Below are 144,179 nucleotides of genomic sequence, written 5' to 3' on the forward strand. Positions count from 1 at the left end.
CAGATGAAAGCCCTTGGACTCCTGTGGACTAAAGTACATGACCTAGAAGTCATGTCTTTGTTGGTCAGACCACAGAATTGGAGATCATCAGGCCCTCCTAATTTACTAACATATACTAAATGTGACCCTGTTCTCAAAGTTCTGATCTTAACATCTACATAACCTTAACCTCTACCTAAATAGGCAGAAAGAGTCAAAAAAGGGGTTATGTTCCATTAAGAACTGAAGATATATCGGTGATATATTGTGAGTAGATATGATGATGCTTGATTAGGGAAGCTGTTGTGTTTAGGTTAGATTCTTAAAGTGAGAGGGAGGGGTGTGTGTGCTGCAGGCAAGAAGCGGGCTTGTGGTACCTCATGAAGGGAATAACTCAAACACTCTACTGCTAGGGCAAAGGTCTCTATCCTGAAGAGCTCCTAGAAGGATCAGGAAGACATATGAGAGAGAAATCTTAATGTTGTAAGTCTCAACTTTTATTTCAACTTCAGAATTGACTAAGTGGCTCATCTGTGTTGAGGATGAACTGAAATGAATTGCCAGGGAATGAATGTTGTTTGTAGATTTAATTGCTGCTGTAATGTGCTGCTGCTTGCCATGAACTTTAATTGTGGAGCCTGTGGCTTTGAACTTGAGTTCAAGTGAGGTGAAGGTTGCCGGTAACTTTGTGCTTATTCTGAAGGAGCCAATTACTTGGAGGGGAGAAGGGCATATAGTCTGCTACAAAGGGCAAAGTCTTTCTCTCCACTGAAAGGTTCATCTTGGGTCCTGTCCGCTATGAGAACTATCAATCACTATTTCAAAGAGCCCAGCAATGAAAGAAGGGTAGGTGACCTGTGCGCCAAGAAAAGGGTTACGTAAGTTTCATCTTAGCAGGGTGATGCTGAACATGCATTCTAAATTTCTGCCTAAGGTTGTGTCAGATTTCCACAATAATTAGTCAATCATCTTTCCCGAGGCCATGTACTAACAGAGGTGAGCAACCTCTGCATAACCTTAGTGGGCAGGAGAGCTGCTGCTTTCTGCATGGAGTTCGACAAAAGATCCTTGGAAGATCCACTTGGCATTTTCCTTCTTTTTGCCCCAACAAGCCTAGGGTTAATGTTTCTAAGAGAACTTTGTCTGCTAGGATAGCAGAGTGCATATCCTTCATCGTATGCCCAGGTAGGATTGGCCTTAGTAGGATATGTCTTGGGTGATGGTGTCTAATGATCTGAAGTCGGCGAAACAATGCGACAAGGCGATAGCTAAAGCCAGAAGAATGCTGGGCTGCATAGAGAGAGGAATATCGAGTAAGAAAAGGGAAGTGATTATTCCCTTGTACAGGTCCTTGGTGAGGCCTCACCTGGAGTACTGTGTTCAGTTCTGGAGACCGTACCTTCAAAAAGACAAAGACAAGATGGAGGCGGTACAGAGAAGGGCGACCAGGAAGGTGGAGGATCTTCATCAGATGACGTACGAGGAGAGATTGAAGAATCTAAATATGTACACCCTGGAGGAAAGGAGGAGCAGAGGTGATATGATACAGACTTTCAGATACTTGAAAGGTGTTAATGATCAAAAGACAACGACAAACCTTTTCCTAAGGAAAAAAATCAGCAGAACCAGGGGTCACGATTTGAAGCTCCAGGGAGGAAGATTCAGAACCAATGTCAGGAAGTATTTCTTCACGGAGAGGGTGGTGGATGCCTGGAATGCCCTTCCGGAGGATGTGGTGAAGACCAGAACTGTGAAGGACTTCAAAGGGGCGTGGGATAAACACTGTGGATCCATAAAGTCAAGAGGCTGCCAATGAAGAGTGGGTGACTCGCTAGAATGATGGCTACTGCCTGGAGTCAATACCCTTATTAAATAAACATACACAGGCTTGACTCCAACATCGCTCTAAGCTTCAACAGCAAGAGGAAATGTGGAAAAAAGGATTCACACTCACAAAGAGGGGAGTAGCTGGCTTGTTACGGCGGTTACTACCCCAAATCAAATAAGCCTGATACTTCACTTTCAATGCATATACAGCATGGCTCTCTGCTTCAACGGCATGGGAGAAGAAAAGAGGGTTCGCACTCACAAAGCGGGGAGTAGCTGGCTTGTTACGGCGGTTACTACCCCAAACCAAATGGGCCTGATACTTCACTTTCGATGCACATCCAGCATGGCTCTCTGCTTCAACGGCATGGGAGAAGACTTATACGTCACGCATATCCAGCATAGCTCCCTGCTTCAACGGCAGGGGAGAAGAAAAACAACCAATAAGGGCTAATAACATAGTCTGGGTAAAACAAATAAGCATGGGTGCAGCTTGCTTATTGCGGCGGCTACTACCCCAAACTAATCAAGCTAGATATTTCACTTGGATGCAGCTCCATCTCTGCTCTCTACATTAAAGGTGGGGATGGAAGGGAAATAGAACCAAGAGCTAAGAGAAACAGATAAGTATGAGAGAAAATATGTGTGAAGCTTGCTGGGCAGACTAGATGGGCCATTTGGTCTTCTTCTGCCGTCATTTCTATGTTTCTATGTCAAGGCTCAGACAAGCCGATGGAATACCAACACACTGAAAATGTGCATCCAAATTGGACGCACTTTTTTTTTTTTTAATGTGTGCACAATCACCTCCCCTGGGCGCTCGATGCAATAGGCAAACGAGTCGCTGCACTAAAAAGGACGTGGTAGGGATAAATTGCACGGCCCTAGCGTGTCCATGACATCGGGCACGCATCCATTTTCCTAACCTAACTGTCGAGACATTTTTTTTTACATTACTCCTTTTTTCACCACAATATTAAGTCAGAGGAATTATAGAAAAGCAGTATTTTTTGCTTTTCTGTAAACTTTTGGGGCTTTGCAAGGCTTAATTTTTGAGGGTAAAAATGTGCATGTCGGGCACACATTTATCTTTTACATAAGGGGGTAATAGCTAATAGCCTCATCAATATGCCTCTGTATCGCTCCACGATGAGACTGCACCTTGAATACTGTGTACAATTCTGGTTGCATCTCAAAAAAGATATAGTTGCGATGGATAAGGTACAGAGAAGGGCAACCAAAATGATAAAGGGGATGGAACAGCTTCCCTATGAGGAAAGGCTGAAGAGGTTAGGGCTGTTCAGCTTGGAGAAGAAACGGCTGAGGGGGGGATATGATAGAGGTCTTTAAGATCATGAGAGGTCTTGAACGAATAGATGTGACTCGGTTATTTACACTTTCGAATAATAGAAGGACTAGGGGGCACTCCATGAAGTTAGCAAGTAGCTCGTGTAAAACACATCAAAGAAAATTCTTTCTCACTCACTGCATAGTTAAGCTCTGGAATTCATTGCCAGAGGATGTGGTTACAGCAGTTAGTGTAACTGGGTTTAAAACAGGTTTGGATAAGTTCCTAGAGGTTAAATCCATAAACTGCTATTATGGAAATTAATAAGCAATAGTAGCTTGTGATCTGTTTGTGTTCTTGCCAGGTAGTGTGACTTGGACTGGCCACTGTTGGAAACAGGATGCTGGGCTTGATGGACCCTTGGTCTGACCCAGTATGGCATGTTCTTATTTACATGTGCTGAACGCTATTCACTACACGCTGGTTTGGACACACTAATCCTCTTATTGCATAAGGAGTTATGGATGCGCGTCCAACCGCGGGTTAAGCAGTACGCTAGCCTGAGCACTCGGTATTGCTTGGGCCTGATACTGTCAAAGCTATGGCTGTGCTGGTGGCCCATCTGAGGTCGATTTAAACTGAAAAGATTTGCAGAACGGCAACGTGCACTGCAGTTCCCAAATTTTCATCATTGCTGTTGTTTGGATGGAGGCTCGGACGGTCTATTTCTTCAGGATTTCTTTGAGAGCTAGAGCCTACTTCCAGCCTCCCTAGGTCCATTTTTATTGCTTTTATTGTTTTGGGTTGTCTTCCTGTTTTAAAAAATAAATAAATAAAAAGAAGAAAAAAGGGAGTTTAAACCCACTAAAAGCAGTTCCAGCCTGTTGAGTGGGTTGTTTTTTTCCCATTTTTTGTTGAAGATAATCCTTAGTGGGGGAATTCCATGTGTGTGACTTGGTGAATTACTGATCTTTAGGAAAAAAAAACCAGACCTTTATCTGTACCAGGTTTTCTCTGAGGACATCAGTTCATTAGTTACACGTGCGCTCCTTCCAGAGCTGAGCTCATTAGCTTAATTATAGTACTGAGGCCTGCTGCTTGGCTGTGGGAATGCTTGGGGTGAGGGGGTCTGCACATCTTCACCAGAAAGCTCTGGAAAAGTGCTCTGTGCTCAGGTCACCATCACCCCTCTGTGTGACAGGTGAACTGTATCCCGGAGATCACCCATTACTAATGAATGACTCCCTCGCTTCCCAGGGTGCTGTGCATGCTGCCTTGGCTGATCAGAGAGAGAAAGGCTTGGCCTGAAATTCAAACCCAGGTCCTTCTGCATGTTCCACCGAGCCAGCCCGAAAACTGAATTTGCTTTTACTTGTTAAAAAAAGAAATTATCTATCTATATATATATATATATATATATATATATATATATATCTCTATCTATCTATCTAGCAGCTGCCATTTTCAATGCAAAGCTTGGCAGCGATGGTGCATCAGTTTGTCCCTCTTCGCTTTGCCCAAGTTTCCAGATCTTGACCTCAGGCTGCCCTCTGCTTCCTTCTTGGCTCTCTAGCTTTTAAATATTAGACAAGGAACTGGACCCTAAATGAGACAAACAGCTCCCTCTGTAACAGTACCCAGCCTGCTCTGTACAGTCAAGTCATGGCCCAGCCCTTCTGGAATGAGATTCATCACCTGATGCCAGAACATGCTGTAAATGAATTATTATGCTCGGGGCAAAGTCAGTGTAGCATCACTGCACACACACACAAACGTGTGTGTGTGGGTAGCAGGGGGGCAGCCTTGTCTTGATATAAAAAGAAGCAAAGCCTCGATGAAATTTCTCTGGGCACGCTCCAAGATGTGAAAGACAAAAAATAAGCTACTTCTGTTTTCCCTTTTACAGGTTGGAACGAAGATAGAAAATAATAGCTTAAAAGCAGCAACATCCTCTGCTCACAATAGAATGAGCCATAGGGGATGGCTATGTTGGGACCTCTTACACGGACCACCCCTGTTATATCTGATCAGCCAAGAAAATGGCTAGTGTCTCTTTTCTTCTCTGCTAATTGGCAACATATCCTGGACACCAGGTCAGGTCCTGAGGGGAGAGGGGTGCAGGACAAGGGGCAGATGCATCAGAGGGAGGTCCTCTCATTAAGACGGTATATGTGAGTGGAGGCCAGCAGCACAGCAAGAGCTGCTGCTCATGGTGGACTGCTACACGCACTCCCCATGCACCCCACACCACTCTCTTTCCTTATGCAAAGTCGCAGTTACAGGGCAAGGGGTGGTCACACCACCCATCACACCCTAAGGCCATTGTTAGAAAACAGGATGCTGGGCTTGATGGACCCTTGGTCTGACCCAGTATGGCATGTTCTTATGTTCAATTAAGATTTTTCTTTACACTCTGAGATAGAAGAAGGGTAAAAGGGGTAGTTCCCTGACTGAAGAGCTGCTGGATTCCACTTGTTCTCCTTGGGGGGAGGGAACTGGCCACCATCAGCTACTCACCCCTGGTGGTGAAAAGCAGAGAGAGAAGGGTCCCCGACCCCCTGCTCATTCCACCCCACACCAGTAGGGTTAGCCCCACCAGGCTCACAACCTCCAGGGAGGGATACTAAACACCTTATCTTCCTTCTCTCTCTCTCTTTTCCCCCCCCAGACTGCAGGGATTGCACCTCTGCCATCTGCTGGAGACAGAGAAATACCGAGTGACTGTAGGTGGCACTCTGGGTTATATGCCAGTGAACCTCTGTCTCCATCTGCTGGAGTCTGGACTGATCCGGGTATGAACAGGAACATTGCATGTTCTCTTCCTACAGCTGCTTCCAATCCCATAAAGTAGAAGAAAGAAAAATTTTAAATGAAGCCAGTTCCCGGGTTTAAGCCACTTTTTTTTTTTTTTCCACCTAGAAATTAAAGTGTCAAGCAAACCTATTCTGGGCCAGCCCAGTCCCAGCAATGTTGCCATGAAAGAAAGCTGCCTTTCTGGTTCCTGCTCCTGTGGGCTAGCAAGAGGTAGGGAGAGTGTGGCAATAATGTTTGCATTTCCTGTAAGGGAAGGGGTACTAGGCTGTTGCACAATAGAAACATCCACCGGTTGAAGCAAGATCCCCAGCAATTGCCTTTTATTTCAGACATTTGCATTTTGGCTCATGAGCACCTGTAACCCTTACACAAGATGGCTTGCAGACTGCACACTCTGATACTACAGAGACTGTATGTTCCTTCGGAAACCAAAACCAAATTCACTCTTCGTTGCAAGTGGGCGGTTCTCCCAGGAGAGCCGCCTCCTACTTTGACAATGGTTCTTAGATTGTTGTGAACCCAGTTGGGTCTGGTGGTAGCACATTAACCCCACATACCGTAGAGGTTAATCGGTCTCTGCCAACACATCAAAAAGGGACTATCCTATCCTCACTTTACAGCTCAGATCCTACCCTTGAATCTTAGCCATAATCTGAAGCCAAACCGGGAGGTAACCCTACAGAACAGGGTTCAGAGCACATTGTTTGGCGTATCTGTACACTACTGCTTGCTGTTATGGTACTTCTTTTAGACTCACAGAAAGACAGAGATGGAAGAGATCTCTAGTAGTCAACAAATACAACTTCCATTGTCTTTAAACCATCGTTGATCCATGTTTAATATCTTCCTCAAGCAATGGAGATTCCACCATCACCCCCCTCAGTTAGTTGTTCTAATGGCTGATTTATCTAACAAACATTGAAACACCAGATGTCAAGCAGAACCATCCATTTTTGTACATATATATATATATTTTTATTATTTAAAAAAATATGGCATAACAAGAATAGCAACCATTGATCTACTTGTTTTGAAAAAAACATTTTCACAATAAAATAGCACAAGAAAAAAATATTATTCCCTACATATTTTTACCCACAAAGAAATGTGCCAACTAACCATTTTTGCTCTGGTTCTAGCAATTAAATCTCTCTTATTTTTCAGACATTGCATGGAGAGACGGGGCAAGCATCGAATGGTTGGGTGAATGGCAGTGTATGCATTGATTGGCTGGGTGAGTACCATGTGGGAAGGGCTGGAGTTTTCTTTTTTGGGAGGGGCAGAAGTGGGAGGTGCCGTTTTTCTTGGAGCAAAATTTAGTCAATGACAGAAGGTAATTTGTAAAATGCAGGAAGCGATATTACAATGGCACATGTTAAAAAAATAAAAATTAAAAAAAAAAAGTAGACAAGTGCTCAAGGCTGATGCAGTGGGCACTCAAGTGGCATTGACCTATGTCCCAATAAAGGTGGCACCCATCAGACTGGATTTCCATATATGTTTTGAAACTGCAGACAAGCCCACCCATGGGTCTCGGATGACCTGTTCGATGACCAATAACACCTTTAAAATACTGCGTAGAGGACTTATAAATGTTTTGAGATAGGTCTTTTGTCTTCCTGACAGTCATTACATTATGGTGAAACCTGTGCGACCCCGCTCTTGTTCTCAACGTGGCATACAATGTTGATTTTGTGACCTCATTAATGAGAAATCTGGCATTATTGCATTCCAAGAAAAAGGCATGCTTCTGCCACCCTTACGATCTGCTAGAGAACTTAACCTTTGTGCATTATCAACCTTCTTTCATGCATACATTATCAAATATGGCAAAAAATAAATAAATAGATAAACCCAGCCTTTCAATTCCTTGGACATGGGGCTTTGGATTTTCACAGGAAGAGAACAGAAAACTGATAACACAGGATTCCTCGATACAATCCCATAAGATTGCAAGTCTGCCCCTTGATTAGCGATATATATAGTCAGATTCAATTCGGATGATAATGTTATAGCAGAAGAACATGGAACGCTATTATCAATCTTCCCTTCGGAAAAGCTCAGAAACACTGCAATGCACTTCACTATATTCCATAGCATCAACATGAACAGGGTCAGTTAAGAAAACAACTCTCTCATACAGTAGTATAGTACAGTCCCTTCCTTTGTTTGTTTTTGAAGTTGTTGCTGCTTGTCACTTTGAAACGGCACCTCCTCCTAACCTAAAAAGTGACACATTTTATTCTTGTGCGTACGGTCAAAGGTGATGGCTAAGTGAGCCAAGCAGATCTTGATGTGCACAGCAACCTTGTCTAAGTGTGTTTCTAGTGGTCGGGCAGGTTTTGTTTAACCCTTCTGGCCCCTCACTCCCACCCCGATCAAGACAGGGCTGACTGGGTCCTGGTTTTGTCCTAGTACACACATGGACTTGGAGTTCCACTTTTTCTAAGATGCAGCCTTGCCATTCCTTGCATACAGTAAGAAACTCGGGACTAGATCAACCTGACCTGAAAAAAAACTATGGCACAGATGGTGGCTCTAAAACAAAATCTCTCTTTATGTTTTTGGCATCAATTGTAAAAGGATGTTGTGCCCTACTTTTTTTTTTTTTTTTAGGGATATTAGAATCAGGGAAGATTGTAAAACTCCCTGAAAATTAACAATTGGAACTGCTATACTGCTGTACCAGCCAAGGTTTTTTAGCTGTTGCTATATAGTTAGTCTATTAGAGTAGAAATGTAATTGCACAGTATTTCCTTGTTTAAGCAAAAGACTCTTCTACAAATCCAATCTTTTTCTGTTTCTACAGAGCTAGAGATGTTTCTATCACGGAGGAGAATTTTAATATCTTCCTTCATCAAGTCCTACAGATCCCAGAATGCATCTGGGCAAACTGGACAGGATCATCTTGGCCTGCTCTTTGTGACCTGGTGCTGGCTTGTAAACCAGCCTAGGAAACCTGACCCAGCAATTCCTAAGTTTCCTAACTCTATAAATATCATGGCTTGATTTGGGGAGAGGAGCAGGGAGTCCTGACCCCTCTCTCTCCGCCCTGCCTCGAGAGAAGCTCACTGAAATATTCAGTCCCCTATGCACCCTACACATTCTTGGCTTGTCACCCTGCGGCTGCCCACTTTGTAGGGGATGGGAGTGATGACAAATGGAAGTGGTTTAGCAGATCTCCCTAACCATGCACTGAAAGGAGAGGTCATCATGATGGCTCCAGCCAAGGAGAGAAATCCACTATTCTCACCAAACTGGCTCTCAGAAAAAGTGAATTCTCTTTCAAGACATACCCAGTTTTGATAGCATTACTTTGCAAGTACGAAAATAAAATAAAAAAACAAACAAAACTCAACATTTTAGCAAAATTGTTGATGTACCCAAAAGCCTACAGTATCAAAGCCAGAGACTAATGGTTACAATATGTTTCTGTGGCTGGAGCTGCCCTTAAACTGTGATCAGAACCTTTTGAGGATTTCTGCTTTCAGCAGCTTCTAGGTTTTCTTATGTAAGCCACGTCTTGCATGCCCTTAGCCCAAGCGGCATCTCTGCACATATACAACTTAAGCTACTTTAAAACAAAAAGTTATAGAAGTATTGATGGGTGGACGATGGGATGGAATTTTGTGTCTCCTCTGCTGAACAGAATAATAAAAACTGGCTCTTAAAGACCTGATGGGGTGGTTCTACATGTACATGAAATGCCACCTAGTATTTCCTTGACCATCTTCCAAACACCATCAGTCTGTATAACAAGCTGTTATAGTTTAGGTCTTTGGAGCAGTCCCACTCATGCCTTTTTCAACTACCTGAAGAGGTCCAATACCTTTGGCCAAACCCTGGTAGTAACACTCCTGGTCTCCAAATCCAGGCCCTGTATTGCTGACATAACCTTGCCAAAGTCTGACAGTCCCCCAAAGCATGGAGGAGCCTTAGCAAATTAGGCACTTGTCTCTTTAAGACAGAGATACAGTGCTTTTAGAATCTAAAGTCTGATCCACTTTTGACTGAGATTGGGAGGTACCAAATTGCCCTCTGCAGTTTTGCTCAGCACACAATCTCCTGCTGAATCTCCTGCAGGGCTGTGAACTGCTTCCGGACCACTTTTAGATCACTTTCTCGATTGTCCATGTTCTCCAGTTGCCGGCATGGGCAGTGCATGGTGTAGGACGCCATGAGGACCAGTTCTCCATCATCCTCTGATGTGCCCAGCTCATGCTCTGACTGGCTGAGGTCTGGTTCCTTGAGGGGCTCTGGAATTTCAGGGCAGGAGGAGAGCCAAGGATGCTTGAGACACTGTTCGGCTTTTGCCCTTTTCCTGGAGAAAGGAAGAAGAATTTTAGTGACACGCAAGTAAAATGTCCTGTAACTGCTCAGGTTATAGTAACATAGAAATGACAGCAGATAAAGACCAAATGGTCTATCCAGTCTGCCCAGCAAGTGGCTTTTGGTAGTAACTGCTGCTCATAAGAACATGCCATACTGGGTCAGACCAAGGGTTCATCAAGCCCAGCATCCTGTTTCCAACAGTGGCCAATCCAGGCCATAAGAACCTGGCAAGTTCCCAAAAACTAAGTCTATTCCAGGTTACTGATGCTAGTATTAGCAGTGGCTATTTTCTAAGTCAACCTAATTAATAGCAGGTAATGGACTTCTCCTCCAAGAACTTATCCAATCCTTTTTTTAAACCCAGCTACATTAACTGCATTAACCACATCCTCTGGCAACAAATTCCAGAGTTTAATTGTGCGTTGAGTGAAAGAACGTTCTCCAATTAGTTTTAAATATGCCACATGCTAACTTCATGGAGTGCCCCCTAGTCCTTCTATTATCCGAAAGAGTAAATAACAGATTCACATTTACCTGTTCTAGTCCGCTCATGATTTTAAAGACCTCTATCATATCCCCCCTCACCGTCTCTTCTCCAAGCTGAACAGCCCTAATCTCTTTAGTCTTTCCTCATAGGGGAGCTGTTCCATTCCCTTTATCATTTTGGTCGCCCTTCTCTGTACCTTCTCCATCACAACCATATCTTTTTTGAGATGTGGTGACCAGAATTGTACACAGTATTCAAGGTGTGGTCTCACCATGGAACAATACAGGTTACCCCATGAGTTCTATTAAGATTAGTAGCTGCCATTCTGTACAGGTTACTCCCATGCAGAAATGTTACACCTAAATTTAGCAGAGGTTACCACTTTTCTTCATTAGTAACATCAAGCCTTTAGGAATCCGCAACGTTTATCCCAGGTCAACTTTGACTTGCAGAACTGGAATGCCTCCATATGTACATTGTCATCAACCCAACTTGTTCCCATTGAGAATTTGGTACAGTCCAATTATAGACTTCCAATAGTATACAGAACAGACTTTATATATTACTCCACATATTCAGTAGGTTGTTTAGTGGACAAGTTATCCAGCTAAGATTAACTTGTCCCATATATTCACCAGGATAAACATCCGGCTAAATATACTTGCTTAAAGTTATACACTTTTTATTTAAAAAATGCAAGGGTAGATATTCAAAAGCCATTTAGACGGATAACTGAAAAGTTATCCGTCTAAATGGCTTAGCTGTGATATTGGGTGATTTCTCTGGCTAAGTTCTAGCCGGCTGACTCTGCTTATGCTGCTCATGTGGCCGTATAACTTTAGACTTAACTGGATATATTAAAAAATATATATACATATAGCTCGTTGTCAGGTTCCCTGGAAAAAAAAAAAAAATCGAGGCCTGTCCTCTGCCTCCGTCCCACCCCAGGTGCAAAGGCCCTACAGGGCTGAACTAGCCACCACTCCCCACAAAATGGCCCATTTAATGTAAAAAAAATAAATAAATTGATGCCAGGAGTCCCCCTCCCCACCTGACTTCCCCTTATCCCTCAAATTTAAATTTCGCGGCCTCCAGATTCCCCGCCCCATACCTTTATTTCAAGTTGCTTTCCAGGATTGCAGTAGCCTCCTACCGTGATCTGGGACCAGCGCTTCTGGTGACAGTCCTGCCATTGGAGGTACAGGACGGGGGGGGAGATCTGGAGGCCGGTGGGGGAGAGGGACTCCTGGCTTTTTTTTTTAAACATTAAATGGGTCGTTTAGAGGAGGTGGTGGCTAGTTCAGTCCTGTAGGGCCTTTGCAACTGGGGTGGGAGGGAGGCAGGGAACTTTTTGGAAATATCCGGTTAAGTCTAAAGTTATACGGTTAACCAAAGCTGAATAACTTTATACATCACCGGCGATATTCAAAAGAATATCCGGTTATATTGAAAGTTATCGGTCTGTGGTTAGTCGGATAACTTTAAGCAAGTATATTTAGCCGGATGTTTATCCCGGTGATAGCAGGGCCAGTGCAAGAGTTATTTGGTGCTCTGGGCGAACCTTTGGTCATTCACCTCCCTCCATCAGCTCCAGCACAGTGTTTCCTCCGACCAGTGGAAGTGGTTACAGCACTGCACCCCCCTCCCCCTTTCGAGTTATTGGCTCTGGCGGAATCTTTCCAGGCCTCTTGCCTGCTGGAAAATGTTGGCCATTCTAGGCGATTGTCTACTTTGCCCAACGGAAGCACCGACCCCGAGTATTCGATCTGTTTCATCACTACTGCCTCCTTCCCGGACCCTGCGGCAATACTACCTTGGATTCTTGATGAGCAGAGCCTTGATGAAGTCAATAGCCAAGTCTGTAATGCCCTCAAACACATCTTGGGAATACTGAATGTTCATCTGTGAAATATTCAGGAAGGTTTCCTGCTTGTTGTCTCCAAGAAAGGGGGATTCGCCTGTCAGCATGACGTAGGTCAAGACCCCGATGCTCCTGAAGGGAGCAGAAAGAGAAATGAGAACACTGATTCTGTGGTGTTAAGAAATCAGCACAACAAAAATTCACTGTGGCGATTATTAACAACTCTACACTCAGCAGTTGGAAAATTGCAGTTTTTTTTAAAGTTATTACTGAGTACCTAGGGGCTGCCCAGTAACAGCTTACTGCAGCTGATTGACCCACTGTGATTGTAGCCACCTTCAGCCTTGCAGAAGACACACACACTATTCAGTGGATTTTGTAAGGCTGAAGCATTTTGACTCAATCACAGCTGCAGGCAGATCCACCATGAATCATGTTATCCTGACATATCAGAACAGGAGAAGCAGGGACATACTTTTATGATTGAAATACTAAGTTAACAGCTGAAAAGCAGAGAGTAGATGAATTTTTTTTTTCAATCTTATCAATTGCAAATGAGAGCGTAGGGGGTTAGAGGTGGAACCCAGCCTCAACTGCGGCAGATTTCTGAACCAGACTGTTGGGACATCAGCTGGGTCATGGCTTTCCTTTTTTGGTCACAATTATGAAGGAATCCAATTGTTATCCTATGTTCCCCTTGGGCTTTCCTCACTGCATGCTCTGATCGCTGGCAGCCCTGGTTCATATTTTTTTTTTTTCTGCTAACAATGGAATGTTAAGAATTCCAGGATGGTTTGTCCATGGGATAAAAACATGCCAATGTTCCTCTGTGATTCTACATCAAACGATTATAGCATGCAAGGCAGGAAAGTTTGGGGAAAAATAGTAAAAGCCTTTTTTTTTTTTGCGCCTGACAATTTCCTTCTGCCCCTTTGAGCTGGACGTTTAATCGGAACCAGAGCTGGAATCCGGTGCCAGACTGGCTAAGTGTGCCTCTAGGACAGGGGAGTGGAGTTTGAGATTCGTGACTGTCAAACGTGCGTACAGTTCAAATTCTGGCTCCGTACCCTTGGGAAAGTGCAAATGCCTGGCGACACGTGGAACCCTCTGCACTTGTCCCATTGCTTTCCTGAATGCAGGATACGGTTTTTGCTGCATTCACCTCCATTGGAAACCTATACAATGCATCTGCCACTATATCTGTAACCTTATAGGCAATGCTACTGTATAAAATTTATCGCAATTAGCTGATCGGTAAGCTACAAATAATGACTTACCACATATCTGTCGCTGTACTGATCGGTTCGTAGTTCAGTATTTCAGGAGCTGAGAGAGAGGAAAGTTTATGATAATTAAATCAAGTGAAGTTTTGCAAGTGGAAGGTTAAGTACAAAATAAAGGTACCGGATCCCACTGAATCACTCCAGTTCTTGGTTTTAGGGTACAATGGAAGGGTAAGGAAAAGAGGTGAGGACAGCAGGGGCAGGGGATGGTAAAATGCAGGGATATTTCTGGGGGCAGAGCTATTGACCAACTCCAGTCCATGAGCGACATGCTCTGAGTTTAGAGATTTATACAGCTGATGGATTACAGGTGCTTAGAGAAGGAAGCAGAACGCAAATCCGGTACTGGTTAAGCTGGCAGCGTGGTGGGAACTGAGGAATCCCTCACTTGTTCTGCTGGAATGGGGACCATCACTTAGGGCTACCACCTGGTTCCATTTATTTGCCCCGAGCAGATTCATCCAGTCTTGATTTTGCTCCACTGTATGCAGGGAGAGGCAATCCTGTTTGCTTTAGGGAGTTCAGTTATGTTATGGGGCAAGACCAGGACTGGATCAGCCCAGGTTGGTGGGGAGGGGGGAGGAATAGAGCCAGTTGGTTACATGTCCACCACTGACCATCACATGTCTGTCTGCGAGTCAGAGCTCCTCTCTCCTCTATGTCCCACTTCTTATACCAACTCCTTCTGTGAAATAAATAAATGTGCCTCATGTTGGCTGGTGCTAATCCAATCATACATCATGATAATCCACTAAGACAGAAAGTAGTTTTTATAGCTTTTAATGGGGTCTTTCTGACACGGAAAGGGATCCCAAGGGAAAAAGGCTCAACTGCTTATGTACAGCATCTCACTCTTAGGCTGGTCGAATGAACGCTATCACACCCTAAGAAGAATCAAGTGCCTGCCTTCCTGCGTGGCTGAGACGGCTATCCCGCCAATATCCTGCACTACTGCAGAGGAGCAGGCCGAGCAGAACCGCAAAGCAAGCGAAGCTCTCACTCACCCACATACTCGGGGGTGCCCAGTATTTCTCTGACCTCCTTCACAGCGTCCATGCGCCTGGACAGGCCAAAGTCCACAATCCGGATGTCCCCCAGGGGATTGCTGTTGGTCAAGAGGATGTTCTGAGGCTGAAAGACAAAAAAGCGTAGATCCCGGGAAATGAGCATTTTGTCCAGGTTTCAGAAAACTAACATTATTGTACAGTTCTAGCAACTGAAAGGGGAAAAGCCTGCGCCCGTGATGGCTTCTAGAGAACAGAAATATTTTTAAGCACAAAAAAAGGAACAGCTACTCACAATCTATGAAAAGGCTCATGGATGGTGACCCAGGCTTGGTCAGTCAGAGCAGGAAATCAATTCAATCACAATTTAAATAATTTTTAATGATCTTATTTCCCCCTTGCATGGGCTTCTAGTGCAGCTATGAAAAAGCTAGGGACAGATGTATCAAGCACAGTCTCTATAAACACTAAATGTGAATATATTTAATGTAAGCAAAATATGCAAATTAACCTAAATTATGCAAATTCTCTCATGTATATTTCTTATGGATAGCTTAAAAAGCAGATGGGGAGAGGAAAGTTGGGTTCTTAAGGATTGCATTTGGGAACCATCTGGCCCAGAAGAAGCCTTTTAAAAGAAGGGGCAGGGAGAGGGAGAGATTTCAAGTTACAATTATAGAGCTGGTAACTCTAGTCATCTCGAGTTCCTCTCAGATGGAAACAACCTATCGTTTCTGCATGTGCCACAGTAGAGAAGGAGCAGGCCATGGAAAAGAAGAAATGCGGAATACATTGTTGAGGTGCTGAATTGGCACCCGTACCTTTAGGTCTAGGTGGACGACATTGTTCCTATGTAAGTAAGCAACCCCACTCAGGATTTGCTTGATCAGTCGAACAACATCCTTCTCGGTGAAAGCTTCACTGTGGTCGGCCAAACACTGGTTGAAGATTTCGCCTCCTGCAGCGCTGTGAGGGGAAAAAAACAAACACAAAACAGGAATCAGGTTACCATAAGCAGACAAGTAAAATTTTTTTTTTTTTTTTTTTTTTTTAAATTGTGGCCTACAAGTTCTCTCTGGTTTCTTTGGGCTTGCAGCTGACTCAGAACCAGCCTCCACTGTGATCTGGGGTCATGAGCCTTCATTTGGAGCTACGTGGCTATTTATTGCCCTATTCATTACCCTTTCCCACCTTCTTTTTTTTTTTTTTTTTATTTAAAGTTTTTAAGCAGCTCAACATGTTATACATTAAACCATTCCAACCAATAGCGTGACTGATTATACATGTGGAATAACAGCAAACAGCAAAGTATGAACATGATAAATATCCATGCACCCACATAACATAAATGTGGCTAACTCATAGTGTAGTCTCTTAATAGTTATTTAAACTATATGACTCCCTATCCCCCTCCCATCTCAGATTCCCCCCCCCCCCCCATAGGACAGTGAAGCTACTCTCGGTTTTAGATACATGGTTGGGGCAAACAGAGGACTAGTCTCTGCTCCCTTCATTTACATACACTGGTACCCTGTAGCCATGTGGTTGGCTAGTCTCTGCTCCCTTCATTTACATACACTGGTAACCTGTAGCCATGGGCGGTCACACGGGGCCATGTGGTTGGCTAGTCTCTGCTCCCTTCATTTTGCCCTTAAACACAGAATAGCGGTTTCTTGGAAGGCTTTGATCTTCTCTGTCAGACCCCTTGAGGAGGTGGGGAATGGGAAGAAGGATTTATTTGTGAGCTCTGAAACCTCATTACTAACGCTATGAATTGGGACTTGCAGAGGAGCAGAGCGTGGCTGGTGTGATAAAACCCCTGGCTAATTCTGATCCCGGGTGAAAAGAAAGCCATACCCCAGAGATGTGCTGTGTTTTCTAATGAATGCCAAAAATGCAACAAAATGAAGCCATTTTCGTTTTGTTCTGAAAATGTTCAGGGTTTTTTTTTTTTGTGTGTTCATGGAATTATTAAAAAATGGTCAGCCCTGGCCGGGTCTAGCCTACGTCGCAGGCAGCTTTCTCCCCCTGTTGAAAAAGGTGCCAGGGCTGAGACACTTTCCCCTTACCAGATCCTGGTGGCAAAAGGGAAGGAGTAATGCTCAGTTACTTCCACCCAGATCCCAAGAGTTTAAAAATGGCACCGTCTGCCACCAGTGTGGCTGGCGCTATTGTGATGTAAGTGAGAGCTTCCTGGCCCCGACATTTAAAACAGGGGAGGGACTCAAGCCTGGCCTTGGAGCAGTTTTTTTGGCCCAGGAAAGCCCAACCAGGGCTGCCGGAGGCCCCCTTTTTTGGGGGGGGGGGGTTTCCTTGTTTAAGGTTTTCTCAGGTTTTGCAAACAAAGTAAAAAACACTAACAAACTAAATGAAAATGAGGAAAGCAAAGGACTCCAAAATGAAAAAAAAAAACAAAAAAAAACTTTGCATCTGCACATCCCTCTGTCCTAGAATATTTCAGAAAATCCCACTCAAAGCTGCAGTGCACACCCGGTATCTGTTAGAGAGTTTACTATTGCAAATCCTTCTGCAATCATCTTTAAGGCATTCTCTTGCAGTTGTCTCGTGCCAGCGCAAAGACTGGAAATGCTAATCCCCTTTTACGATGCAAAGAATTCGACTTCTAACAACCAGAGGCAGGAAACAAAAGGTTCCCCACTGGGAACAGAAAGTCACATCTCTCGTTTTCTTCTAGATCCCAAAGCTTTGGCAACCAAAGTATCAGTGGGGACTCCATTGACTGCATTCACCAGTGTTTGTAACCTTTCTGGACACCACCGAACCAAGACTGCCAGCGTTTCAGGTGCCACCTTCCCTCTGTGCCCCATCTCCCACAGCAACTCCAGGGATTTCAGTGGACCCGGACTCACAGGGTCTCACTAAGTGGGGACTGGCATTGTAAACAAAATACTTCGATTTTTTTTTTTTTTTTCAAAGCTTGATCTTGTGTGGACTCCCCTGAAAGAAGCAGAGTTACCTTGGTCCTAGGGAAAGTTGAAGAAAAACACCAGCTCAGAACTTGATGCTACTTTCCCTAAAATAAGGTGCCACTTTTCCCCCAATTTAGTAAAAGCAGAGTTTAAAAAATAAAATAAGGGCATTTTTGGTTACTACCGTAGGTAAATAGAATTACAGGGCAAATAGGAGAAGAAAGCCTAATATTTTATCATCATCAGTCCTGCCAAAAAGATTTTGATTAATCTGGAAGCATTTACTTTTTATCTGATTTGGGTTTATAAACCTTAAAAGCATCTGACATTGTTCAGAAGGGTTACACAGTTACCTTCTCTTTGCCCAAGCCAATATTACTAAATATTTTGGCTGGACTGTGATATTTTTCCCTGCTGATATTTATTTATTTTAAAGAGAAATGTGGTGTTTTGCTCTCTCTCTTGACAAGGTTGCTGGATATAACCTGTAGCTCCAGCAACTGCCTTGTTTGTACAAAGCCGGGAACGGTATAAAACACCTTGGCCTCAAAACAGATCCTTTGTTGCCGTTTTCACGGCTTCACCGTGGAAGACCTAAATATTTAGGAGGAGGAGCATAGAATAGGATGGAATGTTCCGCTGGATTCCAAGCACTTTGATTGGCTGGAAGAGTGCCCACTCATTCCCCCTAGGAATGTTGAAGGGTTCTGCTCGGGTCTGCATGGCGCCAGAGGAGAAGTTAACTTCAGACTGAGTCTCTCATCAGCTTCTAGTGTAATAAACCTTTTCCTAGTATATTAATTGTTAAGAGAGTTCCTACTGCAGCCAGAGAAAGCTCTCTGGGATGTGGCCCCTCTGTGCCAGCTAAGCTTGCCACCTTACCCCAAGGTCAACCAGACAGACAGATCCAGTCCTGGGTTTGCTCCGTTGCATGTGTGATTTTGTAGTGCTGCCTTTTCTTAGGAAGAATAAGTGGGAAGATCCGAACTACAAGTCTGTGCATGGAATGGGGCAAAACGAGAAGAGAAACCTCCAAAGACCCTTCCTCCCCACCCATCACAAACAATACGACTGACACAGTGTTATGTTTGGGCAGCACCGCACCCTATAGTGGACCCTGTGGGAAAATATTGGGAGTTTATTATGCTTCTCTGTGTAAATATACAGAAGCAAGAAATTATTGAGTGGCCCCAGGACTATGCAATTAAGTCTCAAGAGCCTTAGCACTGAACTCTTCCCCCCTCCCCTCTCCAAACCAAATCTAAAATATGTAGGGTCTCAGCCAGAACCCTCACTCCTTCCCCTCCACTACCGAGCCTGGGGAAGGAATCGGAGGAACTCCCCCAGCCCCAAAATGGGGGAAGCTCTCCTTTAATGCCTCCACCAGTGGGACAAGAAGGCCAAGGGCTGCAGGAATTGAACTTCAAAACGGAACAAAGCAAACAGTGAAAGACAGTTTTTAACTGGAAAATCTGTAATGCCATTTGAGAAAATAATAACAAACCTTGTGCCTTTCTCCTCACTGTTTCTGCACAGCAAGTTCAACAAACAGAAACTTGGGCAGGCGCAGGCAATAACTGAGCCAGAGAGGACGGCCTTTTCACCTGGCGTGGCATGGGAGTGGGGGGGGGGGGGGGGGGGGGGAAGATTGCCAGATCGACTTAAAATGGGAAGAAACATCTTTAGCAGAAAAGTCAGCGGTCGGAACATGATTTAAAAATCAGAGACCCAGAGAAGAGCAGGTCACCAGAACCTCGAGGACACTCAGGAGAAACAAGTCTCATTTTTACATACATAACATAGCAAACTAGTCGACTGTGGTAGAGAAGGACAAATTGGCCCATCCACTCCACCAAAGTCGTCCTCTTAACTGACTCTCTGCCACTTTGGGTAGATGGGCACATCAATTGCCAAACACCCGTTCCTCCCCCCAGCACAACCTTGTTCCAACCACTGCCAAGCCATCCCTGGTCGTCTTCCTTTTTGGTTCTTACAAATCCCAGACTTAATCCAGCAGCCAGGCATCCACTCACATCTCACTTCCCCCTCATTTATTTACTGATGCAGGTTAGACATTTTTAAAATAAAAATGTTTCCGACATCCAAGGCGGGGAACAATATTTCAAACATAAATAAAAGTAAACAAGAACAAAAAAAATTAAACAGATATATACAGTAAAACAATCATAACCATACCTAAACGGAAAGATGTCTTCTCTGAAGGATGTTTGGCCATAATGTTCTCAGGAAGCTGATGGAAAAGCCTGTTGGAATAAGATCCTTTTTGAAGCTCTGTGTATCAGTGAAGAGCCAAATTGGGTCTGGAAGATCATTCCAGTGGAAGGGGGGCCTGCAATTAAGAAGGCTCTTTCACGTGTCTCCAGCAGCCCAGTGAGACAAGGAGTCAGTACTTCCAGGAGCCCACGTTGTGCAGGCCTCAATGTGCGTGTTGGTTTATAGACCCTCAATAGAGAACTAGGCCATGGAGAGGTAGCCTCGCTCTGCAGTTTGTGTATTAACATAATGACCTTGTATTTTAATTTTCCATTGCACTACCAACCAGTGCAACGAATAAAGTACCTGCGAATGGATTTGCTGGTCAGGATCCAAGCTACTGAATTTTGTACTACTATCTGTGAAGCACGTAGAGTGCTTTCAGGAAGACCAAGAAAAACGGAGTTACAGTAGTCCATGGGAGTAAGAATTAGGGCCTGAAGTACAGTGCAGAAATCATGAAAACTGAGATAAGGTTTTAGGCACCTTCAGATAAGCAACTTGAAAAAGACTCTTAACCAGAGAGCTAATATGTGTGGTCACATAGAAAGGTTAGAATCAAGTAAAAAGGCTGAGGTTATGGTCTGGGACATTGGCTTGATGGTACGGCCTTCAACGATAAATAAAAATGGCACATCAGAAAGTCGGACTTTGCTAAGCGGCATTACTTCAATTTCTTCTACACTGAGTGTTAACTTGTTTGCAAATCTTGTTTGACGTATGTGAGACGCGTGATTATGAAGTTAAATATAGACGACTAGGATGATTTCACAGGCATTAAACACTGCATATCATTTGTATATATTCTGTAGGATAAACCAAGAGTACCAAGTAGTCTACAAATATTAAATAGGGTGGCCGAAAGAGCTGAACCCTGAGGAACTTATTTAGAAAATTTGTTAAATCGCAATCCAGGTTTTAAGGTAAAATCTTTCAAAGCGATATATACATTATCAATGAAAAACTTAAAATCAGGGGCCTTTTTAAAATCAGAAACATTAAAGTGTTGGCAGCTGTTGTGCTTCAGCACCACCAAGGCTAGCCTGACTTCTAGAGCTGGCAACCTCAGAAAAAAGCCTTTCTAAGCTCAGATTCCATATCCTGTAGGTAGTATAGTGACTCACTTCCAAAGGAGAATTCAATGCAGGCCCAGTGTCACCGGGCATGCACACCGTGCATTTGCATGGGGTGGCACACCTGGGAGGGTGGCGGCAGCAGGAGAGGCCACGGGGGGGGGGGGGGGGGGGGGGGGGGGTCCAGTGGAGCTCAGCTTGCCGGGGCCAAAAATGAAGACAGACCACGGCAGTTTCTGCTTTTAGCTGTGTGCATGCGCACAGCTTTCCGGCGCCCACTTCCCCACTTTGCAGAAAGGCCAGTGGTGGGGCCAAAGAAAGAGTAGCCCGCAGGGCCACTGTAATGCTCATCCCACCACAGCCCGAAGTGAAGAAGACCGAGGGGAGACACGGTGGAGCCCATCCCACTGTGGCCTGGAAAAAGGAAGCCACATGTGTGAGAACCTGTGTGCGTGTCTGTGTGTCAGAGCTTGTGTTCATGTGTATTGGTCTTTGTCTGTGAGAGCTTTGTGTGCGGCGGAGCCAGGCCCGGTGCAACCGGCTGTGCACACCGTGCATTTGCACAGGATGGCATACCTGGGGGGGGGGGGGGGCAGCGGCAGCAGGAGAGAGGCTGCGGGGGCGCCAGCAGAGCTCAACTCACTGGCGGCAGCAAGAGAGGTTGTGGGGCCACTGGCGGAGCTCAACCTGCCGGTGGCCAAACATGAAGGCAGGCCATGGCAGTTTCCACTTTTAGCTGTGCACAGCTTTCCGGCTCCTGCCCGCCCCTCCCCCCCTTCGCTTAAAAGCCGGCAGCGGGGCTAAAGAAAGAGTAGCCCGCGGGGCCATGGTGGAGCTCATCCCACCACGGTCAGAAGTGAAGAGGACGGAGAGAGCTGTGGTGGAGCCCATACCACCGTGGCTTGGAGAAAGGCAGTCACGCATGTGTGTGTTAGAGCTTGAGTTCATGGGTCTGTGTCTATGTGAGACTGTGTGTGTATGTGTGTTTGTGTCTATGTGAGAGCTTGAGTGTATATGTATGTATCGTGTGTGTGGGAGCCTGTGTGCAAGTGGGTGCCTGTCAGAGCATATGTATCACCTATAGGTTCTCACAGGCATAAGAACATAAGAGGGAAAGAGAGCAAATGTGTGAGAGAGCATAGGCATATATATAAGAGATGGAGTGTGTGAGAGAGTGAATGAGTGTGTATGTAAAGATAAAGATAAAGTTTGTCTGGCCCTACCTCCCCAATCCACGACAATCTCAAGGTGACTGGAAATCTAAAGATCCCAGGTATGGAGAGCATGAGATTGTTAAATACTTATTCATTTTAATTGTTGGGTGTAATTTGATGTTTCTGCTGTTTTGAGATTTTTTTGGGGGGGAAACAAAATATATTTGAATTATTGTATTTTTTTTTTATTCATCAGATGTTTTGAAATATTTCATTGATGTTTGGGAAATGTTGGATACTCATTCATTAACTGGTTTGAAATATTTATTCTTTTTATGACTGATTTTACTATTATGATTGATGTTTTATATTTCTTGATTTTATTATTTAATGTTTTATGAAGAATGGTACTGTTTGTTTTTACATTGTTGCTCTACTTCTAGAGGCGGGCTTGTTGTGGGTTCCAGTTTAGTTGTTCTTTGCACATTTCTATTTATACTTTCTGATCTCTTTATTCTGCATTTGGTCAGGGTCTGTACGTGTTCTCCATGTGTGACTGAGGTGAGGTATTCTGCTACGATATAATGTTTCTGTAATGATCTATAGCAGTCTGATTTGTTCTGTTTTCCTAATAGGAAGTATAATGGTGTTCTAGGGCCTGATGTAATATGTGCAGTGTTACCTTTTCATAGATAAGGTTGTTACTGTTTGAGTGCTGGCAGTTAGGGTTGTTTTAGTATGGGAGGTTACCATTACTATATTGTAATGGTAATTCTGTTTATTCATGGCTTTCTGAGGGCCAAGCCCACACCCAACATACATAAACAATGTCATTCCAAAGGAGTTCCAAGTGTCTTTTTTTCAGGATTTTCTGGTTGGCACCACAGCAATACATGTAAATATAACATGCATGTTGTGATACTTTGCCTCAGAAGAATGTTCTTTTTTTCATGTAAAATCTGTTATAAATGCATAATTGAATTGTTTGTATGTGTAAGGGTTTGCTTAGAGTACCTAATACCCTTCCCTTGACCATGGGTTCCGTTTGGGGGGAGGGGGGGGGGGGGAGTGTCAGTTTTTAAAAATATAGATTGCTGGAGGGAGCTGGGCACGGGACAAAGACTGAATGATGCGGCTGCCCTGTGTGAACAGTAATTGTTCGCACAGGGCAGCTAAAAAGCTAGCACCAACCCTGATTAAATGTCATTAGTCAAATGGCTGAGACAGCCCAGTGCCTGACTCAGAGGTGAAAGGCTGCAAAAGGAGTTTTATGATTTAAAATGAGCACTGGTGCCAGGTATTCAAGAAAAGCTTTACTGGCTCACAGCCAAAGAATGTGCAAAGGACTTCCCTGCTCAATATAAAAGGGTCTGTGTTCTCTTAATAGCAACATGGCAGAAAGAACAGCTGGCCCATCCACTATGTCCAGTTATTCCTGTCCACACTGTAAAGATACAACCCAGCTGCCAGCCCCAGAGCACAAAAACCTGTAGGATCTCTTTGCTTGTACAGGACAATTATTGTCATTTGTAGTCCACAGAGGATTCCCAGTTAGTTCATACTCCCTCTCCATCCCCTCTCTTCCCATGTCTATCCACAAAGTTTCATAATAATCTAAAATAGTTACCAATATGTGCGTGGCTGTTGCCCAAACATCTGGTTTCCTAGGTCCCTTGTTTAGCCTGCCAGATAGATCAAGCTATCAGGTCAATCCAGTAACGAGCGGTAGGAAGAGCTGCATTAGTGCGTATTCAACCACCACAGACTTGTGAGCGACAAGGCCTGGAGGTTGGGATGCAGCAGCCTGCCCTGATCTTGCATGATGAGATCTGGGGAAGTCCCCAGACTGATCGGTTTTCAGATGGACAACTCCTACAGGAGTGGAAACCAGACCTGTCTTGGCCAATGAGGGGCTATGAGGATCATAGTCCCTTTGTCCTCACAAAGCTTCAAGCAAGAGAATCTTTGTTACTAAAGGAATCGGATGATACACATACAGAAGACCCTTGCCCCAATGACAGACAAGGGCATCCGAGGCTGGTTTGCCATCTGTCTTGGACAGGGAGCAGAACCAAGGTACCTTCCTGTTGCAGGGGGACACAAACAGATCTATGACTGGGCTCCCCCCCAGAGGCAGAATATTCAATTTTCTACCCCCTAGTCCAGGGACCACGCGTGAGCTCTGAAGGCTTGACTCAGCCTGTCTGATGTTCTCAGACTCAGCCAGGTACATGGCTCTGAGCACCATCCGTGGGACAGGATCCATGACCAGATCTGGACCACTTCCTGACACAGGAGGCATGAACCCATGACATGAGGCAGGGGCTGTGCAGAATTATGAAGGGGCACTTTTTGCCACTTCAAAATTCTGCCGCCTGAAACAGCCGCCTCGTTATAGAACTGCCCCTGCTCACTCCCCCTAATGGTCAGCGCCATAGGCCCAGGCCTAGTGGTTCCTCCAGCCCTGTTGACTCCTCCTCAAATTTCAATGCCAAAACTGATTGGGAGTTAAAATTAGTGGCCAGATCTTCTTCAGACCCATGAGGGGGATCGAAAACTGGCACGAGGACTGGTGGAGACAATCATGGACCTCCAGCACCAATTGAGAATGGCTCTCCTTGCCGTAGGGTTGCTTTAGGGGCATCAAGGCAAAAGCCAGTACATCCTTGCATCCAGCATCAAGTATCGATGGGGACCGGTGTCAGTGCTTCTTAGGCTTCTCTTGAAGCTCGGCCCGGTCTTTCCCTGGTGCCGAGGTTGAAAACAACAAACTCTGTATCCTTGGCCCAGAGGAGATAGACAAAGTTCGGTCTCCAGCACCCGTATCCACCAGTGGCATCGATGGAACCGATGGTCCTGCCAATGTTGATGGCATGGTGTCCATCGGTAAGGCTCCAAAGTCCTTTGATGCCAGTGTCTTGGACATCCTCAACCCAAAGACCTGATCCATCTTTTCATGTCAAAGCAGACATCCCTTTGGGGTCATTTGGGCGCAAAGGTGGCAACCCTGGATGTCATGCAATGTCGCCAGGCAGAGGATGCACACCTCATAAGGATCAGTGAAAGACATTGTCCTTGGGCACTAGGAGCATTGGCGAAAACCAGATGTGGCCATGAAGGGATGAAACAAAAAGGCCACAAAGTTGAAAGCGATGGCAGCGGCCTCCAAGGCACCGCCACCATGGGAGGAATAGACCATGAAAGGAAACTTTACTCGAAACGTCGAAAACCCTGACTAGGACACTATGGGAAGGCACCAAGAGAAACCAGACGACGGATTGAAGAAAAAAAACCCCACGAAAAACACAGAGAGCAAAAACATTTTCCACAAGGCTAATCAGAACGCGAGGCTTACAGCTTCGCGGAAAAGAAGAGACTGAAGAGGGACCTCACGTGGACGCGAGGTATAGGGCGTGCTGGGCATGCTCAGTGTACCTAGTCAAAGTTCTAGAATCTTTGACATAAGTTTTCCACATCGGAGCTCCATCTGATGATGTCACCCACGTGTGAGAACTAACATCCTGCTGTCCTTGGAGAAATAATACTGCAGCATCTCTGTTCCTTCTACTGTTATAGAATATGACCAGCAGGTAAGAAACCATTAGGATCCATCCAGGTTGCTCAGTGCCACACAGCCCAGTGTTATCTCTGGCTTTACCCTCTCTTCTTCTGCTCTCTGCTCTGCGCTTCTGCCTGGCTTTTTGAATTCTGTTACCGATTGTGTCTCCACCACCCTTTTATTAAAGGAATAAGATGTAAACTCTCTATGCTCTAGCTTTAAAGCTTCGCTATACTGATAAAGATTGCTTTATACAAGAGATTCTTGGGAGAGAGAACATATAGGACCTGATTCACCCAAGGTCTTTTCCCACAAAGAATGAGAGAAAAAGCCTTAGCAGAATCAGACCCACAAGGATATGATTTTTCAGCCGTGTCGGCCCCATCACGTTCCCACCCTCCATTACTGCACAACAGCAATGGAGTATGATGCTCAGGCTGTTTGTCCTGCTCCCAGCATCAGGCAAGGACCAGATCCTTGCCTGTTGATGCTAGAAACAGAGAGAACCCATCTCCAGAGATCCATTTTTCCCAGATAGTAACAGAGGATCAAAAGAAGAGACTCTACCCAGGTGAGAGTGGCTAGTCCTAGAGCAGGGGCACATACGACAGGTAGACATCTCTTTTCACAAAGTGACTGATGCTAATACAGGAGTTTCTGTGAAGAATGGACTGCCTTCTTGTGAAAGGGTCAGCGTACTCTCTGCAATCCATAATATCTCCATGACTACCTTCTCTAACTGCTGTGTTACAGGGGTTCCTCCTCCAGTCCCCAGCAGGTTAATGGTTGATGAAAGGGGCATGATTTGCACCATTTACTCTGCTCTCTAGACCAGACTGCTGGACTGCTTTAACCTGCAATATTGCACAGTCTCTCTATTTATTATTTATTTAGGATTTTTTATATACCGGCATTAGTGTGCAAACATCATACCGGTTTACATTACAACTGAAAGATTGAAAATACAATGAACAGGGGAGAGGGAGGGGAGAATAAATAATTAAGGAGATACAGAAGTACAGAAAGTGCAAATAAACCAGTAGCAGTAGACGTTAAACAATAAAGCTATATGCAACAGTGAACTTATATACAAGGGCATAATAAAGAAATTGAATAAAGGGGGTCTTCTGAAGATAACAGGGTGGTTTTTAATCTTAATGAGGAAGGCTTTATTTAGTGAGATGCAGGGAAAGTGTGATGGCATAAAAGCTGGGGTGACAAGTGGCTCCATGTCAAAAGGAACAGGCCAGTCCAGTTCTGCTTTACCCCACTGCATACAAGGATTTTCAGAAAAGCAGATCTACCAGAGCTGGTTTTAGGAAAAGGTTGGCTTTTTTGTTTTCAGGGGGGGGGGGGGGAGGGGCCCCTATCTGGTGCCCCAGCATTACAAGGCACCTTGGGGAAGCTGAGTAATGTCACGGAGGCAGCTCTGCAGCTGGGTCCAATCCTTAGCCACCCTGGAGCCCAGGATAGAAACTAACATTGACCCTGAGCACTACCAGTCCATGTGTGCAGTAAGGCAAAACCCGGAACAGGATTAGCCCGTTAATCATGACATGGAGCCAGATGGCAACACCAAAGGTCAACTTGTCACTGCACAGAATTCACAAGGCTGCAGTGCGCTATGCAGCCTGCACCAGGCCATGGTGGACTCGGGGGAGGAAGGCCAGGGTTTAATAAAAGCAGGCAAGAGTGCAAGTGTCAATACAGTGTTTGCCATAAATAATCTAACCATCTTTAATGGTAAAAAAAAAAATAACCCACCAAAGCATCCAGTAAGAAGGTACGAGTACAGGACTGGAACAGCTTTTACATACATTTGTGACCTCTTTAATTCTAGTAGTACAAGATATTTTGATTGGAGGAAACTCAGAAGTTCTATTGCTTGAGGTATTACAAAAAATTATCTATTAACGCATTTCTACCATGTGATCACACTGGTGGGCGTTTGTGTAATGTGGCGAGCTGAAGATCCTAAGGGTATGGGTCAATTTGATTGGTGGCTTGGGAGGATATAAATTCTGGGCTCCTTTGGCGAGAAAGTTTCCCTTTCTGAGATGCAGTGGGGGAAAGAGGGGGTCTTGGAGTAGCTAACCTGTGGGATGGTGGGGTCTGGGGACCCCCCTTCAGTAGGGAGTGGGCCTTGTAGGGGCTTTTCCCCTCAAGGGAAGAGACATGAAGCTGTGAAGAACTGTCCAAGTGCTAAGGAGTGGAAAGTTGGTGATATCCCCAAGGAAGTGGCTGGGAAGAGGAGAGTCTTCATAAAGAGAGCACCTGAAGTAGTAGGTGGAAGGGAACCCCCAGAGAGAGAGCTGGAGTGTGGAAAATCCTGCACATTGCTGAAGGATGGAGAGGCCCAGGATGAAGGAAGAAAGGACCACGAGGTCACAAGGTTGTGAGTAGCCCTTGTGGGGGTCGACTGCGAGTGACTAGATGGATATCAGCTCCATGTTCCAAAAGCAGAGAGTGGAGAAAGCGGAATGAAGATCTAATTTCTGTTCAAGTGGGGGCTGGGAGTAAGGTACTTTAACCCTTTGGGGTACCAGATAATTTTATTGTAGTGTATGTTTCTCAGACTAATTTGGTGAATGATTTTTATCCCCCCCTAAATATATTTGTTCCTAGTTGTTGGCTTGATATTTCCAAATAATAACAGTTGAGCGTTTCATGGTACCTTGGAGTAGTATGACTGATGAAACTTTGATTATGGCCAACACTATTCGAGTTAGAGGGACAGGGTTCATGGAGGGGAAGATAGCAGATGCCCTCCCTGACCACCAGAATAAAGGTATTCTGTGACACTGCTTCCAACAAGATCCACGTCACCATCTGCATGACACTCATTTTTGAACCCTCAAAATAAATTAGAGAGCCTGACCCTCAGCCTGTGGGGACAGATACTATCATTTTAGGTGCTCAGTGATGAGGTTATACATAGGAGACGACAGCAGAAAAAAAAAAAAGACCAATTGGCCCATTCAGTTTGTCTACTTTTAGAATGAGCCTGCACAAAACTATTCTAGCTCCACGTATAATGGAAAAATGCACTCTCGGAGGCTCTTGCAGAACCTACGTGAGGAACCAGCTTACTCCACAGTACAGTGGCAGTAACCCAAGGATTCGCAAGTAGTGCCCATCTCTCGCGTGCTCCACAGTTTCTGCTAGTCAGGTGGCTGCCTTTTCTGAAAAATAAAATTATATATTTTAACACATTTGGGGCTTCACGGTCCGATAAGGGTTTGTTTTTAATTTAGTACGTAGCCGCTGTGTAATAGTACAGCCCTTTATACACCTATGCCAGAGCCCTAGTGGTTCTGCTGAGGGTTGGGCTGGGGAGTGAGGAAGATGACCTGGAAGTAAGAAGTGGTAGGTACAGCTCATACTGGATGCCGAGTTCAGCTCCCTGGCTTGGCTGTCAGCCTCTGCCCAGAGGCAGAGGGAATCCCCCTGGGATAACTGCTCTTCTCTGGATGCCAATGATGGAGCAACTTTCAGGATTAGGAGGAGTACAGTGGGTGTTGGTAAAGATCGGCAATAGAACGGAGTGACGAAGTCCCCGGGAGGGAAAACAATGGATTGGTTACAGGGATGAGGGTGCAGGCTTCATTCAACTGCAGAGAGCTTCCAGCAGGGGTGTCTTATTATTTTTAAAAAAGATTTGGAGAGCAAGGCTTTGATGAAGATCTGCCCTGGGTCCCGCTCCTAAAGCGTTTCATATGATCTGAACAGCTTCACTCTCAGCTGTCCTGTCCGTCAGTCTATTCAGCGGCCTCCTGCGATACCAAATAGAGGAAAAGAAGCTGTCCCCACAAACAGATCTTAACAGGCAGGTAAACGTAATGTGCTCCCTGGTCCCAGTCTCAGTTTTCATCTTTCAGTTGTAGAACAGGAAGCAGCAGCATCCGTGCCCCACATTGGATTCTGTTTAGGGATGTGCACTGTCTCCCGAGAGCACAAAAGCCAGGAACTTCTGTTCCCGTAAAGTACAATAAATAAATCAGTCTTTTCAAGAACCCTTGCTAACCATACAGTGGGCTTTCGCATGAAGAGGAGAGCAAGCTATCACCGTGCTTGTAGCTCTGAACGCATCTGACCTATTTCACGTGGGCTGATGTTCACCACTTAAAGCAGGGGTGGTCTCCGGTCCTCAAGAGCCACAAACGGGCCTGGTTTTCAGGATATCCTCAATGACTATGCATGAGATATTTCCAAAGAAGGGAGGCAGTGCATGCAAGTCTATCTCATGCATAATCATTGTGGATATCCTGAAAATCAGGCCTGTTTATGGCACTCCAGAGCCAGAGTTGGCCACCCCTACCTTAAAACTATGGATGCAGAAAAGTTGCTTCTTTTGTACCTATTTTTTTTTATCCCCTGGATCACCAATAGGGGCCACCAGAGAGTCAGCTGAAGGTCAAAGGAAATGGCCTTTCGTGCTCCTTTCCTATCCCAACCTACTGAGCACATCTATTCTGAAAAAGCAAGGATTTTGTAGAGAGGATGAACGTTGATTTAAGAAACATATTCCTCTACTTTTCACTTGTGATTGTCGGCTAACTGCAGAATACTTTTAAAGAGAAAAATGTGGCCAGCTTATCAGAATGAGGAAAGTTATCAGATTTAGGGTCTAATACTGTGACTGAATTAAAAAATGCCTGGGACAGAAATAGAAGGCAATGACACCAAGAGGATTAAGAGACTGGGTAAAAAAAAACCAAGCAAACAAAAAAATCCTACATGAGTGGTGACCGAAGTCTGGATGATTTGCTCTTCAACTCAGAATGGTAGAAGACCCAAGAAGGGAAGATGACAAAATTGATTTGGATAAGGAAGGATCTGCTGCAGGCAATCAAACATTTAGTCACAGACTCTGTGTAAACGGAAAAAGTGGATGGCCCTGTTGGTTATCATCTTGCATTACTGTCATGCAGAGGCAGGATTTTATTCATTGTGAAAAAGAGATTCTGCGACAAGGCAAAGACAGGCAGCGCAGACATGAAATCTACTGGACCCCATCCCAGCTGCACTTCTATTCTTCCCAGCAGTGCCTTTTCATTTTCTGAATCCTGAAATAAAATTACTACACATGTAGTCCACAAACTACTTTCAGGCCAATACACTAAAGTGCGCTCGGCCCAGCGCACTGTTTAACACACGGTTGGACACACGTGTACTACTCCTTATTCTGTAAATGTTGCATGTTGATGAGGCTATTAGTTATGCACCTGGAATACTGGGAAAAAAAAAAAAGTGCAGACAAGCAAGGGCAGGCGTTAATTTCTGAGCAGCCTGAAAAAGTGTACAGAAAAGCAGAAAATACTGCTTTTCTGTGCGCCCTCTGACTTAATATCCTAGCAATATTAAGTCGGAAGAACAAAAAATGTTAAATAAATATAATAAAAAAAAAAAAAAAAAAGAAGATGTGCCAGCCAGTCAGGTTAGGGAAACAGATGCTCAAATTTTACCGGCATCTGTCTTCCTAACCTGTGGCTGTCAGCGGGTTCAGAAAACATCACTGGCAAAACTGAGCATCGGTTTCCTGAACCCGCTGACAGCCACCTCTCCTGGGCAGAGGAGGCGCTAGGGGTGCATAATCGCCCCTAGTGCCTCCTTTTAGCGCGACCCCTCCTTTAAATACAGGATCGCATGCCCAGGAGAGGTGGCTGGGCGCGTGTTGGGAGAGCAGGCGCTCAACACAGTGCGCCCATTCTCTCGCGCCTCTTATTGTATCTGCCTGATTTAATTTTCTCTTTTATCTTCTCTCCTTAAATTCCAACCATTCTATGATTAAGAGTTAAAAACTGAGCATGTGTCTGTGAGGTTTCCATTGCCCATAAATATCCCTTTGCTACTCTAGCTCTACCGCAACCCAGAGGGGACAGAGGCTGTAGCTTCTCCTCTCCATGCCAAGTGATTCATGTCAGGAAGCCATGGCTTTTTTTTTTGCCTTCCTGGCCCTGGCATCAGTCAGCTGTTGAGTGTAGCTCAGTGCAGGCCATTGTGAGCTTTTAGGTTAACCTGGGTCTGCCAACTTCTGTGCCAGTGCATTCCAGAGCTCTCCGCTTAAAGCAGCATCGCCAACCAGAGAGCTGCTCGTGCAGAAGTTTTAAAAGCGCTCTCCCATGGGGGGAAAAACCCCCCCCAGGACGGATCAACCTGTCCAATGACCCGAAGCCAGCAGGTAACCCGAGATAAGCTGATAGAGGACCATGCTGCAAGCGGGGGTGGTGAGAAGGATAGTCAAAGTCCTTATAGTGGCTTGTCCAGGGCAGTCATGTGAACAGTGCCTAAGTGCCCCACCCATGGCACATGTGCTCGGCAACAGCTGTGCCCACATCCACATGTGGGGGGAGAGCGAAACTGAACAATTCTTGTCTGGTGCTTTTTTCTGGAACGCCAAGGCCTTGCCACAAAACCCCACTGCCCGCGGCTGCCCAGAAACTAATCTGAGCTCTGCCTTGTAATCATGGTTTGTAAACCTAGAAGAACCAGATGAAAGGAACGGTCATAAAAAGCGCAAAATAGCCTAAAAGCCAGGTCGTTTGCACAGTGTGGAAACCGTGCTGGCAACAGACATGCTAAATTACTGCAACTTAAGGAAGGGAAACGGATTCTGAAAGGAAAAACTTGTGCAACACCCTCTATACCCTTTGGGATTCAAATTTAAGGAATGGGAGAAAGTCAACAGGGTATTTCTGGTACAAGGTTTTGTATGTAACATTTTTGCAGTATGAATTTTGGCCTCCTGGAAGTTGCAGGCAATTAAATCTTGGGTAAAAGAAACACTATTTAAAAATGTGCAAGAAATACAATTGCAGGGACTTTTTGCACAAGCTCTAAATCTAGCTCATGTCCTGGCCAAGCAGGTAAGCTGGTGCACATCTCAGAAAAAGAAAAGGAAAATAAAAAAAGTATCCAGTTCTTAGATTGGTTTGACCAACAGAAAAAAAAAAAAAAAAAAAAAAGTTACTAGGTTTTTTTTTTTTGTTTTTTTTTTTAATACATCCTGTTAAATTTTCAACCGTGGAATAAAACATGCATTCTGTAACAGTAACTTGAATACGTTTACAAGTTAAATATCACTCACATACAGGTTCTATTGAACTTTGAGGGGTTTGTTCAGCAACCAAACCTTGTGTCTGTTCAGGGGCACTTCCCACGTCAAACTCACATACAGTCCCCTCTTCCTGTTGTAACTGCAGGTGCAAGGACACTGTTGCCGCATTTGGCACCGACTGTGGTCTGACTCGATACTCTTGAGAAGTCCTTGAGAAACCAATAGGGATGAAGCATGGTCCACTAGTTAAGTATTGATCTGAGCCTCATCCTGGGCCCCCCCAAGGTCAAAGCACCTCTGCTACATACTCTGTACGTGGGCAAGGCATTGTAGCTCCCTGCACCTTTGTTCTAAATCAGCTCTCTGCCACCCACTGTCTGCATTAATCTGGTCAACTCAAAGTCTCTCTCTCTCTGTGTCTGTTAACCCAGTTACTCCCACCACCACCACCACCATTTCTTCTCCCCCTTTCCTGGGTACTAGAAATGCTGCTCTGAAGACACTCCACATACTTGATGTTAAGAGGATGTTGGGGGGAGGGGATGCCAATGAGGGGTAACCAAAGCAGTTATATTTTCTAAAAGTTAAATGTTTACCATAAGTAACCAGCTGGCTCCATTTTAGCAAGGAAAGGCTGAGGCAGTCCTGGGTGAGACATCAGAGGAGCTGCCAGGCTGTCTAATCTAAGGGGACCGTAGCCTATCCATGGCTAGGTTTCTCTTTGTGCTATAGTAAATCTTTATGAATGCCCACAGTAATCTTTAAACAGAAGGATCCTGCCAACAGCAGATCTGATGTCAAGTCTGCATCCACCAGACACTTGCTTGGCTTAGGTTTATTGTGCGTGCTAGGCAGTTTCCTCTGGCGACACCAAAAAAGATTGAGTGCATGTAAAATAGAAACCATAGCTTCTAGTATGGGCGAAACTGCTACAAATTAAGTTCCACAATTTAAAAAAAAAAAAAAAGCTTTTAAGTATTTAGGACATGCTTTACTTTTGATGCTAGGAGTCTCTCTCTTCTATCTCCTAATTAGTGTTTTGTTATAATTTTGCAACCAGATTCCTCTAGCTTTCCAGTATGCCATGCATGACCCCATGGATGCTGCGCTGGTGCCAGGTCACCATCATGTTCTTCCATAACTCGAAAAGCCCAGCAAAAAGGCTCCCTGTTTTCCAGCCTGGTTCCTCGAATGTTGAATGGTACTTCAGGATCAGGATGTCAGCAATGGGACTGGCCAGCACATTGCGTTGGGAGCACCTAGCCTAGCGGCTGCGGGCGCAGCCATTGCTATTCTGCCAAGCTCTATGGTTGCCTGCAGGAGTCAAACTTGGTCAAAAGCCATGGCTCCAAGGGAAGAAAGCAGGCTTATCCTTTGGCCACCTTGAGCCCAGCCCCTGCCCCTTTATCATTTAAGTTGCCTTTGTATCAGGTTCCTCCCACCCTACGAGGGATACATTCTGCTGGCAGACTGCACTGTGTGTATGATCTCCTGTGCCAACTTAAGGACAGGATGAAACATGTTGGTGGTTAGTAGAGCCAACTGAGAATACACACGGCTTTCGGGAACATCCATCTCCAGAGCCATCAAGGCTCTGTTTGGAAGTGGACTACCAGCAGCGACAGAATGGAGCCACAGAGTCTGGTAATGGCGGCTCTGGACCCCGTCCAGTGCTTGCTGTAGGACCTTGACCTTGCCCAGCTGTAGAGCAGGGGTCTTGGCTGCGCGGATGCTGTAAAATCCAGGACTACACTTCAACAAACAGTATCAGCACGAGGGGGGGGGAGACGGGAGACACTGTATCCAGAGCTAAAAAAATGACAGGTGCCACAATTTGGTAGTAAAAGTGATCACTGACAGGAATAGCAAACTCCTGTAAAAAACCACAGTTTAGCAACTCTTAACATGAATTAAAATTACTTTTGAATTCCTCCCTGGTGTGCTGGTAGTTTTAATGGTTATCTGAATGGTTGCTGAACTGTGCGAATGGCCTCCTCCGGGGCTCTTGGACACAGCCGGTGCCAGAGATCACTGCTGAATTCAGCAGGTACAGCCAAAGCATAAACCCATGCGCAGGTCAATCTTGGTTATAGGGGAAAAAGAACTCAAATTAAAAAAAGGTACATCTTTCAGAGGCACAGACAAGACTTCAAACCAGGAGTCCATTTGACTGTTTAACTCTGGTGCGGACTTTCCTAAATATTTCTGCCGGTCAGAGCAGAGGTTCCCCCCAATGTGGTTCTTCCGTGGAAAAGCATGGTATGGAGCTGCTTTCCAGCAGGAGAGTGGTGGGCAGAAAAAGCAATAGACAGGATTCAAGAAGGCCTGGGAAAAGGAGAGAGGGATGGAGAAGTGAGGGTAAAAGCTAGAGATCACGTTGAGTCTGGGTGAATCCCATAGTGAATGGGGCTGGCAGTCTAAGTGTGAGCGGTGACATAAGATGGGGTCCTGCTGGTCTCTCCAATCATTAAACAAGGCCTACAGAACCACACAGCGATTCAAGCCAAGAGCATTTCCGCTAGCTCACCACCAACACGAACTCCAGACCCATCCGAGGCCCAAGGTAAGCAAACCCAAGACATTTTCACTCCAAGGCCTTGGAAAATGTTGCCAGTTTTCTTCAGTAAGAGAGAGACGCGCCTGGCTTTCTAAATGTCTTATTTTTGAAAAGGGCTACAGAAAAATCTATATAATAAGAGCTTCCTATTTTTATTTCCGTGTGTTCTCTTTAATGCAGGAAGGACACGCTACTACAGAATAAGAAAAGTTTTCACATTTTCAGAGGAGCAAGTCACCATAATTATAGCATGAGGATTCTTTGCGAGCTGCGATACCTTTTATTAGCTCAATGCAAGAAATATCCACAGAGACGCGCATCATTGTATCGGCCAGGGAGTGTTGAGAAATTCTCACCTCTGAACCCACTCCACTCCAAGCTCTTACTTTAATCCTAAGCACTACCTCGACATGAAACTTCTTTTTTTTCCCAATGCCACAAACTTGACTTAAGGCAACAAAGTCAAGCCTATTTGCTCTGGGGTGAGAATTTTGGCAAGGCCCTGACAAGGTGGTTTAGATACCTCAGAGGAAAAAATTAATCAAAAGTAGAAAACCAAAAACCATATTGTGTTTCTAAATGAACCTGGAAAAGTAAAACACCATTTACGTGTTATTTTTTTAATCTGTTTTGTAAGTTACCTGTGGTTTGGCTATCTCCCTCTCCCTTGGAGGGCAGCCATTGTTTCAAGACTGTTGTATATGACATCACAAAATGTGTTCCCGGTTTTGATTGGTTCTTAAATTGGAAAGGGAATGCAGCATGATGTCACTGTGCTGCCTGAACCAATCAATCGGTCAGCAAATGTGAGTGACATGAAACAAGATGTTGGCCTACACAGCCACTCCTAAGGGATGTGGGAAGATTGCTTGGAAAAGATTTCAGTCATCTCTACCATTGTAGGCGGTGGGGGGGGGGGGGGGGGGGACGACACGACGACACACGATTAGGTCAGGGAAAACCACTGCATCGTAACGTTTTATTTAGCAACACTTCCATCTACCAATAGAGAACATGTCCCTCTCATCCAGTCCTATCGGCTGGAAACATCAGGCCTTGAGCTGAGAGGGGGCGGGAGGAGGAAGGTTTTCCTTTGAACAGAAAGAAAAGAAAAATTGTTCCCCTTGTTAAGAGTGAGGCCGGATCCTCTGCTCCAATGGTAATTATTAAGTTGGCTCAGGTCCACCAATGGCTTTTAAACCCCAGAAGGGCCGCACTGAAGAGCCTGTGTTTGTGCAGAGCTGGGGAGATGGCCAGAAGAACCAGCAAAGTCTACAGTATATCTTGCCAAGTCTCCTCCCTACCCCTCTACTGAAAAGACCTTCAAAATAATCTTAGCTGCTAACAAGAGGAGCGACCTTCTGGCCTAAAAGGACAATCAGAGACCAATAACACATTGCAAGTTTATTACATGTTTGTAGGCTGAGACAGAACTGCTGCAAGGGGTGGGCAAGAAGGGTGACCACCTCAGGCACAGAGTCCCGCTCAGTCTGAGAGCCCAAAAAGTATGGAAGCAGCTCCAAAAGCAACCCTTGCCTGGAGCATGACCGTGCCTAGTGACTCAGCGCACAATCAATCTTTGGAAACTGTTCCCAGAGAATGCAGTCAAGACGACCAGCATGGTGGTGGTTTAAAAGAGGCTTGGAAAAGTCTAACACACATCATTAACCAGGTGGTCTAAAGAAAGCTATTGATCTACTTTATGGGATCTGCTGGACTTACCACCAGAGACAGGTTGCTGGGCTCAGTGGACCTTGGTCTGACCCAGCATGGCATTTCTTATATGACAGTCCTGGGTTGATGTCTCATTTTGGATCAAGATAAGAAATGAGACAATGATGGGAAATGTATATGAGCTATTGAGATCTCCAGTTTGACTCCACAGGCCCCCCAGAGGTGCCTTCAGCACAACCTTTACTACTAATGGGTGATCATTCCCAGCTCATCTTTTGACATCTGTTTTAATGATGGGTAGAGTACGTGTAAAATACACCTGTGACCCCCTTTAAGGGTTCTCCATATGCAGCTCTACTATAAACTGGGAATTTTCCAGCAATAGGAGGTCAAAGAGGTAAGAGTTAAAATGGGGAAGAACCCATTTGTCACTCCCCAAGTGGGGGTGGGACAAATCCATGGGCAGAAAATTGCTTTCCATGAGATACAGAGAAAAAAGTCTGAGGGGTTTTTGCAGAGCTCTGAAGGAACTTGGTTGAGTGAGTGAGGAATTGTGCTGGGGAGTCAGGAGGGGGCCTGAGGTTCCAGTGCTCTTCTACAAGTTCCAAGAGCTATCGCAGGAATTTCAAAACTATCAGAAAATCAGTCAGAGGATCTTTCCTGGGTCAGCCAGCCAATCTGCGAGTAATTTCAAGAAGAAGGATTCTACATTCATCTGCTTTGAATCAAAGCAGCGGACTATCTGGAAGGGGGGGGGGGGAAGTGGAGAGGACTTAAATTGAATGAGAACTTTTCCATGCTCAAGTATTTTGGAAAGAGTTGGGAGAACTGAGATAATGCTGGCTTTTCCCATTGTTGGACTGAATTTTGCAACTTCTTTTGTATTTGCTGAAACTTTGCCTCTTTTTTTTTTTCCAGTAAAGTTTCTTTGTTGGGAACCTGCATTTTGAAATGGACTGGGTTATTTTTCTGTTCTTGGCAAACTGTGAAAATCTCCAAGTGGCCTTGCAGGGAGTATTCCTGTCCCCAGCCCACAGAACATGAGCCTCCCTCACTGTGTGTGAGGTGGCCCCCCCCCCCCCTCCTCGCAGCAGGGTGGGGGCGTTTGCACATCATTCGAGGTCCTCTAATGTTTCAGCAGTTTTTACATCTTCTGAGAAACCATTTATTGTGCCAAAAACATTTTTAAAAAGCCATCAGTACAGGTCTGCAAACCCTCAGACTGCAAGCTCTCTCAATTCCATGCATCAAACTGCCTCCTTGAACAACTGAAAAAAGTTCAGGCAGGTGATCTAGACAAAAAAAAAAGTCATTTACTCTTCCTGTTTCCATAGCATCAGAATGTCTTGGGCACATCCCTACACATGCTAAGAGGGCCACCAACAGTAGTGCAAGCCCAGGCATCTCCACTTTTGTGAGGTAGCTCTTCAGCAGTGGTCTCGTAGTCTGGTCTCAGGTTTGATACAGTACCAAGACCCCCAGGAGTGATGCTAGCTCTCATTACAGGCTCCAGAGAAGAGAGTTTTCTTGAAGTCGGCACTTCAGTGGCAACAGGTAGTTGGTGTCTGCTGCCATCCCAAGGTCATTAACACTACTCGAAAGCTGATTAAAGAAGCAGGGGTCACCGGTAGTGCTTATGGTTAATTATTTACTGCTAGACTACAGTGCCCTATTCTTCTTTCCTTACCCTCTCTTCAGGCTCCCAACCCTGTGTCTTAACCCTTGATGGGAGGGTGGGCAAACAGGGCTGGCAGCCAGCTGGCAAGCGAACACAACACTCTGAGTCACAGCCGCTGTTAAATTTTAATCACTGCAGCTGCTTTAATTCCCTGGATGAAGAGGGCTCGTTTAAAGCAAATATAATTTATGCACCCCATGTGAACATTAACCTGGAATGGGCAGCACCTTTTCTCAGTCAAACACTGCACTGTTTAGCCTGACTCCATTAACATGCCAGGGCAGAACCAGATGGTAAAGAACAACAAGCAGCTTGTTACTGTCAGCATGTAAGGACAATGAAAACCAGGATATTAAAAAGCTAATGCTTGACCTCCAAGGCCGGTCCAGCCAGTAATCACCAGAGTGCGGGAAATCAGTGATGAGTGCAGATCCAGACTCTGCTACCTCAGTACTACAGAGCCCGTCAGGGCCAGGAGCTCAGCCCAGTTCCATGAGGGAAGGAGGGTGAGATGCAGTGCATACAGTGAAGCTGCTGGCTAGCAGGCAAGGAGCAGTGCTGGAAAAAGCTATACAGAACGCTTTGGTTAGGGCCAGTTGTCACAGCAAAACCTCCACTGGTGGGGGCAGGGGAACAGATAAGAATGTTAAAGATTTTGGCAGTACGAAGCACTAAAATTTAGAAGCACCCATTGTTTTTCCACTCAAACATACAATAAATTACATATTTTTTAATGCATAGACAGTGGCTAGAGAAAATCTACACCCCTTAGATGTATCCACATATCCACCCCACTGAAATACAATTTTCTAAAGAATTCAGGAATATAAGTAGAAATCAAAACATAAAATAGCTTGACTGAATAAGTATCTACCCCCTTTTACTTATGTAGCAATCCTAACTACTTACGTCTGGTACAACCAGTCACCTTCAAACAAACAAACACACACCAAGTGAATTGACCTCATCTGTGTTAAATTGTATCGATCCACAAGATGACAGGATAAATTCTGAAGTTCCTCTCTGCTGGGTAATGCATTTCAAAGTAAAGAGCTGTCAAAAGAACTCGGGATAGGTATGAAAGAACTGCAAAGTCATTGAATATCCCTTGGAGCATGGTCAAGATGGTTATTAACTGGAAGGTATGTGGTGCTACCATGCCTAGATCAGGCCATCCCTCCAAACTGGATGAACAAGCAAGGAGGAGACTGATCAGGGAGGCAACTTTGAAAGAGCAACAGGCTTCCATGGTCAAGACTGATCAAAAGTATGCATGCATCAATATCTCAAGCACTCCCAAAATCTGGTTTGTATGGTAGGGTGGCAAAAGGAAGCCATTGCATAGTCACTGTCAAACCTGTTTGAAGCATGCAAAGGAAGACAAAGGGGATACTCAAGCCATGGGATGAAACTAAACTAAAATAGAACTTTTTGGCCTCAGTGCAGAGTGTCATATGTTGGGTTGGGTTTTCACCACTCACCCAGAGAGCCCCATCCCTACTATGAAGCATGGTGGTGGCAGCATCTCGTTATAGGGATATTTCTCATCAGCAGGAACTGGAGCATGTCAGGATAGATGGGACAATGAATGGAGAAAGTACATTAGAGCCCTTGTGTAAAACATGCTGCCCTCTGCAAGAAAGATGAAACTGGGACAAAGTTCACCTTTCAGCCTGACAAAGACCAGGAGAACTCAGCCAAAGCTAAACCAGAATGGCTAAGGATCAGAGATGTAAATATCCTGAAGTGGCCCAGTCAGAGCCTCAACCTCAATCCAATCGAAAATCTATGGCATGAAGATTGTTGTTCATCAGCGCTCCCCAAGGAACTTGACAGAGTTTCAGCAGTTTTGTAAAGGAGATTTACCCAAGGGAAGTCTTGCCTAACAAATCTGCTTCATTTTTTTGAAGGGGTTAATAAATAGTGGATAAAGGTGAACTGGTAGATGCAATTAATAGCCTCATGAGAGGCGTCTAAGAAAACTAAAAAGTCATGGGATAGGAGGCGATGTCCTTTCGTGGATTACAAACTGGTAAAAAGACAGGAAACAGAGAGTAGGATTAAATGGTCAATTTTCTCAGTGGAAAAAGGTAAACAGTGGAGTGACTCAGGGATCTGTACTTGGGCCGGTGATTTTCATTATATATATAAATGATCTGGAAAGGAATACGATGAGTGAGGTTATCAAATTTGCGGATGATACAAAATTATTCAGAGTAGTTAAATCACAAGCGGATTGTGATACATTACAGGAGGACCTTGCAAGACTGGGCATCTAAATGGCAGATGAAATTTAATGTGGACAAGTGCAAGGTGTTGCATATAGGGAAAAATAACCCTTGCTGTAGTTACACGATGTTAGGTTCCATATTAGGAGCTACCATCCAGGAAAGAGATCTAGGCATCATAGTGGATAATACTTTAAAATCGTTGGCTCAGTGTGCTGCAGCAGTCAAAAAAGCAAATAGAATGTTAGGAATTATTAGGAAGGGAATGGTTAATAAACTGTATAATGTCATAATGCCTCTATATCGCTCCATGGTGAGACCGCACCTGGAATACTGTGTACAATTCTGGTCGCCGCATCTCAAAAAAGATATAGTTGCGATGGAGAAGGTACAGAGAAAGGCGACCAAAATGATAAAGGGGATGGAACAGCTCCCCTTTGAGGAAAGGCTGAAGAGGTTAGGGCTGTTCAGCTTGGAGAAGAGACGGCTGAGGGGGGATATGATAGAGGTCCTTAAGATCATGAGAGGCATTGAACGAGCAGATGTGAATCGGTTATTTACATTTTCGAATAATAGAAGGACTAGGGGGCATTCCATGAAGTTAGCAAGTAGCACATTTAAGACTAAACCGGAGAAAGTTCTTTTTTACTCAATGCACAATTAAACTCTGGAATTTGTTGCCAGAGGATGTGGTTAGTGCAGTTAGTGTAGCTGGGTTTAAAAAAAGGATTGGATAAGTTCTTGAAGGAGAAGTCCATTAACGGCTATTAATCAATTTTACTTAGGGAATAGCCACTGCTATTAACTGCATCAGTAGCATGGGATCTGCTTAGTGTTTGGGTAATTGCCAGGTTCTTGTGGCCTGGTTCGGCCTCTGTTGGAAACAGGATGCTGGGTTTGATGGACCCTTGGTCTGACCCAGTATGGCATTTTCTTATGTTCTTATGAGAATGCTCATCTAGATTTCTCAGTATTGGACCAAAGGTGACAGACTTAGCCCAAAAGGTGTTTCTCCCAAGTATCCAAGTATTGACTGGAGTTCAGCTTGGGGGGGGGGGGGGGGGGTTTGATACATATATACTTGTCCCCCATTTTTGGCCCTGAAAGTTGTGAAGTCCAAGGTGTTAAGTGGAAAAAAAAATCCTCATTTAAATGCATACAAACCTAGATGCACTGACACAACCAAACTTTCTGTGACCACAGCATGCAGTGATTTATCCGTGCCATCTCCTGACTTGTCTAGGCAAAAACATGGCAAGCACAGGACTTATTTAGCACCACAGGTGGTGCAGGAGGCTGCTGGAGTCACCTCATGGAGATGGACTCCATCCACCACAACCCTATGCCACCTTCAGTATGACCTCTGGCAGCACTATTTTTGAAATTTTCTGTCCAGTTTCCTCTCCGTGCTGAACTCATGGTGCACCAGAATCTCATGAAACACAAAGACTGGCACAGTGGGGGGGGGACGACGCTGGTCTGTTTTCAGCTTTTTAACACCTGTAACGGGGGTTCTGCTGGTGCACCTCACACAGGGCACCCTCTGCCAATCCTGACTGTGTCTCTTTTTTGTGTTTCAGAAATCCCAGGGCCAGTTATGTTTCGTATACAGCTGCATCTCTCCACAAACCAGTCTAATGTATTTCAGAGGTAGGATCAGGCACATGCCCCATGCAAAGACATTGTGCCCTTTTATCCCTCTTGACATCACACACACATGCCAGGGTATGAACTGCTGAGCATTTCAAATCTAGCTAAAAGCATTTTACAAGGCCTTGGCCAATCACTTGCATTCTCTCTTGCACACACACACACACACACACACACACACACACGCGAGTGCCAGGAGATGGTTCAGTTTTGGGGAAGGTTGCATTCTGTATTTTCAGCACTCACGGCCTGTAATTATCTCCCCTCAGCTGTACTTACCGGTAAGACTTTAATGTTACTGTGTGTCGGCGTGCATCAGTGGGACACAGTGCACCTGGCATTACACGCAGATCCCCGCAGGGACTGTGCTGCAGACAAATAGTATTTAAAAAGTGGAAGGAACATGGTACGGAGGTCAAACAGCTCCAGCAGTGAAAAATGATAAAGCCAACTGACCTGCAGCATCTGTATAGGGATGGATCAGAAGCTGTGGGCAGCTAGCCATTGGTAGCCGACGAGAAAACAAACTGGAAGCTTGCAAAAGGACGCGGCCTTAAGGTGTAGGGTATCTTAATATTCGATCCTCCCTCCATCACTCATCGTGTGCTTTGTGAACCCAAAAGGAATTTGAAAAAAAAGCCAGTACGCTTGGTGAACCGAAAACCTTGCTGGATTACGGCACAGAACAGGTACATCTTGAGATATTTAAAGGAGGGAGTTCTGTGCCACTTTCACCCCCTGTGTTACAATAGCCTGAACCAGGGGCAATCCAGTGGCGGTGTCTTACTAAAAAGTTGTTTTTCTTTAATGATAAAACACACACATTGTTTTGCTTGCAATGGCATTTTCCAGTGCATGCAATTATTTTACTTTCCGGGATTTTTTTTTTAGTTTTTACTCACGGTGTTACTGTTTCTTGTCTTTTTTGTGCAATATGAAAATATTCTGGTTTGATCCGCCTGCCTTGCATGCTCTTGGATTTCCATATAAGGTTCTGAATGAAGACAACAGCAAGAGATCTTTGGAAGGGGGTGGGTGATGAAGGGGTTTCTGTAGAAGCTGACGTGGTGCAGTTTAGGTGCCGTGTGGCTCAGACCTTGGGGGCAGGATGTGGCTACCTGCTCTGCTGACTGATGGGATGGGAGGAAGAGCTGAAGATACCTCAGACTTCGGTTCTCATAAACCAGGCTTTGCTTTCAGCACCATGCACACTTCCTGCTTCCTAGAAGCTAATTTTTTTTTCAGAATTTCCACTGACAAATTTAATGTATTCATGCAATCAAACGCGTTCATCCTGGAAGCCTAAAAAAATGTAACATGTGACCGAGAGAACCATTTTAACCTCCACCTCCCTTATACATTTTCTTAAAGTCGAGAAAATTACTTAATTCAAATATTCTACTGGCATGTCATTTGATTGCACTGAACACTTCAATCCATAGCTTGCCTTGGCAAAATCTTCAAAGATTTGCTCCTTTTTTTATTTATTAGACTGGATCCTGTTTAATGGGACTTCAGACTTATTCCCCCAAAGTTGTTTTGTGACTGAGCAAGTCACTTAACCTCCCTATCCTCAAACTTACCTTTGCAAGCTCTTCACAGAAAGCACATCAGATTAGCCTTGTATACACTCCTAGTGCTCCACCAATAATAATTATTATATTACTGTTGTTACAAAGGATATGTATTGCCGATTCTGGGAATATTTGTGTGCTGCTGCCTCCAGAATAGGACACCCCTACAACAGTATTAAGAGGTCTAGGCTAGTTACTGTCCTCAAAACTTTGGGTTCATTATATTTTTTCCCCTCAGGTTAACTTATGTATTGCCCTAGTAACATGGAAGGACATGAGGCCTTATAAATTAATCCATGAACTACACCATTCCCACTCTATGGGGTGGCCTGAGCCGACCACTTTACTCCCCTGAACCTCAGTTAGAATGAGGTTCAGTATGGCTCTTTCTTCTCATCCCCTTTGAAAGCTATCTTAGGAAATATTAGCCTCTCATGCAAAGAGAAGACTCCCGCAGAACAAAAATACCAGACTCACTGGCGAGGCAGTGCATGGAAACCAGAGCCAGTACTGCTCACACCGTTCTTCTCCTTTCATGCTGTGAAGGTTTACCTAAGGAGGTGATGGGCTCACCACCATCGGATAAACCTGCATCTGAGATAGTTTCAGTGCAAGTGTCTTCCTGCTTCCAGGCAGGATCCGACTCAATGAACTGCTGGGGTCTCTTCTAGTTTTAGCTTTCTATGATTCTCTCCCATGGATAAATGGTTCAATTCAGTTACCAGTCCCTTTAAATTATTCACCATTCATGAGCACTAAACACCCAAGAAAAAGATTAAAACAAAAAAAACAAACACGTTCTTTAGGCCAGAAAATGAGAAACAAACACTTACTATTCCAGCACCAGGATCAGCTCGCTATGGGTCTCGTACACCTCGCGCAGGTCCACGACGTGAGGACTGAACTTGGCCATCTCCAGGATGGCAATCTCGTTGATGATGTCCATACGGCAGTCTTCGCCCTTCCTCCTCTTCCGCAAGAACTTGGCGGCGTACTCTTTCCCCGTGGACTTATCCACGCATTTTTTCACCACCGCAAACTTTCCCCTGGGGGAGGGAAGAAGACAAAACACACAGAAGGTCAAATTCACTGCTGCCGAGTCATGCCAGTTGTTGCGAACCATGTCGTCATGTGTTTGAATAGGTAATAAAACACTTTCCGCCTATAGAAGACAGAAATCAGGCCGACTAGCACAAGTTGCCAGCTTCATTCACAGAGCTATGCATGGGATTCTGCATTGGTTTTATCTGATCCATTCTTCCCTTGTATTACAGAGAGAGAAGCAATCCCTTTATCACAGTGTCTACTGATACGTGAGGTACGAATGCTCAAGGCGTCATCTGAAGGGGCCAGAAATGCTTTGGACTCCAAGGCACCTCAAATGGGGGATCAAGTCCTCTCCTCCTTAAGAGCTTTCAGATACTGGCAAGGAAGCCGATTCCAGAGCCATCCTGGGTGCAGTCTGTTTATTATTTGCATCTTCAATATTGTAAGAGTGACCATCAGAAATGACTAGCAAAACATCTGGAGGGCAATCTCCCCACCCCAACCACAAATTCTGAATTTGTTATCTAGCAGTTTGGTATCCCCCTTTTTTTGTTTCATCTAAAAAATTTTGTTTAAAGAATCCAACTGTTTAGTCCTACTCTGTTTCCTGGGAAGGATCTCCCCATTGCAATCTGCCGGATAGGCAGATACTTCCAACTGACCCATATTGGGCACTGTAGGAGACAGGATACTGGGCTCAATGGGCTCTTGGTCTGACCCAACATGGCACTTCTTATGTTGAAAGGATGCCCAGGAGTGCCAGCTTTACTATGATCAGTTAAGATGCATTTTATTATGTCCTGTACATACATTACACAACTTAGGAGTACAAAGTGGGCCGAGGTGCATTTGTAGGAAAGCTGCTCCCAATAGCTACAGCAATACATTATGGCTGGGGGGAGGGGGCCAGAAAGAAACTGTGCTCTGTACTTATTGTAAATCTTCAACCAGTTAAAAAAATATATATAATAATAATAATAATAATAATAATAAAAAAACACAACTAAATTTCTGCTAACAACAATTCCAGCAAATGAAAGTCCCACAGACCAGCTGACGAGATCTCTGCTTGCATCCCACCCTTTGGTAAGGCAGATGTACACTGAGCTGCAGTCTTGAGCTTAATAAAAAAGGTCTGTTTGTAACCTATTTTTATGCTGCTTGGATGTTTCCTGCCTCAGCGCCACGGTTAGCAGGGGAGGAAACGGGCACTGCGCATGGCTGCCCAGCCACAGGTCTCTCACTGCCAGGCTCTGCAGAGGCAGCACATTGGAAACCCACCTTCCAAGTAACAAAATCATTTAGAGAAATTGAGTCTAAAAAGGACTCTAAATTATTTTTGGAAGAGATGGCTGTGGTGGAACCCCAGCAGAAAGAAGAAGTGGCCCGAGGTGACAATGTTGGGCCTACATGCAGTCCAGTCCAGCCTTCTCTCTCCACACATGCATATGAAGCCAGTATCAAACCAGTGTGGATTGCATGAAAAGCCGGTGGAAGACAGCCTGCTTTTGAGTTATAAGCAGGTTTTCCCAACCAGGTTCAGACATCTGGGTGGAGAAAGTTAAGGCGTGGACTCCTGCAGAGAATCACACACTGGGGCCGATGCACTATCATGCACACAAACAACATGTATCCAGCCTGGCGCACGCATGCCCTCTCGGGTGCTCGATCTAATATTCTAATGAGCTGGCGAGCTAAAAGGGACATGTAATGGATCATTTGTGCGGCCCTAGCATGTCCATGCCATCGAGTGCCCAGGAGGAGTGGCTGCGCGCAGCTAAGGAAAAAAACGATTGCTCAATCTTCCAAGCGTCTGTTTCCCTAACCCATGTACAGCCATGGGTTAGGAAAATGGATGCTCGTAAATTGAACTTCCCTTCCTTGACCGCTGTCAATATTTTTGTTTTTTGTTGCCACTTTCTGTAATTCCTCCTGCTTAATATCACAATAATATTAAGTAGGAGGAACCACAAAAAACCTTTTGCTCTTCTGAGCCATGGCCTGGGATGCCTCAAAACCTAACACCAACTCTGGACTGGCGTTAATTTTTCAGTGTTAAAATGTGCACATCAGGCGCACTGTTCTTTTTTTTTAGATTAGAGGTACTAGCTAATAGCCTCAACATGCATTTGAATATGGTGAGCGCTACTAGTTTCGTGGGGGGGTTGTACGCACGTTTTGGACATGCTATCCCCTTATACCATAAGGGGTTGTGGACGCACGTCCAACCACGGGTTAAACAGTGCGCTCAGCTGAGCGCATGCTATTGCATTGGCCCCATTCTGTGTGAGACAAGTGCCTCTCCTGTTCTCAGACTACCAGCGAGCATGGTATCAATTGCTGGGTGTACAGTTTGTTGCAACATTTCCGTGATGCACCAATCAGCATAGTCTGGTATGCACTGGAGTTGTTTTACAGAGGCTAAATTTCAACCATGCGCACGAGTCAGCAAGACACGTGCAGACGGGAGCGGGAGAAAGTTATGCTTGAGCCACACAGTTCATAAAATAGTGCACGTCTCCGTCCCAAAAGTCCATGCCTGTGTATCCGTGCACTCCGTCTACTTTCTATGCCTGTTTTAGAAAAGGACACGCCCAGGTTGACACCGACAATTGTAACGTGCACTTCATGACTGCAGGGTAAGTGCATAGGCAGATATTTTATAAAGCATTTCCATACGTGTACTCCACGTATGGAAATATATACCTGGGCGTGCATTGTAACTACCAGTTTGCCAACATTCTCCACCAGTTCACCCTGATCCCCCCCCTCCCCCCCACCATCTGCAGATAAAACAAGTGAAATTTCGTTTTGGCAAGTGTAAAAGCGTTCAGACAAATTCAATAATAGACGCGCTTACAGTGCTTACTAAATATTAACTTGCATGCAAATTTAAGAGCCCCACCCCAGAACACCCCTAAGCCACTCCCCTTTTTCTTCTTGTTGACATTTATGCGGGACACTCATAGCCCGTGCTTGCTTCAGGCTTTTACAAAATACTACTTTGCACATGGTACATGCTGCTTGCACGCATAACTTCCAAATTTCACACACAAACCTTTCAAACAATCCCCCCCCCCCCTAAAATTCTTAAGTGGTCAGTTTCCAAAGCTGTCTGGGGGTGGGGGAAGAAAATAATTCCCAGGTTGCCAGAACATCGGCAGCGTCATACATGCGAGCAGCCTGACCCGAGAGTTCTGGATTATAACAAGACGGCACATTTGATGCCATCCTTTGCATCAATGGACTCAGCCAGCAGACGACGTGACGGGGGGTCAATGGGGTGCGTTACATGAATGGTGTGGAATGAACTTCCAGCTGGTACCTACGCAGCCTGCACGCCCTACATCCGTATCTTTAGTTTCATCCACAGATCATTGTCCAAGGCAGGAGCCCTTAGTTCCAAAACAAACCTTCCATCTACGCCTTCCTGTGAGTAACGTTATAGCCACCACCAACCGTCTTGGCCTTGGGCCAGTCATTTTGCCATCCCAGGCCCTCTGTGTATCTGGCTGCACCTGGGAAGCAGTAAAAAGGCCCTCTTCCAATAATGCTGTCCCATGCTTACTTGCAGAGCGAGATGCAAGGTGCATATATCTGATGTACACTGCTCCTAGGGCAAGGTGGGTTTGGTGAATGCTGCTAGGCACGTGCCAATTAAGCCCTTATCCCCCCCTGGGATTTGTAACGTAACCTGTTAGCTGACCCATGGATTGTTCCCAGGGTAGCCTCTTATCTTTCTCCTGCAGCATCTCCCAGCCAGGATATTCCCTTCACTTGATAGCAAGGGCCAGCCCCTCCATGTGTACACTCCGTTAATACTAGATAGATTAGAAACACAGCTCTCAATTGTGAGTGCCCTGTAGGTTTGCCTAGTGCCAGCATTTTCTTTAAACAGGGCTGGATTAAAACATGCTGAGGCAATACATTATGTCAAGGTTAAGAGGCCAATTGCATTGGAAAAAAAAAAACCAAACCATAGTAAAATGTAAAAAAAAAACAACAAAAAACCAAACAACAGCTTTAAATTTTATAATTATTTTTTGTATTTTCAGGCTCCTCAGACTGAGGCCCTAAGCTGCAGCTTGTGTCTAAATCTGGCACAGTCTTTAAAATGTAAATAACGAAAGAAAAACAAAACGAGGGGAGCCAGGGATGCTCAATTCGGCTCCTTGAGATGGGTTACATTTCTATATTTTGGGATACTCTGGACACTGACCCTGACTGAGAAAGCCCTGATATGGGGAAGTGCACTGAATCGTGGTGAGAAGAATTCGATACTTGCCATTCAAGAGTCAGAACAAGGAGTCGCAGCCTCGGAGTGGTCAGTCTTTCCTGCCCTTACAGGTTTCATCCTCGTTGAGTGCCAACTCCAGTACGAAGGCTGCCATCCCTGCATTTGAGCTCCTAAAGATTCCACCTGCTGTTTGATGTACTAACTACGTGATCACGCCTAACTCCAGGGATGGTGGAAGACACAAAGCAGAGGGGAGGACAAATCCTACAGAAACCCAACTGAGCAGAAGGATTCGGAGCCTCTCTGTGGATCACTGGTTTCATCCAGATTGCATCACCATAGGGCAGAGATACCCAAATTTGGATTTCAAGAACTCTCAATGGATCTAGTTTTAGGGTAATCAAAACACAAACATGGGTCTGCTCCTTGGACCAAGGGTATGCAAATGTGTTCCTCTGTAGAGATCCCAAAATCTAGACCTCTGTGGAGCTTCATGAAGGATTGGGAAACCCCTGAACAAAAGGTATGATGGTGACACCATGGCTCGTGAAGTGCTCCGAGATCCACTCCCAGGAAAGCTTCTACAGAAAACCAGCTAGCCCCACCCACAGAGTAATTTTAAGAGCATCCACATAAGCATGGAGTCGGCAGGTGCTTCTTGCCTGCGGACTTTGCACTGACCTTTGCTGAAAAGTACCTCAGGGACAAAAAGGGTCCGAACACATCTGTATCTGCTATTTTGCACAGGTATTTTTCACAGCGAGAACTACATGCATACTTTTGGAAACTCGGAAGTATGTTTATTTATTTATTTAAGGATTTATATACCGGAGGTTCCTGTATAATATACATATCACCCCGGTTTACAATGAACAGTAACTATCGCTTCAAGTTAGCGGTTTACAATGAACATGGTTAATCCAAATAACAGGAAAATATATATAATAATGTTAACAATTAAGAAGTAATAATAAATAGATAAAATAACAATAAATAAATAAATAACAGTAAAATAAAATAACTAACAGTATGTGCATAGCCCCGCCTCCCCCTACTATGGGTGAAAGTACGCGCACAGGGGCCCTGTGCACACACTCTTACCCGCAAATAAGGGTCAATTTCCAAAAGTTATGTATGTAAATGTAACACACACATCAGCAGTGTGTTTAACGCAGGTAAAACCTATTGATAACACTGGTCTACGTTTGAAAAAAAGTTTTCTGCTGACCTAATTATTTTTGCCGATTCTGAATATGAAGTCAAAAAATATGCAATACGTCAAATTTTTTCACAAATGAGAAATGTTTGATTAAAGATTATAAAGTCGAATATCAAGGGTAATAAGTTCTGAAGAAGCGATAGCACATAATATATTTGTTTCATGCAAAAAACAAGTCTATCGTCTAACCAAGATAGCAATAGTTGTGTAAATTTTAATTGTTAGGGAGAAATTCTCTTTTTGGATGCTCTGGAATAGTTATGATCAGGGTTGTCACGCTATAAACACCAGCAGTAGTCTGCCATCATGTTTGTGTTCCATCTGCCTTGATATCTATGTTCCATGTTCTTGATGGAAGCGTTCTCCTTGTTCTTCACTCATAGCTCCAAGATTTGAGGGGAAGTAGTTCAGGTGGCTATCAAGGAAATGCAATTTGACAATTTGACTTTTTCTCCAACCTTTAATCCACTGTCTCAGGTTTTCAACACATGTCCTGCACACTTTATGTGGTGCCCAAGGTTTGTCCTGGTCACCCAGTTTAACCGTGAAATATGCATGATAAGCTTTTCGTACAAAGTCAGATATATTTGTCCTTTGTTTGGTGTTGTAAAACCACCACAAATGTAACAGAATATATCAGGATCATTCCGGCACCGTCCACGCACTATTCAAGTGTTGGATGACATTCAACAAAAAAAAGATTTAACAGAGTTAAATTTGCTGTAACTTCTAAGCCTCTTGAATGACTGAATGCTGTCGTCTGCTGCTTATATAGCCATAAAATGCCTACGTCAACAGGTTTAAACTGTTTAATAAGCAGTCTTCCTATTGGTTATACTGACTGCATAATTCAGCATCTCTTTCTGCGCATTAATTATCTTTTTGCGTATTCAGCATATCTAAATAGTAATGTTACGTTATTGTTATTTTATTTATTTATTTAAGGTTTTTATATACCGGCAATCATGAAAACATATCTTGCTGGTTTACATAGAACAGGAGTGCAGAAGAAATACATCAAACTAGAACTGTGGTGACCGAAGGTGCAGTTACATTTAACAAGGGTAGCATAACTTGGAGAAAGGAGGAAGAGAGAGGAAAGAATAGAAATGGTTAAACAATATACACGTTAAATACTATATACAAAAGGCATGGTTAAGGGCTGAATATTTTGAGGAGTCATTAGAATGTGTCTATATTATATATATATTATATTATATTAGAATATATATTAGAATTGTTATATGAGTAGACAGCGTTTTGCGGAAAAACTGGACGCGACTGGAGGAAACGGATGTGATTTTTGGATTCAGCACATTAAATTACATAAAGATCACATGTTATCTTGTAGTAGGCAAAATTGATGTAGACCAGTGTCTACATCACTGGTACAGCTTTTAAAAATCATCCTCCCTGTGCTTAGAAACTGATTAGCCCATGGTTACCTAGAGGATTGGAAGGGATCTCAAGATGTCATCCTGTCCATCAGAAAGATTTCCTGTACCTAAACCACCCCAGAGGATGGTCTTCAGTGCCTCCAGCGATGGGGAGCCCCCCCACCTGCCTATGACAAATGTTCCTTCTCTTATCCTGCAGAAGGTGGCAGCGGGTTTGTCTGAGAACGTCCAGTGCCTGCTTTGGCTCTTCTCTGTTTAGCAGAAAGCATAGGAGGATAACTCATGGAAAATTAAAAAAAAAAAAAAAAAAAAAAAAAGACAAAAGCCTTTCTAAAATTGCTTCAGATTTGAAACCACATTTAACCAAGAACAGGTGGGTTGCCAGAGAGACAGAGCTACTGAAAACGTAAATAGTCAAGTCGCAGGAGGAAATAGAAGCTAAACAGAAGGAAATCACTATCTGAGGCCAAGACTTAATGCGCTATAAACAAGTCCCTTTTCATCCTGTACAGGGCAGGCAAGCAAACGCCCAGAAATCCCAGGCTTCTGACTCGCTCCGCTGTTGCATCACCACAGTCAGTTTGGATATCAGGAAGGAATGCCTCTCACTTAACCTAGGGCAGGCTCTGTCATCTCTGCTATTTTCTAAAATCAATCACCTGGTCTCTCTGCCCTGCCGAAAAGCTTATCATGCATATTTCAGGGTTAAACTGGGTGACCAGGACAAACCTTGGACACCACATAAAGTGTGCAGGACATGTGTTGAAAACCTGAGACAGTGGACTAAAGGTCAGAGAAACATACAAACTGTTAATGTGACTCCAACATTGCTCTATGCTTCAACGGCAAGAGGAAATGTGGAAAAAAGGATTTGCATTCACAGAAAAGCGGGGAGTGCTTGCTTGTTATGGCAGTTACTACCCCAAACCAAATAAGCCTGCAGCGGCGGATTCCCAATGAAGACTGGCCCGGGGATTCGCCGCCCAGGCCAGCCCAGGAGATACCACGTGGTCTGCCACGCTCAGCAGACCACATGACTAGCGCGACCGGCCCACCGGGGGATGCTCGATCCCCCAATAGGCCAATCCGCCCCTGTAAGCCTGATACTTCACTTTCAATGCATATCCAGCGTAACTCTCTGCTTCAACAGCAGGGGGTAATGAAGAAAAGATGGTTTATATTCAAACAACAACAACAACCACAAGGACTGAATTGCATAGGCTGGGTAAACAAATAAGTGTGGGAGTAGCTTGCTTGTTACGGCAGTTACTACCCCAAACCAAATAAGCCTGATACTTCACTTAGATGCAGTTCCAACACTGCTCTCTACATTACTGGCGGGGGTGGAAGGGAAATAGAACCAAAAGGTTACTAAGGGCCAAGAGTAACAGATAAGTATGGGGAGAAAAAAAAAAAAGTGTGAAAGCTTGCTGGGCAGACTGGATGGGCCGTTTGGTCTTCTTCTGCTGTCATTTCTATGTTGTTCTACCATAGTCTTGGACGTGGGAGCTTGGGTCCTGTGCAGCCAACCTCAGCTTCACACCCAGTAACGGGATGCACAGATCGAAACGCCACCGGGTCCGGACCTTCTTCTGACCACCACCCAGTGATCTGGGGGAAGGGGAGAGGGATAAGGGAAGGCCCAAAACATTCCCCACTATGTATGCAGCTCAGAAAAAAAAACAATTCCTCCCCAACTCCCAGATATTTCTATCAGTTATGCTGGATGACCTGTTGTGCTTCTTCTAGATTACTGCAAAGCTTATACAACCTGCTGACAAGCCAGAGTAATCGTGTCCGCTGATCTCTGTAGAAAGCAACCAGAGGGTGCAAGGGATTTAGCTAGACTTTAATGAACCAGTTTGCACTGGCTTATGGTCCCCGAATTCATAGGGCCACCCTGCGCAGCTCTGCCACTGCAGAAGACATGACCCAGGGGATGATTTGGTAGGGAGTGGATGAACCTATGATACGGGCAGAAGAGGATTTGGTTACCCACCAATGCGGTGCCTTTGCCACAAGGCTGACTGCGCCCATCCCCGGCAGACCGCCAAGATTTCCAAAGCACCTACAAGACCTTGGCTCCAGTGGTGATCCTCAAAAACACAGTGAATGGGGGGGGGGGGGGGGGCCAGGGGCTACACCTGCGCTTACAGGTCCCACCTTCTGCATGGTAGCCCAGAGGGGGCAGGGCCTGTGAGTGCCGTCTTCAGCCACACACTTACTGTGCTTTGAGGGTCTCTGCTAGAGCCGAGGGGAGGAGGTGGTGGGTGGGCAACGATGGTGGTCGTGCTGTATTCCAAGGTCCGGGTCAGGATTGCAGGGCAGAAAAGGGTGGGAAATTAGCCGCCACCCCCCAAATTTCACTGCTTTACAGAGAGACCTAATAGGCCTGTGCCTAAATCCGGACTTGGATAGGGGGGTAGGTGAAGCAGATTGCTAACGGTTATATTGCTGGTTTGGAGATTCTGCAAGCAGCATCAGATTAAGACATGCTGAGGCCCTCAACTCTGTCAAGTTTAAAAGACCCCATTGCATTACCAAAATGTAGTCCTTTTTTTTGGTAAATTTAGAAACCTCAAACTATGGTTTAGGTAGCCTGTGCCTAAAATCAGACACTACCTGCAACCTACCAGCCTCCCTTAACTTAAATTAAAAAAAAAAAAAAAAAAGCCAGATTGGTTGGCACCGTTCTCTGCCTCTTACCTGCCCTAAGCAGGTTTCGGTTAGTGCCACCTCCGCTGTTGGGGCTGTCAGGGCCTCCATCCCCCTTCTCAGCATCTTAAGGCGTACTCACATTTTCTCTGCGCCTCCCTCGCGGAGGAGTCACAGAGAGACCCCTTCATCCTTGAGCTTTCTTTTCTATGGAAGGTGCTACTTTTTGGTGCTCTTTACAAAGCCTGCTAGAGATTTGAACATTTCCATCAGTGGCAGTGCATGGGTCAAGCAGCGGGTGGGCCAACAACTACTATGGTCATTGCCTTTTCTCTTTCCCCAGCACCACCATCCTTCTCTATTACCATCGGCTTCTTCGGTCTCTTCATGTATTTCTGGTGGTGCGATTGCACCGTCTTAGCTTTACGTGAGCTGCCCCTGGACTTGGGTGAGGGGGGGGGGGGGTATGCAGTTCTGTCTTAAAAATGCCTGTTTTATAGTGGTGTTGACTTCCCTTCAGCTTTAATGCTGCTCACCCCCTGCCAAGCTTCATCCTGCCACTGGAGCAAGTCTGAACAGATACTGGGGTAGTTCTCTTTCCCATCCTCCCCCTAAGCCCAGCACCATGTGACTCCCAGTGTGCGTCACAGCTAGCCCTCCCCCCACAGGTCAGGGCATGAGAGCCCTGGGTTGCCTCCCTTACTGGTTAACAGTCCTGGACTCCCTCCTGGAGCAGTGGGTGGGGGGGTGTAGAGATCAAAGCAGGACATTAAAACTAGTCGAGAAAGGTCTTTAATGATCCTGATCCTCTCACTAAATGTTTAACTAATTCAGTGATACATGAGTGAGAAAGACAAACTTGGGTCAAGAAACAAAAAAGGGTTGGTCCTGCAGTGAATGTAGGTCTATTAAAAAGTTTCCATATCGCTTATGTATTTAGATCTTCAGCGCTGATTAGAAAGACCTTTTTGTTTTGTTTTCTAAGGGCATTTCAGCATGAAACGCCCCTTTGGATTGTGTAGTTGGAGTGCAAGTGAGGGCATGCAACATGTGAAATGCAGAGCAAGCCAGACCCCTGGCAACAGCTAGGAATGCTGACATGAGAAACCGTTCCTGGACATCCCACGGGTCGCAGACAAGGAGGATACATCCCATAGCAGGCTGCCGTGAGAGATCAGAACCGATTTCAATACTTTGCTTCTTACATCTAAATATTGACTTTACAGGGTACTACTTGCATTTAATTTCTGTTGAAAATGTTTTCATAAAATCCTTTAACAATGAGAGTAGTACAAAAACTATGGGGCATGTTGCCCCTTAGGGGTGGAAAAAAAATGACTGAAATGCAAGTGCAGGTCAGCAATGGATGAAAAGCCAGGAAGAGCAATGCTCTCTTCCTACCTTCTGTTTAGAGAGGAGAGGAGGCCTGGGGTTCAGAGAGGAGAAAGAGGAGCAAAGGTCAGGGTGGAAAGTAGAGGTGAGGTGGGGCAAAAATAACCTTGCCCACCTGGCCACAGGAAACCAGGTCACGTTTATACCACATGAAGGTGTGGTTTTTTTGTTTCCTTTGGAAAAACAACTGAGTTAAGTGCCTAAGCACTAAGCAGAGTTGGATGATTAAATAGGGCTGTTCAGAGTTTGGTCATGCAGCCAGTCAAACTTGACTAATTTTCAGTAGATTCGATATTTAGATTGCCTGTAACTTGCTACCAGTTAAATTAGATGTCTAACTTATTGTCATTGAGGAAATAGAGATCATCAAGCTTTAATAAATATAGGCATCCAAGTGACATTCAGATAGACATGTTAGAAGTCTAATACAATTTTAGATGCCCAAAATCCCACGTGAATATTAAAACCATTGACATCAAATATTTACCCCAATGTTTTCACCCGGTATGGAAAAGCAGTAGGGCTGGCATGAGAAATCATTTCAGTACTGGTTTTCAAAGTCCCTTCCCAAAGTCATGTTCACTTTGTAGGTCTAATTTTCTTTGGGCAACACTGCCTTGGAAACAGGTTGTCCAAGGAAGCTTAGGGTCGAAAAAGGGCAGAGACGCAGTTCAGTGCAATATGCAACAAGCCAAGGTCCAAGAGCATAAGGGGTTAAGATTGAAGGGAAAGGTGGTTTTATCATCAGACATCCAAAGTTTGATATATTCATACCTAGCATCCCTGTTTGTAGTGACAATGTGACAACACTAATCAAGGCAATAATTTCTAGACAAAAATTTGGGATCCTGCTATGCATTAACAAAGCCCGATTGGTGCAAAGTTCACTAACTGGTAATCACAGTCAAAACCAATTTTCAGTGACAACAATTTGCAAACTCTGCCTTGTGTTTTTCTTTTCTGGATCTTCAAGTGTTTCCCCAAGCTGGGTATCTGGCTTGTGATTTAAGTATTACATCTTTGGGCAAGGTGCCACCCATGCTTACCAGTCCACCTCTGGCATAATATTACAAAGCCCAGATTCCAGACACAGCGATTAAGGAATACGCAAGTACAGATGCTGGACCACAAGCACATTTTCTGAAAAACACACACAGACCCCCATACCAGCATGGTCCTGAGCTAATTACAGAGCTCACTTCCAGCTTATCGCTGCTGGTTCCCATCTGTTTGCTTGCTTTTTTTTTAAATTTATATTCCATATCCATCCACGGTGCAAGGTGGATGTACAAAATAGAATTCCAAATCAACGGGCAGTTTCATCCACCATGAAACACACAGGCTTCCCCCTCACTCTCTCTTCCCTGATAAATGTGACGCTGGAGAAGTAAGCCCAAGCATCAGAGGGTAATGTTACCAAGTGACCATGTACGCACTGGTGCATTTTGTTTTGGCTCTTGTAACAATGGCATTATAATGTGTCATGCTATAAGAGATACATCACTTACAAATGTAATGTAACTTTCACACCCCTTACCCTCCTCCTCCCTGTCCACAGTGGGACATATTCAAGGAGATCTCTCTGTACCTACCACACCTGAATGTAATCCGCTTTGAAGTGCCGAAAGGTGGAATATAAATTAAATAATAGAAATGATCCCAGAAGATACATAGGCTGGGACGCCTAGTGAAATGTCATGCAATATTCTGTACATGTCCATATTTATTCAGTAAAGAAAGCATACGAGCTAGACTAGCAACATCGCCAACTAATAATTCCAAACCGCCTGTGCACTTCTACTTTCCATTAAAAACATTTATATGAATAAGTTGTGTATAATTTTTTATAATTGCCTAATTTAGAACATATCTAAACACACACACATTTCCATCACGGTTAAAACTTGAAAGTACCTCAAAAGAAGTCCGTCCTCTCTGATTGACGCCTTACATCATCTACAGTTATTGTTTAATTTGTTGACATCCCACATAACTGCTCAGTAACAAAATGAAGTATCAATGAAGAATCCCTTCACAATGAGATCCATTTTTATTTTGTAAACAAGAACCAAGGATGGAGTGAGGCGCCAGTTGGAGGGGATTGACTTTTGGGGGTACTTCTCTTAGGGCAGAGTTTCAACTTTGGAGCTTTGATGAAATGTGTGTGCTTTGTTAGCTGTTTTGGTTATGTTTAGTCATGTTTTAAATTAGGTAATTATATGAATGCACTTTGTTTAATATAAAGCATTTTCCGGAATGTATGGATTCTGGGCTATAAGGCATGACCCAATTTTATTGACGTTTGAAACAAAACATAAAGGCATTTTGGATCACCTTTCCTGAGGTATGGCAGCACGTCATACCTCAGGAAAGGTATCATGTGGCGTTCCAGACCATGATGAGCACTTCTGGAAAAAGGACAAGTCCTGCCCACGATGTTAAATATATGGGAGGGAAGAGGAGGAGAGATCGCAACCCACAGCGCCAAAGAGAAAAGCAAACGCTACTTTAACATCCTAATGGCAAAGACCCAAAGGTCTTCCATGATGGCCCAAGTACAAAAGCGGTGCCACACGCCCAGCCAAAAATGAGTCTGAAAGCTTGCATATGGCTCTTCTTCAAATCAGGCAGTTAGCTGCTGGACTTGAGGTAGGGTTACCAGCAGCCTATCCTACTCCTCCAACCAACAACGAGAGAGATTACCAGAAGTCTACTCTGCCCTTAAGAAATGGCTCAACCACAAAGAGGTTAAGGGCAGCATGCCTGGTACATTGGAGCCTCTGCTCAGAGACTCCCAAGCCCATAGGAGTGGATGAATCTAACAATCCAAACCCACATTTTTCTTAGGCACAGTAAGATGGGATGGCTCCTGTCTGCTAGGATCAGATAGGAAGGGCCCTGTTGGCTGCTGCTGTGTTCTCCGCACAGCAAGGGAACTTTGTTTTTTTGAAGGAGTGACTGGAGCAAATGGTGTGCATGCTGCACAGACTGAAGCCGGATGCCACAGGGAGCCCACACACAGGCTTCTGAAGAGTGCTTGGTTTTTACTAAGTGACATTTATCACCAGGAGGCCACTAAGTGCCTGCAGCTTCCCTTCCCTGCCCCCGCCCCCCATCAGATTCCTTGCTAGTGCTACCATCCTTATAGGAGGCAAGGAACAACTAACCTAGCAGCAGGGCATGTGGCCTTACCCAGATTCCTTTTCACCCTATCTGCACCCTACATTTGTCTTGGATTCAGGAAACTTTACTGGCTTGACAATTTGGACATGTGTGGCCAAAAGTAATCCACAGCCCCAAATCCCACCATTGGGATGAGGGCAATAAAATGCACAGTTCCCTCAGCCGGCCACCTCCCCTCCACCTACCGCATCCTGAATGAGCCAGCAGATCACTGCCTGGGCAAGGTGCCCGGGACGCTACACTACAACAGTGGCAGAGGTATTTGGGGAGAGGCAGGGGGAGCAGGGCAAGTGACAAGCAGGAAACTGCTGTCTCCTCTCAGGCTTTTATTTCTCACATCAGAAAACCACTTAGACAAGACAAATGAGCACGACAATGGGCCCCAGCTGGTTCCTGCTGGTGGTGTGGGGAGGACAGGACCACACTGCGCTCATTCATCCTGCACTCCCTTCCCCCCACCCTTTCATCTCTTCTACAAAACCAAACCTCATCCTCTCTTATGATCTTTTCTAAGCAACCAGGAAGCGCGACAAGTGTTAGCAGATGATTCCAGGTCATAGGGAATGGAAAGAACCAGGCCTGGTTTGTGACCTGCTGCATTCTGGGATTTGTAGTTCAAAATGTCCTTAAGGATTGTATATTACTTAAGGAAAAAAAGGAAAGGGGGCAGGATTGCAGGATCCACCCAATGACCAGAGATCTGGGTTCAATTTAATAAGTAAATTCTTAGTGTCAGAAAAGCATATTCCAAACCTGGGGCTGGCCCATCTTGAGGACTGGAAACATGAGGACAGTGTTGGCCTTCCTTGATTTTTTTTTTCTTTTTCACCAGGCAGTTTCCTCCTGTTCCTTTGTACTTTCAGCTCATTCAGAACCAGGACTGGGATCCGGTGCCCCGAGCCTTCATTTGAAGCTACCTGGAGATTTTTCCCCCTAATTTATATTTAGTCTGGTCCTGGGCTGGGAGGGGGGGGGGGGGGGCATGCACCTGAGCTCCTTCCGGAACTTGCAGATTGGGCCCTGAATCCGGCTACTAAGTGTCACCCTTAAGCAAGGGCCTGAATCTACCCTCGCCCCCACGAGCTGCTGCAGCTCCAGCGGATCAAGGGAGCAAAAAAGACTCAACGCGGGAACTGAACCAGGGACCATATGGCGCTCTGCACAGCATCTACCAAGCGAGCCGAAGGGCCAGATCTGCCTTCCTTGACTTTAGCTTTCCTTGTACAGCATCCTGGGATTCCATCGCCAACACGTCCACCCCCACCACTGGCATTTTAAGGTTAGGGTGGTGCCACGTCTTCCTGCAGTTACTGCCCTGGATTTCTATGCCACTGCCTCCTATTTTTATATGATGAGTGCAGCAGAGAGCCACAAAGAAGGACTAGGGGGCATTCCATGAAGTTAGCAAGTAGCACATTTAAGACTAATCGGAGAAAATTCTTTTTTACTCAATGCACAATAAAGCTCTGGAATTTGTTTGGTTTGGCCTCTGTTGGAAACAGGATGCTGGGCTTGATGGACCCTTGGTCTGACCCAGCATGGCAATTTATGTACTTAAGAATCTGTGGATCAGTATCACTGTGGATAAAGTGTTCTCCATTTGGGAAAAACCTTCAAAAGTATCTTTTTTTTTTTTTTTTTTTAAATGAGAGAGAGTTTTATTCTTCCCAGCTAGGTGCGAATAGTTTTGTGTCCCCATATTGAACAGACTTCTCATTCTCAGCCCAAAGGCCAAGAGATAGTCCTTACCTCATGGCTGAAAGGATCTCAGAAGTGCTGGAGCTCTGCAATCGGCTGTCAAGAAGAGGCACATCCAGCCCAGAAATAGATTGCCCACCTCTTAAACAGGCCGATGCAATACCGTGCATTGGCTGCAGCGCACGTGGGTTGAGCCGATTGGATGCGCGTCCGTAACCCCCCCCGAGGCAAAAACGCATAGGTAATGCATGTGGATGAGGCTATTATCTATCCCCCCCCCAAATGCAAAACAAAACGTGCACCCTATGCGCACCTTTTCACTCGCCAAAATTAACGCCTGCTCCGGAGCAGGCGTTAATTTTGGAGGAGCCCAAAAAGTGTACAGAAAAGCAGAAAATACTGCTCTTCCGTACTTCTTTCCGACTTAATGTCATGGCAATATTAAGTCTGAGGAATTAAAAAAAAAATTAGAGTGGCCTGGAAATAAATAAATAAAAAGCGTGCCAGCAGTCAGGTTAGGAAAAGGGACGCTCAATTAGCGAGCATCCAGTTTCCTAACCCGCTGACAGCCACCTCTCTCCCAGCACCCGCTGCCGAGGCGGCTCTAGGAGCGTGCAGTTTCCCCTGGCATCTCCTTTTTACCGCGGCAGTCCATTTGCATTGGGCACACCCTGGAGAGGTGGAGCGGGAACACCTTAAGGGCGCAGGCGCTCAATCAGGAGCCCCCATTTTAACGTGCGCCAATAATGCATTGGCCTGAAATTATGGCTACTTTCAGCCCAGAATCAGGCTTGGCCACTGCAATCTTCTTTCTTCATGAACATGCAGGGCTAGCCAGTTGTACTAGCCACTTGATTAAATACTCTTTCCATTTCTGGCTAAACAGGAAAGAATTATGCACTTTGTTCTCTTTCTGAGCATTATCCAAGTTTCTCTGGGAAGAGATAAGGCAACCAATGGGAGCTTAAGATGGATATAGGTAGCTTTGATTAGTTGCCTTAAGTGCCTCTACTTTCTAATTGGTCACTATTTCCTTTTTTAAAAGAATTAAATGCATAGCACTAGTCAACAGCAACTCTCTCTCTCTCTACCTCTAAAGCCGGTATAGTTGAGAAATGAGGAAGCATTATAATGCTTTTGATTTCTCTGTTGACCAAAGGCGCATTTATTTGGCTACCTTGAACCCTGCCTCTCTCATCCTACTAGTCACAGCTCCCCTGTTTTGCCACATTCCAGAAGGCTGAGTATGTTCTGGCCAGCGATTCCTGGTAGGACTACAGACTTGCTATTGTGTTTAAGTGCAGGATTACATTTCGGCTCTTCCTCGGCTGGATATTTTTCTTGGCAGGTTTGCTGGAGATAGGAAGGACTGAGTGGGCCTCCATCGGAGACTAGCCATGCCAACGCACGTGCCCTTCAGTGGGCTACCTGTGTGCAGTTCACCTGCTTACACTGTCAGTTCTGTTCCCCTTCTTTTCAAGGATGAGTTTCTCAAGTGCCGGTGACCAGAGGCAGGCATCCAACAATGGCCACGGGGAATTCTTATGGCAACTGACACTGCGCTACCAAAGAAATATTTAGAAATTTAAATTTGAAAAATCAATTTTTTAAAATTGCCTCTTCCATTCTGAGGTTTCAGCAGGCATCCCCATGCAAACCGCTGCTTAGCTAGCAGGCAGGGGCAGATTTACACATCACATGCCCTTAGATGCAGAATCTTCAGCTCTTCCCCCTCTGCTAGCAGAAGGGATTGGGGGGGGGGGGGGGGGGGAGAGGATTGCATGACGAAATGGTATCGAAACAGGAAGAGCCCCTCCCCCTGAATTTGCTTCCCTACTCGCTTTAACTTACTGCTCCCCGCACAGCACAAGCACCCCTAGACACTTATCTACTGCCCCCAATGGAAAAATCCAGCCCCACTAGCAGGAACATTCCATTTACTGCCAGGGTCATAAAAAGCCAATTGCAAGCTTGGTAGATTAGACGTGCAAGTCTAATCCAGGGGGGATTAAGCAACTAAGGTCACTTAGTGCGCAGCAAGGGCAAGAGCGGAACCCAGCTCTGCGCCAGTCACATGGGCAGTACTGTTGTCCCTGCAGTCACGTCTCACCCCACTAACTGCATAACCTCGCTCATTGCGCTTAACCTCCCGGTGTCCCTGCAGTCACGTCTCACCCCACTAACTGCATAACCTCGCTCATTGCGCTTAAGCTCCCGGTGTCCCTGCAGTCACGTCTCACCCCACTAACTGCATAACCTCGCTCATTGCGCTTAAGCTCCCGGTGTCCCTGCAGTCACGTCTCACCCCACTAACTGCATAACCTCGCTCATTGCGCTTAACCTCCCGTGTCTCTGCAGTCACGTCTCACCCCACTAACTGCATAACCTCGCTCATTGCGCTTAAGCTCCCGGTGTCCCTGCAGTCACGTCTCACCCCACAAACTGCATAACCTCGCTCATTGCGCTTAAGCTCCCGGTGTCCCTGCAGTCACATCTCACCCCACTAACTGCATAACCTCGCTCATTGCGCTTAAGCTCCCGGTGTCCCTGCAGTCACGTCTCACCCCACTAACTGCATAACCTCGCTCATTGCGCTTAAGCTCCCGGTGTCCCTGCAGTCACGTCTCACCCCACTAACTGCATAACCTCGCTCATTGCGCTTAAGCTCCCGGTGTCCCTGCAGTCACGTCTCACCCCACTAACTGCATAACCTCGCTCATTGCGCTTAACCTCCCGTGTCTCTGCAGTCACGTCTCACCCCACTAACTGCATAACCTCGCTCATTGCGCTTAACCTCCCGTGTCCCTGCAGTCACGTCTCACCCCACTAACTGCATAACCTCGCTCATTGCGCTTAACCTCCCGTGTCCCTGCAGTCACGTCTCACCCCACTAACTGCATAACCTCGCTCATTGCGCTTAACCTCCCGTGTCCCTGCAGTCACGTCTCACCCCACTAACTGCATAACCTCGCTCATTGCGCTTAAGCTCCCGTGTCTCTGCAGTCACGTCTCACCCCACTAACTGCATAACCTCGCTCATTGCGCTTAAGCTCCCGTGTCTCTGCAGTCACGTCTCACCCCACTAACTGCATAACCTCGCTCATTGCGCTTAAGCTCCCGTGTCCCTGCAGTCACGTCTCACCCCACTAACTGCATAACCTCGCTCATTGCGCTTAAGCTCCCGGTGTCCCTGCAGTCACGTCTCACCCCACTAACTGCATAACCTCGCTCATTGCGCTTAAGCTCCCGGTGTCCCTGCAGTCACGTCTCACCCCACTAACTGCATAACCTCGCTCATTGCGCTTAACCTCCCGGTGTCCCTGCAGTCACGTCTCACCCCACTAACTGCATAACCTCGCTCATTGCGCTTAACCTCCCGGTGTCCCTGCAGTCACGTCTCACCCCACTAACTGCATAACCTCGCTCATTGCGCTTAACCTCCCGGTGTCCCTGCAGTCACGTCTCACCCCACTAACTGCATAACCTCGCTCATTGCGCTTAAGCTCCCGGTGTCCCTGCAGTCACGTCTCACCCCACTAACTGCATAACCTCGCTCATTGCGCTTAACCTCCCGGTGTCCCTGCAGTCACGTCTCACCCCACTAACTGCATAACCTCGCTCATTGCGCTTAACCTCCCGTGTCCCTGCAGTCACGTCTCACCCCACTAACTGCATAACCTCGCTCATTGCGCTTAAGCTCCCGGTGTCCCTGCAGTCACGTCTCACCCCACTAACTGCATAACCTCGCTCATTGCGCTTAAGCTCCCGGTGTCCCTGCAGTCACGTCTCACCCCACTAACTGCATAACCTCGCTCATTGCGCTTAAGCTCCCGGTGTCCCTGCAGTCACGTCTCACCCCACTAACTGCATAACCTCGCTCATTGCGCTTAACCTCCCGTGTCTCTGCAGTCACGTCTCACCCCACTAACTGCATAACCTCGCTCATTGCGCTTAACCTCCCGTGTCTCTGCAGTCACGTCTCACCCCACTAACTGCATAACCTCGCTCATTGCGCTTAACCTCCCGTGTCCCTGCAGTCATGTCTCACCCCACTAACTGCATAACCTCGCTCATTGCGCTTAACCTCCCGGTGTCCCTGCAGTCATGTCTCACCCCACTAACTGCATAACCTCGCTCATTGCGCTTAACCTCCCGTGTCCCTGCAGTCATGTCTCACCCCACTAACTGCATAACCTCGCTCATTGCGCTTAACCTCCCGGTGTCCCTGCAGTCATGTCTCACCCCACTAACTGCATAACCTCGCTCATTGCGCTTAACCTCCCGGTGTCCCTGCAGTCATGTCTCACCCCACTAGCGGGCCGATACAGAAAACTTCGCTGGAGAGCGGGCGAGTGCCCACTCTCCTGTGCGCGCGATTCAGGAGGGAACAACATGCAAATGAGGGCCCACGGTAAAAGGAGGCGCTAGGGACACTAGCGCATCCCTAGCGCCTCCTTTTTGACAGAAACGGCGGCTGTCAGCGGGTTTGACAGCAGACGCTCAATTTTACCAGCGTCGGTTCTCGAACCCACTGACAGCTACGGGTTCGTAAAACGGACGCCGGCTAAATTGAGCGTCCGTCTTCCGACCCACGGGCAGATTTATAATTTTGGGGCCTCCAACTTAATGCTTTCCTGTACACTTTCCTGGTGTCGGCCGAAATTAACGCCAGCCTTTGGGCAGGTGTTAATTTCTGAGAGTAAAATGTGCGGCTTGGCTACACATTTTACTTTCTGTATCACGCGGGAATAACTAATAGGGCCATCAACATGCATTTGCATGTTGCGGGCGCTATTAGTTTCAGAGGGGGCGGGGTTGGCCGCGCGTTTCCGACACGCTATTACCCCTTACTTTATAAGGGGTAAAAATAGTGCATCGAAAACGTGCGGCCAAACGCGGGTGGAGTGCACTGTACTGTATTGGCCTGTAACTGCATAACCTCGCTCGTCTCGCTTAACCTCCCGGTGTCCCTGCCGTCATGTCTCACTCTCACCCCACTAACTGCATAACCTCACTCGTCTCACTTATCCTCCCAGTGTCCCCTGGTTCCTGCTGCCTTATCTAAGGGGAAAGGTCTGTTTTTTTGAAGAGCATATCCTCTTAAACCTGATACATCAGAACCAGAGATGGTTGCTCAGTCTCAGATTTTATTGACACATGAAAGCTGCTCGGGCACAGATGATGTAACTCCCCCCCTCCCTGTTTGCCTTTTTCACATGAAAGTAATTTTTTACATTGTTGTGGTCAACTACTGATGAGCATTACCTACAAAGGAATATGCCCCCACGCAATGCTGAAGCGATTAACCCTGGCCAGCTGGCAAGGGGGTACATTACAGCAATGTCATTCCTAGCTAAAAAGCTTTTTCTTTTTTAATCAAACACACCCGCCTTTAATGTGGTAGCAACTAAAACCCCTTCCCTAGCTCCTTCCCAATCACTAATGTTCACAGGAATCCAGGCCTAACCAATTTCACCAAATGAGTATCATACAGGGCCATAAGGGTGGATGAGAGGGGCAGCTGCATAGGATGACTGAGATGCAAGTTCAAACCAACCCAAAAAAAAAAAAAAGCCAAGAAGTGTGCTCCTACCATCTGGGTTAGGGAAGAGAGGAGCCAAGGACCAGGGTGAGGGCAGGGCAGGGCACAAATACATTTGCCCATTCTGGACATTGAAATGCCTAGCCACAGCTCTGGTATCAGATTCACTGGGGTAGATTTTAAAAGAAGCGCGATCAGCCTACTTTTGCTTGCGCATCAGACTCAAGCAAAAGTACGCTGGATTTTAGTAGATACGCGCGGAGCCGCGCGTATCCACTAAAATCCTGGATCGGCGCGCGCAAGGCTATCGATTTTGTATAGCCTGCGCGCGCCGAGCCGCGCTGCCTCCCCCCGTTCCCTCCAAGGCCGCGCCGAAATCGGAGCGGCCTCGGAGGGAACTTTCCTTTGCCCTCCCCTCACCTTCCCCTCCCTTCCCCTACCTAACCCACCCACCCGGCCCTATCTACACCCCCCCCTTACCTTTGTCGGGGGATTTACGCCTCCCGGAGGGAGACGTAAATCCCCGCGCGCCAGCGGGCCTGCTGCGCGCCGGCCGCGACCTGGGGGCGGGTACGGAGGGCCGCGGCCACTCCCCCGGGCCGTAGCCACGCCCCGTACCCGCCCCCAAAACGCTGCCGACACGCCCCCGGAACGCCGCGCCGACCGGGCCCGCCCCCCGACACGCCCCCGACACGCCCCCCTCCGAGAACCCCGGGACTTACGTGAGTCCCGGGGCTCTGCGCGCGCCGGGAGGCCTATGTAAAATAGGCTTCCCGGCGCGCAGGGCCCTGCTCGCCTAAATCCGCCCGGTTTTGGGCGGATTTAGGCGAGCAGGGCTCTGAAAATCTACCCCACTGTGCGCATGGTGCTGGGGGCAGGACGGCCGGGATTAGGCACATCAGTGTTCCAGTCGGAATTACTTAATCCAGTCCCACTGGAAACAGAGTCCAAAATTAAATGAGCAAGTCTGGAGCAGACCTTCAGATCCCAGCAACGTGCCTTTTAATCCACCTTGGGGAGGACACATTCCAGAAGGATCTAGCTGGGTAAAATTAAGGAGTTACCCGGCTAGATCCACTGTACACTTAATTTTCAAACAAACATACTTGTGCATTTTCCAGCCCACAGTCTGCCCTCAGAACTAACAAATGCCTGGCTGCAGGTATTTTTGTACCCACATACCTATTAAATTATCAAGAAAAAAAAAAAATCCAATAACCACCCAGGTGGGGAGGGGATTACTTAAAATATCTAATCCAGGGGTGCAACCACCTCCCAGTAACACCTGGATTAAATGTGAAATCCAGTGTCCTATTCAGGTGGCAGCGAGGATGTGAAGTGGACGCACATTTGCTACAATATTCAAAGCACATGTGTGTAATTCCCTTATGAGAGGCTTCTAAGAAAACTAAAAAGTCATGGGATAGGAGGCGATGTCCTTTCGTGGATTACAAACTGGTTAAAAGATAGGAAAAAGAGAGTAGGATTAAATGGTCAATTTTCTCATTGGAAAAGGGTAAACAGTGGAGTGCCTCAGGGATCTGTACTTGGACCAGTGCTTTTCAATATATTTATAAATGATCTGGAAAGGAATATGATGAGTGAGGTTTTCAAATTTGCAGATGATTCAAAATTATTCAGCGTAGTTAAGTCACAAGCAGATTGTGATACATTACAGGAGGACCTTGCAAGACTGGAAGATTGGGCATCCAAATGGCAGATGAAATTTAATGTGGACAAGTGCAAGGTGTTGCATATAGGGAAAAATAACCCTTGCTGTAGTTACACGATGTTAGGTTCCATATTAGGAACGACACCCAGGAAAAAGATCTAGGCATCATAGTGGATAATACATTGAAATCGTCGGTTCAGTGTGCTGCAGCAGTCAAAAAAGCAAACAATGTTAGGAATTATTAGGAAGGGAATGGTTACTAAAACGGAAAATGTCTATGCCTCTGTATCGCTCCATGGAGAGACGGCACCTTGAATATTGTGTACAATTCTGGTCGCCGCATCTCAAAAAAAGACATAGTTGCAATGGAGAAGGTACAGAGAAGGGCAACCAAAATGATAAAGGGGATGGAACAGCTCCCCTATGAGGAAAGGCTGAAGAGGTTAGAGCTGTTCAGCCTGGAGAAGAGACGGCTGAGGGGGGATATGATAGAGATCTTTAAAATCATGAGAGGCATTGAACGAGTAGATGTGACTCAGTTATTTACACTTTCGAATAATAGAAGGACTAGGGGGCATTCCATGAAGTTAGCAAAGTAGCACATTTAAGACTAATCGGAGAAAATTATTTTTCACTCAATGCACAATAAAGCTCTGGAATTTGTTGCCAGAGGATGTGGTTAGTGCAGTTACTGTAGCTGGATTCAGAAAGGTTTGGATAAGTTCTTGGAGGAGAAGTCCATTAACTGCTATTAATCAAGTCGACTTAGGGAATAGTCACTGCTATTATTTGCATCAGTAGCATGGGATCTGCTTAGTGTTTGGGTAATTGCCAGGTTCTTATGGCCTGGTTTGGTCTCTGTTGGAAACAGGATGCTGGGCTTGATGGACCCTTGGTCTGACCCAGCATGGCATGTTCTTATTCAGACAAACACAAGGCATGACAACTGGCACTGGGATACAGAACCTTTCACCTAAGCATCACTGTTGAAATGCCCAAAAACAAGATGCACAAACCAGGAAAAGCAGCCCTATTAAAATGAGATATGGTGCCCCTAAATAAACTATCCTGTCTTTCTTCCCAGAAACCCTTGGTAAGCCAGTACCTTTTGATGCCTCCTAGGTGGTCACATCATCTTGGGTCAGTAGCCCCAACTGGTCACTAGATGGAAAAACCCGAACTACTGTCAAGTGCTTGAGAACAAAAACAAAAAAAAAACAAAAACCAAAAACCACACACATGTGAGTGAGCAAATCTCTTCACAATGCAACCCAAGGAAATACAGCGCAGAAAGACCGGCTCAGAATAGACACCGTGTCACTCATAAATTGGGTCTCTTTAAAGATGGCATAACGTGTTTGTGACTTTGTGCCACCGCTCCTTCTCTCACCATCCATAGTAGAAAACATCACCATGCTCTTACAGATTGAATAGATACAATCCAAATCCTGGCTGGCAAGCTACCGACCAGGCATCGATTCCAGATGCCATCCAGCTCAAATCGTAATGCTAAGATTCACCCAAAGTTGCTCTAACATCTGGCCTTCAACTCATGTTGGGTTTGCCCTACCTACTTTTAACCAACAAGGGAAAGCAATCCAGACCCCATATGTACTACTATTATCAATTGTTTTTATAACATTACTAGTTGTGTACAGAGCTGTACAAATATACAGAAGAGATTGTCGGCTCCGTGGAGCAGACTGTATAAATAAGGCAAATAAGATATTTCTAAGCTAACACACCATTTTTATCCTACTTTCCAAAGGAAAGCAGAACTCATGCAAGTCGATACAGTATGGTGTGCTCAGCCGAGCGCACCGTTTAGCATGCAACCGTCCGCGCATTTTCCACGCACGTCCATTACCCCTTATACCAAAAGGGCAGGCGTTACTTTCTGAGCAACCCGGAAAAGTGTACAGAAAAGCAGAAAATAACGTGTATTTGTATACCTGCCAACTTAATATCCTAGCGATATTAAGTCAGAAGAGCCAAAAATTAAAAAAATAAAACAAAACAAAAAAAATGCCCGCTGGTCAGCGGTTAGCAAAACGGATGCTCAATTTTACCGGTGTCCTTTTTCCTAACCCGTGGCAGTCAGTGGGTTCAGAAACAGACGCCAGTAAAATTGAGCATCGGTTGTCAGATCTGCTGACAGCCTCCTCTACGCTAATAAAGGAGGCACTAGGGATGCACTATTGTCCCTAGTGCCTCCTTATTAGCGCAACCCCTCATTTAAATACTGAATCACGCACCCAGGAGAGTTGGCTGAGTGTGCACTCAACACGGAGTGCCTGTTCTCTTTCTGTATCGGCCCAATGGAGAGGTTATGTATGAGTGTTCAATAACTTTTACTTTTGGTGCCCTGTCCTCTCTAAATTTGCAGGACATCCCATTGGATTCTGATGGGTAATTTGTGTGTGCATCCCAGAGAGCAGGGCCTGTTAGCGTGCATGGAACATCTTGTTTCATTTTATGATGTCCCAATGTACACAAAAAGGGCCAACATCATTCCCCTGGTATAGTACTGAAAGAGTTTCTAAGAAAAAAAAGGAAAAAGTCATTAACACTGCCTGTAATCTGGCAGAGTTTATTTTGTTACTCATTCAACCAACTCATTGATAAAGCCACATGAGAGAAAAGCTACAGATGAATACGGGTCAAGGTGGAAGCTACCAAGTGCAGAATAGGGGTGTGCACAGGAAAAGTTGCATCAATTTCATTTTTTTGTTGTAGTTTTGAATTTCATTTTTTCATTACTTATGCATGTAAAATGTGTTTTTATGTGCGCAAGCATTTTGTGTGTGTAAGGCAGGGGTCAGGAACCTATGGCTCTTTTGATGGCTGCATCTGGCTCGCAGACAAATCTTTAATAAAAAAGTAAAAATCTAACAAAACCCCCCACCCTCCTGACACCCCCCAAGACCTCCAAAATTAATTTACTACAACCCCCACCCTCCTGACCCCCTCCCCCCCAAGACCTGCCAAAAGTCCCTGGTAGTCCAGCGGGGGTCCAGGAGCGGTCTGGGAGCAATCTCCTGGACTTGGGCTGTTGGCTGCCAGTAGTCAAAATGGCGCTGACAGCCTTTTGCCCTCACTATGTCACTGGGGTCGACTAATGGCGGCAGTAGCCCCTGTGACATAGTAAGGGCAAAGGGCCGTCGGCTGCTAGTAATCAAATTGGCATCGATGGCCCTTTGTCCTTACTATGTCACAGGGGCTAGCGCCGCCATTGGTCGACCCCAGTGACATAATGAGGGCAAAGGGCCGTCGGCGCCATTTTGACTACTGGCAGCCGACAGCCCAAGTCCAAGAGATCGCTCCCGGACCCCCGCTGGACCACCAGGGACTTTTGGCAGGTCTTGGGGGGTCAGGAGGGTGGGGGGTTTTTGTTAGATTTTTACTTTTTTATTAAAGATTTGTCTGCGAGCCCTGGACACCCGCTGGATCACCAGGTACTTTTGGCAGGTCTTGGGGGGGGGGGGGTGTTAGGAGGATGGGGGGTTGTAGTAAATTAATTTGGCAGGTCTTGGGGGCGTGAGGAGAGTAGGGGGTTGTAGTTAGTATGGCTCTCACGGAATTACATTTTAAAATATGTGGCGTTCATGGCTCTCTTAGCCAAAAAGGTTCCCGACCCCTGGTGTAAGGTAACGAAACAAAAACGAATGCACAGCCTTAGTGCGGAATAAGTCTTACTTGCACTGTAAAAAAAAATGCACACACTGGATTCCTCTTGTACACAGAGCTGGGTCTTTGAGAAAAAGGGGCATCCATCCAGACTGTGTACATCATTATTTGCTTGTAATTGAATATAAAACAGTTCCTCCTTATAAAAAAACAGACACTGGGAGCTCAAATCTGTGTGCATTGTGGCAGAACTTACAACAATTCCTACTGTCAAAAGTGAAGGGTAAAATTCTGCACTGCTTCTGCCTCCCTAAAAGAAAAGCAACAGATGCATCTAAACCAGTGGTCCCCAACCCTGTCCTGGGGACCCCCCAGCCAGTCGGGTTTTCAGGATATCCACAATGAATATGCATGAGAGAAAATTTGCATGTTATGGAGGCAGTGCATGCAGACTTTCTCTCATGCATATTCATTGTGGATATCCTGAAAACCCGACTGGCTGGTGGGCCTGCCTGATCTAAACCACCCAATGCAGCCCTTCCTGCAAGCCTAAGCTAAAAGAAGCAGTTTCAGGAAGTGGACACCATCCAATGCCCTGTAAAGTCTCTTACCCCTTCCTCAAGCCTGAGCCATTCTTTGGCGATGCAGAAGACGACTGGTTGAGCTTCTCTATTCATTGTCACCAAGCAGCGACAGAGCATTAAAGATAAATTGTTAATCACATCTATAAGAAAGAAAGTAAAGCGTAGAGGTTTACCGCCAGGCCCATCCCCACCTATTGTGATACTACAAACCCAACTTGTATCTCTGGGCTTTATTTTGGCTTCCACATCACCAAAGATCATCTGTGCTTGTCCCAGGCTCTCTTGAGTTCTGCTGCTGGTTCTTCTCCGCCACCTCTCCTGGGAGGCCACTGCACGCAATCACTGCCCTTTCTGTGTAGAACGGTTTCCCCACAGCCTTATAGCAAGACTTTTTTCCCCACAGGAAGAGACAGCCTGTGCATTATTTATATACCTTGCCAGGTAGTTGATAATTCATCCTCTGGCTCTCTACAAGTCTTGCATGGATGAGGCTAAAATACAGGACAAGTACCAAATTATATTCTATGTTAAATCTGCATTTGGCATTGTGACCCAAGCATCAGCTTCTCTGGACAGGAAAGAGAGGGGCAAGGCTTTGAAGGCGTTAACTGAATGCACTCACAACCCTCAGATCTTGGCCTCTAAGCCTGTCTAACCTACTGCAGGGTCATGGCGAAGCCCTGTGAGAGATTTGTGGGATATATGGAGATGTGATTTTTGCTTGGAATTTGTGGAATGAGTCAAGACCGGAAGAGATAAGGGGGGGGGGAAGGGGGAGATTATTTCTCCCTCCCCCCCCCCCCCCCTTCCATTCTCCAGACAGGAAGAGCGAGCCATCTCGGCTCCCTGCCAAGGTCATGGTGGGAAACCTTGATGACAAGTTACAGGGCTGCTGCTGTCTGGCAAAAAGAAAAAGCACAGAGAAAGCTCTTCCTCCCTTCCCACCCAGTTATTTAACCCTTTCTACTCTGGGCAGCAAGGGGCAAGAACACCACCTGAGAGATAACACAGGAAAACTGAAGCTGGGCCCATCTAAATTCAGAAATTTCAATATATTATGCACACCAGCTGGCTGATTGCCCACATATTTGTGTGGTTTGCTCTTAAAAGGTGTGAGCACAAAAACATGCACTGAAAAGAGTTAATGCCTGATACTGTACGCCAATGACATGCAAATGCACCCAGAGTTTAGTTTAAAAACAAAAGCGCACTAACACAACCATGTGTGTACAAACATGCGCTCAGCTTACTACTCCTTACTGTGCGCATCAAATAGGTGTTGTGCCCCTAAAAGCCTGTTGTGAATTCTGGAAGGGCTCTGCAACAGGATGGCCATCATCTGCAGGGCTCCACTCTCTCTTCTTGGTCATTGGATGCCTCCCATTTGCAGGGCAGGTGCTGGTCAAAATGGCATCCCAGGCAAGGATTGTTTTTGACACCCCAGTTCCCTTTTAGCTCACACGCTCACCCACCAACTACAAAAGGCTGACACGGCACCCCCATAATCCCCTGGCTTGGCACCCAGGACAGTCACCTTTCATGTCCACCCCTTGACGCAGCCCTGCCTGTTTGTCCCAGTGGCAGAGGGGCCGATGCAATAAGGAGAGTTCAGCGAGTGTGTGCAGTTTAGTTGTGCATAGAATTTTGTGTGTGCAAACTTTGCTGCAGATGCGGAGTTCTCTGCACAGATTAGCACCCTCTCATGCAAATCCCATGCTAATGATAGCATTGGCTATTATCCCCCAAGGCAGAGAGGTGCGCTGGCTTACCTCATGTTTTCTTAGCACTGGAAACTTAACTCCTAGCTCGAGGTGGAGTTAAAGTTTCCAGGGCTAATGTTAGTCCATGGGCAGAAGCTAGAGTTCTGCTGCCAGGACCTGTAGTTGGGATTTTCTGCACAGAAAAAACCAGTTTATGTGCACAAATCATGGTTTTATGCACACTAAACATTTCTTTAAACATTTTCAGGTTTGTGCGTATTTAACTCCCAGTGCATTAGCATATCAATAGCTTATTTATTTATTTGTATTTGTTACCTGCCTTTTTTGATACAAAATTCACCCATAGTGCTTTTCAATATATTAGAAAATAGCACCATATGAGCACAGGTCATTTGCAGCTTTACAATATGAACGTGTATAACGTTGGGAATTAAAAAGATTTTTAGCATGCGTTTTAAGAAACTGCACATTGAAGTTCACTGCACAGCTTTAATGCTCAGCTTATTACATGGCCCCAGAATTTGGCTGCACCACTAACTCAGCCAGTGGGTGGGGGGGGGATCCTTTCCATTCACTGATATTAATTTCACTACACTTGCAGTCCTGTTCCTGTCCCCCAACATGTGCCTAAAGTCAGGGAGGAATCAATGTCTCCCACCACAATTCTCTTCCCTAGGCTAGCTCGGATAGGATGTCCACACAGCCCCACATTTTAACAGGTTCACCCAGGCCTGGATTTACCCCACTGCATGCTGGGAAATGTACAGTCCGATGTCCAAGGAAAGCAGGAGATAACAGCTCCACATGTGAAACATCAGAACCTGTCACTTCTGATCCCCGACCCACCAGAACTTGGGTCTAACTGCTCACAAACAGCACTTGTGCAGGATTAGATTCCTAGTGGGTACTTGTGACCTGAATTGGCCACTGTAGGAGACAGGATGCTGGGCTTGATGGCCCTTTGGTCTGACCCAGTATGGAAGTTCTTTTGTGGGAATAAATTCCAAAGCAACCGTTGTGATCATTAGTATGCATGTTTTTCTCAGGACCGAGGAGGGTTGGGTAGTCCCTGCCCAGCTGAGCTGACTTCCTGATGAGTGGTTTTGAAAGACTCAAAAATGGACAAATATAGCATTGAGTCAGAGTATGGTGCCCAGCAGGACTTCTTTAATTCAGCTTCTTCTTCCTACTCACTCAGTTTTATACCTTTTTTTTTTTTTTTTTAAACACCTTGTCTCTCTCTCACCTCCCCTCCTCCTTCCCTCGGTGTGTCTCTTTCCGGGCTTTGTTGCTTTCCTTGGCAACATTTCTATAGCGTTAACAATAAGAACTGGAGTGAAAGCAGGTGGGGATGGGAAGAAGATAAAGCAGAGATGCTTCTTATACTAAAGCAGAAGAAACACCCTTGCTCCCTCTTCACAGCCCCCCCCCCCCCCACTCCAGAGGTGAAGCGGCTATAAAAAGCTACTTTTAAGCAAGGATACCATTCAGCGTAAGGTCATCAGCAGCCTTTAGGCGTGTGATGTGTACACCATCTATTAAACCAAGCACACGATTTGTGCTGGGAGAGCTCCGTCTCTGCTGATAGAAACCTGTGTCTCAAGGGTTGTGAAGCAGTCATGTCCTCTCCCCCGTGTACTGCTGTCCTCAGTTATGTTTGGCATACATCATCCACAAATAAAAAAAGATGCTCATGCAGCCATCTCTGGGGTGGAGGGTTTGGCAGCCTATTTCTAGCATCTGGGCTACATAAAAGCTTCCTAACAAGCTACAAGGAACAATATTATTAGTGGGTTTTTCTTCGGACCTAGCAGTTTCTGTCTGCTCTTTTGGGCTTCCAGCTCAGTCAGAACCAGGGGTGGGATCTGGTGCTATTAGCCCTTCATTCACAACCACCCAGGGGATTTCTCCCCTCTTTTAAAATCCCTCCCATCTTGCTTTAGCTCAGTGCAGCCACAGTCCTCAGCTGGGGGCCACCTAGCAGTGCTCCTTTCAGAACCCTGTCATCATGGGTCCTAAACCTGGCCACCAGGTGTCACCGTTGCACAAGGACTATGACTCCCTCCTCTTCAGGGGCAGCCAACTCGCCCTTGCCCTGCCCACTTGGGAGGTGGGGTGGAGGGCCAGCATGAAGATCGGAGCGGGGAGATCAAACCCAGGTCCCTCTGCTCTGAGCTGGCCCAAGGATTGCTATTAGCCAATGATATTTGGTAAGCTCAGGCACAGGTTTAAAAAAAAAATAAATAAAAAGAATGGCCCAAGGTCACCCAATCCATGGCAGTGTGGAGGATTAGAACCCAGACAAGAGGAGGCAAAGTGAGGAGCCCAAGGTTACAGAGAAGGTGGGTGGCAGAGCCATGTTTACAGCCGAGGCACAGGGAGACAAAGTGACTCGCTCAGGATCACACAAAGCGGGTCTGTGATGAAGAAAGAGGTTGAACTTGCATCCTAGGAGGCCACCAGACCACACCTCAGGCTGGAAAGAATTTTATTTGTTTTCCTGCCTTTATTTTCAGGAAGAGGAGGGCACTCCCTTCACTCTGCACCAAAAATTTAAAAAAAAAAAAAAAATACCCACCCAATCCATCCCAGTAAATAACATAGCAAACTAATCTGCTGTGGTATTAGGAATCCTCAAAATCTCCCCCTCTACCTGTCACCTAAGGAATACAACAGGAAGCCCTGCTAGTGCATACAATACTCCCTGACACAGCCTTTGAAAGCCATCCCGGGCTGCAGGGAAGTACCCACAGGCATCTCTGAAGCAGCGGGAGATCGGGTGACAGCTACATTATTTGGCTATGAGCAACACTAGGCACTAGCCCATTTGGGCCACCTTAGAGCTGCAGGAGAAGAAATATAAAGCTGGGGGAGGGAGGGCCACCAGCACCAGTGCCCCTACCCAAGTCTGAGGGTCCCTTGCTGAAAAGCTCTCTTTCATGGTCTGCTTAGAAGGTTATATGAGGAACTGGCTTAAAAGAACATATACATTCTTCCAAATAAATGCACAGGCCCCAGGTGTCCGTCCCTCCGGCTACTGTGCAGAGCAAGAGGCTTCAGGAGTTAGCTGCAGAGCATGTTTAGCCTGCACAAAACTCCTTACTAAAAAGGTATATTTTTTTGTCTTGATTGATTTTCAGATTTATTTTTTTTTGGAGCTGCTGGTTTATGGTGCTTCAGCTGCTAAAAAAAATAAAAATAAAAATCAGTTTGACCAGTTAAAAAATCTATCCACATTTAGCATGGCAGGGATAAGCAATGCTTCTGCATACCAAGAACAAACACTTCTGGAATTTATGTCCAGATTTTCTTTTTTTCTTTATATATTTTGTACTTTGAGTTTGTGCTGTTGGTCTCTTTCTTTCCATGCACAGCAGCCTGGTAAAAAAAAAAAAAAAACCAAAACAACTGGATGCAACCCAGCACCTCTGATCCTGGAAAGCAGAAGCGCATTGCATCCCCTATCAATAAAGCGACTTAACTCACGAACGGGTCTCTGCCTATATACAAGGAGGTGTAGCTTATATATTCTGCCTTGCAGCCAGGTAATTGCTAGGAGTATTTACTTAACACATTTTCTTTTGATCGTAGTATCTTGTTAAAGGAAAAAATATCTTGCAAGCTTAAGAACCGTCAATATGTTTTCCTTAATAATTAGCATTATAAAAACTAGAACAAACAGATGATGGCCACGGAGAGGCTTAAGAGGATCCCTCTTTCCCCCTTTCATCTCGGGGCCATGCCCTTACCTGCCCAGCTCTTTGCCCACCAGGCTGTAGTTGCTGCTGAAGGGGTCGGTCCGTATTCGGGTCTGGGCACTGGTGACCATCCCGTTCCTGTTCATCGTAAACTGCGGCCAGGCAAATCAATCCAGAGAAGTGCTGGCCACCTCTCCACAAAAATAAATAAAAATAAAGAAAGGGGGGAACCTCTACAGGAGCCTCCACTGATTCGGCAGGGAGCGAGGAGCCTTGCTTCTTTCAATGAGAATTAACAGGAAATTAAATTATATTTTTAAAAATTATTTTTTCTTTTGTTGCTAGACTAACAAATAAAAAAAACAACAAAACCTATTTTAGCTGATAAGAAATCCGTTTAATCCAGCTCCGGATGATAGCAATTGTAAATGGCTTTTTTTTTTCTCTCCTCCCTTGATCCAAATTAGCAGCCGCTCACACCAGTCCCAGCTGCGCGTCTGAGGAACCGGCAAGTTGCAGCCCAGCTGTTTGCTATTCTCGGCTTAGATCGCAAGGGGAGCAAACGTGGGCTCGCCCAGATCTAGGCGAACTTTTGCAAGATCTGACCGCTGCGGGACTCCAAAACCCCTGCTTTGCCCTTTTTATGTTTTGTTTTGTTTTTTGGGTACTCTCTCTCTCTCTCTCCTCTCCCTGCCTCCGTCTGGCTCTCTCGGTACAAAGCGATCGCTTTAATAACAGGTTCCTGACATCAAAACTCTGGGAACCAATGGCCGAGTGACAACTTCTGACGGGCTCCCCCTGGAGGACGCCGGCTGTCATTGCTGCTGCCTGTTCAGTCCCCCGCCCCCTGCCGTGTACCCTTCCCACAAGCAGCAGTCTGTCTGTCCGTCCCACGGAAAAGCCCCCAAGCAAAGCAGTCCCGGAAAGGAATGGATATGAAATGAACTGGTGTGTCGATGTTTTGCCTACAGGCACTGTGCTTCCAAATGTTATTGGGATGGGAGCAGAAAGTATTCCCCCTTTAATAAGATCTCCTCTGTCCTAGGCATATTAATCCATGTCAGAGCTTTTAAGTCTACAACACAAGCACAGGGTTAAATGGAGAGCTGGCTTTTGGATTTCAAGAGATTTCTAAACTTCACAATTGTTTTCTTTGAAGTGTAAAATGAGTTTTCTATTTTAGTCTGCAGAGAATTAATTAGTCAACGTTCTTCGGTGTGTGTGTGTGTTTTCTCTTTTCTTTGGGTCATTATAATAAATAATAGCTTCTTTGAACCAAACTGACTGCAATAAAGTGAGCAAGCAGGAACAGGGCAGGAATGAGCTCTGCATGCCCCAAACTTGTGAGGGGCATCCATTTAAATTGCAAGGCAGATGCTGTACCTCTCTGTAAGGCATCACCATTGCCACCCTTTCATAGCAATCTTCTGGTCACCTTGAAAGAAACATCTTTATAACTGGACAGCTTTTCTTTCAGACCTGAGAAGCGCTGCAGGGAACGGAGAGCATCAGCATGAATAAAATCAGTAGAGTCATACATATGTTTTTATGATGCAGCGGTGACTCAGGAGGCTGCTATTTCACATTGGCTAAGCAGACTGCAGAACAGATGCAGCAGGCTTAGTATAAATTGTCGAAATGACAACCAGCAAATGACACTGTGACATCGAGTGACTCTTCTCTAGCAGGAGATCAGTTACCTCTCTGCCATGTCTCTGCTATTCTCAAAACTCCTTGAAAGGCAATAGGTTTTGTGGAATTATGTGGCAGTCCAGATAATTCACTGTTCTCAGCTTTGCTCTTGGTGATGGCCAAAGGAAGAAAATCCTAGGTTGGTGGTGTCCACTCCAGTGCCTACTCTCATGCCCTGCCAATGGGTCAGGCTTTCAAGATAAGCAAACTATACACATGAACCTGGTTCTCAGACTACCTGTATACCAATATATAGAGGAGTATCCTGATTAGAGCAGCAAGCTATAAATCAAGAAAACCAGGGTTTAGATCCCACTAACGCTCCTCGAGACCTTGGGCAAATCACTTTACTCTCCATTGCCTCAGGTACAAACTTAGGGCCAGACTCATTAAGGGTTTTCTCCCATTTTGTGTCTATGGGAAAAACTCTTAGTGAATTAGGTTTTTAGATTGTAAACCCTCTGGGGATAGGGAAATACCTACAGTACCCGAATGCACTGGAAGCAGAATACATTCGGGTACTGTAGGTATATATATATCATTTATTTATTTATTTATTTATTTATTTACGACTTTTTCTATACCGGAGATCATGTACATATCGCTTCGGTTTACATATAACCAGATATTACCAAATATATGGTGTACATTGAAAATTAACAATAAACAGCAATTAATAAATAGGTATACATTAAACATGGAGTATTATGTATTTGAAACATAAAATATGTACAGTGAACTATTAATAAATAATAAGTAGGGTATACATTGAACCTGGTGTATTATGCAAGTAAGCATAAAATGTATGGTGCAGTATATGTGGAAAGGTAATTTATTGATGGCGTGCGAGTTTAAGTGAAGGCTTCGGTAAAGAGCCAGGTCTTCAAATTCTTCTTGAATGTCCGCAGGCATGGTTCTAAGTGCAGTTCCGATGGAAGATTGTTCCAGTGAATAGGGCCGGCTATCGAGAAGGCGCGTTTCTTCATTGACGACTTGGCAGGGGGTACATAAAGGGTGCCTAGATACGATGTTCTAATGGGTCTGGATGCTGCATGAGATCAGAGAGGGCAATTCAGTTCAAGTGTGGTTTGTGAGTGGATAGTTTTGTGTATCATAGTTAGCACTTTGTATACAATTCTGAACTTTATGGGGAGCCAGTGTAGGCTCTTGAGTATAGGGGTGATGTGTTCACCTCTGCCGGTATTGGTTAGGATCCTGGCTGCGGAGTTCTGTAGCATTTGTAATGGCTTTGTAGTGACCGCTGGTAAGCCGATTAGAATGGAGTTGCAATAGTCGATTTTTGAAAATAGGATAGATTGGAGAACTGTACGGAAGTCCTGGAAATGGAGGAGAGGTTTCAAGTTTTTTAGTATATGTAGTTTGTGATAACATTCTTTTTTCATTCTTTTATCATCTAGTGAATATTCACTGTACACTACAAACCTTGGTGGCTGTGTGGATTACAACAAAGCATGGTAGTAAGACATAGAATGTGGCCCAGGTGTCATTGGCTAGAGTATGAGTCATGTAAGAAACAAGAAGGCATGGCCTACTGGTGGAGGAGATGGAGACCACCCTCAATGGAAACGTTTTTGGGCATGCCTGGGACAGATATGGAGGACAGTGGTGGGAAAGACAGGTAAAAGACGATGTGATGGGAAGGGGAGATGGTGTGGAACTGCATATGGGAATTTATATAGGCATCTTATCCACAGTGGGCAAATCTCAACTGGGCAGAGTGGCTGAGCCATTTTTGCTGTTTTACGATGAAACCAGACTTGTTGGTGACTCGAGGGCCAGTGCTGAGAGAGATCTGGACGTGTCGCACTTTATAGGCAAGGGGACACAACTGGGGACACAAACATGGTAAGCTCAGCTGCCAATGATGGTTATATGGTGCCATCAGCTCTGCCCCCCCCCCCCCATGTCAGCTGCACCAGAAACGTGAGAGTTCATGGAAGACCACTAGCTAAAATCTAGACCACTTTCCTGGAACTCAGTACCAGCACTTCCTACCTCTCCAAGTTCTGAAGCAGAATAGCTGAATAATAGAAAGCACCTTAACCCCTTCCACTTGCTTCTGTTACTCAGCAATACTGTACCCACCTACCCTCTCCCCTGGGCAGAGGATCCTTTGAGTTACTGCATAGTAACAGAGCAGCTGTCATCACGCCGCTTTGAACATTTTATAGGCGATATATACGCATTTTATAAAATAAATAATATAAGGACCATTTGGCTCACTGGATCCACCCAGGTGCTCCTGCCCACGAATACCCTCCTTGACCACCATCCTCTGCCTCTGTCCCAAGCGCGCTTAAATTTTGCCACAGTTTGGATAACACCGCCACCATCCCCTCCTCTCAACCTCAGCCTAAGATTTTGAGAATTCTCGGGTGAAAGGAGGAAGTGGTCATGAGAGAGAACCACCCTGGAGGGCAGAATCCTGCTGCAGAAGGAAAGTAAAGTCTGAGTCTTTTCCAGCTGGCTGGGGGGCACAACACTGCAGAATGGGGAGGTCCCAATTATTATTTTGAAGGCTGGTGTTGCTCCATGTTTATTCCTGTTGGAAGGAGTTGGCTTGCTGTTTGAGGCTGATGGTGTGGGAGTGGGAGCAGGAGGAGTTTAGGAGTCAAACATGCAAATTTGGTTGCCTTTGACAAAACTTTTAAGAGCAATGAAGTATCTGGAGCTGCATGAATTGAACCTGGAAAATTAAACAAATGGACTCATAGATAAAAGGTTGGGGAGGCAGGGAGGAAGTAGCAAGCACATGTTTATTTTCATCGATTCACGATTATTCGTCTCCAGTTTCCACTCGGTTTAAGATCTGTCTTGCTTTGCCATTCAGTTCGAGAAAATGACTTTCTAAGCTGTCCAGACCTTTTGGTCTTGGGTCCAACTGAAGTGTGGTTAAATATCCTTTAAAGAGGGCTACAATAAAACACAGGAATGCGCAGAGCACTTCAAAGCCCATGCCGGCCTTGTACTGGATGTGTGGGAGGCCTGCTTCCTGGGTGGATTTAACATGTGCTGGGAACGGTATTTGGGGGGCGCTTTCTCAGGCTTCAGGCAGTAGCAGGCGACAGGTGCGGTGTCCCGGGGGATTTATGTGCTGTGGCCAGGCAGGCAATAGTTGATACTGAATCCAGACTACCTCTCCCAGCCCTTCCCTCTTGCCGGTGCCTCAGCGGAAGATTCTGGGGCATGCTTCTTCTAATCAATTCTGCCCAGTCTGAACTTCCTGGTTGCAAGTCAGGGAAAGGTTAAAAGGTTAAGCAGCAGATAGGCTGTGAAAGCAGCTAGGAACTACGATATATTTTGTAATTTTGGCAGTTGAAATCATTAAGGTCTCCCCCTTAGTTTTTCTCTGAATGTTATTTCCTTGCAGGCTGCATCCTTAGCCACTGCTAGCAGGTGTGTGCCACGCACAATCAGGCCGATACAGTACAGTGCGCTACGATGGAGCGCACTGTTAACCGGCATTTGGACACGTGTTTTTGACGCGCTAGCTTTACCCCTTATTCAGTAAGGGGTAATAGCGCGTTGAAAACACGCGTCCAACCCCCCCCCCCAGACTAATAGCGCCCGCAACATGCAATGCATGTTGATGGCCCTATTAGTCATTCCTGTGCGATACAGTAAGTAAAATGTGCAGCCAAGCCGCACATTTTACTTTAAGAAATTAGCGCCTACCCAAAGGTAGGCGTTAATTTCTGCTGGCACCGGGGAAGTGCACAGAAAAGCAGTAAAAACTGCTTTTCTGTGCACCTTCTGACTTAATATCATGGCGATATTAAGTCGGAGGCCCCAAAAGTTAAAAAAAGTAAAAAAAAAAAAAAAAAAAATTTTAAATGGGCCTGCGGCTCGCGGGTTGAAAACCAGACGCTTAATTTTGCTGGCATCTGGTTTCCGAACCCATGGCTGTCAGCGGGCTCGAGAACCAACAAAATTGAGCGTCGGCTGTCAAACCCACTGACAGCCGCCGCTCCTGTCCAAAAAGAGGCGCTAGGGACGCGCTAGTGTCCCTAGCGCCTCTTTTTGCCGCGGACCCTAATTTAAATAAATTAATTTACTGTATCGCGCGCACAGGAGAGCGGGCGCTCACCCGCTCTCCCGCAATTTTTACTGTATCGGCCCGAATGTCAGCTGCATTGTCACCTGGGGAAAGCTGCCAACATTTGCCTTTCCTTACATCACAACCGTCATCTTGTAGAGTAGCTGCACTAATCTTCAGCAGAACCACATTTGGGCAATCAAATCTGCAGCATGCAGGGTGTCCAGAATTATCATCATCAGATTTGTTTATCACACTCCATAGAATCTCAATGCCATTTAAAATGATCCTAAAAATTACAATCTGTAAAACTTCATAAAACGAATAAAAAGTTAAAACTACAAATATAAAATACCATTATAAATACTGCTGCCCCATAAAAAAAAAAAAATAGACCTAGAAATAAGTGGAAGCCATAGGCAAAGTTGATGTCTTGACAAAGCTGGTACTGCCACTCTCAAAGATCCCTGAAGGAAAAGGATCCAGGTTTGCAATTCCATAGTAACGGCGGCAGAAAAGAGCCAAATAAGTCTCCATCCAGTCTGCCCAGCAAGCTTCTTAAGGTAGTATCTCTCGCTCTGTGCAGTTATCCCCAAACCTTATGACGCCCATAAAAAATTTAGCTAGTAAAGCTTTTTACTGGGTGATGAGCTTTCTTGAAAATGCAGACGGTGTTGCTGGACGTGCTTTGCTTATGGACTTGGCCGTACAGGCAGTCCTGAGCTTTTCCCCCTGTGTCTGTGTATTACTATCCCAGACCGCAGAAGTCAGGGCCCTCAGTTGTTGTCTGAATCCAGTTTCTCTTGGGGAGAAAAGAGGAGGCCTCTTGTTTGGCTGCAAGCGATGGGGCCCACGCTGAGCCAATCCTGGCTCTATATGAAATCCTTGATCCCTCCCCACCCACCGAGCTGCATTCAGGGACTCGTGGTCCTGCGGATCTTCCTCCCGTCGGCTTGCAGGTGCAGTGGGTCAGAGCCATGACTGGTGGCCTGGAGCCATCGGTTACTGGGCAAAGCACTGACTTATCCAGATTCTTCTCCTTTTCCCTTTGGGATCACAAAGTCCCAGCAGGGTGTGCAAGTAAAAACAGAAGCATCTTGGCCTGACCCTTGTGAGTGAAGTTAGCTGAAGTAACCTTGAAATATAGGGATTCCTTGTGGGTTAAACCCAAAGCCTCTCCTTACCCTCCTAACCTCCTATCCAAAAGGGAGTGGGGAGAAACGTAGAGAAAGGAGGCAGGGTTAGAGCAATCAGGACTCAACTAGAAATGACTTTGTCTATTCCCTGATAATTATGATTTCAACCCCTGTCTGAAAAACACTTACGGATTGATTCAGACTGTCTGTCTGGCTGTCTGTCTGGAGGCATGATAACTTACACTAAATTAAAGACAAGAATGGTCAAGGAATTCAAAAAGGCATGGGGAAAACACAGAGGATCCCTAATAGCAACAGGACAGAAGGGTCACCTGCATGGAGCGGCAGTTACTACCCTAAAAGAAAGAAAAAAAAAAGCTTTCTGGGCAGACTGGATGAACCTTTGGGTCATTTACTATCCGGGCCAGCCATAATCCTGGAATTTACCCTATTGATGCAGTTGAGGTAATTTTCAGTAGGATAAAGATGAAAAGTACTGCATGGTTTTGACGATCTTGCTTTAAGAATGTCAGCCTCTGATTGTTTTTTATTTTTGGGGGGTTGAGGGGGGGGCAGCATTACAGTCCCCTGATATCTGAAGCATACTTAACCTTGCTTTCCAGTCTGCAGCATTGGCCCCCATATTCCCTCAGGGGCACTACAGTAAAATTACTGTTCAAAGCACAGACGTCTCTGACAAGGAGACAAGTCTATGCCACCATGGGCTCTGAGAGAAAAACGTATATGAATGAAAGTAAAAAGGAAAGAAAAGAAATGTCCCCTCTTTTGGTTCCCGGTCTGCTATTGCTCTAACGTTTAACTGTTAAGATTTCAGCTGCTGTGCAGCCTCACTGTACCCCTGACTATGATGCCTCCCTACCGGCAGACGCCTCCATGAATGGCAAGGTGGCTTCGGCAGGGCTGGATTACATAGGCAGAGACCTGGGCATGGTGGGACGCTTGGCCAGCCTGCAGAGTTTGCCGATTGATATCCCCTGGTGAAAGGGAGGCTGCAAGATAAGGCCGAGCCACGAGACCAGGGAAGAGATGGTGAGGACAGTTCTGAGCGGAGCTCATCAGAGGCTTCTGCTGGTAGGGAGGCGTCACAGTCAGGGTACGGTGAGGCTGCCTAGCAGCTGAAATTGTAACAGTACCCTCCCCCCCCTTTAAGACCCCTCCTCCTGGGTCCCATTTTCTTTGGGGGTTATAGCTGGGTGAGCAAGGTGAGACTTAGCTGAGAAGTTGTTTATCAGATCGGTGACCTCCGTCTGGACTGACTGGAGCAGTCAGACTGGTCCAGTCAGACCTCCTGGTCTAACTGGACCAGAGCTATGGCCTTCTCCTTGGCAGGCTGGACCAGAGCTGGGGCCCTCTGCTGGGCTGAGCTGCTCTGAGCTGGAGCCCCTTGTCAGACTGAGGTGCTCTGGGCTGGAGCCCTCTGTTAGGCTTAGTTGTTCTGAGCTGGAGCCCTCTGCTGGGCTGAGTGCGTCTGGTGCCCGGCGCTCAGCAGCTGGTGCAGGGTGTGGACAGTGCCATCCTTCGGAGCACTGAGGCATGGCTCTCCTGGGTCTGGACATCTGGAGCAGGAGACTCTCCTGAGCTAGGAAGACCCTTCTAGGCTGGTTCTGTAGGAGAGGTGGCTTTCTGAAGCAAAGGCTTAGCTGCAGCTGACAGAGGTTCTAGGGATTTTTCAGCTCTGGCTGAAAGGGTAGAGGAATTTGTAAGGGTTACTGAAGGTGTTCCACACATAACAAGATAGCAAAACAGAGGTTGCAGTTCCCCTACATTCATTATCTGTAACAGGCACAGTATTCTGAAAGAGGTCTTGTGCAAGAAGGCTAGACTCGGAAGCTGGATTTTGTGTGTAGCTTAAGGGCGGTAAAGGTACACGCTACTCTCCAGTGATTCACTGAAGGTCTCATTAGCAGCTGCTGGGTTGCAACTGCTGAGCTTTGCCTGAGTCACTCAGTCCTTCCTGCTTCAGATAGTCTGATGTATATGAATGGAGCAGGGTAGCCTCAGGATCATTGCAAATAAAGTCCAAGTTTGCCTTTGCTGGTAAAAATTTCAAGTTAGCAAGTGCAATCCACCAAGTTCGCTCTGTAAAAAATATACAGACTAAATTTTTCAGTTCAGATGCAGGTTTTACTGTTTTAAATTCAGAGTTTTTTGACTCGGGGGGAACCATGGCTGATGGCTGACAGATAATAAAGGGATCAACTGCTTTAGTATAGCCAGCATTCAAAGCTTGTGAAACAGGATCCAGATTAATAACTGCAGTTTCCAAAGGCTCAGTACAAGTCACAGACTTTTCTGGGTCTAGGCTGTGTTTCCCTTCAACAGGTTGCACCAGGACTGAATCTTCTGTTACAGGCAACAAACTAGAAATAACTGGTGCAACAGTAAAGGCCCTGGTGGTGCAATCCGAATCAATCTGCTCAACTGTGGTGCCTGTAGGTACCGAAGGTATCTATGGTCCTAGGGTAAGTTTTCTCTGTACATGTTTGCCTGTGTCCCGGGCAGTGCCTGGATTTTGTAAAGTGGAGGGTGTTCTCTGAGAGGCTGCTGGTCTGGTCTTTTTCTGAGATTTCTTACTACACTTTCAGGGGGATCAATGAATAAGCAATGAAAGCAAGTTGGAGAAAACATAGAGGCAGTTATTGTAGCATCAGCTGGAATATCATACAGGGCAGTGGCAGAATTATAACAGTCCAAGTCAGAAAGGAAAAATTCATACTCACCAGCAGTGCTTAGATTCTTGTGGCCACCCTGACAAGCGATGGATGGTCAGTTCATGCTGTTACTCCCTATGCAGGGAACATCGCTCGAGGGGTAGTACAGGATGGCAGGATGGGAGATAGGGTGGTCTTCCACCTAGCTAGCGCCATTCCCCAGAGGTTGGGCCTTTGGGTGCAAGGGCCAGTAGGACCAGTGCGGCAGCAGTACGTGGGGAGTTTGTGAACAGGCTGGATTAGGTAAGGCAATGAACAGTCTGGAACTGGCAAAGCTGTGGACAGGCTGGACCCAGCGAGACTCTTTTGTCCTCAAGTGTGTCTACACAGCAGCTCATCCGCCACTGATCTGTTCATTGACTCCAAGCTCTGGTAAGAAAGTTATAGAGCAAGGGGATATTATATGAGGCTGGATGGGGGCAGAATCAGGGGCAATGTAGCAAAACAGTTCTTTTTAGAAAGGTTGATGGATGCATGAAATGGCATCCCAATACTATTGAAATTCAAAAGAGCATGCAGAGGAGGGGGAGTGAGGGTAAAGATGGAAATCAAGATCCATGGAAGAGAAATGGACAGCCTGGGTCATTCTAGTCGTCATGATTTGTTATTATACTTGCTCTTTGTACGATGTCCTTATTGATACATAGGATATTCTGGTTTGGTGAGTGTCTCTGCTGCCTCTCGTCTTGCTGATCACATAAGTTGAGTGACGCACATTCTGTTGATTTTGACACTTGGTTAGCAGAAGTAGTTATTATCTGCTTGCCGAGATCCAAGCTCTTTCTTCATGTTACTGAAGTGGGATCTGAATGAGCTGTAATTTTTGCGCTGCTTCCTTTAACTGCTCTGCTGACAGGACAGGGTTTAGGGCCAGGAACTGGTAGACAGGGAAACCATTGATGTCATAAATTCATGTCGAGACCATGGCAGTGGGATGTGGCAGAGGTAGGGGAGAGTAAGCTCCGTCATCAATAGCTCTATTGAAAGGCTTGACAAAGACTTTTACTAAGAGACAGCGGATTAACATTCTTAGGATATGAGGTGAATTAAATGCCAGGCCCCTTCCTACAGCTATATTGCTGTCATCCTCCAGCACTAATTAAAAACTAAAAAATGATGACAGACTAAAAGACAAAGCATTACCTAATGGTTTATTTTCTGGTACTCCATGTTGCCTTGTCTCTTCAATTCCATTTTTATTGGCTCTTACTTTTAACCCAATTCCAACATGCCAACAGCTAACCCTGTAACCTGCATCCTTTTGCTGGAGCTACCAGTTGGCTGAAGGTCATCACAAGGGCATGCTTGTCCAATCCTTGTTTTGCCCCTTCTTGATATCTGGTTTTACCCCTGCTGCCACATCACTAAGCATCCGCTCTATCTGCCCCATGCCTTATTTAATTTGATCATTTTTGTCCATCCACCCACCATCTGATATCAATTCTGAAATGTTGCAGAGGTTTTAAATGGGATACTGTGTCCAGTTCTGGAGCCCGTATCGCAAAAAGGATAGAGAAGGGATTGAAAGCAGTCTAGAAAAAGGAATCAAAAGGACCTAAATCTGTATACCCTGGAGGAGAGGGGAGACAGGGTAGATACAATACAGAACTTTAAATTCCTGAAAAGTATTAATATTGCACAAGAATCAAACCTTTTCTGATAGAAAGCAATCTGTAGAAGCAGGGGTCATGATAGGAAACTCCAAAGGGATAGGCTCAGGATCAATGTCAAGAAATATTTCTTCATGGAAAGGGTGCTGGATGCCGGGAATGCCCTCCTGGAAGAGGTGGTGAAGATAAGAACAGTCATGAAATTCAAAAGGGCTTGGGATAAAAGAAAAGGGGTAACCTGTGTTGACTGGGGTAACTTGTATGAAGTGGCAGTTACTACCCCAAAAGGAAAAAAAAAACTTGCTGGGGAGACTGGATGGACCACTTGGGTCTTTTTCTGCCATCGTTCATTGTGAATTCAGATACCCACTCTGTTCCCCAAGATTAACATGTACCTCTTCAGGGCTCCTAGGCTTTTCTCTCACCATGGGTCTAAGGCAGCCAAAAGATACATTTTAAGGTTACATTGAAGAGAGAATTTGGACGTGGTTCCTTGAGATTCGGCCTGCTTGTAAAGTGATTTACTGCTTGGAAGAGTTTGGGTTTCTCTGCAGTAGAGCAGTAAAACCATGAAGTTGATCCAGTGAGATGTCTGCTCTAGTACCCGGCACAGTGAGCTTTGTAGGCCCCCTTTTATCCACTGGCCTCCATTACCCTTATTCGAGTGCTGTTCTGTGCTAATCTTACCAAATGTTTGCGAAAAGTGTGAAATTGCCTGCATTTGCCCTGAGGATTTCTCATGCAATGTTTTATTTATTATTTAAAAGGACTTGTTGCCGGCGCCCTCCAACGCTGAGGGTGATTTTCAAAAGGACCTCAATGGGTAGAAGTGTTTTACGCACTGAAAATAGATTGTGACAAAATTGCCCTCCCGATATGCAGGGTAAGCTTATATATGGCTGTCCTGTTCACACTTATGTTTACCTGGACTGAGCGGAGGCGTTCGCGGGGGGAGGAGTTTGGATTGCAGGTGCATATTTTCCCCCTTTTCAAGAACAAATTCTGCGTATGTTTCAGCAGGTGCAAATGCACGTGGGTGCATTTAATGGGATGATTTGCAAAACGGCCATAAATGGGTTGTCCGTTTTGAAAATGAGTGTAACTTGCAGATTTGCCAGCTAACTTATGCACAATTACAAAATTACACTCTTGTGTATCCCACTACTGCTCAGCATTTTTACACTGTTTACACTGCCTGGGTAAGGACCAAAATGGTATTATATTTATACCGTAGGTTTGGGCTCAGTGTTCACATAATTTAGCAACCATTACGTAAACCTCCAGGCTGCATTGCTGTGTGCATCTCTTTATTTTTGGAACTTCAAACCCTGCTCTGGAATGCAACAATCTCCGGCCAGTCAGCAGAGAGCAACGTCACAGTGGCAGCTGCTATCACAGTGGTTGATTACATCACGGTGACCCTTTAATTACAGTCAAGCTAAGCCTGAAGCAACCGCAATGAGAGCCAGTTGATTGTACATATGGCTTCAGAACATAAAAACATAAGAAATTGCCATACTGGGTCAGACCAAGGGTCCATCAAGCCCGGCATCCTGTTTGCAACAGGGGCCAATCCAGTCTACAAGTACTTGGCAAAGACCCAAACACTAAGCAGATCCCATGCTACTGATGCCAGTAATAGCTGAGGCCATTCCCTAAGTCAACTTGATTAATAGCCGTTAATGAACTTCTCCTCCAAGAACTTATCCAATCCTTTTTTAAACCCAGCTACACTAACTGCACTAACCACATCCTCTGGCAACAAATTCCAGAGCTTTATTGTGCAATGATTGAAAAAGAATTTTCTCTGATTAGGCTTGAACAAAGTGCAATGGTAGACCATTAGATAAAGTTTTTTTCTCATTGTTGGGAAGCCAGTATGTATTCTTTATTTTGTAAATACCCTTGGGCATCAAACTATTTTAGGCACTGTCACATGTGTAGCCAGATGGTAAGGCTATTGGGGTTTCCGCCTTTAAAGATGGTATGAGATAGTTTGCACATCCAGAGTATCTTCACCAGAAAATAAATCAAAATAGAACAATGATATCAGAAGCACTTTTATAATTAAAGGATTTAATTTTGCTGGCAAATGGATAATTTTCTAGGTTCTTCTCTTCTAGAAACAAGTGTAATTATTGAACAAACCTTTCCATAATGTCAATTTCAATGTGAAATAATTTACTTCTGGTGCACAAAAACAATTTTCCATACGTGACTCTCACTCTAATTCTTAACACAGTTTGGAATAGAAACTGGTTCCTGTACAAGGATTACTTCTTGCCAAGATACTATCAGATAAATATTTTCTCAGTTAGTTACTTCTTAATGAGAACAAATGTTGTTGAATTTCAACTTTCATTCAAGAAATCGATTCTTTGAGTTATCTTGTTATTACAGGCTCTTCAGGCAATTCTGGAATTCTCCAGGTAAGTACTAACAACTTTTATCTTTAACCTGTTTTAACTCAATGACTTTAATCTTGTATGTCCATGTGTGTTGCACTAGTGCAATTTACCAAAATTGTCACTGTTCATTGGTGCGCACTTATCTTTGATTTGTGGGTAATGACTTTTTAGAGCGCTGCTTGTGAGCGCTGGGTAGAGAGCGCTGACCCAGGAATGATGTGAAGCTTTGGTGGCTTGTGATCGAGGAATAGCTCACGCTGCTTGATGGTGCAGACTGGACCTGATCTACCACTCTTTTTTTTTTTTTTTGCAACTGTTTATTTTAGCACAGACGGACCTTACATAAGGCATTAGATGAACAATAAGAAAGACAAAACAAGTAGTATCCCATACTATACCAAGCAATATAAAATACATGCTGCTCTCCAATAGAAAGGAGAGTCAAAAAGAATTATAGAAACTCCAGTATGGACCCCACATCAAGTCCTACATTTTAACCCGGTCGCGTAACACGTAAGTCAGTTTTTCTAAGTATATCTGTGTCCTCCAGTCCCCTAAAGTAGGAACAGATTTCCATTGTCAAGCAATCACAAAATGAGCAATGTGTAACATCTGCTGCACTAATATCCGACGGTATTTACTTACCCATGGAGCCCTCCATAAACCTAAAAGGCAAAGTGCTGAAGACAGAGAGGGGGGGCAGGCTGCAATCTGTGTAATTAAACGGCCGATCCGTTGCCAAAAGACAGCAATCAGAGGGCAGCTCCACCAGATGTGCACATATGTCCTGGAGAGACCACAACCCTGCCAACACAAAGGGGAGGAGTTGGAGAAAAACAGGGGGCAACGATAAGTGCACATAATTAGATGGACCAGAAGCTTAGTCCGTTTAGCACAAATACAGGATTTATGTGCATTGCGCCATATTCTCATCCACTCCTTTGAAGATATGGGGAACCCCAAATCTGTTTCCCATTGTCATTCCACCTTGAGCACTGGGTGGAGATCTAGCCCAGTCCGGCAAATAGCTCGATATAAAATAGAACAAGTTTTCTTTTTGGCCGGGCCATCCGCCAACACCAGCTCCATAGGAGTGGAAATGGACCAATTCCAGCCCTCTCTCTCTCCGCATGAGATCCTGTTTAAGTCTCACATTTAAAAACAAGTATTATCAGGGATATCAAACTCATCTTGAAGGTCCATGAAGGCTAATAAATGTTCCTCATCATACATGTTGCCCAAACAGCGTAGACCTGCCTCCCACCAGTGTTTAGCCACACTGCTAAAGGAATGTATCATAAGAGCTGGGTTTTTCCATAGTGGGGAAAAGGCCACAGGTCCCTGTTTATTAATGAGCAATCTCTTACATACTGCCTTCCACATCTTAACAGTGCAGGCAATAAGGGGACTTATCTATCAAAGCTGGCAAAAAACACCACGGACCAGCTATAGAAAGTTAGCCTTAATTTTAACTAATTCCTTACCTCAGAAACAATTAGAATTACAATAAACACCACTTTCACACACTGTCACCCACACAGCTAGTGTTTCCTAGGGTTCTTGGTTGCTCTTCCACTTAGTCTAGGTTTCTGTGACAGGAACCTACAACCGGGTCTCTCCCCTGCAGTCCCTAGCACAGTTCTGCCTCAGATTTCCAGCACAGCTCTCCCTACAGCCTCCAGAACAGCTCTCTCTGCAGCTTCCACATGCTTTCTGAAAAAATCCTCAGAAGAGATCCTTACTCCTCTGAAATCCTTTCAAGAAATAGTTCTCATCTATTTAAAAAAAAAACAAAAAACACCCCTTATCCACTAAGAAACCATTTAAAAACTCATTGACTAAGGAACACAGCTTTCAAAAGAATTTTTAGTATGTTCAAAACATTCTTTTAAGGCAAATTACTTCTTTTTCTGTGCTTTGCCTCAACTTGGTGTTGCTACGCAGATCTGATCACCCAGCTGCTTTGCATAGACACTGAGATGGACTAGCATTATTATGGCGATACCATGGCATTGTCTATGGGATGGCAAAGACTTTTCTTTTTTTTCCTCTCTGAGAGCTGCACGGAACTTGTTTTTACTACTTTTTAGATTGCCCATTAAAATGAATAGGAAAATGAAACTAATAAGAAAACAAATTATAATCCTCTCTCAAAAAAATTTTTTGTGAGGTAATTGTCGTAATATATAGTGACAATGAAAAAAGGACTCAAATACCTCTATCAATTCACAGTCAGTATTTACCCAAACCAATCAATTTTTTGCTTTTGAATGACCTCATACCGGGCGGGTTATAGACAAAATTATAATGTCTAGTAGGGGGGGTGATCCACAAACATTACTCAATTTCCATGAACAAAGATGGATATACCGGTTAAATTGTGTTCATCCCGCTGGTTTAAATGCAGCAATACAGTGGTACACTATCCTTTAACCAGCTTTTTCAGTTTGACAGACAGTGACGTCAGCATTTCCACCTTACATGGTGTCTTCACAATGGCTAAGAGCCCTTTAAAAATGGCGCAAGTGCGGCCCCTCCTGTGGAAGAAACGCATTACCGGATGGCCGATGAACAGACGCTGAAACTAGTCACACGTTAGTACCTTTATATATGTGCATTACAAAATGTTTTCGTTGAATATTTTTAACGGGTTGTGATAATTGTTCTCGTAGATATATGGTCCCATGAAGAAGGTTTCAGCTGAAACTCGGACCGTGTCAGGCAGCTTGCTAACACCTCTGAACACACTGGGTCTATAGTGTTTCTTCAACTAAGCTAAGTAGCTTGTAAAATTACATTGAAAAATGAAAGAAATGAAACTATTGCGTGAAAGATGAAAAATTAACATGTCACAATAAGAAAATTTTGTCACGATAAGCAGAAAGAAAAATATTTTGATGACCAATGATTAAATACTTTGGCAGAGGCAACTAATTTTGCTACCTTGCACATAGAGGCGAACGACTGTGCTAACCTGCACATCTGAGCCCAGTATGAGGTCATTCAAAAGCAAAAAATTGATTGGTTTGGGTAAATACTGACTGTGAATTGATAGAGGGATTTGAGTCCTTTTTTCATCGCCACTAATAAGAACACTCCACTTGTACTGTTCAAGATCACACCAAACTTTCAGGTTGGTTTCTAAATAAATATAACAGTATTCCTGTGTCTTTCCATGACCATATTAGCTATTTTAACATTTTTACAGCTAATTATATTTTTAGCTTACATAATAAACATTTTTTTCTGAAACCAAGGGTTAAAACCATATTTATATGGTCTCACCTGGCGACCACCGCTACCAAACCCCAGTTTCACTTTTTAATCACAGGGACCCCCCTGGAAAAACAGGTGGGATAACTGAATCTATACTTCTGACCCTAAACTCCAGATGTGGTCAGGTCACAAGCACCCCTAAATCATACCAACACTTGCAAAATGTTAATTTTTATTAATAGGCAAAAATGTATTAAAATTTATTGGTGCCAGATTTGCAAGGGTGCTTCCCAGGGGCTGACACTCAGGTGGGAGTTTTATTAATTTTTAAACTTTAAATTTTCCTACAGGCACAGTGTAGGCAGCCTTTCACTGACAACAGTGCCCTACATCTTTGAGGACGCCTTGGCCTGCACTGTAATCGCGCCAGGGCTTTGATTACAGCCCTGACGCTGACTGCTGGTTTGTGGCAGCAGCGGCAGCATTCCCAGCGCTGCAGTGTGGCACCAGCTGCACTGAGCGGCATTTATCCATTCTTTAAAAAACTCACCGCGGCACTTGGCTCTCTCTGGCTGCCGGGAGCTCCTCAGGCTCCCGTGGCCCCAGCATCAATCGAGCAGATATTTATTTTAATTTTATTTACCCCGTTTACAATTTATTCCTCTTTAGTTTCATCTATATTTAAGAAAAGACTGTTTACCTATCTTATGCCAAGTCCATCCATAGATAAGATTGTTTACCCTGCTCTGGTTCCTCCCCTAGGCCAGAAGACCGTTTGTCTTGCTCCAGTTTCTTCATTAGAGGATCAGACTGTTCACCTAGACCCAGTTCACCCATAGATAAGACAACCATTTACCCTACTCCAGTTCTGCCTGCAGATAACTTACTCAGTTCTGCTTCCACTTATAGGTGAGAAGACCATTTACTCAGCATTAGTTCCACCCACAGATAAGACCTTTTACCCAGCTCTGGTTCCACCTGTGAGAAGACCATTTATTTGGCCTTACTTCCATCCATGAGAAGACCATTTACCCAACCTTAGTTCCATCTGTAGATAAGAGCCTTTACCTTGTTCTAGTTCCATCTGTAGATGATGAGAACCTTCACAATGTCCAATTTCCATCTGTGTATAAGACTTTTTATATTGCCCCAGTTTCATCAGGATATAGGAAAGCCATTTCTACCTCACCAGTCCTACCCGTAAGAATACTACATACCCCACCCTAGTTTCATCTGTTTAGGAGAGCACTAAATCTATTGCCCTGATTTTTATAAGCTCCATCATTCAGAATGACTGATAACATGAGAGTTAATATAAATGAATACTATGCATTGGAATGAGTCAGGCTGGGCTGGCAACAGTGATACAATATGATCCTGGTGGAATATCACTGTGTTATTGTTTAATTATGTTGATACCACAATGGAGTTATAAAAACACAAAGCGTAACTAACACAATAAAATAACAAGGAAAAATGCAGGCGTGTCACCCACATGTGAATGGAATGTAGGTCACCAAGGCGGCTCCCAGACTTTTTCCACTCGGGACTTCTTTCAAAGGATCCCAAACACAAGGGCCTGCTGTAGACAGGTACCTTGTGGGACACAACAGTAGTACATCTAACAAAAGTAACATTTGTATTTCTACATTGTATGTGAAACTTCAATACATGAACCAACTAACCATGCAGGGAGCCGTTATGTCACTGATAACACGTATGTGTCATTTGACTTTTTTCTTTTGTGCTCCTGCTGCAATATCTACAGTTCAAAGGTTCCCGCAAGAGGAAGAGGGAAAAGTAAAGTGCAGGAATTTGAACCAACTGGAAGTGAAGTGACACGTAATGCAAGTCATCAGTGACATTGCTGGTAAACAAAATGGCTCCCTCCATGTTAGGTACATTGCAGTTTTGTAACATTTCAATCTACAGTTTTGAGTTTTTGTTACTATAACCTTAAAGGTCAACTCTAAAAGCCCCTACACGTGCCAAAGCTGGGAGATACACGCATGTCTCTCACCGGCGCGTGCCACGAGGATTTTAAAAAGCATGCGAGTACAGGCGTAACTCCCAGTATGCAGAAAATCAAAAGCTTTAAAAGGGGGTGGGTCATGGGCATTCCGGGAAGTTACTTTGAACTATGCACCTAAGTATTTGTGCACGCCGGGGTCCCCCTACCGCATAACTTTACTTCTGCTATGGACGGCGGGTAAGTGTAAGTGGGGTTTTAAGGGTCGGGGGTAAAAGGGAGGCTAAATAACAGGGGAGTTAGGAAACCTGATCTGTTAACTGGGCGAACTGGGAGGGACCTGAGAAAAAAGGGCTACTGCATCGGCACGCATATCTAACTATCTATTTATTTATTTATTTATAGTTTTTTATATACTGCGGCACGTAATGCACATCACCTCGGTTTACAGCAAACAGTAATTCAGCCTGAGGCTTTACAATAAACATAAGTGGAAAAAGCCAAACGCTTGTTTAACAGTTAACTAGGTATATAAATATCATATACATAAATGTAACAAAAATAACTGAGATAACTAACTTAAGGTCGGCCCTATAGGGAGATATTCTAGGGAATAATACGGGTATGGAAAGGGGGAAACATGGGGGGGGACGTGAGTCAAGGGGGAAGAGAAGGGCAGGGTTAGGGGGAGGAATCAGGAGGATGTTGAGCAGCGATGTATGTAATTTGCATGAGTCCCATCCTTCAAGGGTAGGCTTTTCTAAACAGCCATGTTTTTAGGTTATGTTTACATTTTCGGTGGCAGGGTTCCTGGTGCAGTTCCGAGGGCATACTGTTCCACATTGTGGTTCCTGCTATGATGAGCGAGCGTTCTTTTGTAGATGAATGTTTAGTTAGTTTAGGAGATAAATATCTAATAAAATCCCTCCACTTATGCGGTACAGCTGGCATTTGCACGCACATGTGAGTGTCCACACAAAATTGTGTGCACATGCATGCGCATATAGCCAGTTTTATATCATACGTGCATAAGCATGAGTATGTTATAAAATGGCTGGGTCTCTGGACGTGAGCTAGCACTGCACGTACACATTCGCCCACATAGCTGTTTGAAAGTTACCATCTTATATTTTAAACAGTGTATGTTGCAAAGCTAAAGCTTCTGAAATATTTCACATGATGCTGAAAGCAGAGATGAGATTTGCCTTCCCTTCTCTTTCAACCAAATAGGATTTTGGGATACTTTATAATTAAAATGGTTCAGAAATATACATACAGGCACCTCTGGGGGTGGAAGGCCAGGCTCCCAATTTTTTGTCTGATCTGTACATCCCTTAAGAGAGTTGAGCAATGTTATTCTTGCCTGGTTACCAGTTGGAAAATAAACAGGCAGGTCAAGCCTCTGCCTACGATCACACACAGCGTAGGATGCAGAGCCAGGATTAGGAGCTCAGGTGCAGGGAGATAAAGGGTCCAGTCCTAAAGTCACACAGGGAGCCGACGAGGAGGGGGGTACGTGTTGAGTTCATGAATCCCACTCAGGCAGAAGTTCTCATGTCTCTGAACCGTAGACCGTGTTTCCACCCCTGGCAAATGATGATTAATGGCGTGCCATAAATCATGGGATGACCGAAAGTCCTGTTTTGGTGAGATATCGCTGGACAGCAGAAGTTATTTTACCGAGACACAATGCCTAAGAAGCCTTTGCATCCACTGAGATGCCTAAATATAAACGCAATGCGAGCCCAAGTCCCAGTTGCATCATGACGGGAGGGACGCTTGTTGCTTATCGTTGTGTTAGATATCTCTTGGGCTTAATTAGTCCTGTGTATGCTGCAAAGGCCTCAGGACAATGAGTTCCTCTGACTGATCCCTCATCCCATCACTTTCAGCTACCCTGGATGTAACCCAGAACAAGAAACTTATATTGAATTAAGTCCAGTATAGTGATGCTCCACGAAAGATTTGGGGGGGGGGGGGCAGCGATACAGGCAGAACTGAGGATGTATTACAATTATTTCACTCGCGATAGAGGACCCATCTCCTGCAAGGTTTTTAATCTGGCACCCCTGGGAGCACCCAGGCATTGGCTCCTGGCCCTTTGGCTTCGTCCTTGATTCAGCTTGGGAAATTTCTGATGGTTTAGCCTCACAGAAACCGCTCTCTTCGTGCGGAAATATTTTCATGTGAGTCTCCAGCTTGCTATCAGAGCTCTCAAACTGTGAAACAGGAAGTTTGAGGTGAAATTACAGCTTTAACTCAGAGTCATGCTTCTTTCCGTAATTAATAGACAGAGAAGCAAATCTGTTAGAATTATAGGGCTCTCTGCAAATGTGGAGAGAAGTACATGTGGTAGCTCAAATAATGTCCAAGATTAGCAGTTTAAGCAAGGTTGTTTTGCTTTGTATTTTTTTTTTTGCTTGTCTGTGTCTTGTCCCTTTGATTTTACCTGGCATCTTCGACCATCCTCCTCTCCTCACATGGCATCCCGGGCAGCATTGGGGAACCTTCTCCAGTCTGAGGACTGGAGGGGCAGCTCTTCAGAGGTGCATCCTTGGTGCCAATCGGCCGGCTGGTGGGCCACCATGGATCAGCCGCCATCCCTCTGCTTGACCACACCATCTTCAGCCAGCCTAGCCAGAGAGCTAGGCTGGCTGAAGATGGAAGAGTAAACCAATGTGAAGAGACTCTTCTGACGAATCATTAGAGGAGTCCTCATCTAATTCGAAGTAATCTGACATAAAGACATCATTATGTCGGGTCTCTTTGAAATACTGATACTTAGTTGCCATGTGCTAATTTGTACTATTTTATATTCTGCTATTTCTGTTTGTTCAATGCGGATTGCAACGTTGCATGCATAAAATACCAAAGCTTAAAATATCACAATATAATCGGACAAAATAACATAATTCACAATAAAAGAACAATAAATAAAGTAACATATGACATTTACATATAGGGAAAGCAGCTGGGTAGCTGCAGGAACAGGACTGGGAGATTGGATAAAGGTGTTAGTTTAAGCAAGTGGAAAGTAGAGTAATAGGTGTTCTCCAAGGACAGCAGGATGTCACATAGGTGACATCATCGGGTGGAGCCCAGCACAGAAAACTTATGTCAAAGTTTCTAGAACTTTGACTGAGCCTCATTGAGCATGCTCACACATGCAATATACCATGCATCCACGCAGGGTCCCCTCAGTCTTATATCATAGAATTCAGAATAATAATAAAATAAAATAATGAAAAAATCCCACATGTTGAAACCCAACTCTGAGGTCTTTAAGATCATGAGAGGTCTTGAACGAATAGATGTGACTCTGTTATTTACACTTTCGAATAATAGAAGGACTAGGGGGCATTCCATGAAGTTAGCAAGTAGCACATTTAAGACTAATCAGAGAAAATTCTTTTTCACTCAACGCACAATAAAGCTCTGGAATTTGTTGCCAGAGGATATGGTTAGTGCATTTAGTGTAGCTGGGTTCAAAAAAGGTTTGGATAAGTTCTTGGAGGAGAAGTCCATTAATGGCTATTAATCAAGTTTACTTAGGGAATAGCCACTGCTATTAATTGCATCGGTAGCATGGGATCTTCTTAGTGTTTGGGTAATTGCCAGGTTCTTGTGGCCTGGTTTGGCCTCAGTTGGAAACAGGATGCTGGGCTTGATGGACCCTTGGTCTGACCCAGCATGGCAATTTCTTATGTTCTTATGTTCTCCCTCTTCCCTGACTCCAGCTCCTCTTCCCCTTCACACTTCCCTGACTCTTTTCCCCAATCCCCTATAAATCATTCCCCAGTCTCTGGGGTGTCCCCTCCTTCCTCCTCCTCTCTGCCCCTCAGCAGAGTCTCAAGCCTTAGAATCACAAACAGCTGCAGGCTGGGCTGTGTCTGCTCCAGACCCTCTCCTCCTGTTTCACCCCACATGCTACCTGCTGACAGGCAGGAGAGGGTGAAACTGTTGACATACAGAACAGATAACAATCGCTTGGCTCCCTTTAAAGCCTCTCCCCTCCTGTTTCTCCTCCTGTGCTGCCTTCAGTGTCTGCTCCAGCCTTCTCCCCTCCCCCCTATAGGAACAGTTACTCTGCTTTCTTCTACAGCCCCTCTCGTTTCTGTCTCCTGCATGCCACCTGAAGAGCAGGTACTGGAGCAATAAACAGCAATTCCCAGGTATGGGAATGGCGATTTTAAAATTGGAGTCAACTGCCTACATGATAATATGTAAATGCAGTCAGGGCATACTGCTGGAGTTCTGACTCCAAAAGCAGGTGTGGGCTGAACACAGACAAAGCAGGCTTGAACAGGAACAGGTAAAAAGTGTCTTCTGCCTGTAACATAGAAACATAGAAATGACGGCAGAAGAAGACCAACAGGCCCATCCAGTCTGCCCAGCAAGCTCTCACACTTGTTTTCCCATACCTTTCTGATACCCCGACCACTGAGTTCAGGGCCCTTATTGGTAACTTTTTTATTCCAATTTCCTTCCACCCCCGCCATTGATGCAGAGAGCAGTGTTGCTGCATCAAAGTGAAGTATAAGGCTTAATGTTTGAGGGTAGTAACCTTCGTAATGAGAAGTTACCCCGATGTTTGTATAGTCATACTGCTCAGATCAATGCCTTGTTAGATGTTGTCTGGATATAAATCCTCTTTTCCTCATTCCCCTCCTGCCGCTGAAGCAGAGAGCCACACTGGATATGCATTCAAGGTGAAGTATCAGGCTTGATTGATTTAAGGTAGTAACCAGGGGCGGATTGGGCATCCCCTGGTGGGCCGGTCGTGCTAGTCACGTGGTCTGCCGAGCGCGGCCGTGACAGAGCCGCGCTCTGCAGACCATGTGGTATCTCCTGGGCAGGCCTGGGCGGCGAATCCCCGGGCCGGTCTTCAATGGGAATCCGCCGTTGGTAGTAACCGCCTCAACAAGCAAGCTACTCCTACGTTTATTTGTTTAACCAGACTGTGCAATTCAATCCTTGTTGGTTGTTGCCTGAATATAAATCCTCTTTTCTTCACCCCCTGCCGTTGAAGCAGTGAGCTACGCTGGATATGCATTCAAATTGAAGCATCTGGCTTAATTGGTTCGGGGTAGTAACCGCTGCAATAGCATGCTACTCCCACATTTATTTGTTTAACCAGACTGTGCAATTCAGTCCGTGTTGGTTGTTGTCTGAATGTAAATCCTAATTCTTCATTCCCCCCTGCCATTGAAATAGTGAACTGCTCTGGATATGCATTCAAAGTGAAGTATCAGGCTTAATTGATTAGGGCTAGTAACCGCCACAATAAGCAAGCTACTCCCATGCTTATTTGTTTACCCAGACCTTGCAATTAAGTCCTTGTTGGTTGTTGTCTGACTATAAATCCTCTTTTCTTCATTCCCCCTGTTACTGGCCACATTTCCCTCAGGTTGAGCCCTCAGGTGCTAGTGGCCGGCAAGACTTAAACACTCACCCCAGCGAACTTGAAGGCACCCAGAGGAGCAGGGCTGGACTGCTGCAGGAGCAGGAATAGGAAGGTACCCACTAAAACAAGAGCAAGACTAGGACCAGACAAAAACAGAAAACTAGGACCAAATAAGAACACAGAAACAAAAGCACTAGTGCAAGGACAAACTCAGAGGAAGTAAGCCCAAGAGGTAGACACATGTAAAGCTGCAAATTAGGCCCACAAAGCAAGAACAACAGGAGCACAAGAACAAGAATAACAACAACTCAGCATATGAGAGCCCAGAAGGGAACTCACATAAGGCCACAATTTAGGGCCAGAAAGCCAGCGTCAAGAACAAGACTAAGACAAGAATATGTCTGTGAAAGTGTGTGTGTTTGTGTAGGAGGAAGAGAAGTGAAAGTGTGAATGAACATGGGTGTGAGGGTGAGTGGGCATGTGTGTGTGTAAGAGGGAGAGAAGTGAGTGAGTGAGCATGTGTGTGAGAAAGGGGTGTGTATGTGGGAAAATGAGAGGAGTAAAGCTGTGAGCATGTGAGAATGTGTCAGAGAATGGGGAATGAAAGTTAGCATGTATGAGTGTGTGTTTGTGTGTGTGTGTGTATGAGAGTAAGTTTGTGCACATCCGGTCCATCCCCCTCCTCTTTCTCTCTCCCCCCCGCATTCATGGGAATCTCAGGGTGACTGGAAATCAAAAGTTCCCAGGTATGCAAATAGATACCAAAACTAGTGAAGCCCTTGTCCAGACCATCCGGCCTTCCCAAGCTTCCTGGTGTTTGGATTTTAACCATGGTCTCTCCAGCAGGTTACCTGAATGCTTTCTTGACAGGCCCATGCAGCCACACCACTGCAGTTAGGTTCATGACTGCTACAATATGTTGCAAAGGCTGTCGGGATCTACATGTGGGGTCTACATGTGGGGGGGGATGGTTGAGGAGAAAACTACATGCATACATTAAAGTTTCAAAAATGTACACACGTGCGTTCAGTTGAGATGACTTAACATGCATGCCTGCTTTTTATCTGCTGAACAACTGGATCTTCAAATGCAGTCTACGTGGGGGAGTTTGCATTTGAAGATCAGCTTGGTTTGCGGGAGGCTGAAAGTCCCACTTGTATTCTTCCTGGTTGGGCGCCTTGGCTGAGAATGGCGCCCTCCATGCAGGACTTTGCTCTTGGGCTCCTCTGGCAGCTCAGAGAGGCGGCTGTGACCTGAATTCCTCTACACACAGGAGACGTTTGCAGGGCGAGAGGCTCCGAAGGGAGCTATTCATGTCTACTCTGAATGCAAAGGGGGTACCGGGGGCTACAATGAGGCTTTGCAGGGATGATGTAACCCGCTCCTTTCTTCTCCTCGCAGATGACATCATGGCTAGGCCCTGGCTAAGAAAAAAATCCCAAACAGCTGTTACAAAAAAAAAAAAAAAAAGCATCCCTCCCTTCCCCCGCCTCAGCAGTTGGCTCCTTTGCTTTACAAAGAAGATGTCCTGAAAGGGAGGGCCCCCAGGTTCGGCTCAATAATAGCCCCCATTTCCATCTCTAAGCACCCTGCTGGAGTTAAAGCAAGAGGCTCCAGTAGACCAGCGCTAACTGACAAGCTTTCAGGGACCCTGGGGACAAGATTTATGGTGGGGGAGGGACTAGCAGGGGGCCAGGTGGGGAAAGAGGATTCTGAAACTCCAGGGCACGGATTCGAAAGGCCGAGAAACCGGTGGGTCACACAGGAGTTAAATGAGCATCTGGTAAGCCTGTGGAAGAGAGAGGCAGAGGCTGGAAGAGCTCTAGGGCGTCCCTGGCAGAGGACTGCAAGTTTGCTTGGCCTTTCCTGAGTGGTGGCATGAGAAAAAAAAAAAAAAAGGGGCCCTGGACGTGAGGACGGGCTTTGGAGCAGAAGACTAGGAAGCAGCTGCCGTGTGCAGGCAGAGCCGGCGCCAGGACGCCCCCCCCCCCCCGGTCCTGCACGTCCCCTCTCCGAGACTTCACCCGTTGGCGGCAGCTCCAGCGCAGTGCTCCCGGCTTTGATGGTCCCTTCATTCGATCTTTTCCTTCCGTTGCGTTTGGCGGCTCACGGGGGAGCAGCCCCCTGAGCCGTCGCTCTCACCTCCACAGCTGGCACACTCCAGGCAGCCGCCGCCAACTCTCTCTGCAGCAGGAGGCCCCAGCACGTACCTCCCCCCCCCCGCGCGTGCAGGACGCCCAAGGGGAATGAAGGCTGGTATAGGTGAAGCCTTAGATCAGTCTCTGCTTTGCCTGGGTCTGCTCCTGCCTGTGAGTAGTGCCAATCTCACCCCAGCCCAAGGGTCCACAGATACAACACCTTCACCCTCTGCCCAGTATCTCGCTCTCTCCCCCCCCCCCCCCCCCCCCCCCCCCCCCCGCGCGTGCAGGACGCCCAAGGGGAATGAAGGCTGGTATAGGTGAAGCCTTAGATCAGTCTCTGCTTTGCCTGGGTCTGCTCCTGCCTGTGAGTAGTGCCAATCTCACCCCAGCCCAAGGGTCCACAGATACAACACCTTCACCCTCTGCCCAGTATCTCGCTCTCTCCCCCCACCCCCACCCGACCCGTAGTGTCCAGCATCCCCTCCCTCTCTCTCTCCCTGCCTAGCATCTCTTCTTCTCCCCCCCGCCCCCCACATTATTTTCACTCCCGATCATGCCTAACATAACAGCATCACCCCAGTCTTTTTGCCCTCTTTCCACAGTGCCAGCATCTTCTCTCTCCACCCCCTCATCTGCCCAGCACCCTCTTGCTCTACCCTACCAGCTGCTCAGCACATTAAGAAAATGCCATACTGGGTCAGACCAAGGGTCCATCAAGCCCAGCATCCTGTTTCCAACAGAGGCCAAACCAGGCCACGAGAACCTGACAAGTACCCAAAAACTAAGTCTATTCCATGTTACTGTTGCTAGTAATAGCAGTGGCTGTTTTCTAAGTCAACTTAATTAATAGCAGGTAATGGACTTCTCCTCCGAGAACTTATCCAATCCTTTTTTAAACACAGCTACACTAACTGCACTAACCACATCCTCTGGCAACAAATTCCAGAGTTTAATTGTGCATTGAGTAAAAAAGAACTTTCTCAGATTAGTTTTAAATGTGCCCCATGCTAACTTCATGGAGTGTCCCCTAGTCCTTCTACTATCCGAAAGAGTAAATAACCGATTCACATCTACCTGTTCTAGACCTCTCATGATCTTAAAGACCTCTATCATATCCCCCCTCAACCGTCTCTTCTCCAAGCTGAACAGCCCTAACCTCTTCAGCCTTTCCTCATAGGGGAGCTGTTCCATTCCCTTTATCATTTTGGTTGCCCTTCTCTGTACCTTCTCTCTCTTTCCAGCACATTCACTCAGCACCTTCTTGCTAGGTCCTAGGAGCCTGCTCTCTTGAAAAGAAACGTTTTTAAGGGCTTTAAGGAATGCCTTTGGCTCCTCAATGCTGTAAATGTACAGGAAACGAATCCCATAGTGTCGGGCCTGCTATGGAAAAGGCCCAGTCCCCGGTGGGGTCGAGGCGGGCTGTGCGGATGGAAGGGATTTTCAGGGCCCACAGAGATCAGTCTGCGATGCCCTCCTGCAGGAGGTGCCCGCGGGAATGCTGTGCCCGGCCCGCACATGGCTACGTTCTCTCTGGCACGGGGTTCGGGGGTGGGAGGGGGAGACCCCTGGCTCCTGTGGTACGTGAAGCCCAGCTTGACCCTGCCGAGCAGGAGAGCCCCCCTCCCCCATGCCCCTCCCCTCCTCCGTGAGAATCCAATAAGCCACAGTGTGTGTGCGTTGTGACATCACCGCAGCATGTGCGGTCCCCCCTATTCAATCTCCCTATTGTCTTTTTTTCTCTTTTTTTATGTAATGAGGAAGAGGACACATGGGGGGAGGGGGGGAGGGTAGAGCTTCAGTTCTCATTAGCTTAATCTCAGCACGCATTGATGCCTACAGCACTCTGTCTCTCACCCACTTACCTCTTGCTCTCTTCCCCCACCACCATCCCAGGACCATCCCTAAAGGAAGGCAAATGGCAGGCCTGATTTAACTTTTACACAGGGCTGACAGAAAATCCCTCCTTTCAGGACCAGTTTCCATACTATAACCCAGCCACAGGCCAATGCAGAAGAAGCTACAACCATTTCAAGATCTGTCAGTTTACAGGTTCGATGTTGTAACTGTAACGTTCTCCAGAATCATTTCTCTCCACTTTTGAATTTCTGCTTCGGGGAGCACAGAAAAGTCAGTGTGGGGTGGAATAAACGATTAACCGTGCGTCACTGCACACTTTGGGGAGAGGGGAGGGCTCCCTGCCCCAGCAGAGCTTTCAAGTGACCCGGTTTCTGCAGGGAGGGTGGCTTTGGGCCAGCCTTGGCTTTCTGACACCCACTCTTGAAGTATTCAGCTACCTGTAATTTTGCCATGCAAGGAGGAGGACTGCAAATATCACAATGCACTAGGATGCAGCTTCAAAAAAACATCTTAGGTCGCTGAGCCCCAAACAGCTTGCTGTCAAAGCTGAGAAAATGTAGCAGACGGTGACGGTAGGGGGCAGTGCTCTTGACATGTACTAGTGTGAGGTTACAGCAGATCCCAGCAGTGAGGCAAGGACTTGTGGAGCAAGATCACCAACAGACAAGGCCCCCAGACAGCTCCCGGCCACACAACGGACAAACTGCTGTTGATCATAGGAGAACTGGAACTGTAAGTCCATAGAGGCAATGGGGCAAAATGAGGGCTGGCTCTAGTCACCTTACTAGAGACAGGATGTGTGTCAGCGGGTAGGAAGGGACACACAAAGGGGCCGATGCAATATTTATGTGCAGACAGCGGGTGCTAAACAGTCAGCCCCGATTTCTTAACGCGCCTCCAGGCGCCCCTCCTGGGGGCGCCATGCAATATTTAAATTAGGGGGTCACGTTAGCAAGGAAGCGCTAGAGTCGCTTGCGCACCCCTAGTGCCTCCTTGCTAATGAGAGCGTCCGCCGGTTAGGAAAACGACGCCGCATCCAACTGCAGGTTATACAGTGCACTCGGCTGCGCGCACTGTGTCGCATCGGCGCGAGAAGAGAGGAGATTACCTTTTTAAAAAAAAAAAATTTTGGAAACAGGAATCAGGATGTGGGGCCTGCAAGTCAAGAAGGTCAGCTGCAAAGAACTGAACTAAACTGGAGAGCTTTTACCAAAATGGTAGCCCACAAGTTTATTGGTGATTTCTAAGTTTGGTTCAGGTTCTGCCATCTCTCGTTTTTTAAATACAGATGAGCATTATGCAGTTCCCACAGCCTTAACAAGCTTTCTGGCTCTCTCTTGTCTTCTGTTAGCATCTTCTAGATGTTCAAAACATGACTTGACCCTACCCAGCCCTCCCACCCTTCAATTCTTTTCTAGTGCTAACGGGAGCACCAGAAGACAGAATTCTCTCGCGATGGCTTAAAACATGCGGAGTTCCTTCTCTTGGTGCACCCTGACAGCTAGCTTAAATAACAGCAAGCTACGATAACGGACTGCCTTCTCTTTCACTGTAAAGGAGACCTCCCTGGGGAAATAATCAGTGTGGAAAAAAATGAGACGAGGGGATCATTCTTAATAACAATAGCAACTGTAAATGTAAGGTAAGCAGAATGTCCACGTGAATTGCAAGCTATCGGACGGGTTGGAAAGGTTCTGGTTTGCTAATTATAACTGTATAGAATCTCTGTCATTTTTTGAGGCATGAAACTGTGCCATTGGGCCTGGCAGCCGCTGGATAATCTGTGTAGTGCATGGCCAGAGCCCTGTCAAGGCTGGTCTTAAGTTGACTGTGATCACCGGTAACAATGTGTGACGATAATGCAATAACATCTGGAAGTTGAAAAAAACTCAAGCTGTGCTATGGAGCATCTGTAAAAGAACTTCAGAGCCTTTTATAAAAATGAAAAGCTTAAAAAACAACATAAAAAGAGGTGATCTTCATGGCCTAATTATTCAGTCATTTTGTTGCAAAATCTGAACGGACAGAATATCCTCGCCTTGCTTCAGGGCCTTGATTCTTTGCCATGTGGAAATTAGGACAGTGAGCAAACCGTCAACAGAAGCCTATGCAGTGCCTCAACCATCCCCTTCTTCACTGAGTGAAATGGTGATTTCCTTTCCCCGGCATCCTAAATGCTAGCTCTGCTAGTTTTTCAGTTGCTGACTCTTCTGAAGCAGTTGCTTGGCCATTGGTTCTCATTACATAGAAACATGACAGTAGAAAAAGACTGTATGGCCCATCCAGTCTGCCCATCCATCCATCCAATTAATTTAGCATCACTTCCTTGGAGATCCCCTGTATTTATCCCATGCTTTCTTGAATTCAGATACTGTTTTTGTCTCCACCACTTCCACTGGGAGGCTGTTCCATGCATCCCCCACCCTCTCTGTAAAGAAATATCTCCTAAGATTACTCCTGAGTCTACCCCCTTTCAACCTCATGTCATGACCCCTCATTCTAGAGCTTCCTTTCCATTGAAAAAGGCTCACCTCCTGTGCATGGAAAACTTTGAGATATTTGAATGTCTCTATCATATCTCCACTTTCCTCTAAGATATAAATGTTTAGATCTTTAACCCTGTCCGATAGCTTGCAATTCACTTGGACATTCTGCTTATCTTACATTTACAATTGCTATTGTTATTAAGAATGATCCCCTCTTCTCATTTTATTCCATTGACTATTTCCCCATATGCTTTAGAACAAATATCGCTGACCATTTTAATAGCCATCCTCTGTAATGACTCCATCCTGTTTATATCTTTTTGAAGGTGCAGTCTCCAGCATTGTACACAGTATTCCAAGTGAGGTCTCACCAGGGGTCTATTCAGGAGTAATATCACCTCCCTTCTTTTGCTGACCATTCCTCTCCCTATGCAGCCAAGCATCTTTCTGGCTTTTACCATTGCTTTATCCACCTGTTTGACCACCTTAAGATCATCAGCTACAATTACCCCCAGATCCCTCTCTTCCTTTAGACTTACAAGATTTTCACCTCCAACACTGTACTTTTCCTTGGGTTTTTGAATCCTAAATACGTTACTCTGCATTTTTTAGCATTAAATCTTAGCCGCCAGACCTTAGACCATTCCTCGAGCTTCGCTAGATCCGTCCTCGTGTTTTCCACTCCTTCCTGGCTGGCCACCATGTTGCAGATTTTGGTATCATCAGCAAAAAGACAAACCTTTCCCGACAATCCTTCTATCATGTTGCTCACAAAAGTGCTGAGAAGAACTGGTGCAAAGACTGATCCCTGAGGCACACGGCTAGTAACAACCCCCTCCTCAGAGAAAACTCCATTTACCACTACCCTGGCTCGCCTCCCATTCAGCCAGTTTCTAACCCAGTCAGTCACTTTGGATCCATACCAAAGACACACAATTTATTTATAAGTCTCCTGTGTGGAACTGTGGCAAAGGCCTTGCTGAAATCCAAGTACACTACATCTAGTGCTCCCCCTTGATCCAACTCTCTGGTCACCCAATCAAAGAAGCTGATCAGATCCATCTGACAACATTTACTTCTAGTAAAACCACGCTGCCTCCGATCTTGCAATGCATTGGATTCCAGAAACTGCACTATCCTCTGTTTTAGCAGCGATTCCATTAGTTTGCTCACCACAGAGGTCAGACTGACTGGCCTGTAGTTCCCAGCCTCCTCCTTACTTCCACTTTTATGAGTAGGAACAACATCCACCCTGGCAATGTCACCGGGAATCCCAGCTGATGAATGATGGCAAGAAAGTTAAAAAATGTTACAATAGGAACCTTTCTTTTTGCAATGATGATTTTCTAAAATCGGTGCAAATCTGACCCTTTCCAATTTTACAGCACCTGCTAGATTCATATAAAGAGAGACTCTGAGGGCAGAGACTCTGAGGGACCGTGAGGCCCATCTCACCTATCAAGCTGACTTCTTGGTGCAATGCCATGGATCCCAGTTGATATCCGGTTTCCCCTTTCTTTGCAGCCAGAGATCCCCTGCATTTATCCCTTGCTTTTTTGAAGTCTGTTGCTGGGGGATTTGCCTCCACCAGCTCCCCTTTATACTGGCCAGCTAACTGAACACATATCAGAAGCAAAACTCCATTTGGTTTCATACAGCGCTCAGCCTGCCAAGTAACCCCAGGTCGTCAAGGACACTTTGAGCCACTTCTGCTTTTCTACTCTCGTTTTTCAGTCTGGCCCCAAAGTGACTTGCCCAGGGCCACTTGGTGGAGATACCAAGAATCCTCAAGGCAGGTCCTTTGCTCTAACCACTGGATTATACCGGCTGACAGCAGTCTGCCACTAGGGTACAGAGTATGTACAGGCTTGACCTCCTGTTAGTGACCTGACCTCTGATATAGTCAGGTGATAATGCTTCTCATCATTTGTTCTGGTGGAAGAAAACAGTGAAAATGTGGTTTCAGGAGAACCTTTGTCAGTGATTTGGGAGAGAAAGGGTGCACCAGGATCATGTCCACTGAGTGTAAAAAGATTTAAAAGTGTAAGCTAAGAGGAACGTGGCTCCCTAAGATAACATTTAGAGATCTGCAAACCCTGTTTCAACCTTGCTATAGACTTTCCTAAAAGATTTTCTTTTTTTATGGTGGCAGTTATGTAATAATTGGGTTTCAAATTCAGATTTTCACTTTTTGGCAGCAAGGCTTTGCACTTTTTTACCTATGCTCACAAGCTGATGAATAGTTTGCTAGCGACATTTTTCTTTTTGGTCACACTTTCAGTCAGCACTGATAGGATGACCAATTCAGAATCGTAGGTCGGTAGGAGTTTAGTTTTGATGGTTTTAGTGTTTATGTCAAAGTTCCTGTTTGGCTGAAATTATGTCCTGCCTCTGTTCCTTCTGTATAACAGCAGTATCTGATGCGGATTTGTTTAGTTTCCCAGGCTAGTTGTATAATTTTACAATATCAGGAAACGTAAGTGTGTTGCAGCGTAGTCTTATGGTCTGGCACCCGAAATTCTTAGTATTAATATCAGAAACTTTGGAACTTACATTGCCTTTGACTTTGGAATTAAATTTCTGATATTAATACTAAGAATTTATGGTCACTTTATGAGTTACAAGACTACGCTGATATTATTTGGTATGTTTTGCATATTTCCTACATCCTTTGTGGCAGTTTTACAATATGCCATATCTTACTTCTGGGCTTGAGGTTTGGATGCTAGAAGGCCCAACATGTCATCAGGTTCTTGTATCCTTGTATGGTGATATCACTGACCACCACAGAAAAACCCGGTCCAGTCGGAGAGGCGTAGGCCGAATAAAAGGATCACTGCTACAGCGCTGGGCATTGAATCACATCCCACTTTGAAGTCTGGCTATAAAGCCAAAATGCAGATGAGTCTCGGCATAAAATAATCAAGACATTCTTCCAAAAATCTTATTCCTAAAGGCTCTTTCCTAAGGTCTTCTATGTAGGCTGCATTTCCCCCCCCCCCCCCCCCCCCCCAATCCCTTGTTCCCACACATTGCCATGCCAACGCTCACGTGGCAATCTAAGATGCTGCGAGACAATCGGGCAGTCACAACTGGCTTTTGAGAGCCTTATTGACGACTGGAATGACACAAAATGACACCGGTATGGTAGCTGTGGCAGGACTTGCATTCCCACAAAACAACCCAAAGAAGATTTAGGATCACCAATAACTGTCCCCACGAAGCTGGTCTGACAAAAGCACATTTATAGCACAGAGAATGTATGGAGCTGTGTGGTTGTCCCTACATGCCCCTACGTTATTGTGGGAAAAGAGAATGCGTAATATTCTCAGTTCAGTAAACACTGTACATGCAAAACCTTCAGTAATGAAAGAAGGGAAGGGGCTTAAAACAGTGTCAGCAAACCGATTAAGTGGAACCAGATTAACCTCGGGAGATCTGGGGAGAGAAATGGCTTATTCCGAGGGTCTCTCAAGACCCTTTTTTTTGTGCTAAAATGGATAGTGGCCTAGAGGTACAGAATGCTACGATAATGCATGCCAATCCAGGGATGTTGTAGACTGGCACCATTCAAATGGGGAGAAGCAGTGGGTGAGTACAGAGCAACTGGAGGTGGGTAACATCTCCTTTGGATACCTGCCATGGATTCCTAAAGCATGCTGGATATTTAAGGATAAGGGACAGATCTTTATGCGATTGTTTTTTCAAATGTGGGATAGGATAATTACATTGTTAGGAATCAGGGGATATATATTTGATCCCATGCCTATTCACTTTACCCCTCTCTTTCCTCGGGGGGTATCCTCCCCAAATTTGTTGTCTGGGAAAAGAGGGGTTTGGAGAGAATGGATCAATTGAAAAAAAGATGGTAGGTTGGAGGATTTTGAATATGAGACTTAACGTGCAATTTTCCCTACACCTAGACAAGACTCTTTTTGATACAGAAGGGTATTAAAGATGATTTTATTAAACCAATGACCCAAATAGAAAGAATGTCCCTTTACTGTAATGACAACAAAGATTGCATATCTAAGCGTTATAGCTCGCAGATGGACAAGGTGTACAGAAGACATAAAGACTGAATAGCATATACGCAAACTCCTCACCTTACCGTTGGAGGGGATACAAATCATTAGGGACCATGATACTCGTGTGATGGGGCTGCCCCAAGATTCCTTCTGTTTGGAGAGAAATTCAAACGATTACACCAGGAATTGCACAAACAGTAATTCTGTGGGACCCTGAGATATTTATCCATGACTCTGGGGCTACTCTCACAGAATCATGGAAATGACGGCAGAAAAGGACCAAGGGTCCATCCAGCCTGCCCAGCAAGCTTCCCATGGTAGTATCTTCCGCCCCGGGCAGGTTACCCCTATGTATCAGTCAGTGCTTTGCTTATGTGTTAGGGTAGTAATTGCTGCTCCATGCAGGTTACCCCTATGCTTATCAGGTCCCCAGACCGTAAAAGTCGGGACCCTCGGTTGCTGTCTGAATCCCCTTTTCCCTTGCCATTGAAGCAGAGAGCAATGATGGAGTTGCATCAAAAGTATCAAGGCTTATTCATCAAGGGTAGTAACCGCCGCACCAGCAAGTTACCCCCCTGCAGGCTTTCCTCATTTCCTTTAGGACTTAGCCATAGAAGCAGTCCTGTGCTTTTTTCTTTATGTCTTTATATCAATTTTCCTTATGTGCAATTCTGGTCGCTGCATCTCTGAAAGATTGCTTCTCAGCAGTCATGACAATCAATTACCAACAAGGGCCTGGGAGATAATAAATTGTATTTATTTACTCATTTTTATGTTCTGTCATTTTCAAAAAGGCTCATAAAAACTTGCCATACTGGGTCAGACTAAGGGTCCATTAAACCCAGTATCCTGTTTCCAACAGTGGCCAATCCAGGATACAAGAATCTGCCAAGATCCCAAACAGTAAAAAAAAATCCCATGCTGATATCACAGTGATAAGTAGTGGCTATTTCTTAAATCTACTTGGCTAATAACAGTTTATTGACTTCTCTTCCAGGAACTTGTCCAAACCTTTTTTAAATCCAGCTAAGCTAATTGCCTTAACCACATCCTCCAGTAATGAATTCTAGAGCTTAATTGTACATTAAGTAAAAAAGAATTTTCTCCAATTTGTTTTGAATGTGCTATTTGCAAACTTCATGGAGTACCTCTTATTCTTTGTGTTTTTTGAAAAAGTAAATACATGATTTACATTTACCCGCTCTATTCCACTCATGATTTTATAGACCTCTTTCATATCCCCCTCAGACTCATAATAGAATAATGGAGTCCAACCATAATAAATCACAATAGAATATAAAATAAATGACAAGAAAAACAGATGAACATAATAAAATAGAATTAAAACAATTAAAACATTTAATAAATAACTAAAAAGAGATCAGACCTAGTGACAATTTATTCCTTAAAAGAAATTATCCAACAAATCATGATACCCTAGATCATTCTACCTGAAATGGAGGTGAGCATAATTTGGGAGACCATCTAAACAGACCAAAACAAGCAGAAAAAAAATAAGAAATGCCAGAAAATAAAGATCCATTGCTAAATAAGGTAGGTAAAATAGCGACAACTTATGTATATTTTTTTTGAGGCTTCCTCTTTAGCACTGCATGACCCAGGCAAAATGGTTTCATGCAGAACCCTACTGACAAAATGTAGGCAACCACAACAATTTTAGGAATGCAGCTAATTTTGGAAAGAGCTGACTGGGAAAAGATCCAATTCCCCAGTGAAGGGGCTCATGTTTAAGTTGCTCAAGAGAATGCATCATTGAATAAACTCTATCTGCCACTTTCTAGAGAGACGAACAAAAATCCCCAACCAGGTCTGGAGAAGAGAGAAGCATGAGGCTTTGTCGAACAGAGGTGGGAGGAAATGTAAGACAGTAAGGTAGTAAATGACGGCAGGAAAAAAAAAGCCCATCGGCCCCTCCATTCCGCCATTCCTTTCATAGGGATCAGCTTAAAATAGAAAAAAAAAAACCCTGCAACCTCATAATTATTTCTAAGGCATGTTTGTGAAATCCAAGGCAAAGGTCATCTCTCCTCCTTTCTTTCCCTCCATCTCTCCCCGTTTCTTTCTCCCTCCCTCTCACTTTTTCTCTTTCTCCGTCCCCCTCCCCTTCTTTTGCTTCTCAGATTTCTATTTCTCTTCTTCTTCTTTATGCTTTTGTTTCTTTCTAAAACAATTTGCACTCCGGCCTTAGCTAATTTCTCCCTCTCCTTCAGGTCTCCCTTGTCTTTCTCTCCCTCCCACATTTGCCTCGCGCTCCCTTTCCATTTTTCTCACCCTCCCCCCCCCTTGTTCTTTACCATTTCATCTTTCTTTCCATCTCTCTGTCTCTTGGTCTGTCTTCCCCTCCTCTTTCTTCCCCTCTCGTTTTCTCTCCCTCTCCCCCACCCGTAACATACCACAGTAACAGGATGTGGTGTGACCCTTTCTGATCTATGCTTTGGGCCTCCTCTCTAAAGAGAAAAATGGAGATTGTTGTTATTATAAGCAGGAAGCCCTAATCTCCTCAATACCAATGTAACTCCTTCAAGAAATATGTGTGATAAGTCTGATCAAGCAAAATTTCCTGCTGGGGGCTCCTGGGAGATGCTTCTTAAATTATCTTCTAAGTTTACAAAGGTGTACATTGTTGTTCAGGGCTGTTGGGTGCTTTTAAAAAAAAATCAATGATTATTTTCTTAAAAAAAAAAAGGGTTGAGGATGAAAGCCGGAATCTTCATCTGCCCCCAGCTGCAGTGCGATTCTGAATGTAGGCAGAAAAGGAGGCAATCAGAACAGTCCCCCAACATCCGGCGCCTTTCTGCTTGGTCACTATTTCTAATCACGGAAACGGGAAGGGATGAAAGGATGCATTGTTTGGCGGTGTCTTTCCTATTATTTATTTCCCACCTCAAGCTTATGAACGTGGTCCCGGTTAACCTCCTCTATGTCCTACCAAATTCCTGAGCCCCATCAAAGAGCGACCAGTGCTGTACACTATTCTCACATACACACGCGCGCACACACACACCCACTCGGGTTTGGATGCGTGTGTGTGTGTGTGTGTGTGTGTGTGAGAATGGGAACCTGCCTGGGTGAATGTGTGTGAATAGGAATCTGCTTGGTGTATGTGTGTGGGTGTGAATGGGAAAGATGAGAAGCAGGAGGGATGGATAAGGTGGGGAGGGACTGGCTGTGAATGGTGAGAGAGGGGGAATATGAGGAGATGTAAGAGGAGCTGGGTGGTGAGAGAGGATCAGCTGGGGAGACTGTGAGAGAAGGTTGGAGAGGAGGAGGAGAGGCTGGGAAGTGAGAAAGGAGATGGGGGTGAGAAGTAGGGAATGATGGCAAATCAGTTGGAGGTCGTAAGAAGGGTTTGGGGGTGAGAGAGAATCAGCTGGGGCACCTGAAAAGGGTTGGAGGGGATGAGAGAGGGGGAATGGGAGGAGCGGAGGTTGAGAAGTGGATCAGCTGGAGAATGGGGAGGGTGAAGAGTGATTGCCGGAGGGGCACTGCACCTCTGGTTGACCTCTAGGATCACGAGACATTGCAAGCGCTAAAATGGGGTCACATTGGCTAAACGTTTGGGAAGGCTTTTTCCACAGCTTCCTTCCCCTTCAAACAGGTTTGCTTCTTGTGCATCATTAATACCTTTCAGGCATTTGAAGGCCTTCTCCCCTGTTCTCTCCTCTCCCCTATACATTTTGTGGTCTCTAAGTTTCGTAAATCCAGTTCTGGGCTTAGGTCTTCCGCTCCGTGTGTTGACTGGAGCCGTGGAAAGGAGTCATAGTTAAGAACATAAGAACATGCCATACTGGGTCAAACTGAGAGTCCATCAAGCCCAGCATCCTGTTTCCAACAGTGATTAATTCACACCTAGTGGCTGAATTTAGGGTCGGTCCGTCCGTCCCCCCCCCCCCCCCCCCCCCCCCCCGAATGCAGGGCTCAGGAAGGCGCCCTAGTGCATGATCCCTGAGGGAAGACTCGCTTCACTTCACTGGGGAGGGGGATGTAAAACAGGTAAAAAAAATCCCCAGGTAGGCAGTTCCCAGCCCTGGTTCCAGTTTGAGTAGTAGCCTAAAGGAACAGGAGGAAACTTCCAGATCAAAAAAACCAAACCAGATGAGAAAGAAATTCCACGTGCCTGTGAGCTCCAGAAGGAGGCGCTCTTTGGCACAATGCATAAGTTAAGAGAGATTCAGCTCACACCCAACATGGCCTGGCTCGAGAGTGAGGCTGAGTCCTGTCCTAGGATGCGGAAGACAAGCCCTGTCTGGAGACCCGAACCCTGGAAGCATTCTGACGCTGTAAATAAAAGTCCTTACTCTGCTCTTCCACGGCAGATATAAGATGCTTAGATCTTCAGGAGAGCCCCTGCTATTTCATGGCAAACATTAACTAAGAGCCCCCTTAAATAAAGACTGCAAACATTTCAGAGCCCACCAGTTTACAGTCAAAAGCATTAAAAGCAACAGTTGGTTTCCGAATTTGGCTCTGGCCAGCTACGCTGGACTGCAGAATGTCGCAGTAGCTCTGGCCAGTTGCAGGTGAACAAAGGAACTTTCAACTGCTTTTTGCTTCCAGGTGCTGCACATCTGGCTACTTCAGTCCCCTCCTGTGTGGGGGGGCTCCCTTTCAGAGCACCAATTGAGAAAGAAGACCAATGCTCCCCAAATTTAGGAGTAAAGGAACATTCCTTTAAGTGAGCTCAGACAAGGTGAAAGTCCTCCCTGTCTAAGGCCAGATGTTCCAAAGGCCCCGAATTCCTGGCTTCTTTTACGATTGCACCTTTCAGCCGCTCCAGGGAAACCTTGCAGCCTTCCACAGACAAATGTTAGCTCTGGCAGCAGTTCATTGAGAAATCCTTCATGTTTTCTGTTTTTTCTTCTCCGTAAAAATATCTCCCATTAAGACACACTGTACCGAAACAGTGCTAATAGAAAAAAAACCAACACATGATGATTTATTAGGAAACCCCCACGTGCACCTCTGTCTGTAATCAGCGTCTTACAAAACCAATCTCCCTTCGTTCTATTGTCAGGAACAATAAGGGATGACTTTCGTTAAGATGGCAGAAGTTTCTGAAAACAAGAGCAGGAAATAAGTCTGTAAACAAAATTAAGAAAGCAAACCCAGGGGGGATTTTTAGGCTGGATCTGCACAGTGCCTCTCTGCTTAACCATGTTGACCTTATGATTTAGTTGTGGCTCGGAGTAATACACTACAAACATCTGGTGTAAATCCAGTTATTGATCTCAGCTGGATCCCAGTAAGAACCCAACGTGAACCAGCTCTGGCATGGATGCCATCGTGCCAGGATTGCTCTTTGGTGCATGGACCCTCTTGGCAGTAGGACTGTTTGTCGAAACTGGTAGATCCATGAGGTGACTGTTTGCAAAGAGCACGGTCAAAATATGCGCCTGTCTCTCCAAAGCAAGGAGGCCAACTGGTTCGGTGCTAGAAAACAAAGATAGTCCTGGTTTTAGGCCCATTTCATCTCTGGCCTTTGCGGTTCCGGGCAACATGCTTATAGATGCAGAGATGGGGGAAAGGATAAAGCCAACCCTGTGGCTGAAATCCACAATGAACAGCTTAAGGAATTTACGGAATATAAGCCTGATAAATAAATAAATAAATAAATAAATACCGCCCAATCTTATGGCGAGGGGAGAAAAAGCTACATCAAAAAATTTAAAACAGTCCACCAAGAAGCAAATTGGATTGGGTGCTGACAACCCAAAGCAAGCCGCAAACACTCGAGCTGGCAGCACACCGAGCCACTCATCATTCAACCTTTCAACTTCTTACTGAGGTCTTTACCAGTGTCATGGAGTCAACTGGTAACTCAAGTATGAAAAGATAGGGTGGTTTTCAGGGGAGGGGTTTACAGGTGGACTGCAAGTAGGAGGTAAATGGAGGGAGCCCGATGACTTGAAAGGGATTAGGTATTTTCCCTTGATGATGAGCTGGAAGGAAGACATGTCCATGCATTCAGACGTGTTTCCTATGACCCACTTTCAACTCTGAAGTTATGGCTTCATTAGGACCCTTATTAGACCATGGCCTACAGAGGATCCCAAACCTTTCCTGGGCAACCCCCAGCCAATCCGGTTTTCAGGATATCCACAATGAATAACCATGAGATAAAATTTGCATGACATGGAGGCAGTGCATGCAAATTTTTCTCATGCATATTCATTGTGGATATTCTGAAAACCCAACTGGCTGGGGGGTCCTCCAGGACAGGTTTGGGAACCACTGGCCTATAGTCCTGGACCCCTTGTGTCAGGCGGGATAGCAAGTGACTTCAAAAGATTAATGAAAGGGTTGCCCCATTAGACTGGGTCATTTTCTTTTGGGAAAAGGTTGAGGAGGGAACATCTGAATATGCATTCAAGGTAGGACTGGTCTTGCTTCAGTTGATAAAAGTTTTTGATATTTTTATCTATCAATATACCTAGCATGGTCATTGCAGTAATAGAACAGGGATGAGGGCCACACACCGGTGCTCCTTCCAGAATTCTGCAATCACAGGGCCTGAATCCGGCCACTAGGCCTCATCCTTAAGCAAGGGCCACAGTCCTGTAGTATCTTCAGTCCTAGCTGACCCAGACAGGACCATTGCCAGGCAAAACAGCACCCTAGGTGGATAGGAAGGGTTCACAGACACATGGAAGCTTACTTCCACCACTGTGCCAGCAGCATGGCATGCAGCATCCCAGGCGCCTTTGACAACTCTGGACCTGGGTAATGGGAGACCCAACTCTGGGATCAAACTGGAGACCTTCCACATGGCGGTGCATAGCCTACACTGGGCCCAGCCTGGCAAGACAGCTATTCATTTCCATTTTAGACAAATCCTGGAGGAAGGCTAAGCAGGTTGAGAAGCTGTTTGGTAAAAAAGAAAAACCCAAACCAAGCAGAATAAAAACCCGAACCCATTTAAAAAGAGAATTAATTCCCTTTCCTTAATATAAAAAGGAATGGACATTAAGCCCCGTCCCTCTCCTGAATCTGAGTATGGACAGCACAGCGAATCCTGTTTGCCTCCCGTGTTGGTCCACACTAACGCAATCCCCAACGGAGCTTGACCCGTTCCAATCCCAAGCAGAAGGTTTCAGCATGACGGATGTGTTTCGACAGCTGAGCTCTGCTCCAAGAAAGCCTTGGAACGGCTTCAAGTGAGAAAACAGTCTTTGACCGACCCCCAAAGAACGGGTTGTCCATTTCCAGATGGAGCAAGGGATCATAAAAATAGTCCACAAATTCCCCTGCCGGCTCTAAGGCATTTCCTGAGCAGCATATTTTTGCAAAAAAAAAAAAACACCCTAATTGAAATGGCTTGGAATGAAATTCTTTCATGTTTTATTGGAGATATGCTTATAGGGGGATTGTGAAGGGGACAAGCTGTGCGTGTGAGGAGGGGGAGCTGTACTGCACAGTGAAAGTCTTAAAACAGTACCTAAAACGATGCTTTATCACCTTTACTCTCTTCCTGGGGGCCAAAGCATATTTCAAGGTCTAAGACCTTTCCTTGTGGATGTTATTATCCCTTTCATCTCCTCCAATGGACCTTAAAATTCTTCCGGAGTGTTTTGTTCATTTATTTATTTATTTTGTTGTGGTTCAGGAATTTTGCTCAAGTAACCTTCCTTCCCTTTAGCTGCTTTGGGAATGACATTGGCCCAGGCTCTGTACATGTGAGATGTGGGCAGGTGAGCTGCTGGCTGGCTGTGTCCTCGGGTGGCAGCAGGGAACATCAAGGAAGATTCCCAGAACCAATATCCAACGGGCTGAAGCGCCAGGGCGCTGTGAACGTTTATTAGCCGACACGATTACGAGTTTGCCATTAGAACAAAAAAACTGCAAAACATGGCAAGAGAGCTGTTTACACTGCTGCTGGTGCGCCGTGGCCAGCGGAGACCACCCCCCGATTCCCTGTCGTAAGGAAGAGACCGATCCAGGCCTGGCTTTGCCAGCAGCTCAGTTCCTTTCAGGTGTTCTGCAGGAGTCAGGCAGTAGTAGGAGAAAAAGATTCTCTGCACATCAGGAGTTAGTGCCACCCTGCAGGCTATCGGATGAGACAGATGTACCGATAAGGATCGGTAGCCTTTGATTTTGACTAGAAATGTATGAGGAAAATCAGGAAAGAAGAGAAGGGAATGGAAGATGCACCAACCTCTCCCAAGATAGGCGGGAAAGAGCTGTCTTTCCCCCCCATCAGCGCAAATCTGTGAACCTGTCCCAGCTCATTTCTCCGATAAAAATCCTTTATTGAGTGGACGCTCGCCTTCGCCTCTTTTATTCTGCTCATCCCACCACCTTTTTGAAAATTGCACTTGGGACCGGTCAAGGGCCTCTGATATCCCTGAGTCACATAGGAGCCTGAGAGGGAGGGATGTGATGATCTCCAGGGGTACAGAGGGCCTTATCCTGACTGTAATGTGAGCGCTCATCTGCCTTATCCTGACAACAGGAATTTGTAGCTCTGATTTTTTTTTTTTTTTTTAAGAGGAAGCAATGGGACAATGAGAAATATAAATCCGTGCATGCATGCAATAGGGTAAAACCAGGACTGGAAAAGCCTGTTCCTTATACCTGAGCAACCAGATTCAGAAATCAACAGGATATACCTGAACCTGCTTATAAGGGACCAAAGGAAAACCCTCAAATACCAGAAGCAGGATGTTCTCTGCTAAGCTCTGCCTCTCTCCCCTTGGCTGCAGGGCCCTTCCAGTGATGTGGATGGATTTTGGAAGTTAAAGCAGCAGTATTGGCTGGATTCTTGCCTAATTTCCTAGTTCCATTTTAGTCTTATTCCTAGCTGTTTTCTTTTTTTTTTCTTGTCCTGAAATACGTTTGCTCTTTTTTTACATTTAATGGCCATCCCCCTGTTTTGAAACATCTCATTCCCTGAGCCCATGCTTCAGCTGTCCGTGCTGTATTCAACTTTACATATCTCAGTGTGATGCCTGCACAGGGATCTAACGAAAATCCTACTCTTCAGTTGTCTGTGCTGTATTCATGTTTTATATGTATCAAGGGATTTATCAGACGGATCAGTACAGCGGAAGGGCAGAGAGGACCCGCTTTACGTTTGCGTTTTCTTCGGTCGATATCGTTTTGCCTGGGGGTAATCAGAGACCCACGCATTCCAACCAGGGCCGCTGCTTCCATTAGGAAAACTAGGCATTCTCCTGGAGCGCCAAGCGTTTTGGGGCGGTGAAATCCTGCCAACAAAAGACCCCAACTGATGCTGTGCCAGAGGCAATACTGACAAAGAAGGGAGCGCTGTGCTGGAGCTGCTGCCAATGGGTAAAGCTGGGGGAGGAGGGTGCATGACCAAAGGTTTGCCTAGGGTGTCAAATACTCTTGCTTTACTGCAGTATCGTCAGGGGCACTCACAGCTCCGGGATGATTGTGCGCTCCAACATTAAAACAAATAGCTAAGATATATCTTTCACCTGTTTTTTTTTTCTGAACCACCACTATTTGTTTATTCTCATGGTTCTAATGTACTGGATAAAGTGATTAAAGTAACAGTGCCAAGCCTTTCTTTTGATCAGGACAGTGATTTGATTATAGGACATTACACTTCTCATCGTTGTGAGATGTGTGCAACAGTTACTACCCTTATCAGAATGCATGGGGGTAACCTGCAAGGAACGGCAGTTACTACCCTTATCAGAATGCTTGGGGGTAACTGCAAGGAACGGCAGTTACTACCCTTATCAGAATGCTTGGGGGTAACCTGCACAGAGCGGCAGTTACTACCCTTATCAGAATGCTTGGGGGTAACTGCAAGGAACGGCAGTTACTACCCTTATCAGAATGCTTGGGGGTAACCTGCACAGAACGGCAGTTACTACCCTTATCAGAATGCTTGGGGGTAACTGCAAGGAACGGCAGTTACTACCCTTATCAGAATGCTTGGGGGTAACCTACATGGAGCGGCAGTTACTACCCTTATCAGAATGCTTGGGGGTAACCTACATGGAGCGGCAGTTACTATTCTTAACAGTTTGCATGGGAGTAACCTAGATGGAGTAGCAGTTACTATCCTTAACGGAATGCATGGGGTAACCTGCACAGAGTGGCAGTTATTACCCTTATCAGAAGGCATGGGGTAACCTGCATGGAGTGGCAGTTACTACTTTTATTAAAAGGCATGGGGTAACCTGCACAGAGCGGCAATTACTACCCTTATCAGAATGCTTGGGGGTAACCTGCACAGAATGGCAGTTACTACCCTTGTCAGAAGGCATAGAGTTAACCTGCACGGAACAGCAGTTACTACCCTTATCAGAGGGCATGGGGGTAACCTGCAAGGAGCGGTATTAACATAAACTTTCTGGACAGACTGGAAGGACCATTTGGTCTTTTTCTGTCGACATGTACTACGTTACTATCCTGTTACTCATGTTGACGTAAAACACAAAACATACTCAGATTGTGGTTCAGCCAATATAGTGTGCATATACTCTAGAGTGACTGTCCTCAGCTTTATGTAGGGAGGAAGAAGCGTTTAATCAGGGTTCAATTGCATAAAAGTTGTCTTAAGAAACAGAAGGAGAAAGCTCTCATCGTGAAACATTGTTTATCCCATAACCATTGTTTTGAAGATTTACGATGGGGTATTTTAGAAGCAGTAACATTGCTACAATGAGGAGTGGTGGTGGGGGGTGGCAGGTGGTGATATGGTGTCTATTTTAAATTGAAAAGAACAAGGCTGGATTTTGTTGTTAGACACAAGTCATCCCAATGGGATGAATGAAACCATTGATTGGTTTAGTTTGATTTGAAAATGGGAAGGAAAGCATTTTTCACTGGCTTTTTATTTAGAGCTATTCTAATTGGCGTTTGTCTCTGCTTTTTCTTTCACTGATTGGTTACTTTGTAATCGGGTGCTATACATTAAACAGTGCGGGGAACATGGTGGAATCCATGTCTGCAGACTCGCACCTTGGAGCCTGAGACTTTAAGCATGCAGACCTGCATGCTTATGCCCCCGAAGAATCAAGCGAAACACCGCCAATGGCAGCAGACGAAGCTTTGTGTGAGATGGCTAAGACAGGCACTGTAAGTTTTACTTGTTTTGAAAATTGCTAATGAAAGGACATTTTTATATGAAATGAGAAACATTTTAAAAAAACATTCTGACACCCCTGATTGTAAGATGTATTTTGATAAGAAGATCTATTATATGACGTGTTTAGGGGTTCATGTTATTATTTGAGAATTTGATTTACCATCAGTTTAAGTTTTTGTCAAATTATTGCATTTAGGCCTGGATTTTCTATGGTCACAGACCTTAGAGAATCCAGCGGTAACGGGGGTGGGGGGGGGGCGAAGTGGGGGACGGGCCTTATACCTGAGCGCCACCGTGAAAGGTGGTGCTATTGGGCACGTTACTGGTGGCGATAAGGGGCCTTACCTTTTCACCGTCAGCAATGTCTTCGCCACGTCTGCCCCGACTCCTCCCCTTCCAGTGCCGACTCCTCCCTGACTCCGCCCCAATCTAGCTATTGCACGCGAAAAGGGACTTTTCGTGTGCGAAAGCTATAGAAAATGACCCCCTTAATTCCACCAGCAATAAAATTCAGTTGCTTCTTACTATCAGTGAGTGCCCACTCTATCTTGGTAGCTGATTGGATGGTGTTAACAATCCTCTGCCTCAGGGCTGGTGCACTGCTCATCATGAGTAATTTTTGATGAGGATATTGCCTTGCAAGTGGTAAAACAGTTCAGGTGCAGCCATCAATGACAGGAAAGAAGATAAATCCAAATGATGCAAGCTTTTTGGAAAAGAAATAGTCCAGCGTTATTCTTTTGTGTGCAATATTTTGAGGCATATTTTGCAAGGTTCTGCCATTCCTGATGTATGAGAACATGAACTGAGGGGCTTTTATCTGTTTGTTTTATTTTATTTGTTCACCGCTTTGATAGTATATCGAAAAGCTGTTAATCAAATCGATAAAATAAACTAACTGAAGATCTTGGGAGATCTTGTTTTCTTGTGGCTTTATTCTCCATTTAAAGACTCCAGCTGATGAAGGCAGCAGGGGAGGATTGCAGGAAAATATCAGCCCAGGGGATTTTTTCAAAACCAGCCCACAGGGTATCTGACTCACTCATATGTTACCTCACCTCGGTCTGATACAGGCCCTCATCAAATACAGAATAAAGACACCATAAAGTATAAACAGAAATGTGTAGACAAAAACTGAACTAGAAACTGCAACAAGACAGATTCTGTATGCAGTGCAACAATGGATAAGCAATAACCATTCCACATAAAACATCAAACAAAATATATTAGTAAACCATACTAAACAAATGAACGAATATTTCAAAACAGCTGATAAATAGAACATCCAATAAATAAAAACTCATTGGGAAATGTTTAAAATATTTTCCAAATACCAATAAGTATTTCAAAACAGCAGACACATCACACAACTAATAAAACAAAAAAAAATTCACCACATTCCATACCTGGGAAATTTTTATTGTAGTTACCAAAATATATAAATAAATGTGCAGTCAAAAACTGAGTTGGAAACAGCAACAAGCCAGACATTATATATGAAAAACAAAAACATTATCATTCCTCATGAAACATCAAACAATAAAATTAAGAAATATAAAACCATACTAAAATAATAAACAAATATGTCAAAATGGCTGACAAATAGAAGATCCAATAATTACATTTTTTTTAATTTACTGATTTGAAATATGTTTTTGGTGTTTGAAAAACACATCAAATAACATCCAATAATTTAAAATAATAAAGATAAAAAAATCTTGTGCTCTCCATTACTGGGAATACTCGTCCATAACTGGGAATATTCGATTTCTAGTTATCCTAAGATTGTCATACATTACCAAGAGAAAGTGGATGCACAAACTTTCTCCTCCCTCCCTTCCTCCCACCCACATACACCCAGACAGAATCTCCTTTTCTCACACACACACAAACACACACACACACACACACACACATAGAAGCATGCTCCTTCTCTCTCTCACAGCCACAGACAGCTAGAAACATGCTCCATCTCTCTCACACATACAGACAGAATTATGCTCACACACACACACACACACACAGAAGCACCCTCCTTCTCTCACATACACACCACACGCACACATACACAAGCACCCTCCCCCTCACATACACAAACAAGCACCCTCATCCCTCACACACACACAAGCATCCTCCCCCTCTCATATACATACCACATACACATAAACAAGCACCCTCCGTATCTCACATACACACCACACACACAAGCACCCTCCCTGTTTCACATACACACCACACACACACGTAGAAGCACCCTCCTCTCACATGCATACACACACACACACAAGTACCCTCCTTTGCTCACATACATACATACATATATATATATATATATATATATATATATATTTTCACATACATACACACAGAATCACCCTACTGATCTCAAATACATACACACACACACAGAAGCACCCTCCCGATCTCAAATATATGTGTGTGTGTGTGTGTATATATATATATATATATAAATCAAAAAAAACCCCCAACGTAATTACGTGGGAGATACCTAGCACCCCTTACATATGATAATCCAATTTAAATACCCCACAAAATTTAAAAATATCAACTTTTTATTAGTGTTTTGACATGCACCTTACAGATATATTAATACAAAATTGTATCACATACATTATTATTACATACATTAAAATATCTAGTTAGTCCAATGAATGTTAGCCCTCAATTTCTCACCTAATTGCTAAACTCAATCTTACCCTCATTGGACTATTATCCTCACTGTAACGTTGTACAGTGAGGATAATAGTCCAATGAGGGTAAGATTGAGTTTAGCAATTAGGTGAGAAATTGAGGGCTAACATTCATTGGACTAACTAGATATTTTAATGTATGTAATAATAATGTATGTGATACAATTTTGTATTAATATATCTGTAAGGTGCATGTCAAAACACTAATAAAAAGTTGATATTTTTAAATTTTGTGGGGTATTTAAATTGGATTATCATATGTAAGGGGTGCTAGGTATCTCCCACGTAATTACGTTGGGGGTTTTTTTTGATTAATATATGAGCAGATAGCACTTGAGGAGACGATAGTGCCAAAAGTTTTTTTGTTTGCTATATATATATATATATATATGTATACACACACACTGGCCCCCAACTGAGCAGCTCCAGTCTTCGGTTGTGCCAGTCTGGTCTCTGGCAGTGGCTAGCGGCTCCAATCTTCAGCCCTGCCAGCCTGATCTCTGGCGGTGTCCAGCGGCTCAGTCTGATACAGGCTGATGCTGGATACAGTGGCTCTGCAAGCATGGGGCCGCTGCAACCAACACCAACCATGTGAGTGGGCCTACCGGCTCACCGGAGCATGCCTGAAGCCCCGATAGGCCAATCTGCCCCTGAAAACAGTTTGAAGATGTGGTTTTTTTTTGTTTTCTTTTTAACACCTTAATAGCTAAAACCATATAACCTATTGAGTAACTGTCCCAGAACACATTGGTTGGAAGACTTGTGTCACATTTTAAACTGTTCAACTGCCACTGTCTCTCACCCCTCTAGGGTGGAAACCCCATCGACTCTCCCAAGATGGGCCTTTGCCCTGTGCTAACTGATGGACTGGATTATTATTATTATTATTTAACTCTTCCTTTATGATGGTGTTGATTGCCATTATAGCTAATAAACTCTACTCAAAAGAAAACTGTAAAAACTTCCAAGGTAATTTCAGCATTGAAGAAAACAATGGCAGCCTGACTTGACCAACATAGGGAAATCTTATGAGGCCACAGAACAGGGGTTGGCAACTCCGGTCCTTGAGTGCCACAAGCTGGTTAGGTATGCGGTCCTTGAGTGCCACAAGCTGGTTAGGTGTGCAAGATATCCTTCCTGAATATTCATGAGATGCATGCACTGCCTCCATGACATGCAAGTGAAGTTCTTGCATATCCACTGTGGATATCCTGAAAACCCGACCGGGTGTTGCCTAAGCCTGTTATAGGGTGTTGTCAGCTAATTGGCCTCCTCCCCGTCTTAAAGCTTCTTCCTGGAGACTCGTGGAGCTCTGCCATTGTGAGGCCGTGTGGCATTCTCCAAGTAGGACCCAAGATTATGGATCACCCTCATCCAGACAGTAAGCAAAAGCTGCAACAGTACTTTCCCTGTTTCTTTCCTTTGATTAATTCTATTCATTCCCAATTTGATATTGCCTCAAAAGATGTTAGGAGGTCTATCTCTTGCCTCCTGGGGGTCCTGAAACGCCGAATGTCTTAGCTATGCTTCACCTAAGTGTTCCATAGTCTTCATGAGACTCCATCTCCATCTCCACCCATCCTGAGGCCTGTACATCCCTGCACTGCCGACATTCTGCATTCAAATTAAAAGTCAGTTAAAAAATATATCACTTCTGGGCTGAGCTATGCCAGTGCTCTTCAAAATTTGCTTCTTGACAGGCCTCTCCCCCCCCCCGCCAGGGATCTGGTTTTCACTTTTCTGCAAAAAGTGCCAGTTAACCTGGATCCCAGCCTGGATACAAAGGCACAGTTCTTCAGCTTTAGCCAGCTCGAACAATGGAAAAATGAGCTCAAGAGCAAAGAATCAGAGGATATTACAAATGTTGTTTTTCCAGACAAGCTTTAAAAAAATGTAACGTTGCAGTCAAAGCCAAACTGTCAGTAGCTTTAAAGAAAGGCCCCAGGGAAAATGCAATTTAAAATCCTATATTTTATGTGACATGCGGCTGAGGCAAGAACCTGTAAATTAGGCTCCGCTCTTGACAGCTGGAGCCTGTTTCATGTTAGCTGTTAAATAAAAGAGACCCACCCCCCCAAGTTATTACAGCAGCTGTCCTACCCAGCTCAGGGGTGTCAAGGCATGAGTCCTTGAGGACTAAACGCGGGTCTGGTCTTCAGAATAACCAAACCAGGCCAATTAAATGGCTTCTTAGACCAAATGTATCTTATGATGATTCATTATTGTGCGTGTCTTGAAAAACCAGACCCAGCTGAGGGCTCCCATGAATTTAGTTTGGGAAACCCTGGCCTGGATTATCGGCCCACCTATGAAGGATGGCTAACTGGCTCCGTATCATAGGGAGCAGGACTAATCCAATCCAGGGTTTTCCCAGATGCGTGCGTGGATTTGCAGTTTCCATTGTCCAGGTGATTTCCCTAAGAGGTTGATAGTCACAAACCCAGGAGCAGGTGAGATGATCAGGTAAACTTGCCCTGCTTACCCTAACCCGACTAACCAGCTCAATTTACCTGCTGGAAATCTGAGCCTGATTTTTAAATGAGTAGATTTACTACTGTATGAAAATGTCAGCAGAGAAAGATCCAAGCGGTGCATCGGCCTGCCTAGCAATCCTTTGTGGGGGGGGGGGTGTTCTCCTATTAGGGTAATTGTTGTTCTGTGCAAGTTACCCCAATCAAAGGGCCATTGCTTCCATTAGGAAAACTAGGCGGCTGCCTAGAACACCAACATTTTAGAAGCAAAACCCCACCTTCATGAGACATAGAGGGGGCTGTGCCAGAGCCAAATCTGTCAAAGATGGGAGCGCTGTGCTGGAGCTGCCACCAGCAGGTAAGGGGGGGCGCATGACTGGAAGTTCGCATAGGGCGTCAAATACTCTTGCACCGGCCCTGCCCGGGCAACACAGGTTACCTTTTCCTTCGTCTCCTCTGTGTTTATCCCACACTCTTTTTGAATTTCATTACCATCCTTGTTTTTCACTGCCTCTTCTAGGAGGACATTCCATGCACCCACCGCCCTTTCTATAAAGAAGTGTTTCCTGACGCTGATCCTGACCCTATCCCCTTGGAGTTTCATATTATGATCCCTTGTTCTATAGTTTTCTTCCCATTGAAAAAGATTTGATTCTTGTGCACTGTTAATTCCTTTCAGATATTTAAAAGTCTGCATCATATCACCCATGTCTCTCTTCTCCTCCAGAGTATACGTGTTTAGGTGCAGACCCCACACCGTTTTAGTCGCCTTTCTGAGATACGGTCTCCAGAACTGAACACAGTGCTCCGTGTGAGGCCTCACCTACGACCTGTACAGGGGCATCATCACCTCCCTTTTCCTGCTGGTTATGCCTCTCTCTGTGCAGCCCGGCATCCCTCTGGCCATAGCCCCTGCCTTGTCACAAGGCTTCGCTGCCTTCAGATTGCCGGACACGTTCACCCCGAGGTCTCTCTCCCGGTCTGTGCAATCCCTTATCACAGAGAGTCGCTTTGGATTACTGCAGCCCAGCTGCACGATTCTTCACTTCTTGGCATTGAATCCCAGCTGCCAAGCCTTTGACCACTCACCAAGCTTTCCTAGATCAGAGTTCGTTCTCTCTGCTCCTTCATGCGGATCTTAGTGTCATCCCCCAAAAAGAAACCGTTTTCCTTCTAACCCTTCCCCAATATCACTCACAAAGATACGGAACAGAGCGGAGGTATTTGGGACCGGTTCTGCTCCGTATCAATGGTGAGAGATAATGGGGAAGGGGCAGAAGGGAACGAGTTTGTCCTTTCGCGGAGTCCTATGGGGCTTTTTGATGGTTTGGGTTTCTTGAAAGAACTGGCACCCACAAGGTCATTCACAGAAACATGCGATGGCAGATAAGGAGCCTAAGGCCCATCTCGTCTCTACCCAAATGACTTTCCGATGCTTGCCATACACCCCAGTTCATCTTCCTGCCCCTTCCCTTCTTCGCTACTAAGGATCCACCCATGTGTATCCCAGAGGCCTTCTTGGATTCTGTGTCCTGTTTTTGTCTCCGGCACCTCCCATGGGCAGTTGGTCATTCCATGCCACCCGCCACCCTATCCCAATGTTAGTCCTGAGTTGGCCGTCTCTGGGCCTCATACCTTGACCACTTCTTCTTCATCCTATTGTTTAATATTTCCTGTGAGCAATAATGTCCAGTCCATTGCATAATTATTAATACCACTGCCTTTACTGCCACCTTAGTGGATTCAAAAGTGCGTTACAGAAACACAGACTCTGACAGCAGATGAAGTCCCCCAGGCCCATTTGTCTGCCCATTCGACGGATAGGAGTAGACATGTTTTTGCATGTTTGTCTGCGTGAACCCTTTTCCATATCTGCAGTTGAGAGCTGGCTTTGGAGCTGAGTCATCTGCATTGCATGAGACGGCTTCACGTATAACCTCGCCCTGCATCGATCACTTAGCATCGCATACGAAACATCGGTGCAGTTTTGCCTCCTGGGGGAAGGTGGCTGCTCTTGACCCTGTCTGAAGTGAAGATAAACTGAAAGGAAAAATAAAAACTGATCTGGAGGATGATGGTGTCAACAGCACGCCGCTAATCATAGGCTTTATCCCGGGTGCGAAGATGTCTGCCTTCTAGTACCACTACATTAGCTTCTTTAGACTTTTATCCCACTGAATGAATGACTCCCAAGGGGGGTGGCGATAAGATAAACGCCAGAACTGGGGTGTCATAAATACGCCTGACCATGGGGCTGGGGAGGGAGGAGGCTGGCACTGGGTGGCACTAAAGTAGATATTTTGCTTGGCTTTTTAAGGAAGTGTTTGGGATAATCCCCTGTTTAGCCCTTTACTCTTCCTGACGGGGAATGGGGCCATGAGGTTTCCTTTAGAAAGCGGGGGAAGCTGATTGCTTTTGTTTGATGCTATTATAAGATGGTATCTGTATTTGTGGTGGTTTTCTGGTATGTGCATTGTTCACATCATTTATTTGTTTGCTTTTATTTTAACTTGCCCAGATACTATGGCTACTGGGCGTGTAATTAAGTTGTAATAAATGAAATTTAAGGTGGTTTAGCGGCGTACAATTGAAATAATACAGCCTTGCTCAAGGTAAGGACTGACTACAAAAGCCTTGGGGTGGGGATTTCGAAAGCTATCGAAACCACACAGAAGAGCTCTTAAAGAGTTCTCGGAGAGAGATCTGTGGGATTTCTGAGATGCCTTGTCCCATGGCAAGGCTGTTTGTCTGCCCCCTCATTCCTCTGCCCTGGCATCGAGCAGTGCTGGCGTGCATCTCTGTGTTATACCAGCCTAATAAACAGAAGGGAAGGAAAGCTTTGAAGTCGGGCCACGCTAAGAAACAGAGAAATTAATGTCCGATAAAGACATTCTGACCCAGATACTCTGCCCAGGCTGCCAAGCCAACTTGGTCTCTGCTTTCACCCTCGCTCTCCATATCTGCCTCGGCCTTCTTCAGCTCCGATGGTCCTTCACTGCTTCTGCTGAGAGGCTGTGACGTGCATTCCCTTCCCTTCCCATGAAGACAGAGTCTGCAGTGTTTTGGTGGCCCCCTTCTCGGGACTTTGGCCATCTGCTGACCAACGCTGAGAGCTGGAATATTTTATTTTTTTTTGGTTGCTGTCTAGCAACTGACTAATTGAATTGTGGATTTATTATTAGGTGGTGTTGTCCATTTTCTACTATTCTTTTGTCTTTGTCTATTTGTTATATGGTTGTAATTAAGTGTTTCAGAGTTGTAACCCACCAGGAGCTAGGCCTCTTGGCTTGCCAGAGTATACATTTTCATGAAAATAATTTGTGGGGTTTTTTTAAATTAATGGCAGAATCCTCAGTGAGGTAGGGTGGCCACCAGGCCAGGGACAGATGAAAACCGGTGGTTATGGAAAACAAGGTTTATCTCGTCAGACTGGCAGCGGTTCTGTTTAGGCCGGCTCCGGTCTTGCCAGCACAGAATTCCTCACTGGACCATAACCAGCTCTGCAGTGGCCAGACACACTTGGTTCTCTAACAGAGGGGATGGCTTCCTGACATGAAAGCAAACTGAGGTAGTTCTGACTGATTCCGATCTTCCAAACCACTGGCAATCCAAGTTGTATGTCCCTACATACAACTTGGATTGCCCTAGCCCAGTGGTCCCTACATACAACTTGGATTGCCCCTAGCCCAGTGGTTCCCAAACCTGTCTTCAGGACCCCCAGCTAGTCAGAGTTTCAGGATAGCCGTAATGAATATTCATGAGATGTTCTTCTTTGCATTGCCTTGCTTGTTTACAAATGTATCTCCTCCATATTTGTGGTGGGCAGCCTGTAAAGCACGGTGGAGGGGGGCATTCTTGGGAACCTTTATCCTAGTCTAATCAAAACATGATCACATATAGCGGAAGTGATTTGTATTTCATAATGGATTTTTTTTTTTTCTTTCAGGATTGATGCTCTGTGCAGACCATTTTCCCCGCATCCTGTCACTGAAATGCCGTATCACCATAGTATATCAGTGAAATACTGCATCATGGGTCACCGCTTTTACTGCCACCACCTGTGCTCACGCTGTTTCGTGCGACGAAATGTAGGTTTGGCAAAGCCCAAAGATGCTCCTTACTGGAAGCAGGATCTTTAGCAGATGGTGGGCAGATAGTTTTTTTTTTCACTATCTGAGTGCTGCTTGCTTTCATTTTGGTGCCTAGCTATTGTCCCAACTATGACCAAAAACAAAAGACAGGTTAGCAAATCACGTTCAACAGTAGCATGACTTCTTGATGCTGCCTGGCAAAGAGAGTCCCTGTTTAGTAGCTGATATCACTTGATGACTAATTTTTTTTTTTTTTTCATTATAAAACAGAAAGTTTCAGCTTTCATTCTGGGTAAACAACACACCATAATTTCATTAGCTTCTTGTTTTACTGGAAATTCCTACCCTGGCACGTTGTTGGCATGCTTATGTTTCTACTGTGGTGTTCTACCCTACACTATAGGCAGGACAAACTGTGCTGTTCCTTATCTTACCCAATCGACTGCAGAACTGTTATTCAACCAGACTATGCAACCGCAAGCCAGGTATGACTTATGTAAACCTGCATGGGTAAGACCTACTGCGGTCTGTCCAGACATGATTCCACATGCCTGTTAGTAACCGGTGCTTGGGATGAGAGAAAAATGATATAATATGGAACAACAAGATTGGAAGGGTGGACTCCACGGGGTACACGACATTTTTATCTCCAGCACTTCCTTGCCAGGGATAAAAGTACACTCACTACACAGTCTCGCATGAGTAATGGCGAGTGCATGTCTTGCCTGGTGAGTGAGCATCATCATCCCCAATCCCATGGCAGCTCCTTCTCTCTTTCTCATCTGCCCCCCCCCCCCTTCCCCCCAACTCCACCACACCAACCTTTCCTGTCTGCGAGAGTGCAATTGTGTGAGCCTGAAAAGGAAGGGAGGCGAGCACTGAAAGGGGCGCTATTTTATCCAGCAACTGCCTGAGAGAGCTAGAGAGAGATGGAGAGGAGCACGGAGAGAGAGAGGAGGGGGCAGATGGAGAAACATCTAAGGGAAAGGAATCCAGGGGCAGGCAGGAAGGGAGGAGGAGATGGTGGGGGCAGGGAGATGCGAGGAGGAAAGGCTGGGAGAGGGAAATGGGAGGGTGGAGATGGAAAGTCATGGGGTGAGAAGGGGGAAGGGTATGATGAGGCACCACATGAGCTGTAAATCCTTGACCAAATTCTAAAACTGCCCATATGTGTGACTTTTTTTTTTTTATTCTGTTGAGTTGATGTTCCTGTTTATAGCCAGATTTAAAAAAAAACAGGACAATTATGTATCCTGTTCTAGCAGAACATGGAAGAGTATCTTAAAAATAACAGTCCTGAACTGCCTAAAGGAGGACACTTGGCCATCCTAATAATGTGGTGTCCAGTGTCAGCTACAACAACATCTTTCCAGGTAAGCCCCAAACACCTTACTGTCAGCCCACCGGTATCCATCTGGTTCCTGCCGAGCAGAGCTCTAGAAACCAGGGCAGGCCTGGAGAAAACCGGGTTCTTTACAGGTCTTAGCACCTTTGACTGGACCAAAAATACAAGTTCGGAGGATCCTTGGTTGGGAAGGGAAAGCTGGATATCAACGGCGCTCTCTGACAATGCGAAAGGATTCAAATAGGGCAGACAGGATGGGCCTTGAGGTCCTTCTCCGCCATCTTATTCTAAGTTTCTGTGAATGATCCCAAGAGGAGGACGAGCAGGAGCTCTCAGGACCGCAGAGTTACTGCCAGTGGACGTCGTTAATGTGATGTGCAGGAAGTCAATCAAATGCTGCTTGGGTGAAGTAATCTGCTGCTCCCACAGGATGAAACTCATTTGGCAAATATTGCCCAGTGGACGGTAGGGGGCACAGTCTCTTTCTTTCTGTGGAGAATATAAAATACCCCACGCGTGCCAAAATCTTCCTTTGGGCATCCAGCAGAACCTGAAAGTAAACTGGCAAATTTTTCAAAGAGCTTTTTCAAGGAGGCTAAAAACATTAAACGAAAGAGATTTCAGACTATCCCAGGGCCCCTTACAGTGAGAAGATTTCTCTTGGGCCTGGTTGTGTTTTCACAAGGACAGAGAAGATCCTCTAGGAAAGTGCTGTTTTCCTAGCACTCCGCAGATGAAGTGTTCACTGCCTCTCTTGGCTGCCTTCCCAGTTTCTTTCTGGTTCCCATGCTAATTTTTTTTTTTTTTTGATGGCAGGAAATTCCACGCTGGATGGCATCCGTGATTACATTTTCTTCTGCTGACCCTTGTGCCTCACGGTGGGGCTCTGGCAGGGACCCTGCAGCCGGCTGGCCCTCGTTGCCGTTGGGTGCACTAAGCAAAGCAGAGTTGATGACTGCAGTTTCAAGCAATAATATCAGATGCTTACGAGGGTGTTTCAACGTGGTCCTTTGAGGATAAGCGTGGATGAGAAGATCTTCGGGTGGCCTCTGTGAGATGGCACAACTTACAGCCTGGTTTCCTTTCAGGTGGGGACCGGGGTTCCATTCCAGTCCTTGGTCCTGCCAGAGGCAGCGGGTTACAGCCCCCTCCAATCCCCCAGGGGTAGGGACTCTTCGCCATCGCACAGTGGAGACGGTCTGGACTCCAGATGCAAGCGGACCGGGTTGGGTTGCAGAAGGAGCCGTGGTCGGACCCTTACTATGATGGCTGGCATAGATGAGAGGGAAGGAGGGAGTGGGGACCATACGATGGGAGACCAAAACCCCCCCAGATATTTGCGAGCAAAGGCTCATGGCACTGTAGTCCAACAGAGGCCAGATCAGACAGAGCTGGAAGCACAGAAGAGGAAACTGCCAGACCACATAAAAATAAAAAATAGAGCGTTTTTTGTTTAAGTTTAAGTTTTTAGTGAGTTTGGTGAAGCGCATAGCATGAACCTTTCTGGCTGGCTTCAACTGCTTTCCACAACCTCCAGCTCTCCCAGCTGCCTGTGCTCCCCCTGACCCTGGCAAACAAGATGAAGCCGATCGGCTTTTATTAACTTCATCCCACAGTCCTGTGCTCGGCGTGCAAGGGCTTCCCATGCTTCTGGATGACGTTCCTTGGGAGGCGGAAGATTTTTCCTTTGTGGGGTGTCCTGTAGGCTTGACGCAGCGGGGAACGTGTCCAGCTCTGCCTGGATATTATATTAATAAGTGCTTCAAACTTTCATAGATGGTAGTGGAGGGAGGAGAGAAGCTTCCCACTGGCAGAGACCTGCAACCTGTTCTTCTTTTTCCCCCCCGAAGGTGCAGTTCATTGTAAAAAAAAAAAAAAAAAAAAGAAAACACAACACTACGGATCTTCATGAACTCCACCGTGCATTTTAGCATGAAATCCGCATGGTTCGAGTTCGGGTCCAACACACCCACGCCGCCGATTCCCATCAGAGAAAGCGTGTTCTCTCCCCCACCCGATATTTTGAAGCTCACTTGCTTGCACTAATAGCCCCACTCCGCTAAGCTATGCCCCTTGCAAGCACAGCCTCGGCTGATCCAGAATGATGCCTTTTATTGGGGGGGGGGGGGGGGGGCGCATGAAGGCAAACCTCGCCGTCACAGAGTGTTGATTATTGCGTGGTGGCGGTGGGGGCTTGTAAACGCTGAACATGGTGGGTCTGGGTTCTCGCTTCGGCCTAATTCCTTTTATAAGACCCGCTCCACATTCTCTCCCCACACCCACAAAAAAAAGCCGCGCCTTCCAGGCAGCAAACGCTTGTCTGAGTGACAAATTACTGCAAAAGTAATCTTTGCCTCCTGAAGACTTGTTTGAACACAGCATGTTCTGGCTCTGGACAGCAGAAGCCTGGGCTGGCAATGCTCATCCATGTTGAGAGAAACAGTAAATTGATTTAATTATGGAAGTCAAGTTATGTAACAGCGGAGGAAAATGCACTTAATCTGCATGGATACAATCACTTCTCTAATAGGGGTTTTATTGCTTGTTTCTGCTGAGTTTGTGTTGGTTATTGGATGTGCGCGTAATTACTGATTGTATTTAGGTTTCGTGCTTGCCCTGAGCCTCTGCTGGAGGGGCAGATTTTACAAGGGGAAGAAATGCATGCATAAATGCAACTATAAACATAAGTAGTGCATGGTTTAGTGCACCTCTCAATCCGATTCAGCATTATCGATACAAGACTTCCAAAATCGCGCATGAAGCCACATCTGGGGTGGAGAAAGCTGGCTGCAGCAGCTTCTGAAGTGAAGTGGGGAGAGCTGGAGGGAAGCCCCGGCGGGGCCTGGGAAGGGAATACTGCTGGGAACAAGGCCGGCGGGAGGTCGCAGGTGCAAGAGGCTCACAGGTGGAAACAGGAAGGAAACTGGAGATGTGGGAGCTGTGCTGGGGGTAACAGGGGAGGACTGGAAGTTTGGGGTTGATTGGTGGCACAGAGTCGGTGACTGTAGATGGGCTGAGGCTTTGTTTATTTGGTGCTGGGGACCAAAAAATCCTTAATGCAGGTCTGTTCTTTAGGTATGTTGTCACACGTTATGGTGCAAGTGTGTCCAAACTATGCCCAGAGGGGCAAGCACAGCTAATTTATGCTCTTACAGGCCAATACAGTAAGGTGCGCTCCAGTAAGGGGTAATAGCGCGTCGAAAACGCGCGTCCAACCCCTCCCCCCCCCCCCCCCCCCCCGAAACTAATAGCGCCCACAACATGCAAATGCATGCTGATGGCCCTATTAGTTATTCCTGCGCGATTCAGTAAGTAAAATGTGCAGCCAAGCCGCACATTTTACTTTCAGAAATTAGCACCTACCCAAAGGTAGGCGTTAATTTCTGCCGGCGCCGGGGAAGTGTACAACCTCCGATTTAATATCATGGCGATATTAAGTAGGAGGTCCCAAAAGTTAAAAATAATTAAAAATTAAAAAAAAATAAATTTAAAATCGGCCCGCAGCTCGCAGGTTGAAAACCGGACGTTCAATTTTGCCGGCGTCCGGTTTCCGAACCCGTGGCTGTCAGCGGGTTTAAGAACCTACGCCAGCAAAATTGAGCGTCAGCTGTCAAACTCGCTGACAGCCACCGCTCCTGTCCAAAAAGAGGCGCTAGGACGCGCTAACGTCCCTAGCGCCTCTTTTTTACCGCGGACCCTAATTTGAATAATTTTATTTACTGAATCACACGCACAGGAGAGCAGGCGCTCACCCGCTCTCCCGCGATTTTTACTGTATTGGCCTGTTAATCTGGTCCACACAGTGGGTGGAAATGCTCCAGCCCAGGAGCTCCCTAAATCACCAGCCAGAGTGGGTGGGAGCTGGAGCTGCCACAGCGGGCACAGCAGGTAGGAGATCAGCAGTGGTGAGAGCGCGCAGCTTTGTGTAGTTCCTGCATCTGTCATAAAGCAAAGATTCCTCCACGGGTACAAAAAGGAGTGCCTTTCTTATCCTAGGCCTACTGCTCTCGGATGACTGCCTGAAGCTGGCTAGCTGGGGAGTGACTGACTAGTGACTGGCAGGCTGGGTGAGGAGAAGAGGTGAATGATTGAGAGGCTTGAAGGAGAATGGTGGGGAGAAGAGAGGGTGTGTGAGTGAGAGGGAAGGAAAGGAAAGAAAAGGGATGGAAGAGGCATGACTGAGAGGGAAGGTGGTGAGCGAGGAGATAAGGAATTGAAGGGAAGGGGAGTGAATGAGAGGGAAGGAGTAGGAACAAGGTTGGCAGTGAGAGACTGGTGGGGATGGAGGCCGCAGTGAGGGGTGAGTGTGAGACTCTCATTTCTCATGTGTGTGTGTGTGTGCGTATGAGAGTATATGTGGTGTGTGTGTGTGAGAGAGAGAGCATGGGAGGGCCTGTGTGTGTGGAGCCTGTGTGTGTGTAAGGAGGAAGGGAAGAAGATAGGAGGAGCAAGAAGAAGCAGAAAGACAAGAGACCTTGAATAAAGAATTAGGAAAAGACAGACAAGGGGAAAGGGGAAAAAGATCAGACAACAAAGGTAATAAATAAATAAATGAATGTAGAGTTTTTAGCAATTGGAATGTGCATTTCTTATATTTTTGTATCTTGCTTTTTAGAGTTCCATTGTTCAGCGTCTGGTTTCTCAGGCTTTCTATTTTGTTTTTGTATGCATGTTTCTATTTCTAATTTGTAGTCCCTTATATCTGTATTGGGTAAGGGTCGGCCTGTGTTCTGCCTGTGTGTGACTGAAGTGCAGTAATTCTGCTAGCGTGTAGTTTCTCTCTAGGAATTTGTAGCAGTCCAGCTTGTTCTGTTTGCCCAGTAGGAGGTGTACTAGTGTTCTGGGGCCTGGTGTAATATTTGTATTGCTGCTTTTCCATAAATAATGGTGCTGTTTGATTCCTGAGAGTTAGTGCTGTGACTGTATGGAATGGTAAGGTTCTAGGAGTCTTTTGTTTATTGCAGAGTTTTGTGTTACAAAATGTTTAGCAATGGAAGGATTTTGTTTTGCTGAGGTGATACTAGAATTTGAATATTTTTATTTTTGCATGTTGCATTCTAATATGAACTGTCCTCATTCTGCTCTGCACTCATTCTTATGATTATTGCTGTTTTATTGTACTTATGATGATCTCTGCCTTTCTAGGATTCATGAAAGAATACATTGATATTTATTTTATTACATGATTGATTGGATCTGATGTTTATGTTCTTTGCTTTTTACATGTGTATTTATAAACTATAATAAATATAAAATTAATACGGATTAATAAGGCATTTTTAATGTTGGTAAGTAGGGATGTGAATCGTTTTAGGACGATTAAAATTATCGTCCGATAATTTTAATATCGTCTTAAACCGTTATGGAACACAATACAATACAGATTCTAACGATTTATCGTTATAAATCGTTAGAATCGTGAGCCGGCACACTAAAACCCCCTAAAACCCACCCCCGACCCTTTAAATTAAATCCCCCACCCTCCCGAACCCCCCCCAAATAACTTAAATAACCTGCGGGTCCAGCGGCGGTCCGGAACGGCAGCGGTCCGGAACGGGCTCCTGCTCCTGCATCTTGTCGTCTTCGGCCGGCGCCATTTTCCAAAATGGCGCCGAAAATGGCGGCGGCCATAGACGAAAAAGATTGGACGGCAGAAGGTCCTTCCGGACCCCCGCTGGACTTTTGGCAAGTCTCGTGGGGGTCAGGAGGCCCCCCACAAGCTGGCCAAAAGTTCCTGGAGGTCCAGCGGGGGTCAGGGAGCGATTTCCCGCCGCGAATCGTTTTCGTACGGAAAATGGCGCCGGCAGGAGATCGACTGCAGGAGGTCGTTCAGCGAGGCGCCGGAACCCTCGCTGAACGACCTCCTGCAGTCGATCTCCTGCCGGCGCCATTTTCCGTACGAAAACGATTCGCGGCGGGAAATCGCTCCCTGACCCCCGCTGGACCTCCAGGAACTTTTGGCCAGCTTGTGGGGGGCCTCCTGACCCCCACGAGACTTGCCAAAAGTCCAGCGGGGGTCCGGAAGGACCTCCTGCCGTCCAATCTTTTTCGTCTATGGCCGCCGCCATTTTTCGGCGCCATTTTGGAAAATGGTGCCGGCCGAAGACGACAAGATGCAGGAGCAGGAGCCCGTTCCGGACCGCTGCCGTTCCGGACCGCCGCTGGACCCGCAGGTTATTTAAGTTATTTGGGGGTGGGGGATTTAATTTAAAGGGTCAGGGGTGGGTTTTAGGGGGTTTTAATGTGCCGGTTTTTCGATTTTTCGATTTTTCGATTTTTTAACGATTTTCACGATTTTTCACGATATTTTACCCCCCCAAACGGCAACAATACGATTCCCTCCCCCTCCCAGCCGAAATCGATCGTTAAGACGATCGAGGACACGATTCACATCTTGAAATAATTGTTAAAATATTGTAAAGTTTCCCTCATGATGCATAACAGCTGTTGCAGACTATTTTTATTTATGTATTTATTTATTGTTTTTATATACTGACATTCGATCGAGATATCACATCGGTTCACATGTAACTAAAACAAATAAGGCATGAATTGCTTATTTTACATTAAAACATGGTAACTGTTTGTAACATGGTAAAAGGAAGGGAAGAACAAGAGACTATATACATGGTATTTGAAGAGAACGAACAATAAGCTGAACATGTGGCTAACTAGGTAGCAAGATCTACTTATTTACTTATTTACAATGAAAGTGGGTAACTGCTAACGACTACTTAGAAGTTTTTTGTCAGGTGCACTGTAAGGCATTATTTATGGATATGGATAAGAGTACAACTAGTAGGACTCAGTCCTTGGGCCCCCCCAAAACATCGGTTCTGGCTACGCCACTGAAGCCAGGGCCCTCGATCACTCATGAGCAAGTCAGCATTATAAAAGGGTCTGTTAGCAGTCTCTCAGTGTTGAGTTATACATTTATAGTTCCAGGCAGAAGTAGCAACAGAGCTGGCTACTAGTATAGGTTTGCTCTGAGCTAAAGCAATCCAGCTGCAGTAATTTAGCCTCTGCTCTCCCTCACGTGCTGAACCTGAGCTGTGTTCAGTCAGCGTCCTTAAAAATGGTCCAGATTCATCATGCTCACTTTGCTCTTTCTTTGGATGTAATGCCAGGAGTGGTCTTAAGTTTGAGTCATCTAAAGCCCCCTCTGGACTTCCTCCTAGACGATCCCCAGCCGAGCAATAACGCTGAAAGGGGGGCCCCCATCATGATGCCGTCTCTGAGCGCCCCTTGCTGCATGCTTGCAGACTCTCCAACTAACTCCAAAGTGCGGCACGGCCCCTCTCCCCACACCGGCCCATCGCCCTTTTGCTCACCACCTACGACGGCCCCAGTGCTGAGGTTCTGCTGACCCCGGTGCAAGTCCCTCACGCTCCCCCCTCATCAGCCCAGGCAACACATGGGGAGGGGGTTTGCATGAGGCCATCTGTGACTTTGCAGCAAGGTGAGCCGATCCGATCCAGCTGGTGAGGGGAACCTGCACCTAAAAGTGTGTGGGGCACCATCTCAGAACATCTTAGGAAGAATGGCTGCCTGAAGCGTTAAGTCCTGGGTGGGCCCACTGCTTCTCACACTTTCTAAAACAATGCACAGCACACAGAGGGAGGGGCAAGCTTTCTAGTTTCCACAGGGGAGCACCGAAACATTTAGAAGTGGAAATATATTTTTTCCTCTCGCCATCAATGAAACATAGATAAGAGGGTGCCGCTGTCTGTGTCCCGCACAGAGGGCTTTCCCTGAATTAAGGCTGCGGAAACTCCCCCCCAGGCTCCTTTCATTGACAAGTTCTGAATCGAGCTGAGCTCCTGCCGTTCGAGAACCAGAAGGGAAAACAAGCCAGGGAGCCCTGTGCTGGCAAGGGGGGGGCCTTGCAAGGGGTGGCAGTGACTGCCTTTCCCTCTCACCGAGCCAAGGTTCATTCCCATGGCCCCAGGAGGACTTAAGCCACGGCCCTGTTTGCCTTATCGCACTCATCGGGCCTGGCGTCGGGCCCAGATCACTGCTTGAACTGAGCAGGGACAATAGCGCCAGCAACTCCTCCGCCCAGACCCACAAGAAACCACCGTGATTTGTGGTTCTGACCGCAGAGCAGGATTATTCTGGCCAGGGAAATTGCTGTTTGGAGAAGGTATATTATGCACCATTAACCCCTGATTACCTCAAGCACAATCACTTCGCAGTCTCATTAATGCCTTAATAAGCAGAGCAGATATTTATTCACTTCCCATTAATGTTCTTGATTTGCGAATAATTCATAGCCGGGGTCTTATACAGCCAGAATCAGGGAGCCAGTTGAGTTAATTGTGTAGGTGGGAGGAGGAAGGGAGGGAGGGCTATGAGTTGCCAGCCTTACTGCCAAAGAGAGTGGAATTGAGGATCAACAAGCAAAATGTAGGTGATACCTGTTTACTGGACTAACTTTACATTTGTGATGATTTTTCAAGAGTTCTCCTCTCTTCATTATAGTAGAAGAAAGGATAACTCTTGAAAGTCTGTCACAGATGTATTAAGTTAGTCCAATAAAAGGTATCACCTACAAGTTGCTTGTTGACCCTAAATTCTACCCTTCAAAGTGGACTAACATAGCAACTTCATATTATCTGCAGAGAGGGTAAAAATGTAAGAGTAAAACGTCCTCGTTTCCGCTCCCTCATCTATAGGGTAACGCCCTTCTTTCATCTCATTCAGGGTCTTCATAACCACTTCCCAACTCGCCACCAACCAAATTGCCAACGCTCCTTCTTTCATGGCCAAAGTTGGATTCTTACCACCAACACCATCCTAAAATTTCCAAGTGCATTTCCTGGATTGGGGAAGTGGGGTTAAGATCTGTCACTCTCCTCTTCTTTCACTAAATCCTCCCTCCTGAGAGCTTTCAAATGCAGAAATATAAATATAAAAGGAATAAATGTATCCACAAGTGGTGTGGGTGTCCACGTCTTCCACCCTTCCCAGCACCCTTGCCACCGGCATGGACCGCTTTCTTCCTTGGATATGTGGATGGCAAATGGCTTTAGTGAGCATCAGTATGCAATATATACCTTTCTGAAGTAAACACAAGTTAAAATGGCCGTTCACTCGCAGAAGAGCCTAGAGGCGGTTTAATAAAACAGGAACGTCTACTATTAACAGCAGCACTTCAAGGCATCATGGCTCTGCGAGATTCTGACTCCCAGAAATGCCTTGTATCCTTTCTCCCAGCGCTCCCTAGGGGCACAGCACACACTTACAGTTTAAGTCTCATAACAAACATGGAGCTTAGTCTAACTCATAAGGCATCCAAGTTGAAACCATCTTACCAGGGGTGGTTCTATCATGAGATGAGGTGAGGGGGGCCACCTCAGGTGGCAAAGTCTGGGAACAGCAGAAAGTGTTTCCCCAAAACTCTCTTGCATGCGGACATGGATGGTGCCTAAGTGCCCACATCCAGAAGAGTAGGCCCAGCGGGTCCTGAAAAGAAGAATGGTCACAGTGGAGCCCATCCCATCGTGGCCGGAAGAGAAGGCCCAGGGGGCTCTGAACAGAAGAAATGACTGTGGTAGAGCCAATCCTGCCACTGCCAGTAGAGTACACCCAGTGGGTTTGAAGAGACACATGGCTGCGGCGGAGCCCATCCTGCCACAGCCCAAGGAAGAAAGGGGGAGGCTCTGAGAACGTGCCTGTGTCTGTATGTGTATGTGTGTGTGTGTAAGTAAGATAGCGTGAGACCTGTGTTGTGTGGAGTGTGAGAGAAGTGACAGCCTGTGGGTGTGTATAAATGTGAGAGCCTGTG

General features: G+C 45.6%; 1 protein-coding gene across 1 annotated transcript; it reads right to left on the reverse strand.

Moving 5' to 3' along the window:
- Positions 1 to 8,440: 8,440 nt before the first annotated feature.
- On the reverse strand, positions 8,441 to 78,660 carry LOC115074010 (serine/threonine-protein kinase 17A-like). The gene is made up of 7 exons (XM_029573076.1): positions 78,007 to 78,660; positions 45,117 to 45,329; positions 15,697 to 15,841; positions 14,876 to 15,002; positions 13,866 to 13,914; positions 12,541 to 12,720; positions 8,441 to 10,229 (listed from the first exon to the last, which is right to left on the reverse strand). Exons 1-7 carry the CDS (start codon positions 78,099 to 78,101, stop codon positions 9,959 to 9,961), a joined length of 1,080 nt encoding a protein of 359 aa, XP_029428936.1. The 5' UTR covers positions 78,102 to 78,660; the 3' UTR covers positions 8,441 to 9,958.
- Positions 78,661 to 144,179: the final 65,519 nt, after the last annotated feature.

The sequence above is a fragment of the Rhinatrema bivittatum genome, chromosome 12 (assembly GCF_901001135.1).
Source record: "Rhinatrema bivittatum chromosome 12, aRhiBiv1.1, whole genome shotgun sequence".
Lineage (NCBI taxonomy): Eukaryota > Metazoa > Chordata > Amphibia > Gymnophiona > Rhinatrematidae > Rhinatrema > Rhinatrema bivittatum.

Coding starts and splice junctions, on each gene's coding strand:
- LOC115074010 (XM_029573076.1), bottom strand. CDS start 78,101: ATGAACAGGAACGGGATGGTCACCAGTGCCCAGACCCGAATACGGACC. Junction 15,003..15,696: donor TCGTCCACCTAGACCTAAAG/GTACGGGTGCCA, acceptor TTTGTCTTTCAG/CCTCAGAACATCCTCTTGAC. Junction 10,230..12,540: donor CTGCTCATCAAGAATCCAAG/GTAGTATTGCCG, acceptor TCCTTTCTCCAG/GAAAAGGGCAAAAGCCGAAC.